This window comes from Symphalangus syndactylus, chromosome 15, assembly GCF_028878055.3.
Source record: "Symphalangus syndactylus isolate Jambi chromosome 15, NHGRI_mSymSyn1-v2.1_pri, whole genome shotgun sequence".
NCBI classification, from domain to species: domain Eukaryota; kingdom Metazoa; phylum Chordata; class Mammalia; order Primates; family Hylobatidae; genus Symphalangus; species Symphalangus syndactylus.
In genome coordinates, this window is record NC_072437.2 from 8,623,501 (window position 1) to 8,767,679 (window position 144,179).

The 144,179-nt window shown below is 47.6% G+C and overlaps 1 long non-coding RNA gene across 1 annotated transcript; it reads right to left on the bottom strand.

Moving 5' to 3' along the window:
• Nucleotides 1-23,518: 23,518 nt before the first annotated feature.
• On the bottom strand, nucleotides 23,519-97,458 carry LOC134732595 (uncharacterized). The gene is made up of 3 exons (XR_010115897.1): nucleotides 97,332-97,458; nucleotides 24,399-24,579; nucleotides 23,519-23,715 (listed from the first exon to the last, which is right to left on the bottom strand). It is a non-coding gene; the product is annotated as an uncharacterized lncRNA (long non-coding RNA).
• Between the last annotated feature and the right edge of the window lie 46,721 nt (nucleotides 97,459-144,179).

Here is a 144,179-nt window from a genome sequence, read left to right on the forward strand (position 1 = left end):
GACACAGCCTCACTGTCACCAGAGAACAGCACGAAGGTGACCAGGGGACACAGCCTGTCACCAGAGAACAGCATGACGGTGACCAGGGGACACAGCCTGTGGATCGCTCCTGGGGGGCCTGTGGCTTCCCAGGCTGATTTTCCACGTGTGTTCACCTCCAAGAGATAAAAGCAAGACCTCAGAATGCATTTCTGGATTTGCTTTGTAACTCAGCTGATTCCAAGCAGAACCTTCCAGTGGATGGACACAGACTGTCACCCACCCCGCTGGGGAGAGCCACACGCTCACCGGAAACCCATGGCGAACAAGCCGCGTGGAAAGCTTTCTCATACAAGTGTCAGAAATTTCTAGAATCCGTTAATAAGTGTGGTATTAGGAGGATTCTGCCCAGATGAGGATGTGGAAAACTGTTAAGGGGGAAGCCAGAAGAGGAAAAAGCCACAAAGCCTGAGGTAAAGTCATTAAGCAGCAGCTGAGAGGCCCTGGAGCAGAGAATGCCACTGATTTTCATGGCTGAGCAGAACCTGGTCCTGTGGAAAGAACAAGGTCTGAAACACAGCCCAGCTGAAGGTGTTTGGCCCCAACAGATCCAAGAAGGAGATAATTTTGTTCTAAAAATTATTTTATTTTTTTGTTGGTGAGACAGGGTCTCGCTCTGTCACCCAGGCTGGAGTGCAATGGCACGATCTTGGCTCACTGCAACCTCTGCCTCCCAGGTTCAAGTGATTCTCCCGCCTCAGCCTCCCAAGTAGCTGGGATTACAGGTGCCCACCATCACGCCCGACTAATTTTTGTATTTTCATAGAGATATTTCACCATATTGGTCAGGCTGGTCTAGAACTCCTGACCTCAGGTGATCCACCTGCCTTGGCCTAACAAAATGCTGGGATTACAGGCATGAGCCACCGTTCCCGGCCTACAAATTATCTTCTAGACCCACACAGACAAGGAATGACCAGATGACTGAACACCTCCGTGGTCATATTTTTTCTGGACACCTAAGGTCTCAAGTTTGACACGTTTCCAGACCTGAGAAATGGACAACACCCATCAGTCCGAGGCTTTTAAGGCATCGAAGCAACTCTCCTCTCAACTCCCATGTTGCCAAAAGACGGCCAGTTGACCAAAACTAGTAAAATATCATAGCAAAACCCAGATCTACAACTCTTTGTAATCCTGCACGGAGACCCAGGAGACCTATGAAAGGACCACTTACTCCTTTCTTGAAACAGCATCTTTTGGGATTGCATGGCCTCGAGTCCTTCCCTTAAGGGTCCTACCACAAAACAAACAGCTATTTTTCTTTTAGAACATCTTACTGAGGCAGAGAGGAGAAAGACAACCGAATCTGAAAGTCAACAAATTCTATCACCAAAGGTAGAGTCTTATGATGTGAAGAGAGAACACTGTTTAACTATCGTAAACTACAAACTTCTGTTGTCCCACAAACTGCCTTAATTCAGCCACATTTGCGCTCGGTCAGCGTCCTCAGCATCCCCTCCAAGTTTGGGCTTGGGAATGAGAAGGAACATAGAGCAGAGAAAGCAAACATCTACAACCAGACGTTGGTCACCAGGCAAGAAACATTTCTACAGGGCACGGCCCTTGGTTCCTATTAGGGCACAAGGGACCTGAGTGTACCCCGATGTCCCCACACGGTTCAGCGTGGCTGCCTGTGCACTGTCGGTGTGCGCCCAGCCTTGTCACGCTTTTTTAAGCAAGAGAAATGCACTCATGACAAGATTCTCGAGGAAGCGTTCTAACCCTGTGCAGAGTAACGCTGTGCGGTGTGGGAGTGTTCAGGCCTCCCAAGCTCCCTGATGCCGGCAGGCTCTCTCAGGTTCCTGTGAGCATTTGCTTGTGTGCCTTTCAACCTGGCTTGTTTGGTAAAATTCCCAGAAGGACACCCATGGACAGGACAGCAGGCCAACCTGCAGGGCAGCATCAGGGATGAGCATGAGAAAACATGAACCTGGGCTCCCACGGTCCCAGGGGTTCCAGAAACCCTCCTCTGCCCTGGGTAGCTGGCCGCCTTCTTCCACACAGCAACCGAGCTCCCACCTGTGTTGCTTCAGAAGCGGCCTGCTGGCTGTCACTCCCACATTCCCGTGGGGAGCCCACGTGCTCTGCACGGACATCCCGTCAGAAGCAGACACTTCCCATGCCTTCTTTGTTTATCAGTTGTTAAGCTGGAGGAGGAAAAACCCCATAAATATGAATAACCTTCTCCCTTCACACTTAAAATTGCTGCATGTTGCCTTAAGGGTTCAAAGGGCCGTACTTTGCCACATTTCAGCTCCATGGCAGAGCACGTGAGGCACGTAGCAATGGGCCGCAGCCACACAGTGAAGCCACGGCCCACATCCCAGCCCTGGCCACTTCTCAGCATGTTGAGGAGGTGCAGGGCAGCCCTGCTTGCACAAACATGGCCACGTGACGCGAACACACCACCCCAATGAAGTTCACATCAGAGCCGATTCCGCCCCTCACAGTGTTGTCCTGACAACACGGCCACATGACGTGAACATACCACCCCGATGAAGTTCAAGTTAGAACCGACCCCCCCCCACCCAGTGTTGCCCTGACTTCAACACTCTGCCCCTCCTATGGCTCAAATGCCCTCTGGGGCCATTGGGCAGGGGCTGGCCAGCCCACTTGCCTGAGGGAGCATCGAGCCCAGCCAGGATCCTGTCTGCCACATGGAACAGGCTGCTGAGTCACCAAGGAGGAAGGGTCCGAGTAGGAGGATCCCACGAGCAGTTTGGCAAGCCCTTCGCTGGCCTTAAGTGTGTGCCTCATTCCCAGCGTAACACATAAATCCCACCTCCGGGCAGACGTCTAGGGCCCCTCAGTACAGGATGTGGCACCATTGGGGTGTGGCAGAGTGATTCCTGACTACACAGGAATACAATGTGAGCGTTGGGGTGCGTGCAGGAAAGGGGTCATGACGTGGCCCTTCAGGAGGGCAGTGCATCCCCTGGTAAACTGAGGCACAGGAAGCTGCTGCCTGTGGTGTTGTCTGGCAGCACCGTGAGCACCTGGCCTCTGTTTACTTGTCTGCACCTGAGTGGGGCTCCCCGGTGAGCCCCGCCACCGTCCCCCGAAAGAAAGGACTCTATCCAACAGACAGGCTCATGCCCTGGGAAAATAACCAATCTGCACCGAGTCAAAGACTGGACGGCGGCTTCCTGCCCTGCTGTTCTCCCCTGCGCTGCCCGCCGTGGACGGGGCAGGGATGCTGCTTCTGCTTATATAAGATTATTGTTTTGAACCTGCCACTGAATCGTTCTGAGTTTTCACCCAGCGGCAAATGTCCCTCCTTCAGAGACAGTGTTCAGCTGAGGCCGCTGAGAAAGGGAGGGTGTTGTTTTTGTGAATGACTCATTAGCACCTCTAGTGACTGGCAAGGCCTTCTTGGAGCAAAGGAGACTCACAGGAGAGAAATCGCCCCCATGTCCTTTTCAGGGAAGGGGAAGAAAGGAAACAAGTTGCACCGACAAACGCGGGTTCCTTTTCCCTGCGGTCCTGCTGGAGGGGACACGAAGCCCCACACCTGTCTCGGTTTGTAAATTGAAAATATATTGGTCCTATTGCTGCTGATTTTCTCTTTTCTTTTTCTTCTTTTCTTTCTTTTTTTTTTTTGAATGGGTGGGAATCATTCCACTTTGTCATGAGGAATGCTGAAGAAATGAATAATTAAAAATGAAAAAAAGAAAGTCTTTTCAAGGCTGTTTACTTGGGTGACACAAATGTTTCTTTCTCCTCGTAGGGCCCACCCACAGAAAGGAGCCGAACAATGCCGCACTGGGCTTTGCCGGCCGGGCCTCGAGAACCCAACGTCGCAGAGCCCTGCTGGGCCCTTTCAGCTGACGCTGCGCCTGACAGGCCAGCCCAGACGCCGGCCTGCCCGCTGCTAATTACGAGGGCATTGTTGCTCGAGTGCTCTCTGTGTTTACATAGTTGGACAAGTCTCCCTTAATTGTCCAAAAAAAAAAAAAAAAGAAGAAAAAGAAAATTACTAATATTTCAGAAAAAGGGCAGGCTGATCAGGGAGAGAGGATTTACCCCTCATATGTATCAATATTGAGCGTAAAACCCAGAGCTCTTCTTTGATAGCCCCCTCGGCCTTGGGCGAACTTGGACAGACTCCTCCACGAACTTCCAGAGCAGGTGCCCAAAGGCTTTTGCGATCTGTAGACACATAGATGAGTGTCAGTAGCTTGCGGCTCTGGTTACAGAGGGTTTAAGTTATCCTAGCAAGTAAATAACCAAAGTTACATCATTTTAATCAACATTCATCATTTTAATTGCCTGAATCTCCACCAGAACAAAGTAACACTATAGTTTTATGGTATTTGATTAATGAGGGCAGGAAAATTGAAGTTTTTGCAATAAAACTAAAAAAAAATCAACAGACTTTTATCGTTTTTTCCCTTGTGATTTTAATTTAATGGCTCGTGTTTTCATTACTGCAGAGGCTGTGCACTTCAGCGTGCAATTATGTCCCATCTGTGAAGCACTGTGTTACTGTGTTATTACAGTTTATTCTAGTAGCTTTTCAATCACTTTTGAGTTGGGCTTTACAAGTATTCTTGCAGCAGGTGGGCTTCCTGGCATGGGCCCAGGAACACACAAAGCGCAAAGCTGGAGTCTAATGGCAGCATATGCATGTGGCACGGAGCAGCAGCCTTCCCCCATATGCTGCGGGCAGCCCTTGAGCCTGCCAGTCACTCTTCTTACTGACTACAGTCTCTAAGTAGTTTTCTGCCAGGGAAAAATATACCACGGCAGCAAATTTCTCCAGTGCACCATCCTTATTACCGAGACAACCCTGTCATTAGCAGGAGCACAATGAACCTGAACCAGGGATGCATACCAATTAGGCTGCACGGAGCACTTTCGCTTCTTATCTCCATGGAAACGCGCCCCCCGGCTGCAGTGGACAGGCAGGAATGTCCCCCCACCCATATGCCACCTAGTTAACACTGCACACTTTCATGTGAACCAAAATCCGCTCCAGCCCTCTCCGCTGCGGAGAGAAAGGAAAGAAAACAACGGAAGTCTCCGTCCATGGGGAGGCCAGAGCCTTTAGAATTCCGGGTCTCGCGCAGCCACAGACTGGAGTCGCTGCATTATCACCCGTACGGCGTCTAAATCTAGAAATAATACCCACCCCCCCCCATTCAATCTAGCGGGGAGAGTTTAAACAATCTAAAAGAAATTGCTTTATCCCGTTCAGAAAAAAATGGAAACCCAGTATTTGTTTTTAAATCGACAACGTGTCTCACTTCCGAGAGCCTAGGACACCTCCATCCGCCGCCCCAGAGCCCTTCTCCCCGGGACTTTCTGCCCGCACCCCCGCCCCCCTGTACAGAATGCACCTAAGGAAACAAAGACTCGGAATATCCGTGTGTGGAAAGATCTCCCCGCCGGCGTTCTGTGAACTTTGCAAAGACCTGCTAACGAAGTCTTTTGTTTTCTTTGAGTGTGTGTGTGTGCGTGTGTTGAGAGAGAGAGAGAGAAGGAGAGAGGGAGATGGTTTTTATTTCAGTGGCCCGGTATGTAGGCAACTGAGACGTTCTGACTTTCAGATTTTCACATTATGGGTTGGGGTTCTCGTTTTAATTTACAGTGTTAACTGCCAGCAAAAGATACACCACGGCTTTATTTTCCTCTAAATTCCAGCAGCAAGTTGACAACAGGACAACCCCTTGCGTGCTGATGTCAGCCCTTCCTCAGCCATGTCACCCCCTCTGGAGCCGGCTGCGTCCCCATCTTCGTGAACCAGCAGCCCCTTAGCAACCCTCTTCTGACCCTTCATCATCTTCCCACCAAGGATGATGCAGGCTCTGTCTCTTACTTTCTTCATGCAGGGGTATTTTTTCCAACATTGGCTGTAAACTGTCACTCACCTTGCAATAGAAAGAAATTCTCTCAAGCTGATGGTAGCAAACCACTGCGGCCAAAATGAGGGGTAACCGGCCCTTGCACTCCCAAAACTGCTGTGGCCACAGACTCTTTCTGTTGTGAATGTGTGCCCGGGCTTTTGAGGAAGCACAAATTCTGCAGTGAGCTGGTGCAGACTTAGCTTCCCACCAAGCCACAGCCTGAGCTCGACAGGAACCTAAGTCCCATTGAAGGCACAAATAAGTGTTGTTTGAAAAAAAACAAAAAACAAAACACACACACAAAATATAAGATGCTGTGAAATAAAGTCACATAATTAGTGACGGTGAAGCAGGGAGATGAAAGGTACAGGGGGCTGGGAAACCTGACTTCTGAGCACAAACCCTATTGATGTAGGATGAGTGATTTCCCCAGGTACCGTCACTTATAGAACATTTATTTTTTATTATAAAAGCAATTCTAGATATACATGAAATTCACTGGATGCTGAAGGGAATAATTTCCTCCTGCCTAATGCGTCCCTATGGAAATCGCGCAACTTTTTGTGTTTTCAAGTTCAAGTCATCAAGGGAAAAGAAAACTTCTTTACTAAAGACAGAGTAAGCCTCAGCCCACCTCAAGCACAGCTGAGAAGGCGGAGGGAGGCCAAGTCACAGGAGGTTTAATTCGGTGCTCGGGGCTTGGCCTTCCTCCCAAAATACAACGGGGTCCAGATGAAATAAGAGATGGAACTTGAACAATTCAGCAACTTCACCTCCCAGCCACGCTGGAGACATCCTGTGCAACATGTGAATAATTACCAAGACCCTGCATTCCCTAACCCAAATGCTACAGCTCAGAGTTAGAACCACAGCCCAAGAGAATGAAAGCAATTTGTATTTATACTTATTTATGCTTTGTTCTTTCCCAGAGAAGATCTGGAAAGCCTGTTGTGACCCTGCCTGGCACTTCAGGCTCTACAGAGAGCGGCTGTTTTCTTCATTCCTTGAAAAAGGTCGGCTAATCTCCCTCACCCCAACATTTACAGGTTCTGATGCAGCTGGGGAGATGTGAGCTCCTCAGACTAAAATCCAGCATCCTAGACAAGGCCTGTGCTCCACCCACCCCAAGAAAGGCAGGGGCTTCTCGTCAGGGGGCTGCCCAGAGGGTCCGACGCCTCCTATTCCAGTCACGATGCTCGATAACCCTCTCTTATTTTTGTCCTCACACTCTAGGCGGCAGGCAGTGACACAGCCACACACTAGGCAATGAGGGGTCAGCCATGCCAAAGCCCACCAGGCCTCCCTGTCTGTCCACTTACCACAAAGCGGTGCCCAACTGCTGGTTGGGCTATGCTGAACTTCTTAAGGCAAAAGCTGTGCCCACAGAGCCACTGTTTCCTTCTTCCTCTCAGACCTGGGTTGCCCTTCAGCCGTGTTCAGCCTGACCAGGGGTTGCAGGTGCCACCCGGCTGGACTGATGGGATCTCTGTTGGGTTGGACAGACAGTCACCAATGGGCACCCCCCGCCTGCTGGCTGAGTGTCCAGGCTAGTGAGTCACTGTCCGTTCTGATCTATTGAGTGGCCTGCTAGAGTTTGGATGTTTTCCCCACCCAAATCTCATGTTGGAACGTAATCCCCAGTGTTGGAGTTGGGCCTGGTGGGAGGTGATGGGGTCACGGGGGACAGATCCTTCATGAATGCCTGGGGCCATCCTCTTGGTGATGAGTGAGCTCTTGCTCTGATATTACATGAGATCTGGTCATTTAAAGTGTGTGGCACCTCCCTCCCTCTCTCTCTTTCTTTCTCTCTTGTTCCTGCTCTCACTATGTGATGTGCCTGCTCTCCCTCCACCTTCCACCATGACTGGAAGCCTCCCAAGGCCTTCTCAAAAGCTGAGCAGATGCCAGCACCATGCTTATACAGCCTGCAGAACCATGAGCCGATTAAACCTCTTTTCTTTATAAACAACCCAGTATCCAGTATTTATTTACAGAACAGCATAGTTCACAGCCATTGCAGGGCCAGCACCTCTGTTCTTCTTAGTCAGAGCCTATACTGCGGAATTTTTACAGGCGTCTCAGCCCACCCTCTCTGGGGCCATGCTTTTTCTTCGTGGGTGCTGTTAGGGGTTGAACTGTGTCCCTACAAAAGATACGCTGAGGCTCTCTCCCCTAGAACTTCACAATGTGACTTTTTTGGAAATAAGGTCATTGCAGGTGTGATTAGATAAGAGGAGGTCATCCAGGAGTCGGGTAGACCCTAATCCAACAGGGCTGGTACCCTCATAAGGACAGCGGGTTGCACACAGAGAGGAGACCCACAGGAAGAAGGCAGAGGATGGAGGCAGGGATCGGACTGAAGCATCTATAAGCCATGGGGGCACTGGCGCTATGGGGCCACCAGACAGTGGAAGAGATGGGAAAGGATCTCTCCCCAGGGGCTTCCGAGGGAGCACGGCTCTTTGGATGCCCTGATTCCAGACTTCCGGCTTCCAGGACCGTGAGAGGTTTCACTCTGTGGTTTGGAGCCACCCTGTTTGTGGCACTTTGTTACAGTAACCCTATATAACCAACGCGGGTGCCCGTCAGACAATGACTCCCCAGGTTCATAGAATAAGGGGAAAAACCGGACATTTCAATGAAAAAGCAGTTAGTTTAGGTTCCCAGGGGTATAGAGAACGTTCAAGGGTTCAGGAGCTGCACGGCCTGCATTCTGCTCATTCCTCACAAAGGGCGGCAGAGTGTGTCTGTAACTACAAGGACTCCGGATCCAGCCGGTCTCAGTCCAAACCTCAGCCCTGCCAGGTGGTGGACGTCCCGCCTTGGAGAAGTTACTTTCTGAAACTCAGGTTTTTCATCTGGGAAACGAAGACAAAAGCAGTCTCTGAGTCATAAATTTCTATCGGGCCGAGTAAGTCAACCCATGTAAAAAATCATGTCTAGTATATAGTTAATGCCTGGGGACTCATGTATAGTAAGATTTATAGGAATAAATGCTATCTTTTTTCTCTTTACAAAAACTATATTTAATTTTGTGTCATCACTGCCCAAAGTCGTTTTCTAATTCCAAATCAGGCGTACATCAAACACAGGTTTCTTTTCGCATATAAAATAAAACCACAGAATTGTCTGAAGTGGGCAAGAAAAATCTGCTTTCTAGAATTGATGTGCAACCAAGGCTGTTCTTGGCTGCCCTGTGGGACAGCTCCTGACTGTCCCCACTGAGCTCCTGGCCCCCAAATCTGTGTCACTCTTTCTATCAGCAGCACCCTACCCCAGGGTATATGATGGGTCTTCTTTTCGTTAATGTTCTCATATTTATTTTCTATCTCCTCAAATAAATATGAATAAGTACCTTAAAAATAGGGATTGCATGTAATAATTCCTCATATCTCTAGCCCTCATACGTCATTTTCAACATGAACGAGCTTAAAATATTAAATAAGATAAAAAGCAAAATAACAGATGAAAGTCAGGTGGTTATGGTGACCGCGTATGTTTACGCAGCACTTTAGAGCCACAGGACCCCCTCCGTGTGCTTTCCTGTCTGGTCCAGCCTCAGGGGCTACAGCGCTTTTTTTTTTTTTCTTGCAAATGAGGACATGAGGCCATTATTATTATTAGCATCTTCATATGCAGATGAAGGACATGGAGCATAAAGATGTTCAGGAGCTTATTCAGGGTCCACAGCTAGTGAGGACCACACCCCCAAGCAGGTCGCCCCAGAATCTGGGCCCTTAACTGCAAAGCTATCGTTCCCTCTTCGTGGTGTGGGGAAGGTTACGATAGGTAACACGTGCCCATCACTCACAACGGTGCCTGCTCTTCAGGACTCAGTAGATGCTAGCTCTAAGTAGGGCGATCACATAAAAGCTCACTCTCATGTTTGGAAATGAACAATGGCACACGTATCAATTACATCACAACGACAGGTGAAAAAGCAGGGCCCTCTCAGGCAAACCGACTCACACAGTCTTCTCAGTGGTAATGATGGTCCCAGATTATCAGCTCCCAGGGAGAAGAGCATATCTTGCCACAGGCACTTTGTGTGGAGACTCATGAATATTTAGGACCAGGGCGTTTTCCTCTGGAGGCCGGATCCCGGGCAGCAGAGGGGAGAGTGAGGCCGCATCCAGGCCTCTGAGGCAGGCAGGGTACCGATCACACCGAGACCCTGGTATAAGCAAGGTTTTAAAATCCCCCAGTGGGAAATCTAATAAAGTAATTTGGATTATTTTGAATCCACCCACTTATCAGTATGCCCTTCCACGTGGGGGACTCAGATGAGCATAATTAAACCTCTGCTTCTATAAAATCCACACACTATTCATATAATATATATGGTCAAAATACAAGTGAGATATGGGTACATATGTTGCAAATTATGCTTATGGCTTTTAATAATTATATGATTGCACTATGTTGGAACAATCCGAAAATCTTAATTATGGTAGAAGCCATTGGGTGGGTGCATCTGAGTGGGGTGGGAAGGACATGCCTCAGAGTCAGAGAATCCCAAGGTCAAGTGACAGCTTTGATGCCCACCCACTTGGGCAAATCACTTTTCATCCTTAGCATCCTCAGGTATAAAATTGGGGTACATGCAGGCTCCCTGTTCAATATTTTAAAAAATAGAAAAGTAAAATGAAGATACCGTTTGTCCTTTCTCACCTTTGCAGCATGATTGGGAAAATCAAATAAAATAATGCAAATATAGTTTCTCAATTATTCAATATTTATTGTACATCTCCTGTGTATCACACCTGCATGAAGCACTTGACCTGCAGACAGGGAGAAGGACAAATAAACTGACAGCTATCCTGCAATGTGCCAAGTGTGCAGGTGAACCTGGCCCTTGGGCTAGCGTGGACAGGCACTCCCTAATTTACCCATCCTCACGGAAACTCTTCTAGAGCTCTGTGTTTTAGCCAGCAAGCCCAGGTCTGTGCTCAGAATGGACAATACTAATGTCAAAATTTATAGCAAGATATTAATATGATACAGCCAATTTTTACACTGTCTTATAGGTGTTAAAATAGGCACTAGTGAATAACTGATTTTATCTTTGTCCCATTTGCTGAAATTTCTAACCTGGATAATCTTTAAAGTCTATAGAAATAGACCTGGTCATTTTTTTCCATTTGGAACCATCAATTTATTTCACTTAAGTTATCAAAGTGCAAATCATAGCTCCCGGTTTCTTCCAGTCCCGGCTCCTTTTGAGCTGATGTCGCACAGATGAAATTTCAGCTCCTGCCCCTCGTAATTATGCAAGCTGAGGCCTTGAAAGCTGTGAACGCATCAGAACCCTTTTCTAACTGACTCTGTTTAGTCCACACCAGGCTGGGAGAGGAAACAAATGCAGTATGTGAATGGGTAGCTTTGCGTAGGTGCTGTCCAGTTTGAAATCGCAAAAGATGGATTTTTCCATGAAAAACCTTGGATGTGTGTCTGCCCTTGTCCTGACCTCTGAGCTGCCTGCCCCTCCCTTTTTGAAGCCTTCTCCTCGCCCACATTCTGTGACCTCACCTCACCCAGGAAAGCCCCGCGCCTATCCCCCAACTGTCCTTGGGTAATAGGGCCCACTATTGGGTGTGGCAAGGACAGGCGGGATGTCCACCAAATCCCTGCCTCTTCCCGACACAGGATACTACTGCACCGTAACCCCCCTTGCAGCTGGGCTGGGACCTGTGACGGGGTTTTGACCCAAATGTTCCTGAACAATTTTCAAGACTTTGATGATGTTTGGCTGGCAGCCATCTAAGGAGGAGGCCAGAAGAAATGCATCACCACGAGACAGAAGATCCTGGCAGACCCTGGCCTGCGGCTGGTAAGGTTGCAGGAAGCCTGTAAGGTGTAGGGGCGGCCAGCCCAGGCCAGCATCAGCGAGGCTGCCATGGCTTCAGTACCAGCTGAGTGCCGCTGGCCCAGCTCTGTGCTCTCAGTACCCCCCTCTCTTCGGAGCTTCCACCTGCAGATCCACCACTGGACATCTCTCCACGTCTTAAGACAAACTACCCTCCTCCTGCCAAACCTCCATCTGCTCCTCTGCCTCTGGGAATGCTTCCATCCACAGCACTGAGGATAAGCGATGATTCCCCAACCTCCCTGTGCCTGCCATCACCTGCACCCCAAAGTCTTCCTCCCCACTCCTGGGGGTCTCTCTGCTCCAGATCTACACCACCTGAACCCCCGGCCTGGCCATTGGAAGAGCCTCTGTGCCCTGCCCTGGCCCCGGGCCTTCTTCCAGACCCACTTCCCCCTGAATGTAAAGGAACACACATTTGATTCGGATGCTGTCCTGCTAACACCGCCACGCCCTACCCCTACCCCGCAATGGCACTTTTCCATGGGATTCCAGGACCATTTGGGATGAGGCCTCTGGACATCCCTGCCAGCCTCACCTCTCCCAGCCGCCCTCCTTCACACTGCAGACCATTGCTGCACTGCCTCTGCTGCCCCATCCCACAGGCAATCCTGCCTCCTGCCAGCCCTTGACCTGGGCTCTGGGTGGCCTCACACCCTGCCCTGCCATCCTTTCACAGTCTGTCCTCACCTATCAGCTTCCTGTCTCCTGTCTCCTCTGCCCTGTGGGGATGGCTCCCACACTCCCTGTCACATCTGCAGCCACGTGTGTAAGATGGAAGAGAGAGGGAGGGAGGAAGGAAAGATGGAAAGGAAGGAGGAAGGGAAGGGAAGGGAAAAGGGAGCAGGGGAGATGGGATGGGCAGACGCAGTATTTCCAGTTCATCCCTCAAACCAACATCTTACCCCTTTTACAGAATTGTACCCCTTGATCTGGCCTTGCCAGCACAGGCAGGACCCCTGCCGAATCCAGTCCGAGCTGTAGGGAGTTGGTACTGTACGGAGCATCTGCGGGCCCCCGGGCCTGTCCCCAGCTTCACCGCCACCCCCTCCACACAGACCCCAGGGTAGAGCCTTGCTGCATGGAACGTGGGGCCCCTGTGGGCCCCCGGGCCTGTCCCCAGCTTTGCGGCCACCCCCTCCATACTGACCCCCATGGCAGAGCCTTGCTGCATGGAGTGTCACACGCGCCACTGCATGGACGCCCTTTGAGAGTCCACAGGGAATGCTGGCGGGAGTCATCGTGTGGTGAGCCGTGGTCCACACCCAGATCCATCTCATCTTGCAAAATGGATTTTTTAAAGGTATTAAACCTTCCTTCACCTCAAACACAGTCTTCCTGATGGGCCTGCAATGGTGATAAGTTCTTACGGGCAGACATGAAGGAGAGAAAGGCCTGGGCGGTGCAGCTGTGAGAAGCAGGCCGTTCTTCCTATGGCCTAGCCACACCACGACCTGCCAGTGAGCAGGGAGAGTCCAGACCGTGTCCCTCCCCTTCTCCCTCCCGCCCTGGGTGTCGCACCAGATAGACAAGGGCAGATGTGAACAGACACAAACTGCCTCAAGCCAGAGGCCGGCGCCCAGCTGGGTCCCGATGGGTCCTCAGTTATTCATTGCTTGGTTGAAAGTGAGTTTAAGAAAGCAGGTGAGCCAGGCGCTCCTCATACAGCGAGGGCTGATGGTGATCACCAGAGGGCCACAGCCTCCGGAGCTGGGAAGGAACCTTGGAACTGCCTGCTGTCACCGAGGGGTCCCTGCTGTGTGCTCACCTGTGTCTCTCCATCGGGGACATTGCTGGGGCCACACAGCAGGTGCTTTCAGAAAACGCCCCCCAGGCCTGTGGAAAGTCGCTGCCCATGCCACCCTGAAGTGCCTCGCACTAAAAGAACATCTGAAGATGCCCAGGTACACCCACAATTCCACCGGCCTCTGCCGACAATAGCCACGGCGGGGGGCAGGGGTGTGTGTCTCAAGGCGGTGGTGAGAGACTCAGACTGACTCTCTCCCCTAAAGCCCACGGTGTCATTGAAAGCATTTTTAAAGACTCACATTTTACTTAAGAAGACTAATGTTTTTAAAGAACAACTAACCCTAACCCTAACTCTACCTCTCACCGTAACCCTAACTGGATGAGTAGGATTCTGAGATGTGAGAAACAAACCAGAAAAAGCATTTCCTTGCTCCTTAGAAAGTATTTTCCGAGCGTTAAGCTTAAATTATTATAAACATCTTAGCGCCTGCGCCAGCACCCTTCAGCATAGAGGAATGTCCCGAGGGGGCAGGGGGCCAGAGGAAACGGCGGTCCTTGTGAGCGCCTGGAAACTGCCCCACACACTATGAGCCCACATCAGACCTTGGGAAGGTCACTGGGCACTGCTGGAGCCTCGCCAGGCCTCAGAGCAGCTCCGAAATGCTCAGGGAGGAACGGGACTATTTCTTCGGAAGACATTGCGGGTGCAACTGTGACACCGCTGGTAATCGGCTCCACCTCCAGCATTTTCCTGGAGCTGGATGCGCCAGAGGAGGCTCAGTCCCACTCATCCCGCACGTCTCAGATCCCCATTCAATTTCTATCCTGCATGGGAGTTATCCTGACTGGGCCTAGGAAAATAGAGGTAATTTTCTGTAATTTGGTTTTATGTAACCAAATGTATACACTTCAAATATGCTCACATTAATATCCACAGGTGGAAACAAACAGAAGTGATCTTGTTAACCACTGGGCAGGAAGCCACTCTGGAATGGTTACGTGGGACCCTGTGCAGCGGCAAGGAAGGGCCACACGCAGCCCTTTCCAGATGAGGGTGGGAAGCAGCTGCGTCTGATTTGTAGGAAATCCCAGGGTCCCTTCCCAGTTCTCTGGGGATGAGCGTCTTCACGGTGGGGATTTCTGCGGGCTCGTATTAGACGCCTCCCTCGACCCCCTGTGGTTGGAGCCGGGAGCCCGGTTCACGAACTCCCTGAGCCGATGGCCTCTTTGCATGAAAGAGGCTGTCAGTCCTCTCAAATTCGCCCAAATAGCCACAAGGTCACCGCATTCGGGGTGCAGGGGCGGCCCTGGGCTGGAGCCCGCGGGTGTGGACCGTGAGGCTGGGAGAGCCACGGGCTCTGTGGGGGTCTCCGTGCCTGCACGGTGAGAGCTGAGGCACCCCCACAGGAAGCACAAAATCGGACGGGAAATAGCGTCCGCAGGCGCTTTACCCCTCAGCGGATGCCCGGTCAAGGCTCTGGGCGAATCTCATCAGCGAGGTGGCGTGGCCTTCCACGGAGAACCGGGCAGAGACGCCCGTCACCGGGGCCACCACCGCACCCCTGGGCCTTTGTCCTGCGCTCACGGCGCAAGCTGACCTTTGCCCTCAGCCCAGGTGGCCCAGTCCCCAGCTCCCAGGCTGATTTTCAGTTCCAGATTAACGACAGGGGTTGTCTGCAATTCAGACTTTTAGACACCAAGGGACTTCCCAGACCCTGTTCTCTCCCGCAAAGCTCAGCCTCTCAGAGGGAGTCTCTGAGTTCCCTGTAGATTCCACGAGTGATTGCAGCAGGGAGTGGACCTCGGCCAAGAAGGAACCACCACTGCGGTCCCAAGACGCGTGTGTTTTCGGTGGACTTTGTCATAAGATATCATCTTCATATTTTTTTGCAACAAGGAACCCGCAGGATGTAATATGATGAGTGTCAGTCAAATATCAGAGAAGGAAGAGGCAGTACTGTCATGATTTTTCAACATTTAGATTCGGGAAAACTTGTGGCACTCTTGGCTAATAAGGAAGCATCTGGTTATCAACCAATAGATCCCAAATGCCGCTGAGGGAGACACCAGCCCGCTCTGCATGGCCTCAGAGGCAGCGCATGCACTGGCAGCCAACTCACATTTGGGCCCTTTTACTTCTTAATGACAGTGAATCGAGATGTAGCAATGAAAGCAAGATCCTATGAAAGAAAATATAAAAGATGTGGAAAATATAAAATAGAAATTATTTTAATCTGCGGTGGAACTAAGGCCTCAAGTTCCAGCAAGACTCACAGGTGAGTGGTGAGGTCGCGGCATCTCAACACGGGGCGGAGGCTCCTCGCAAGGGTGGCGAATCTTAGCAGATTTTATATTTATACTTTTCTTTCAAAAGTAAGGTGAAGGTGTATTTTAAATGTATATCTTTTCAGAATTTGCTGGTAAGATGCTAACAGATTTTCCTGTGAGGGAGAGGATAGCTTTTTCCATCTATAATATGCTAATATTCAGAGATTCAGAGGCAGCCCTTGCCACTGGCTTAGTGGTACATGCAGTTTTCATACATTGTTATATTATGAATGTTTATTGTTGTAGGAGATTTTCCATGTTTTCCATAAAATGAAACAAGCAACATTTAAAAAACTATATATGCATAGATACATATATATGTTTTGGTCCCCTGTGAACACCCAGGTGAGACAATATATTTTATAAGTAGTAAAATTCTGAATATAAATTTTATTAAATAGCTATAATAGTGTACTCACCAAGATTCCTTAATTATTTTACAAGGTAGAGTGACAGAAAATGTCTCATTTCCTCACTAATACAGGTAAATGATCCTTGGTTGCCAATGAGCAGTTTTTAAATAGCAAGCTCTATTTCTCTGCAAGGCTAATGAAAAAGCATGCTGATGCACACACGCTAACTTTCTTTGTCACCCTGTAATAAAATTTTGAAGTTGCCCAAACTACCACTTTATGTTTATTCTCACACGCTAAAATTAGGAGACAGTGAAATGTCAGACTGTGCAAATTAAGATGAGGACCAAGAAATGTCCTGTATAATTCCAAATCCCAGAATGTGAAAAGGTAGTGACGTTTCCTGAAACGGTTCTTCCGTGGTTCTTCTGACTCTTTGTTATATCTCCAAGGACATCTTGATTAATAATAAAAATATTTTTATTTGCAACTATTTTTCCCTCTGCCAGGTCAGTTTTGTCCTGCAGCTCAGTTATTTACAACACACATGGACACACACGCACATGTACACACATGCATACGCACACACATGCACACACGGACATGTGAACACACATGTACACATGCACATGCACACAAACGCACATGTACACACATGCACATGCACACACATGCACACACGGACATGTGAACACACATGTACACATGCACATGCACACAAAAGCACATGTACACACATGCACACGCACACACATGCACACACGGACATGTGAACACACATGTACACATGCACATGCACACACATACATTGCACATGCACACACATGCATACGCACATGCACACATGCACATGCACACACACACGCACACAAATGCACACCCAATGCACACACATGCACATACACGCACACCCACACATGCACACACCTGCACACACGCACATGTACACACATACATGCATACACACGCAGGCATATGCCTCTCCTCTCCTGCTGAACCATCGCCTCCATACAGAATGCACGCTTGCATTTACCGGGAGTGAGGGGCCTCTGGGTGGGGAGACCTCGGGCACCGGCTCTGCAGCTGCTCCTAGGACACTTTGGAGGCCAGAGCACATCATCAGGTGGCAACCCTCGCTAACTGGCTCCCTCCCAGCCACCATTCTTATTCCAGGAATGACTTTTTGATGGACATAAAGTGGATCAACGAGGATTTTCACCCTCTTAGAACAAATTCTATAAACCAAAATAGAGATGACACTTTTACATAATTTCCTTTTAATGGAAAAAGGAGGGTTTTGCTGGGACCCAGAACACTGTAGGCAGCAGCAAGTGCAGCCACATCGCTGTTTTGTTTAAACCACCCTAAGCCCCAAGTTCAGGCTTTAGCCTGCTGTGCAGGACCCAGCTCTGAGAGCATCCGGGACCACCTCCTCTATGAAGGACAAAGTGGGACCACCACCTGGGTGTGCAGCAGCCATCCTGTGCCTGTAAAGGTGTGCATGTCCCCCAGGAACTACTTAGACTCAGAATTAAAGGTCAATTATGGTGTCAGATGTGGGGGTGGAGGCCCCAGGTGGATCTGCGTGAACTCTCAGGCCCGGCCGCCCCTGCCACCTGCCGGCTCACCTTTAGGCTGGGGCATCAGACACAGAAACCAGTGATCCCATGCATGTGTGGGAAGAAGGAAAAGGCCTGTTTCACTTTTTAGCTCCTGACAGGTTTGCTACCTTTCAGGTGAGCACTTGCATCAAGCAAAGTGACAACAGAAGGGTGGCCCAAGGCAGAGAGGCTGACACTCGGCGTGTCCCAGCCCCTTCCCCCAGGTCCGGAGAGGGGCCCAGCCCCTTTCCCCAGGTCCACAGAGGGGTCCAGCCCCTTCTCCAGACCTCGGAGAGGCCCAGCCCTGGCAGCACCAAGCTCGGCATTATGCAGGACGGCAGCCCTTCTAGGATGGCAGAGGGAAGCGTGCGGATTAATCAACTTGATATTACCCGTCCTGATTAAACAATGAGGCGTCCTGGGGTTCTGCTTCCGTCCCAGCGAGTGCTCATCATAAGTAATGTGCAAACCCCAGCGCAGCTCCCTCTGGAGCAAACTACCTTTTAATTTTTTCCTCTAAAGATTAATTCCATTGTTATGGAACCTGTATTATAAGAACTATAAACTAATCATTAGTCATTTTCAAACAATCTGACCTTTTCTGCCACGAATTGTGGAGTGTTTTCTCAAGATGTCTTTTTGGGTTCTGGGAATTTGCATCATGCAAGATCAGAAAGAAGGGTTGAAAATAAACAGTAATGTGTGTGCTGTGAAACTTTGCAAAGAGGGGAAAATCCTGTGATGGCCTCTTTTTGTTGTGCATGACTTTTGTGTTTTCACAGCTGAGGATGATGCTTCCACCGCAGCCCAGCACAACCTGGGCAGGAGAAGGAGGTGCTCTAGGCTAAGCGCACCCACGAGCCAGGTGCCCTACACACGGGCATACCGGTGTGTGTGAAAATCCTGGCTGCTGTGGCAAAGCACCACACGCTGGGAGGTAAGCAACAGAAAGTTATTCTCTTCGTTTTGGAGCCTGGAGCCCAAACTCAAGGTGCCAGCTGGGCCATGCTTTCCCCAGGGCTCTAGAGAAGGGTCTGCCCAGGCCTCCCTCCTGGCAGAGAGTGGCTCCTGGGTGTGGAGCCGCATGACTCCAGTCCTGACACTGTGCAGGTTCACAACCTCTTCTCTGTGTCCAAACTCCCTCTTTTTATAAGGACACCTGTCATATTGGGTTAGGGGCCACTGCACCCCAAGACGACCTTATCTCAACTAGGTACATATTTCCAGTTAAGGTCACACCTTGAAACACTGGGGGTAGGACTTCACTGTATGAGTTGAGGGTACATTTTCAACCCACAGAAGTAGGATTAGCAGAGAAGGTGATTAAAGTGCAGAGAGGCCAGTCACATCCGCCAGGCCCTAGAGCCGCCAGTGCTGGAGTCCACCTCTGACATGGGCTGGGCTCACCTGCAAGATTAGACCCTGTCCAAAACCCTCAACATCTCTAAATGCTAAACATTGTCTTGGAGATGGTCCAGAAAACATAAATGTCTGCAGCCTCCGTCTCCTCCACTGTGGGCTCCGTCACACAGCACTGGGGTGGGAGTGAGCTGGGTTCAGATGGAGAGTAGTGCTTAGCAGCAGGACAGGCACCCCTGCCATGGGCCACAGTGCAAACAGGAGGAGGCTGAGTCCGTCAGTGCTGCCAAGGCCTTTCTGCTTTCAACCAAACATAGCTCTTCTTTTTCTGGAACCATCACATCTTACAGGACATCATACATCTGGAGGATTGAAACTGTGTGTGCACGCATGTGCTTTTTTTAACACCCACGCTCCCTCCCCAGAAGATTATAGACGGCCCCAGAGCTTCAGATTCTCCTGCAGTCCCACGTGTAGTGAAATCTGGACAACAAGACCAAGTGATGCCCTAGCCCAGTGAACATTCCCAGCAGTCAGGGTCAGGTCTTTAGTAACCAACACTCCCACTACTGAGAAAAGAAAAGCAAGAAATTCAGTCTCAAAGCTGATTGGTGTTTTTGAAAATTATTAAGCTAAAAAACGCCTTCCACTCCCATAGATGAGAGATTAAAATTCTATTAAGGACAACCACTTATAGGCCGCTGGCCAGTTAGACACACAGGCACACACACAGAGGCACACGCCTTTACCTCTGGCTCAGGGGAACTTGGGAATCGAGCCCTGAGCCTGGCGGGGGGTACTCTGTGCTTCGGCCTCAACTCCTGCTCCACCCACACTTCTCTGGACCTCACACAGGGGTCTGTGTGCTCTCCCCCTGAGCACCCAGGCATCCTTCTCTTCTGCCTCTGTGCTGTTCCCTTTCTTCTGGTCAGCCCCAGTGACACCCATTAGCAAACATGTTTTTCAGCATTGAAGACAAAGACTCATATTCTTTATTCATATACTAAAAACACTAGGAGACTGGGACCAAAAGTGTGAACAGACAATTCCAAGGAGAAGAGGAAGAGCAGGAGGAGGAAGAAGGCGAGGAAGAAAGACGAGGGGAAGAGGAAGAAGACGAGGAGGAAAGAGGAGAGGAAGGGGAAGAGGTGGAGGAAGAAGCAAAGGAAGAAGGAGAAGGGGAAGAGGAAGAAGGAGGAGGGGAAGGGGAAGAGGAAGAAGGAGAAGGGGAAGAGGAAGAAGGAGAAGGGGAAGAGGAAGAAGGAGGAGGGGAAGGGGAACAGGAAGAGGAAGAAGGCTGAACAGTGGGTAGCCCCGGACCCCGGCAGCACATCACGTGACTACACAGGTGGTGAATTTTCTCCCATCACATTGGCAAAATATTATTGGCAAGCACTTGGGAAGACAGACATGATGAGATCCTACTGAAGGGGCTAAGACAGTGCATTTGAGGAGGCCAACTTAATACTATGCTGGAGAAAAACCTTAAAGTACACAATCTCACTGCTGCAATGACTCAGAGTTTATCCAACAGAGATAACCGAGAATGTGAAAAATGGTTAGTACCAGGGTATTCATCACAATCCAATTATACCAGCAAAACGTGAAAACCCTGAAGACCCCAAAAAGAGGAGATGTGTAAGTAATTGTTATGTAGCTTCCTAAAAAGCAATTTTTGTGCAAAAAAGTAAAAAATTGCTGTTATAAAAAAGATAGTTTTGGCATTTAGAATATATTCAGTGTTGTGTAACTGCCACTTCTATCAAATTCCAAAACATATTCATCACCCTAAAAGAAAACCCTGTACCCATTAAGCAATCACTCCCCATCCCCACACCCACCCCTGCCCCCGGCACCCACTCATCTGCCTTCTGTTTTCTGGCTTGCCCATTCTGGAGTATCTATGAGGCGAATCATACAGCACTGGTCCTTTGGGGTCTGGCTTCCTCTGTGTAGCACAATGTCTTCAAGGCCCATCCATGTTGTGGCATGGATCAGAATGTCATTCATTTTTCGTGGCTGAGTAATATTCTATTGCAGGGGCATAGCATACCTTGTCTTTACCACATATGGAAGGGCATGTGGGCTGTTTCCCCTTCTGGCTCTTGTAAGTAATGCTGCTATGAACACAGTCTTGCATGTATTCTGTATATGTGCTTGAGTCCTCAGTTTTGGTTATTTTGTGTATATCCCTAGGAGTGCAATTGCTGAGTCATGTAAGTCTATGTTTAGCTTTCTGAGAAACATAAGTGTGTTTCATATGTCACAGATCACTATGAAACAAAACCATTGAGTGAGATGCCCTTTTATCTGCTGGGGCCATTCCTCTCAATTTCAGGCTGCTCTCCTGATGGAAAGGCAGCTTCCTTGCCTGTATCTCATTGCTTCCTATGAAGGTTTAGATAAAAGTGCTGACATCCTGTTGAAGTTTGCTCTTTAAGAATCTCCCTGACCCTGAGGCTCACTCATAGCAGATATGGAAATGGGACCCGGGTGGGGCAGGGGAGGCACGTCAGGCACCTGTCACTTCCCACTGGAGCACCAGCTCCCCTCTTTCAACTGCAGGAGGATTCTTCCTCCTCCACTAAGGGGGCTTATCTCCAAGATGCACCTGCGGGAGGCAGGAGACGGGCAGAGGGCATGAGTGGGAGGTGTGGGGTGGGCATCTGCACCATCCAGGCCTCTATGTTGTGGGAGCCGGGTGCCAGCACCTGAAACCACTCGGGGAAACTCCAAGGGTGGCCTCGCCCCCACCGCCGCAGGGTGCTTCCAGCCCAGAGCCATGTGGCCTACGAGTGCCCTGACATGGGGACACTCTGCCACCAGCTCTAGGCCACATAGAGTTACTCTTCAGACACTGCTAATTGCAGAAAATTGGCTTTGGAGAGGGTTAGTGCAGTAATTATCTCTGAGTCTAAAGTGCACAAACCTCTGACCCACTCTCAGCAATTTCATCTTCCATGCACACAGGCACGAAGATAGTCATGGCAGCCTCCCATGGAGGCAGGAGTGCTATAGACAAGGGACACAGTGGAATCCACTCATAGCATAACCACGTGACGGATGCAATAGACATGTGATAAACATGAGGTAGCCCCGAGCGGAGCCACCTCCACGCTAGGTGGTGAGAGGATTCCACCGATGCCACCCTCAGCAGACGGCCCCCATTAGGGATGTGGGGAACTCGGGGTGGGCTGGCCTCCTCCGTACACTGCCTCACACCAGCCCTGACCTTTCCATGTCTGCCCTGGCCAGGGGCAGAGGCAAAAGGAGTCAGGCTGCTGGAACACGGTGCACTGGGTGCAGGTGCCGAGATGCGTGGGGATACACCCTGCCTCTGAGGCCAAGGCAGCAGGAGCAGGTGTCAGGGCTGCCCAGGAGTCTGGGGCCAGTGGCTACTCAGACATCGTAAGAAAACACAGAAAGCACAGGCCAGTGCCAAGCAGGTACGGGAGTGCCAGGTGCCCTGGACTCACCTCGGCCATGCGTAAAGCAAGGTCATGTGCTCGCATGCCGGTGAGAAGCTATCTCCAAGAGATCTTATTCTACAAGGTACAGAACAGTGTGTGAGATTTATCTTTAAAATTCCTACATAGACACAGACACAGAGAACTGAATATATGCATCATATATGTCCAACATCACATATATAACATAGGTACACACAAGTCTAGATTGGCAGATACATATGCTTGCAGATGTGCAGGTCATCATTGGAAAGAGATGGGGAGACAGTAGTCATGGTCAGCTTAGGGAATCTACTCTTCATGCTATGCTGTTTTTGTACTGGTTTAATTTTTTTAACTACAAGCATGTACTTCTCTTTTCCAACTTTCTTTTAATTACCAAAAATAAAATGAAATAGAATGAACATCCACAACGAAGATAAGATGTATTATTTGTTCTTTCCACCAAATGCCACATGCCTTATTGATTGATGTGACATTGTAAAGCATGCCTGTCTTCTTCAAAGGCCTCTCTGCTCAAATCAGATGCATCAATAAGACGTTACCTCATGGTAGAGGATTCACAACGCAAGAGTCCTCACCACTGGCAGCCAAAGAAATGGAAGCTTGGGGTGGTTCTGAGGCTCCACCGAAGTTGACAGGGAGTCCCAGCCTGCCCTGGCCGCACGCCCTGGGCCAGCTACCTCTGGCTGACTCTGGTTATGGCAGGATATTTGTGGGCATCGCTAGTCAGGGGCATTGAACAGAGAGAGAGAGCTCTGCTGTTTCCCTTTAAAAAAAAAAAAAAAAAAAAAACCCCACATAATCGCTGCGTCATTTTCACCACAAATTGCTTCATAAATTCTTTTAATTGCTTTTTAGGGCAAAATGTTGCCCTAGATTATATGGACTGTCTCATCAGGGCCAGCTAGTTGTACAAGCAAAAAAAAATCAGACTGAACCTTAGTAAGAGCTCTTTGCAGATTTTTTAAAAGAAATTAAATGCTGTTTTCTGCTCTGTTAAAAATCCAACTTCCCTGCGTGGATCTCCACTTCAATTGGCTGCGTGCCCCTGTCCTGCCGTGACCTCATCAGCAGGATTCTAGACAGCTCGATGATCAGATCCTTAACACAGAAAAACCAACAGGGTCATACATTAGACAGGGACTGGGTAGGACGGCAGAAGAGCCCTTTGCTGGCATGAAGACTGACCCCTTTCTGCGGAGCACACCCCTCCACTTGTACGGAGGAAATGAGAGATGGTATGCCAGGGAGAAGAGGAAAACTAGCTTCTCCACCGACATGGCACCTGCCTCAGACAGGCCAACAGCTCTGCCCTTTATCCTAAAGTAAGCCACATCTCCTCTTAGGTAGGCTGTCTGCCAGCCAAGTTCCTTTCTTTGAGTCTGGACTCCTGTTGAGCCCACTAGGCTTCCTTCTATCCCTCCTCTCCATTGGCCGCCAGTCACTGGAGCCACCAAGGCCAATCCCTGCAGCAGGTGGAAATCCCCGTTGCCATTGAGTGTGATAGTTACACACACAGATGACACCATCAGACAGGCCTGATTTCCACCTGTTTTCCAATCTGTGTGATGTTTAGCAAGACAGTAACCCTCTCTGAGGCTCAGCTCCTTCATCGGTTCAGCGGAGATGCTCAGGACACTTCCCTCAGCGCGTTAGGGAATGAGCGAGGGGGTGGATGCAAACGCCCACTCAGCACAGACTCCAGCCCTCAGCAAATGCCCAACAAACAGCAGCCCCAACCACCATCTGTGAGCCAGTTTCTGCTGACTTTGAATGTTACATACCTAGCATGTTTCTGCCAGTCATTGGTAGTGTTATCAGTAAACGTCAGAATAAGTACCTAAGCTTCTTTTCCTTGAAATTAATTCACATTAATTCAAAGTATGGGCTAGAAGTGAAACTCTCATGGGCAATGGACATTTCAGGTGCTTTCTGTTCTGACTTTTCTGCTGGATGTACTTCTTCCTAATAGTGAGAAACGCAGAGGGAAGACATGAGAAGGAGATGGAATTCGCATGCCCCAGTAGTATTTATTTTAGGTCACTGGTGCCCCTAAGTAATGAAGGTCATGGAAGAGCCCAAATGTCAATAAGAAGGTCTTCAGGTGGCAGATTCCTGCTTCGGTTCCAGCCCCCTCCTTGCTGGAGTCAGACATCAGGGAAAGAGATCCAGTCCTCAACTGGAGTGTTGACAAAGCCGGTTGGCATCCCAGTGGAGATTAGGTTGCTGATCTTGTAAGGATCAGCTACTTACTCCGGGATGTTTACACTGGCATTGATGTAGTGACATACTGATCTAATTACATGTCAATAAACCAAAGTCCTGATTCACTGAGGAGACCACAGAGGATTAGAGGGCTCCATTGGCAATTCTTAAAGAACAAGGACTCAACCTTCAGACTCAATTACAGCAAAGTTAGCCAACTGTAAAGCCGTGGCTTGGAGGGAGAGAGAGAGGGAGAGAGGTCAAGCTCCATTTCATAACCTCCCTTGGACCTGCCTTTCTTGTTGTTGCTGTTAAGCTTTCTGTTTTTCTGAAGCTTGTTTTCACCCAGCTATTGGCTCTTGTTACATAATCTATATAACTGATAGATTCCAGAGACTTAGTGCAGAGCAGGAGAAAAACAAGGCTCATCCGATTACAAATCAGCACCGGCCTGCCCACACTTCCCCTGCCTGCCTCCTGCACCACGCACTGGAAACGCAGCTGCCTGCACAAAGGAAGCTGGGTTCCCGGGAGACCTTAACAAAGAGGTATCAGAAGAGAGAGGCGGAATGCACTCAGCCTTCCCGGGCCTGCTGCCTGGGCCCTGTGGCCGCCATGCCTGGAGCAAGCAGAGTTCCTCAATCTTTGCTGAAATGCGTTATGTTTGGGGAGAATGATTTGAAATGGGGACTGGTTTGGTTGGCCTGCTGTGCCTGGGTCTTTAATGTCAAACAGTCAACAATTGTGCAGTTTTATTTATTCATCAGAGTTTTGCTTTGTTGCATTTTGAAGTTCCCCACACTGTGGGTTGAGAGCAGATTGGAAATATTTCAGAAGTGCAGTGCCACAACTCTAACAGAACTTAGCAGATCATGTAGATGAGAGAAAGCAAGTGAAGTGCCAGGCGTAACCTCTAGTGCAGGCATCAGCAAACTTCTTCTCTGAAAAAAGAAATAATAAATAGTTTTGGCACGGGGTGAGGCTGCAGGTTCTACTCCATTGTGGCCGCAGTGGCTGCCAGTGGTGATGGTGACATTTCTGGACCGCCCTTCAAGGGCACGGGGTGAAGCTGCAGGTTCTACTCCTGGGTGGCCGCGGTGGCCGCTGCACCGTTGAGTTGCTTCCTCATTGGATGAGAGGCGTGGTTTTCCTATTTTTCTTCAAAGTGTTGATGCAGGTCAGTGCTTTGCAACTGAAAGGTCAAGTTTGTGCTGACATAGCACCTCCCTGTTTCATTTTCAAGGTGTTTTACTGTCAGCAAGAAGGAATTATAAAAGTACCTGTAGCGGAGTGTTTCAGACAAACAGAAAGTGCACACACCAATCCCAAAATTTCATCAGGTCACTTTCACTGGCTGAAAAATCATTCCTGCTCACATTTGATATTTTTATAGAAAACATAGAAGACTTAGAACAATTCTCTTGACTCCCAACCCTACAAAAGAGAGAGCGATCACAAGAGCTCCGAGCTGGGAATAAAGCCTGCACAAGCTCAGCTCTGCATCGCCCCTCAGCTGGGGCTGAGCTCCCTCCTGGGAGCCTCCCAAGCGCATCTCAGGAAGGTGTGGGACCGAACAGCTTCCAGGTAGAACACCGGGAACAGGAGAAGATACTGGGGACTGGGGCTTAGGACAGAAAATACTCAAATCAAGGACACTGAGTTAGTTAATTTATATTTTTTAAGTATAGGAAAAACATTTAGAAGCACAAATGATTATGAAAGTTTTAAACTGCGCTAAGAATCACCGTCATCATAACCTGCTGGTAGCCAGAGCATCACCTTGTCTTGTCTCTAATAAACTTGCTCCTCGGTCTCCTACACTGTCCTCTTTCTGTTACCCTCAGGGGATACTAACCCCCCTTCCCACAGTGGAGCTGCTCACATTTATGTAAACCAGGCCACAGCAAATTAGGCTCTCAGGCCAACTCTGGCCCGCTGCCTGTTTTGTAAATAAAGTTTTATTGGTGCACAGCTATGGCCATTCATTTACATATGCCTGCAGCTGCTTTGGGGCTACATAAATAGGGTTAAGAAGCTGTTACGAGAGATTATGAGACTAGCAAAGCTCAAAAACATGACTACCTAGCTCTGTACAGAAAACATTTGCCACCTCTGATGCCGACCATATTCTGTGCAATGGCAAGGCCAGTGGGCAGGCGGGGCAGATCCGGCTGTGAATTCTGCCCTGGCCCTTAGCCGCTGTGCAACGCTGGAAACACCATTTCTTGAGACACGGTTCCCTCACTATAAAGTCTGGACCATAATGTCCACTTCATGGACTTGGGGAGGCCATGAGACTCCGTATGTGAGGTACTCAGCACGGTGCCTGGTATTTAATATGTTCTGAATAAAGGGAAGCTATGACAAAGCAGCTGTGATTTCAGCCCCGCTGCCTGTTCCAGCTCTAATGCCCTTCCTTCATCTTCACTCCCCATCTCTCCTCTCCAATCCACCTTTCCTACACCTTGCTGCTTTTCATGTCCTGGTCCGCTGAGGGTTTTGTTCTCCTTTTTTTCTCCTTTCTGTTACCCCTCTCCCCATTTGCCTTAACCATGTGGCTCATTCATGTCTCTGAAGACCCTCATTATTCCCACCAGCATCTACACACTGGGGATCCAGTGCCCTATTTTTCTGGGGAGCTGTTCCCTGTTTCTCATGCTTCCCCGTAACAGCCGCTATCCTTGGAAAAAGGTAAATCTAGAGGAACCGAAACCCAAACCTAGGGCTCTGTCCTGCCCCTTGAGAGGCCCTGTTCTCGCTCATGGCTGAGGGCAGCGGCCTGCACAACCCGCACCAGTCTCCTCAGAAGCTGGCCCCATTGCATCAGCTCAGCACCTGGCTGCCACACTCAGGTGCAACTGCCAACATCGCAGCAGCAGCCTGCAAAGCATGGGGTCACTGGCTATAGACCCAATTCCACATATTGAGAAATGGGAGCCCTCCAGAGTTAAGTGACTCAAGGAAGCAAAGTGAAAGCATGATCACAAACATCTGGTCAAGTGGATTTGTAGGCATTCTGTCTTTTTTGGAAACTCTGGCAACCCTACGACAGGTCTGTGTGTGGAAGAATGTAGGTGTCTCAGCATTAATACAGGGGCTGATGTACAACAGATTAGAGGGGAGATGGAATGAACTAGGTGCTCCAAGGGCCAATGCCAGCTGCTGCAAGTCCACACAAGAATTTTAATACAATTACCCAAGGGCAGGGATGGTGCTGCTCAGCTGCACCCATCTTTGATGGGCCCCCAGTTTACCTGAGAAGATGCACACACAAGTAAAGAGAAGACACAGCTTCCTCATCCCGTGCTGTCTTAGTCCAGAAGGGAGTGCAACTCCCTTTTGGGGCAAGATTATTGTTTCTGATCTAAATCCATCACCCGACTGGAAAGAAAGGGACTGAATTCATCATCGAGTCTCTGAAGTCTTATAATTGCCTAATATCTGATTGCAGTATTTATCTTCTAAAGACCTGGGTAAACAGACACAGGTGAAACCGAACCACCGTGCACCGCTTTCTTATCTCCACCCTGTAAGAAACACTATGAAAGGGTTCCACTGAATTTAACGGAGGTGTTATGTAGCTGATAAATGTTTGTTGATCTCTCTACCCAGAGGTGGCCGTGTTCTAGGAGTGGATTAGTGGCCTCCGCGAATCAATGGTGGGTTATCTTCATTTGCTAGATTTCTAAACACTTGGGGGTTCTGGAAGATGAAAGGTGCCTTGGAGGGGATGTGTACAGGATTTCAAAACCCAGAGTCAGAAATATGTTAATGGACAGGACGTTTAATAAACTACAAAATGCTTTTCCTTTTTCCCCACAGTCACAGGAACAGAGAAGGGTGTAATTCTTAAATACCCATGCTGTGCTGAGGTCTGAAGTGCACGCTTTACATGTATTTATACACATGATTTCATTTAATCCTCAAAATCCAGGTGAGGTGGCATTATCCCATTTCACAGATATGGAGCCTAAAGATTTAAGAGATTAAATCACAGGTTACACTGTCTCAGGTTACACAGCCAGGAAGCGGTGAAGTCAGAGGGCTCCCATATGACTTATTTAATACTGTTTGCCATCGAACATGTGGCTTCTGAAGATATCAACGTCTTTAGTAAAACTCATTTCACCTCCTGCCACATGTTGAACAATGCTTCTTAAAACCGAAGCCATTTCGCCAGATGAACTTTCTAACTGAGCGGTTTGTATATTAAAATAATAGATCTCCTGATATTTTTATGTCTTTAATTACTTTTAGTTTGCAAGAGGCATTGAGCCCCTGAATTATTTTGAAATTCCTATGTTCTACTGGAATTCTCATCATCTCCTACGCTATAATTGTCGCATGCTTGTAAAGGAGCTGAAGTTAATCAGGAAGGATTGGGGCCAACATTGCTATCTGGAACATAGATACAGAGTCATGGTTGAATCTCATCCCTGTCATCTGGGACCCTGGGAGAGAACAGGGAGGGGAAACCCAGGCAGAGCTGGGAAGACCACAGACTTTGTTAGTGCTGTGCACACGGCTACAATGAGCACCTCCATCTTCCTGAACACCCAGGGAACAGCAATGCCTGCAGCAGGTGCCATTTCAGGGTCCCCACCCAGCAGACCCAGTTCTACCCAGGCCATATCAACATCTGTCCCTCAATAGCTTCACCTGTCAGATAGGAAAATAAAATCATCATGGGATACCATAAAGGTGCCATTGCACAGTAAGGTCCTTCACCTGCCAGGCATGTGGCCACAGCTCCCAAGAGTTGACCAGCTCGTGACATGAAATACCTAGAATGCTCATCACAGCCCTCGAGGTAGGCATTTTTTACATCCATTTTGCAAATAAAGGATGTCAAGCACAAAGACACCAAGGGAGCAGCCCAAGCCAAACGGTGGGTAAGTGTTGGATTCAGGGTTCTAACCCGAATCCACCTGGCTCCAGACATGTTCAGAAAGCCACTGCCAATATTCAATATGTTCTGTGGGAAGTGGATGCCAATATTCAATATGTTCTGTGGGAAGTGGAATCTTTTATGTTGTTTGCACCATGAATACACCTGCAAACAAATGGTCACTGTCACTTAATGAGCACGTACTATGTGCTGGGGTTGTCTGCATCCTCTCCAGTCCATGTGAAGTTGACACTGTTGTCCACATTTTAAAACCTAGGTAACAGACTCAAGGAGCTAAAATAGATCCCCCAGAGTACAACAGCTAGAAGCAGTAGAACTGGGGCCAAACCCCAAGGCCAGGGGGCTGAGAAGGCCATCATCTTAAACTATTAATTTTTTTTTGGTTCTTTTCTCGTGTTTTCGATTTTTTGGGGATAGAGTCTTGCTTTGTCACCCAGGCTGGAGTGCAGTGGCATGATCTCAGCTCACTGCAACCTCTGCTCCTGGGTTCAAGTGATTCTCCTGCTTCAGCCTCCCCAGTCGCTGGGATTACAGGTGTATGCCACCACCATGCCTGGCTAGTTTTTGTGCATATATATATATTTTAGTAGAGACAGGGTTTCACCATGTGGCCAGGCTGGTCTTGAACTCCTGATCTCAAGCAATGCACCTGCCTTGGCCTCCCAAAGTACTGGGATTACAGGTGTGAGCCACCGCACCCAGCCATTAAAACTATTAATGTTAACCCCATAAAAGGAGAGTCTAGAGTCAGCCAGCAGGTAGAACAAATGCTTAGAGCCGTGACACCGCCAAAGATGGTGGGGGCCCCTTTTCCCACAGTCTTCAGGGCTGGATCTGTACTTCAGCCCCAGGTATAACATGACCACAGGCTGCTCGGAACTCCCAGCTCCAGCACACTCTTCCAGGTGAGGGGCTATTAGGGCAGCATCCCACAAGGGGCCTCAAGACCAGCCACTAGGGAAGTCATCTCCTTCCAGCTGCCCTAGAAAAGCTTGAGTATTAAGAAATTATGTAAAAAATCATCATTAATTATGCTAATGCTACCTATTATGTTTAAGAGTGCTTATTGCTATGGAAAATCTCAAGTCAGTTTCCACTGAGGGGAGGAACTGGGCATCTACTTTCTTCATCTCCAGAAAAATTGCAGAAGCAGATATTTCACTTTGATAAGCTAATTTAAATAGAAAATAGCTGTGTGTACTAAAGCATGAGTTATTTTTGAATAGACCTTTAAATTGAAAACTACAAGTACAAAGCCATAAATCTAATTATTTCCTCCCTTCAGCCCCGTAGTTTAACATAGGAAGCGCTAACACGCAAACAATACAAAACATCAATGGAAATGACATCTAATGGGGATAGAGAATATATCAAATAAAGAAATGCCATTTAATAGGCTAATATCACACATTAAGCTTAAAAAACAGAAACCTGATCTGAAGTCTGGGCTGAACACATCCATTTGTCTAATTCTTTTGCCTTAAAAATTAAGCATTATTTAAACGTCTCTTAAGGCTGCAATTGTTCATCCTCTAAGAAATAAAAAGATCAGCAGCATTTCACAGATTCTGAAGGTAAAATAAATAGCAGTCCAAAGAGAAATCATCGATAAAATCTGAATTTGCTCTTTACACAGAGGCTGCTTTCAGGGACACGTGATCTGCTTTAGGGTGTGAGTGATGAATGCCATATCCTTCTCCCTCAACATGAAAAACACTGAGATGAGGGCATTTTATTTACTGATAATAATGCATTTCTAAATAATGGGAGGCTTTCTTGTAAGATGATTCCATATGGTGAAGCCAGCAGTGCCCGCTTTTGCCTTTGGCTCTGCGGGGTGGGTGAGGCACCCTGTCAGGATCAGGGTAGACTCTTGCTCCTACAAACACAAGCCAAGCCACAGTGGCCCCTGACTCTACATTCTCCTGTGTGTGCACCCCATACCTCCACAGTAACCACCCAACTTCACCGTCATGGCCAATCAAATGAGGGTTCTGTGGGGTATCTGTTTCTCATGAAAAACATAAAATACATTAGGAACATTTGCAAGGTATGTTTGATAAAGACAAATTATCTTACCATGGGTCTTGATGACATAATTTGTATCTCTCTCTGAGCTAAATAAAAAAACATATTTTTTAAATAATGCACATGAAAGCCCTTTATAAACATTACCTGGTGGCAAGTATGTTTCTAGATCCCAGAGGGAAAGGAATTTGTCAAGGGCCACATACCAGTAGCCAGCGTACCAGGTACAGAGAGTATCCGTGTAACCGTCTATTTTCCACAGAGGTTTTTAAGCAGCCTTAGAAAGGAGACATTACGCTCCAGAAGCATTACACTTCCTAACTCGGGCTCCCTTGACTGACATTGCTATAGGTCATGGGGGATCTTGAGATTCATTTGCTGCTGTAACATGGATGGTTTAAAACTTTACTTCACACAAATAGGGACGTTGCCGGGAATCGATTTTCAGCTTCCATTAGGTACTGGGGCAGATGCTTGCTTTGTGTAACAAACTCAAGCAAAGAAATCAACTTTGGAAACACTTCTAAGTATAATAGAGGGAGGAAAAAAGAGAGAGAGTGGAAACTAGGTTAAAACCATAAGTATTTCTAGCCTGTAAGGGTTCAAGATTTTTAAAAGAGTAAGAGAAATAAGAAATGATGAAGTTTATCAAAATAGTATTAAAAATGTCTTAAGAATATAATATATAAGGAGAAAGGTGAACTTCTGCGTCAATGCTGCATTCAATAAATGGACTGTTTTGTAAGTGAGGAATGTCAGGATCATGGCAGCATTGGTCCACGTCATCTGCATCTCTCATTCCTTCACCCCGCCACAAACCTGTGCTTCTTACTGAAGAAGCTCTCATAGAGTCTGCCTCTGGCATTTCAAAGATGAAAACATGTGTAGTATTATACCTTTTAAAGAACTGAATTTGTAATTTTAAAACTCTAGAAAAAGAAATATCCATGCCCAGATGGTTTCACTGAAGGATCTGAAGGAGAATTAAAACCAATGTTACACAATCTTCTCCAGATAACAGAACAGGAAGGAACACTTCCCAACTCATTTTATGAGGCCAGTAGTACCTTGATACCCAAATCAGCCAAACACAAAAGAAAACTACAGACCAATGTTTCTAATGAACTTGGATATAAAATATATATATATATATATTTATATATATGCCAAACAAATCCAGAATTGCACAAAAATAATAATACACCATGACCAAGTGGGATTTATTTTAAGTATGCAAAGTATTTTTGGATATCAATATCCAAAAACAAATCAGTGTCATCCACCACATCAACAGGCTACAGAAAAATCACGTGCTCATACTAATTGATGCAGAAAAAGGACTTGATAAAATCTAATACCTACTTATGATAAGAATTCTGAGCAAACTATGGATACAGAGGAACCTCATAAACTGTATAGACCGTACCTACAAAAAAAAATCTACAGCTAATACCATATGTAGTGGTAAAAGACTGAATGCTTTCTTGTTGAGTTTAGCAAAAGGCAAAAATGTCTGCTTTCACCACTCTTATTCAGCCTAGTAGTAGAAGTTCTAGTCAGGACAATAAGGCAAGAAAGGAAAATGAAAGGCATACAGATTGAAAGGAAAAAAGAAAACTGTCTGTATTTGCAGATGATTTTCCATATAGAAAATTCCAAGGTATCTACAAAAACTCTTAGAACTAATAAATGAGTTCAACATGGTTTTAGGATATAATACAACAATCAGTTGCATTTTTATAAACTAACAATAAACAAGTGGAAAACAAAAGCAGAAATTTAATACCATTTATAATTGCTCCAAAGGAAGAAAGATGTACAGAATCTGTATGAAGAGACGAATTTTAAAAGGCCTAAATAATTGGAGAGACATACTATGTTTATGGATTAGAAGACTTAACATAGTGAAAATGTCAAATATTTCCAAGTGGATTTATAGGTTTAATATAATTGCTACTTAAATCCTAGCACATTTTTTTTGTAAACATAGATGAGCCTATTCTAAAATACATACATGAAAATAGGAATGTCCTAGAATAGCCAAAAGAACTTTGAAAAAGAATAAAATACAAGGAAAGAGTCTACCAGATCTGGAGACATACCAATCCATAGTAATCAAGTATGGTGTTGGCAGAGGGGCAGACACATAGATCAGTGGAACAGGGCAGAGAATCCAGATATAGACACACAGAAATACACCCAACAGATTTTTGATAAAAGTGTGGAAGCAACTTAATGAAGGAGGGACAGCCTTTTCAACAAATGGTGCTGGAACCATGGGACATTCATAGGCATAAAAAATGGACCTTGATCCAAACTTCACATCTTACACACAAATTAACTCAAAATAGATCAAAGGTTTAAGGTAAAATATAAAACTCTAAAACGTTTAGGAAAAAATCATTACAAGAAAAAATCTTCAGGACTTACGGCTAGTCAAAGAATGCTTAGACTTGATACCAAAAGCAAGGAAAAAATTGAAAAATTAGAACTCATCAACATTTTTTTAAACATCAAGAGGATGAGAAAAGACCAGGATAAAATATTTGCAAATGACATACCTGGCAAAGAACTTGCATCTAAAATATAGAAAGAAACTCAATCTAATGAGAGAATGGGCAAAAGACATGAATAGATATTTCACCAAAGAGGACATTCAAATAAGTACATGAATAGAAGTTCAACATTATCAGCTATTAGGAAAATGAAAATTAAAACCACAATGAGATATCACTGTATATTTATCGCAGTACCGAAAACAAAAATAATAATACCAAATGTTGGTGAGGATGAGGTGAAACTAGGTCACTTATGCATTAATGGCAGGAATGTAAAATGGTACAGCGACTCTGGAAAATAGTTGGATAGTTTCTTTAAAAACTGAAATCAACTTCCCATATAACCCAGCAACTGTGCTTCTAGGCGTGTATTCCAAAGAAACTTAGGTACATACAAAACCTAGACATGAATGGCCGTAGCAGCTTTATACAAGAAAAGCCCAAACTGAAAACAATCCAAGCACCTTCCAGTGGGTGAATGGTCACCAACATGTATCTACAACATAGATTACTACTTAGCAATGCAAAGGAACAAATCATTCATACATACAAAAACTGGGTGAACCTCAAGAAGATTGTGTGACATGGTCCAACCTCAAAAAGCACATACTGTGTGATACGGAGTGATTCATCTTCCGGGGATGGTGCCATAAAATAGCTTGATTGAGGCTCACGTGACGCAATGGCACAGAATTGTGTTCACACCAGAAATGTATCATGCACAACTGGTGAAATCGAAATGAGCCCTTGGGTGCCCTTGTCAGCGTCCTGGTTTCGGCCGCTGTCCTACAGGCATGCAAAAGCCTCCAGTGAGGAAGGCAGGGTTTGGGCGCCCGCCGCCCCCCTGTACATGTCTTTGCAACTCCCTGTGAATTTATCCTTATTTCAGAATAGAATGAAAAGTTACTTTAAGGCAACTTAATTACAGTACAGAACAAAGAGAAGGAAAAGGAAAAAGAGGAAGAGGAGGAAGAGAAAGGGAAGAGGAGGGGGAGGTGGACAGAGGTGGAAAGGGGTGGGGGAGGGGAGGAGAGGCAGGAGAGGATGGAGATGAGGAGTGTGCTTGAGTGCACAACTCAGAAGTGTAAAACTGAGAAAGACCCAAAGAACAGAGCCCACTGCAGCCGTGTTTTCCAAGGAGATACTGACAACTTGTCACTGGTGAGTGAATGCTCAAGTCTGAATTGGTCTTACATGTGTCATTTATAGGAGAGAGGAATGCATTCCATTTCACTTTACTACTTCCCCAAAGGCTACCAGCTTAGAACAGGGTGCGGAACAGGGCAGCGTCAGGGAAGAAGGGAAGGAGAGGCACCAGGAGGCCACCGCCCTAGGCAGGTCCTCTGGAAGGCCGTGGCTGCCATGATGCATCTGCCTTGAGTCCTAACAATTGACTGCCTGGGATGCAGACTCTATCCCTCCCCGTCACACAGTTCTCCTGCCTCAGTTTCTCATCTGGGAGGTGCAGATGGTAAAGACTCCACGTGCTGATGTGTGTTAACGGCGTGGGTTTCACAGAGCAGTGTGTAAGCCTTATCATTATAGTTAGGGACGTGTGTTGATGCAAGGGAACAAGAGATCAGAAAGTAGGGGGCCCTGGGTTCAAGTTCCAGCTCTGCCATGGCTGGGAGAAATGACACAGTGACCGTGACAGAGTGGGACCCTGACAGAGACGCTAGCACAGTGCAAGGAACGCCCGCCATCAGCCCCGTGGAGTCATCCCACCTAAGTCTCGGGCTTGTTCTGTGAGGGAGATTCTGATCCCGCCACTTGGCAGAAACCAGATCCTGAGCGGTGATGTCATGGTCAGCTCAGCCTGGCGGAGTGAGGATGTGAACTGCCAGCTCACCTGGAGTCAAGGAGGTTCCAAAGGCCGGGCATCGGCGGGGTCCCACCAGCACACCCCAACCAGCCTTCTCTCGCTGGACCACAACAGAGGTTCCACAGGCCTCTCCGTGGCCCTGCACCCCGCCGGCCCCAGCCACAGGGCCAGCCTCTGCGGGGGGGTTCAGGCTTTTTTCTCCCAGCTGCTGGCCAGCGTCCACCATTTGTGTCCTCTTCAGCCCTTTCCACTTCCCCTCCTGCAGCCTCACCTACGGCTGTGAGCAGTCATGCTAACCAGAGGGGCCTGTGACCCGCGAAAGGGCTGGGTGGGGATCCCACGGGGCGTCCATGCCACGGGGACAACTGTGCTGCGTGAAGGCACCACCAGAGGCAGCTGTTCCCACCTCTCCCCCACCCCGCCTCCTGGCCTCTCCCACTGCTCCTCCATCGACTGGGACGTTCGTGGTCACCCATCAGTCCCCTGCTCAGCCCGCAGGACTCATCCCACATCCGAGAGTCACCATAAATGCAAGGGGAGCCCCCCCAATCCCACTAGTCCTGTGCTCTTTCTAGAATATAAGCCATACCTCTGGTGTCCCAGGTTGGAGTGAAGTCGCCTATACACATGGGACCACTGCCTGCTTTCCAGAGACCTCGATTTCAGGTTCCTGGGACTGGGCTGGAGCCACTGTGAGAACCACAGCCTACTGAAGTGTCTCTGCCCTGCCATGCCCAGCCTGGTCCTGGAAACCTGGCAGCCCTGGCAGCCCTGGCTCTGTACCTCCCTCCCAGGGTGAGTGTCTGATGAGGGCAGTGTGTGCCTGAGGCCACCAGGCTCAGCCCGGCTGAGAGCCAGGGCAGCCTCTATGCTGCAGGGCCCAATGTCACGCCAGAGTGGCTGGCTCCCCACATGGCCTGAGTCCACAGCCAGCCCTGTCACAGACACATGGGAGACGCTGCTGCAGAAAGGAAAGAGCACGGCTTCCCACACTTACACTCATGTCCCGCAGGGCCCAGGACCCCACCTGCCACCATGTTCAGCTCCTAAACGTTTCTCCAGAGATCTGCAAGAGGCACACCTGAGTGGGGCATGAGAGAGGTGATTATCCTTGAAGTGAGGAGGATGGGAAGGGCAGCGAGAGAGAAGTGAGTGACACAGCGCTGGCCCCAGTGAGGGACGACGACTGGCCCCTGCCAGGCGCACTCAAGGTGCTGCCTCCATGAGTGTCAAAGGCACCCTGTGCTGGGCCCAGTTCCCTGGGGCATGGATGGAGATGAGAAACAGGCCCAGAGAGGGAACCCGGCACATCAAGGATGCCAGTCAGCCTGAGGCCGCCCCTCCTGGTGCACACCTGGGGGCTAAGAGGCTCCTTTCCACCTGGCACTGCCCCAGGCAGGAGAGGGAGGCACCTGCACAGAACAGCAGTGCACACAGCGCTTTGAAGGCCAGCCCTGGCCATGGGGGGCTGAAACGCACAATGATGATGAGAAGAAATGGGCGGGAGGCGCAAATGGATAAGCACCCACCCCCCATAGCCCGGCTCCTCCTCAGGCAGCCTAGGATTTCACTACCAAAGTTTCATTGCAACATACAAAGGGAGAGGGTAGTCCAAGGCCCTGGCAGCGGGCTGGCTACAAAGTGAGGGTCAGAAAGTGTGAGCCCAGTTCATCCTCTCCCCCGAGTCATCTCTGTGTGATCAATTCTCTGGAGTGATGGAACGGAAATGCATCTTTCCTCCCACGTCGAGGAATTCCGTTTACGTGGTTTTTACCCTCGGTCGTCTGTGCTTACAATTGTATACCTTTCTTATGGTTCAATATTTACCAAAGAACTGCAAAATTAAAAGCGATTCTATGGTTGCAGAAGACAACATAATTATAAGGGTCAACTTGATAAGACATATAATCTTCAGAAACCTGCAGATTTGCCTAATAAAATGTTTATATCAGTCACGGTTGGACACCCAGAGAGAGCAACGTAAATGAGTCCTCAACCTCAACTTTCCAGTGCACGCAGAAATGTCACATGCATGCCATCTGCATGGGGAAATGCCTGCTTAACGAGAAGGGTCCTTGTTTTCTTGTAGTCTATTGACACTAGATATTGCTAAGGAATAACGACTGCTCTATCAGGCAATTCAACTGAAATTGAATTCAGTTTCTTTCATAAATCTGAAAGAAGCTAATATTTTTTAGTTATATTTCATTAAAAAGAAGTAAACTGAAGACACCTGCTGCCTCCTCTTTCTGGGGTTCCTGGGTCTGAGTTCCAGGAAACAGGAGAATTAAACAAGGTTTATTTGGCACCATAGTTTTTATTCTCATATATTTTAATATTCTTTAATATGGCATCAATGTTTCCTTTTGAATGTAGTTATAATCAAGCATTTGGAAATAATAAAATGATATTAACAAATAAAAAGGGATCACTTTGTTGTTTCTCCCTGTTGAGTTTAAAATGTGAATTTCCGTCAGCCATTTTATTGCAGATGTCTTTCCGGCTCTGAGGTATTTTTATGTGGATTGTCTCTGCCTGCATAGGACTTAGCACTCAGAGAGGGTGAGCTCCTTGGAAATCACCCACTGGACACTTGGCATTCCAGAATGGAGATAACCAAGGTGTTGGAAGTTGAGGAACTTGCTGGGGGGTACCCCACAAGCTTCAGAGCCCAAGGGGTCTCAAGTCCCAGCTCATCCTCCTGAGAGCCGTGGGGCCTGGAACCAACTCTTAAACCTCAGCACCTCCCTTCCTCTCCCTATCAAATGGGGCTCATCCAACAGCTTAGGAACCTATTGCAAATGCTAGAAGTTTTTATTCTATCGCAGAGATGTAAAGAGACGGCCGCTCTCTGAGTAAAAAATGTTCCTGTGAGTAGTACTGTGTCTATAATGCTAATATCAGACAAGGGAGAAAACCGGGTGTTTTGTTCTCTCAAACCAAAAGATAAATTTGCGACAAACGAGACAACTCTCTCCTATCCAAAAATAAAATAAAATAGAGTCAACCACAAGAATTTTTAGAAACACAGACATTAGACGTTTTCTTTAGCTGATGATTTCATTTATGTTATTTGTCATCTTCTGGAGGCCACTTGGGCATTGGGGGGCTGGTTGTAAAGGAATTATTAACTTAGATTTGTGAAAATATGGAAACGTTTCCACATGTGGAACTCATAAGAAGCTAACTAAAAATGTAGCTTTAAGAAAGAAGTAACAATAAATATTTTTTTCTCTAAAAGTAAGGGATGAGAAAAATACTCATGCCTTTTCAATTCCTGGACACAATCTGGCCTGTTATGCCACCTGGTGCCTCTTTTTCCCAGGCTGCCCCGGGTCTATGCAGTCAGCACAGTGAGGACGTAGGAGCCTGCCCCCCAGACCCCACCTGTCTCACCACCACCATGCCGAATGCCCCACTTCACAGATCTGTAGAAGTGGAGGCAGAAAGGGAAAACACGGGGCTCATGCACATGTGCACACCTGGATTAGAAAAAGAAATATTACTTGGTCTGTTTAAATATTTTGCTTTGAGTTTAAATGAAACAATTGATTCAAAGGAAGGTAGGAACGGCGTGCTCCTGTGGCCTGGGCCCAGGGCTCTGTGTGTGGGCACCTCCCAGCTGGGCTTTGACAATTACTTGAGAAGTGGCCAAAATAGATATTAATGGTCATTCTTGGATGGGAGCAGGTTGTGAGCGATCTCCCACTCATGCATGGTGGTCCTGCCAGCAGAGATGCTGGGGACATGGTATTCCAAGGCTGCCCTGGAAGGTCGTCTCCCAGAGCTGCGTCCTTGGCCTCCTTTCCCAGCTCCACCTGAGGAAAGGGCTGGCCCAGAGAAGATGGGAGAAATCTGGGAAAGGATCCAGAGCATTGCCTATGAGCAGAATTTACAGAGTAAAGCCCAAAGCAAAGCATTCGCTTCTCCCCTCAGTTGCCATGGCCCCATGGAGTGGGTCACAGTGCCACATGGCCTAGAGGGAGGGAGCCAGGCTCCTGGGTCAGCCAGCATCAGCGATGAAGTCAGGATGAAAACCAGCCCTGGAGGGCTTGCTGCAAACCACATCCAACCCTGCCTCAGAGTGGGCACCAAGACACGGGATGCTGGAGAGCGGTGGGGTTCAGTGGAAGACTAACCTTGCGCTTGGTTTTTAAAGGTTTATTTATTTATTTTTTAGAGACAAGGTCTTGCTCTGTCACCCAGGCTGGAGTGCAGTGGTACAATCATAGCTAGCTGCAGCTTCCAACTCCTGGGCCTCAAGCGATCCTCCTGCCACAGCCTCCCTAGTGTTTTCTTTTAAAACCAGTTCTTAACCCCCAGAATTGTTCACTACCTTCCCAAGAAGCTGCCCTGGACGTGAGCAGTTTGCCAGGCTTTCTGATTGCTTCATCACATCATCTGTTTAATGAGAGTCCAGGTAGCAGACGCAGACACGGGTCCCAAATCTTCCCCCACACTGATGCTTTTTCTCAGCCTGAGAAACTGCCAACAGAGAGAAAAGGGTTTTGCATTCTGAGCATGACCAGTCGTGTGTATTAAGAGTTACTAGGAGGGGCTACAGCAACTAGCAGGATACACGCTGAGGATTCTGTGCGACCCCTCTACTCGTGAGAACAGGGCTTTGCCCTTCCCCAAAGCCAGAATTAGGCCCACAAAGCTGCCAGCAGCACCTCCAGCAGGCCCCGTCCATGCAACATGGTGGTCCTCACAGCCGGGACACCCTTGCTCAGGGCAGGCACATCGCGGGCAACCTCCCTGACCTTTTTAAGTCCTGGTGGCAATGTCAAAAGGGAGAAGGACAGAGACATTGAGGAGAGCCTTCGTACCCAAGACAGGAGGAGAGAAACAAATATTGGCAAACACTGTTAAGAGGAGAAAGCACCCACGACAATTCGTGCTCTGAAAGCCTGAAGTCCACGAGGCGTTCGCTCCATTTCTCTCTATGTGCAGAAGACATTCCCATTCTGTTCCCATCACTGAAGTGATACACATGACAGGCTAAAGTCACTTTTAAGCTGAAAATTTGGTAATGTGGTCTCTAAAGTAATTCTGAACCATCTTAGAGTGAATGAATTTACAATTATAAAAATTACTTTTGTAATGCTGGCTGAGCTTGGAGATATGATCAGATGATCATATTGCTAAAATAAAACATGTTAAATTTAACATTATGGCAATTCTGTCATTTCATTCAAGACACCATAAATTGCCACAGCATTCTGGGTGAGCCAGTAGCTCACTCTTTTTACTTATGTTCCTTCTTTCTTCTCTTTTTAATCCCAAAGAAACGGCTGTAATGAGTTGCTAATAAAATGACAAATAGGAACAATCTGATTTCATTCAAAGATTGCACATTCAGACAAGACTGACTCTCATTCTGAGAAGGGCTAAAGAAGGCAGCCCTGACCAGGCAGCACCCTCATCCGTCCCTCTCGTCCAGCTGGGTCTGGTGGGGGTGGACAGACAAAAGGCAAAGGGCCGTCATGACTGGTGAACACGCTGGGCTCAAGGCCACGGGGAATGTGGCCGTCATTTTCCAGGCTGGGCTCTGCAGCAAAGCCTCTAGTGCAACCCTGGGAGCCAATTTGATTGGACCGTGTGGTTTCCATTCCTGATCACCGTCAAGGTCTCCGGAGGTGCTGAGAGCTCCAAGCACCCTTGACTGCACTGAAAGGCACTGCTGCACATCATTTGAAACATACAAGTGCCCACATACCTCACATTTAACCTGATTTTTGCTTTAAAGCTTTGGAAGGACTTTATAATTTTTCTTTTGAGAGACAGCATGGGATGGTGCGGAACTGCTGTGTGGAAAGCCCAGCTCCCCCTTTCCAAGCTGTAGGATCTGGAAAAAACTCACTTAAAATCTCTCTGCCTCGTCTATAGGATGGAAATAGCAGTAGTACTCATCCCATGGGTGATTATGACCAGGAAGTAAATTAACGTAATGGGGACTTGGAGGGAGCCGAGCGCCTCCCAGGCGCTGCCTGCGTGCTCCTCTGCACTGCCATTTGGCAGCCGCGAACTCATGTGACTTGCAGCTGGCGAGGCTGCCTTGGCACTCTCTCTGCACACTCAGGAGTGCTTGATGAATAAGGAAAGCTGACTTATAAGCCATTTCCAAAGGTGGTGCAATTGCGATGGAAACTCAGTGTAACCATTCGCAAACTTGACCTGATACTGTTTTTAAAACATTTAGTTAGAAAGTTTAGGAGCCAGGCACAGTAGTTCATGCCTGTAATCCCAGCACTTTGGGTGGCTGAGGCAGGAGGATCACTTGAGCCCAGGAGTTCGAGACCACCCTGGACAACATAACAAGACTCCATCTCTACAGAAAAATAAAAAATGAATTAGCCGGTGTGGCGGGCATGTGCTGGTGGTCCCAGCTACTTGGGGGACTGAGGTGGGAGGATCACTTAAGCTTAGGGGTTCAAGGCTGTGAGCATGATTGCACCACTGCACTCCAGCCTGGGCAACAGAAAAAGACCCTTCCTCAGAAAAAAATAAATTTTAAATTAAAAAAAGTATGAATTACAGTTTTGTATTTTCTCACCCTCAATTCTGAAAAAAATTTCACACATCTTCATGGATTGATAAAGAGCCTACGGCCCCCCGAAGTCCTTGGCCTAAGGCTTCTGCACTGATCACCTGCTGAGCCGAGCGATGCCAGCTACAATTCAAGCGTGCAGGAGGTATAGGTCGGCGGGATGCCACGGGCCTGGGTCTCTGAGGGCCTGGACATCACCTGTGACTGTCACCTCAGTCACTAAATGTCCCCTCTGCGCATTGCACTCTTCCCATGTCCCTGCTTCCCAAGCCCTCCCTCGAGGCCGGCAGCTAGGGCAGTGGCCCCTCTACCCAAACTACCACATGCAAGAGGGGTTTCTTCCTCTTGCATCGTGGGCAGGAAGGGGCCCTGTAGTTCATGCCACCCCCGTGGCTCAGTCTTTGTGGAACTGTCCAGGCTTTGGAATTTCATTGTTTTGAGCTCAGGGCTCTCCTGGGTGGCTATGACTTCTTGATCCTGACTGCATCTCTATCAGGTTTTCTTCTAAACATAATCGATCACTCCACATATATTATCTCTTCTAACCAGATATAAAACTCTTCAAAAAACTAACAATTGAAGACCGGGTGTTCTGGCTCATGCCTGTAATCCCAGCACTTTGGGATGCCGAGGTGGGTGGATCACCTGAGGCCGGGAGTTCGAGACCAGCCTGGCCAACATAGTGAAACCCTGTCTGTACTGAAAATACAAAAATTAGCCAGGCATGGTGGTGCTTGCCAGTATTCCCAGCTACTGAGGGGGCTGAGGCACGAGAATCGCCTGAACCCGGGAGGCAGAGGTTGCAGTGAGCCGAGATCATGCCACTGCACCCCAGCCTGGGTGACAGAGTGAGGCTCTGTCTCAAATAAATAAATTAAATTAATAAATATTATTTATATTTATGAAATATCTTATCAAATATAGTCTACATCTAACACTTAACATATAATTTTTAATATATAACCCATACTTTATTAATACTTAATATATAATACTTAACATAAATCATAACATATATATAACATGAAATATAAATCCTTCTATAAAAAGTCCTCTCCTAAAAAAAACTCTCTCATAATCAATATTGCTTGCCAGTTTAATTATGAGACACTAAATGTCACTTTCCCTCCTGTTGGCCATAAATGCTGTTTGCAGTGGTCAAAAAGGTATTTAGTACCATGTGGCTTGGGATGGTCCAGTGATTAGCAATTGATGGGAAGAAGTAGTGAGCTGAATTAATTGGTGGCTGACATTGTGACACTGATAGACACCCATTACCTTATAATGGACACTAATGCAACAAAAAGCACCAAAGCAAATTGGCCCTTCAGCTCCCACTGGCAGTGGAGTATATTAAATGCAAGTCAATGACAGTCTAACAGAAATGCCAATGGCTTTGCTATTAGCCCTTTAAATCAATGTCCATCCGACAGGTATCCAAACTCACCTTTGGTGGTACACCACAGGCTTGCTTTCCCCATGGTGGCTAATCACCATGTAGCCCCCTACCTACCCAAAACCCACCCTCCTGAGAAGTTGCACATCAGTATCAATGAATTCCCCCTCCCCACCCAAACCCCCTCCCTCCTGAGAAGTTGCACATCAGTATCAATGACTTCCCATCCGGTGCAGCCATCCTCACCCAAGTAGGGGATGATTTCAAGGTTCCCTAGAACCAGGAAGCATTTACAGCACGAAGAGATTTCTCAGCTCACCCCTGAAGAGTGATTTCTCATGACTTGGTTAATTCACTGAATGGAACTCTCACGCATTAGCCTCCTTCCTCTGAGATATCTGAGTTCTCAAAGCACAACAGTATCCTTTATTCCTTCCGCGTTTTCAAAGGTGAAAACGTGTGTCTGCGTGTGTGAGTGTGCACCCACCCCTGCCACCCAAGACGCATGGTAGACTCCTGTGACCTCTTCCTGTGAACAGACTGAGAAGCTCTGATGCAGAAGCGGGTCAGAGTCAACAAGGCCTTCCCTTGCAGAGCACGGCCCAACATGGAAATACGGCAGAACATCACTGAGCATCGTAGCGCTACCACGGGTGTTTTTATGAGATGGTTAAGGTAGGAGGCATATCACATACATGCATCTCTCTGCCTCCCTATCTGTCATCTATCTATCTATCTATCTATCTATCTATCTATCTATCTATCTGTAATTACAAAATATTCAGAAGTTTGCCTCCTTTAATCTTTCAGGAGCCCTACTATTTATGGTCACTTTGTATTCTCAAAGGCGAGGTCATAGACCTGGGAGACAGAACAAAGAGAAAGAAAGCCCAGACTGTCGGCCGTTAGTGGGAGGATGAGCGGGGAGGCCCAGCGTGTTTACCGCCAGGAATCCCAAGCATCCTTTGGACTGCAGGCAGCAGGAGCTTTCCTTCCTGGGGTGTTGATGCCATGGCATGGTGGTGGCAGCCAGGGGAGACAGCAGAGGTTGCCTCAGTTGTCCTCCAGAACAAGGTCAGTCCTGCATCTGACAATACCGTGTAAGGCGCCGTAAATACTGCCGTCCACTTAAGCACAGTGTTGGCAGATGCCGTGTGGGGCAACACTGAGCAAATGGGCCATCACGGGAATCTTCAGCTGTCTGTGCATGTGTGTGCACGTATGTATGTGTGCATATGTGTGAGGGTGCATGTGTGTGTGCACAATGCAAAGAGAGATGAAGAGACAAGGAAGCAGAGATGGGGCAGATGAGGGGAGGGGCACTGAGATGAGCACTCCATTGTGGAAAAGTTAAGGGAACTGTCGACGTCGATGCCATTCATCCCGATCCATAAAATAAAGACGGAAAGTGGGGGCAAGGCCTTCGGCTTTGTAGCAGCATACCAGTTACTGCCGTTTACCAGAGCTGCTTACCGTTGATGGCTAATGACCATGTGCAGAATGACTGTTGTGCATGTCACTAATATGTGGTGGATTACGTTTTCTTTGATTACAGCACACACTTGGATCCTGGATGCCTGGTCCTTGGTTGTCATGTAGCTGGTGTCACCATCCCCACTCAGCTCCAGGGCATTAAATAAGGTTTTTGCAAGACTTAGGGCTGGGAGTGGAGTCACATCAATGACATGGCCTCCACCGCAGGAATCGCAAGACAAGTGATATGCAGGACTCAGGAAGAAGCCGCTCCTCAGGGACCTGTCTAAGCAGGACTCAGGAAGAAGCCGCTCCTCTGGGACCTGGCTGTGCTGGACTCTCAATGGGGTGTCTGAGTTTAAATCGATGTTTAGAGAATGAATCAGGTTGGGGAAGATGGACATGCTGTGACACACTGCTGCCCAAACAGACTCTGGCAGACAAGAGTGTGGGCCCCACGCCTGCCACTGCTCATTGACTCAGTGGGGTAAAAAATTTAACCTCTGTGCATCTCACTTCCCCCATTTTTAAAAATACGAATATTATTTGCCTGGGAGGGTTTTTCTGAAGATTTTATAAGATACTGACTTAGAGAAACTGACACAGTTTCCAGAATCTCCCGGGTGCCTATTAAAAAAGGTGTAATAGCTTTCCTTATCATATACTTTACATCACAGTATATTTTATATGTTACATATCACATGTATTCAAAATTGTTCTCAAAACAGAGAAAGAAAATATGCTATGCTAGGACATTTTGAAGGGATTAGGGTGCTGATCAGGCAGAGTGGCTTATGTGAATGGTTTCTTATGGAGGTTTATCTCTCTACACAAATCTCAAATTAAAGGGGTCCCCATTCAGCCATGACTTCTCTTACAGTCGTCCTGAGCAAGGGGTGTCACCTCTTCAGGACGCCAGTTACTCACAAAATGAAGGCACTGCACGTATTGTTCCTAAAGTTCTGGCCAGCCCTGCAATTCCAGAATGGCTGAAACGGGATCTTGGTTAACCAGGAGGAAGACCGTGTTGGCTGTGATGACGCTCCGCATGAACACACAGCCATGGCTGCTTACAGGGTCTCTAGCCTTGTGCTGCCTGGGATCCTGGGTTCACATGCGGTCTCCACCTTCTGGGTGCAGCTGCTGTCACTCAGCTCTTTTCCTAAGTGAGCTTGGGCGGCTCCTGTGATTGCTTCTCTTGCACCAAATCTGCTCGTAATCCATTGCTTCTTCATTTGTTTTTTGTGTTTTTTTCTTTTTAATTTACTAAGGAATGGAAAAAGAGAAGGACAAATCTGTAGGTTCTTTCAGTAGCTGAAAGGCGTCGCGGTGAATGTCTCATGGCTGAATTTCTCATAGCGGGGCATCTTTGACTAAATTCATCATCCTTCTGAGGATTTTAGGGCAGATTTGAACTTGAGTGTTTTACTTTTAACTCATCCAGGGGTAGATAGGAAATTGTGCTGGATTAAACAGAGGATGGAAAACCAAATGAAATGAGTTAAACAGCTAGAGATGTGGGAGGTTTGTCCTGGACGGGCCATTTGTCTGAAAGCAGCTCTGACCGATCCCCAAGTCAGTGCCACACATCTCCCACCCTGAGAGACGCCGTCTCGTAGAAACTTTCACTCCTGTGTCTTACTCCTCTTTTCAGCCACCACCCTTGACTTGCATAAAATAACACACGTTTTATGTGTGCTTAATAATTACACGGTTAACCTCAGCCTGTTTGTTCTATCTGTAGCCTGGATCTCAAAGCACATAAAGATCACAAATTGTTTTGTTTCAAGTACTTTATATGGTGCCCACAGAGGAACCACAGGCAATAAACGCTTTCAATAATAATGGAATTATCTTAGTGCTCAAGGTATTACCCCAGTTCTCCAGGCCCCTGAGTACGTGTGACTTCTGCAGGCCCCCCGTAGTCAATCCATTCATGATACCATCGTACCCCGCATGGCCCAAAGTCATCTCTCTTTGTTATGCATATTATGGATTCTCAAAACTATACAGGGAGTTTAAATATTAATTTGCCTTTCTGTATATTCTAATTTCAGAACACCAAGGAAAAACCCGGCGATTGGTGATTGTTATCGCATTATTTAAATATAACATGTATTTACTTGATAATACAGTCATTTTTCTGTTGTATATGAAATAAATACACTCCCAATCCATAATGCTCTATGATATTTATCTGAGTGATATAAACATTCCTTTGAATAATAATGCTTTGTGTAACCTCCCATGACAGTTTGTCTATTAAAAAGGAAATTAAATATACAAAGGTATGGGAAAAATCACTATAAGGCAATAATGAACTTGGTAAATTCAAGAAGAAAAATGAAGTAAGACTGATTTGAAGCCTAAACTTCCCTTGCTGTTTCTCATGATTCATCACTTATCACCAGAAATTCAACTGGAGGGTCCTCGTATCCACGAACGCACAGATCCCGGTGATTATGTGCTGGACACTGGGCAGGAAGAAGCCACAGTAACTGCGGCTGGACTCACTGATCAGTGAAGAGCTGAGGTCTGTACTTTTGTGGGATGCATCTGCTCTAATTTCTCCAAGTTCCCAATTATTTACTTAGAAATGCTCCCAAATTAATTTTCAATTCACCACTCAGTTCCTGATTTGATATCATTCAGCCAAGGGTCTGATGATTGTATTTTCTCAAACAGTAAAAATCCTCTGGATTCCAGAGTATCACCCAATCTCCACCAGCCTTTTTCTTATTTAAACGGCACAAATCTGTGTAAAAGGGAAGTACTTGGTGTGGCTATTCAAATGTATGCTTAGTGATATACGCTTACTTTAAAACTAGCCAAGTGCAGACATTCAAACATTGGAAAACTTTTTAAATATTTTTGGAGGACAATTGGGGAATGCCACCTTTACGTGGCAATGATAACGATGAGTGTGAGCAACAGTTACACATGATACCTGTTGTTTTTCTTTTACTACCCAATTATTTCTGGCAGCAAATCTGCCTAAAATTGTCACTTAATTGAAATCAAGCATGTATGGCCACAATGACTTATGATTTCTTTTAAAAGGAAAAAACGTTTTAAGTTGGGGTGGAAATCTTATCTCCTCAAACAAAGTATAATTTGGCTATCTTTCTACGAGAAATAACAAAAAGCTAGACCCAACTACAAAAAGTCATACCCTCCACAAAACTAGAATTGCCCCTCCCCGCAGTAAGCCAAGCTCTGTTCCTGAGGCTTGGCAGCTGCGGGTGCACTGGACTCCTACTTGGGTCAGCGATGTGTTTAGCTGAAGGCATGAAAAGACAGTACAGTGCGTATTGTGTTGCCACTATAAAGTAAAAGTCATCCTTGTAAAAGCCTTCCTGGTAACACCTTTAAAATCAGCAGTCAGAAAACCATTAGAGTGATTACCAGTGCCCAGGAGGCCTGGAACCACCCTGGGAGCAGCCCCAGCTCTCCCTCGCCCCCACCAGCCCCAGATGCTCCGGAGGTGGGGCTGAGCCGCCCACCGGGGCCAGAGCAGCCGAGAGAGAAGGGCAGGTTTGCTCAGCTTTGCTAGGTGCTTGCTGCAAGTGGGGAATCCTATTTTCTGCGTAGAGGAAGGAGGTGCTCTTTCCTCAGTGCCCTTCAGATCCGGTTCCTCCCCACCGCCCGAGAGGGAGTGGCTTCCCTCTGACTTGGAGTTAGGAACTTGAAGCCCAGGGCATCGAAGCTGTGCAGAAAGCTCTGGAAGTTGAGAACTTGGAAGTCTGGCCTTTTGGCCCCCAAAGCCTGTATCCTCTCTATTCCCCCTTCAGCCTCTCACGTTATTACCGTTAACACTGGAAACCAAAAATGAAATATGAAGGCCCCCGACCATCAGAATGCACTTCCTCCTCAACAAGGGCTCTTTACAAATGTAACCCGAGAGACTGGTTCAGGCCATGACGGGCAGTGAGGGTCAGACATGCCTCATTCTACCTCTCTGCCATTAACATCAATGCAGACTTTCAGTCTGATAAGAAACGTTTTACAACCAATTCCCTCTGAAGTCTGCTACCTGAAGGCCTCCTTTGCAAATAAGAACTTGGGTCTCCACCGTCCTTTATCTTCACCCAGACATTCCTTTCTCTTGATCCCAGGTCTTCAGATAAACCCAGCCAATTGTCAACGAGAAAATGTTAAAATCTACCTATAAGCTGGAAGCCCCCGCTCGGAGTTGTTCCGCCTTTCTGGACGAAATCGATGTATTTGATTTTTCTTAAATGTGTTTGGTTGAAGTCTTATGTCTCCCTAAAATGTATTAAAACCAAGCTGCACCCCAACCATGTGGGACATATGTACGTTCTCAGGATCCCCTAAGGGCTGGGTCATGGCTATGGTCGTACATATTTGGCTCAGAATAAATCTATTCAAATATTTTAGAGTTTGGCTCTTTTCATCAATAACAACCACTACTGATAAGCTTACCCAGGATCTGACTCTTACGGTACACATTTTACATTCTAGAAGCAGTGTTTTCAATAAAGCCAGGAAAATGAGAATTTTACTCCAAATAAAGTAGAGTTCTGTGTATTTTGCTTGTTTGCTTATTGTTGTTTTGTTCTATAGTGATAGACACCAGATAACAGGAATTAAATTCACAACTCTTGATCATACTGTATAAAAAGGACTAAAGAAAAAAGACAAATTACACCACATGTGAAAGTTGACCCCATATGACGATAGAGAGGGGAAACATTTGAAGTTCGCCTCCTGATAAGTTCTTGTCCTTCCTGCCTTTTTTCCCTTTATCTCCTCTTTTGAAGCCTGAGACTTCACTGGACCTGCAGGGGCCCCATGCTTATGCTGTCCCAGGCTAGACCAGCCCATGCCCGAGGTCTCTGCAGCTGTCCCAAGCTAGACCAGCCCATGCCCCAGGTCTCTGCAGCTGTCCCAGGCTAGACCAGCCCACGTCTGAGGTCTCTGCATCCCCCTGTCCCTTGAGGTGTGGGCCTGCCCCAGGCTCTTACCTCACAGCCTGCAACTGACTTCCCAGTTTGGCAAATAAATATCTGCCAAGGCATTAATAGGCAAAAAAATGGCTCAATTTATCTCATTACTGAATGTCTAGAATTAAAGAAAAAGGGAATGTCACAGAAGGTGGCTGGAGACCAGCTCTCATGCTTGACTCAGTGCTTGCCAACTCACTTCCAGGTGACACTGACCAGGCTAACCCAATTTCCACAGCTGGTGATGGTTTTAAAATGGGACCATGCAAATATATGCTTGCATTCCTCCCTCCAGCCTCCCAAGTGTAAGTGTTTAACCTTGTAATCTAACCCATGGGCCCAAATAGGACCTTCATCAGAGGCAGAGTGTCACAATAACCTGGGCTTCCGTTTCTTTAGATGGATGAGAAAGCTCTAGTTTCATGTCCTTAACTCCTAGGATTTTCATCTTGGTGGGAAAATCAACTAGGATTCCAAGGTCATAATTTGTTCCTGTAGGAGAGCCTTGGGAAGCAGAGAAACTGGCAAGGCCAGGGTGACGGCACACGATACCCTTACGAGGTACGTGCTGGAGCATGTCCTGATCCCGTGCTTCAGAGGGCAAGGAGAGCCAGGCGGCCCACAGGCCCACGCGCTCAGCGCCACCTCCGTGATGTTTGGGTAAATGCGGGCAGGTCACCGAAGGCTGCCGCCCTCGTTAACCAAGCATGAGCATTTGACAGAGCTGTGGAGGTGCTCCGATTCAGAGCCCGTGAGGAAGAAGGCAGACATAAGCGAAGTTTTAAAATAAAAAATTATATTGCCAGTGTTTCCAGCCTGTCAGAAGGAAAGCTGCTTCTCCACAACGGCAAGTCGATACGGAGCGGCACGACGTAAGTGTCTTGCACTTTCCCCATTTCACGCTAGGTTAGCCTGATGGATGAGTGTACTTAAGTCAACACTGCAGGCTGTTTCACAGGACAGGTGCTCTGAACGTATAGGCAAGGCCATCCCTATTATTTCAATTAACAACAGAAGCTACAAAAACACAGGCGGGTGAATTAATTTAGAGCTTCCATTTAGTGCTGCTGGTGAGGACATCGTTGGGCCCTTGGTTGTCGTGGCAACTTCAGCATCCCCAGCCGGCAGAAGCAGGCGGCTGCTGCTCGCGTCCCCCGCACACACAGGGTTCAGATAGTACATTAGCAAAGAATACGATGTCCATGTAAATGTTGAGATATTTTCGTTGCCATAGAGATAAGAAGAATGGCAAAATACAGGAGTGCTTGACACACTCCAAGGCAGACTTTTAATTAAAAAAAAAATCTCCCCTGACAATGCCAAGATGGCTGAAGGCAGCAGGAGCTTCTGGGCTCGTGTAGGACTGGCACGGCCCCCACCCGAACGCCATGGGCAGGGCCCGAGAATTCTGCTGAGTGGCCCAGGAGGAAGCACGGGGGCACTGGGAGGTGTGGGGCCACGATGATCTTCTTTCCATGGAGCACAGAAAAAGAAAGGAGCAGAGACAGTGGAGCCCACGTGCCAAGTTAGCGCGTCCTTCTTCAGAGGGGGGAAGCCTCGGCATGGGCAAGTCTCATCTGTCCCAGCCCAGAGCTCGGAGCCTGCACGAGGACGACCTCGCACGTGCCCCCAGGCAGTGTGCTTCCTCCTCGGCCTCCCTGTCCTTGGAGCAGGCTGCACGGCTTTGTTGTGGGGGTAGCGTGTGGGTCGATGTGAATCGTGTGCTCCGTCAAGGCAGGAGGCAGTGGGCAAGGAAGGAGCGTTTGCACGTCTTGTTGTCAAAGTTGGGGCTGGCTCTTCTCAAAACCTGCCATTCCAAAGCGTTATGGGAGGGAGGGACTTTACTTTTCTCTAAAATTAAGATTTCACTTTTTTTTAAAATGATAGAAATTTCCATGAGCTTCCACCAAAGGAACCTGCTATAAGTTTTCCCACAGAGGCTACAGCCAAGGCCCAAGGACTGACAGTGGCCACTTCCAGGAAGGTCCCTGAACAGGCTGTGCGTAAGGAGAGGCCAGAGTGATGAGGGTGCCTGGCAGAGGCTGGCCTGCGGGCTCAGCAGCGGCACCAGCGACCTCCCCTGCCTCCTGGGCACCCTCCAGCCTTCCCTGCCGGCGGTTTGTCCTCCTCCGAGCGATCACTGAGAGTCAGAGTTCCCCACGCCGTCCTACCCCACCCTGCCCACTTCCCTGAGTGCTCTTAGCCGTTTTCTCATCGGCAGCTCCCATCTCCTGCAACTCCCACACGTCTCTCCCAGCCCTGAGCCTGCTCTGTGCTCTCCGCTGATGGCTAACTGGCTTCTCCACCCTGATGACCCATCCCAAACCTCACATGTCAGAGGGCAGCTCATTACCTTCCCTTCCTCTCTTTCATCTCCCTAAATGCAGCAACCTAAGACTGGAACCTCAGGTTTTCCAAGCTCCTCCATCTTCCACACCATGGGCTCCGGACTCACTGAGTCCCCAGAAACCAGGGCCCAGTGACCAAAGGGATGCCTCTCCCCAAGCCAGGGTGGACACTTTTCAAAGCCACATCAGTCAGACGCCCCTTCCCATGGCTTTGAGCGGAGCATGCAAGATGGAAACACCAGCAGTGAGGAGGGGGTGGGAGCCTCTCCGTTCCCCTGCAGCACACGGAGTGTTCACCTTTCCTCCTCCCGAGTCGCTGCAGAGCTGCCCAGGCTGCTGCCTTTTTCAGAAGCCGCTTCTTGATTCTCCCATTTAATTCAGTCCAAATAAAAATCCTTTTCTGCTTAAATAGCTGGATTCGTCTTCTGTTAACCGCAATATCAGAACCCTAACTGCTGAAATGAGCCGGACTTGGTTTCTGTTATTTGTGATGTTAGAACCCTACCCAGTACGGACCACTGATGGTAGAAACGTTTCAGGAGAAATTCGATGGGACGGAAAAAAGGATGAGACAGAATCTTCCTAAACTATGTCAATCATTCTAAGCTTGAGCTCGCCAGTATCCTTCAAGGTGGAGTTTGCCTGCAGAAGACATTTGTGGATGACCCCTCTGGACTGGAAGGTCGGATTGAGACTTACTCACTGGGTACCCCACATTCAGAGAGTGAGGTCGATCACAAACAACCCTGGCTGCTGCAGACCCACCTGGAGCCCCACTGCTTCTCGTCCCGTCCTAAGAGCACACTCTGTTCTAAGCTACCTGCTGAGAGAGTGACTTCCAGGGAAGGAATTCCTTGTGGTCAGTGCCCACTCACAGCTTCCAATCTATTCCTTTTGAAAATAGGAACTTCTCATGCGAAACCCAACCTCTTTCCCAAAGTATGCAGCTGTGTGGAGAAGAGCCACTCCTAAAGTGTGACAGGGGAGCTGCTGATCACAGGGGAGACGCCCAGGGGTCTGGGGTCTGCATGCCATCACAGGGGCTGGCCACCCATGCGCATCCCTCTATTGCCTGCCATTGCTGTGTCCGTTGGGACCCTTCTATGAGCAGCCGTGCCAGTGCCCAGCACTGCAAAGACATAAGATCCAGTCATAAACCTCAGCGATCATACAGGCGGGGGTGGTGACCCCAGAGACACTGTCAACCGTCTGGGGACAGGAGCACAGCGACAGCATCCTGCCACGGGAACAGGAGAAGATAAGCTGCTTGCAGCTCAAGTGGCAGAGAAGGCTTGAGGAAGCATCTCAAAGTGTAGGTTTCAAAAGATGAAGAGAACATTGCTGGGATAGGGCTGGGGCGGGATGCAAGAGGTACTATGATCAAAGCTGTGAACCAGGGCGTGCCAATGCCCTACTTGGCAAAGCAGACCAATTTGGAGCAAAAGTTTTTGGGAGAAGTCAGACACAGGGCTGTTGCCATGGGCTGCGGCAGATGGTGAAGGATGAAAGCTGGACCACTGTTAGCACCTCTCCAGTTTTCATGACACTTTTTCTCTGGTGACCATAGAGAAGCATGTCGGAAGGTGGTTGTTGGCATCGAGCAAGGTGTCATAGCAAAGACCCACCGCCGGGCCTCGTGCCCACAGAGACTTGACATTCCCAACAACTGCCAGTTCCCTGGGAGGCGTCTCTCCACTCCACCCCGTGTCTCCGGCTTGTATGCTCCTGGCCTCTCTCCTGAAGGGGCCACACAGCCATCTCCTACAGATCTTGGCATTCAGGGACAACTTGAGTGTGAGCTGCTCATCTTTGAAGGTCTAAGCCTCATGGTGTTGCTCACACATGTCCCTCCTCTGACAAGATAAAGTACGCGGCCCTGCAAAGCCACCCGGGAATGCCAAATCCAGAGTTGAGGACCGTCCTGAAGCCAACTGCAGCTGCCAACCCTGCTCTCACTGTCCCAGGGTTTCTGAGATGATGGCTGAGAATAACAGGGAGGGAGCCTGGCCCTGCATGTCCGGGAGGGGTGGCCGCCCGCCAGAAAGCTGCGAGGTCAGGGGTGGGAGCCCCCTCTTCCCCTCCTGCCTTTGCGGTGGCTCCATTCCTCCCCACGCTGTTCCAGGCATAATTGGATGATGACAGGAGTGCCAGGCTCAAGTATGTGGTCAATGTGGGTGAGGAGTGCTGGAGCTGTCTGCTTGAGAGAAGAGGAGAGTGAGGTGCCCTCACCTCCCCATGGGGTTTGGGCTCTGCCAAGTCCTTTGGCCGGGAAAGAGAACTCAGTGTCCCGGTGGGAATAATTGCACGGCTGAGCTTATGCCAAGTCAAATCTGAGCCTTTCACAAGCATGAGCTGCCATGCACCGTGTCCAGCAAAGCTCGGTGGGGTTGCAAGGCTCTCCTGGAAGCACTCCCTCCTACCAGGGCCCAGGTGGGAGGGAATCTGAGCAGCCTCCCAAAGCGGGGGCAGACGTAAGTCACCCAGGAAATGGGGTCCTGGAGGCTCCCCGAGTTGGATCAAGCTTGCTCGTCTTCACTTTTGGAAGGGGCTGCGTAGACAAGAAGGCTTGAACTGGAGCTAGGGAAGGGCTAAGAAAGGAGTGCATGCTGCCACAATGTGGGAGCTGCGGATGCAGCGATGATTCCAAAGGGCCAAATTCTACCCTAGCGAAGACAAACAGCACTGCACAGAAGTTCGGGCAAGTGGTCCACTCCCTAACATGCTAGCAATCACAAGGAAAGAAGACACAGGCTCAAACTCACCCCGTCCTCTTCCCTCCCCAGAATCCACCAGAGGTTGTAGGCACAGGAGGCGTTTCCAATTCTCTCCCCCGCCACCACTTCCTGCTGGATACCTCTTGGGCCATGGCCCACCTCATACTGTTATTCTGAGAATTAAAGAGTGTGTGTAACATAATTAGAGCTTAGTAATAGCTAAATAAATATTAATAAGAAAAATGAGACCATATATTAGAGTTCTCCCAAGAAACACAACCAATAGACCTGTATCTATTCTCTATAGAGCTACATCTTTGTCTACCTCAAGGTTTATGTTAAGGAATTGGCTCACCGTGACTATGAGTGCTGGCAAGTCCACAGTCTGCAGGGCAGGGGGCAGGCTGGGGACCCAGGGAAGGGTTGGTGCTGCAGCTCAGCATCTGTCTGCAGGCTGAGCTCCTTCTCTGGGAGTTCTCAGTCTTTTGTTCTTAAGGCCTTTAACAGATTGGACGAGACCTGCCCACATTCCAGAAAGCCATCTGCTTTACCCAAAGTCCACTGATTTGAGGTTAATCTCCTCTAAAAAACACCTTCACAGCAACATCCAGACCGATATCTGATCCAGTATCGGGCACTGGGGCTTGGCCAAGTTGACACACAGAATTAACAACACAGATCAGCCCACGTGTCTCCTCCTTTCTGACCACCACCTCTCCTGTCTCTAGAGTGCTTTGCCCTAGACCTTGGGATCCCAGGTTTGGAGCCACGTGAACTCATGGAACACCTTCCATGTGGACCTGCTCTGTATTCATCTCAGAGAGGACTTGGACCACCAAAGCATGTTCGGAACATTTGGGGGTCTCAGAAGCTCCTTGGAGAATCGGGTAGTAGCTTTGGATTTTTGCCCCAGAAAATTTATGTATGCATAAAATTGCATGACATTTCACACAGCCTGACCTCCTAAGTTTGTCTACATGTTGAATTTCAGAATCCTACATCTAAAAGTATTACGATTGCCTCAGGTTCAGCGGAAACTGTTCAGAAGGGAATGGGCTTTGTTAGGATCTGGAGATGTTTCCACCCCCAGAAATGATGAGGGATAGGGAATGAGTGCTGTTTGGGGGGGCTGTGGAGATCGAGAGGCAACCATTGGAGGGGTAGACCATGTTCTGTCTCAGCTCGACCCGCCAACGCCTCGCCAGGTAGGCCCCACCAGGTAGGGCACCACTAGAAAGGAGGCCGCTGGCCCAGGTAAGAACAACCAGATGCCACAGATGCCGCCCAGCTGGGACCTGTGCGCCTCATGGCCCACGTCCTCCCCGCCCCTTCCTGCATCCAGGCTGAGGGCTGAGACGGTGGCCCTGGTTCTATGGGGCAACCTTGTTCCCACACTCAGAAAGTATCCCCTGCCTGTGGGTCTGTGAGTGGGCAGTAAATACTGTTAGGAAAACAACAGAATATTCCATGAAAACTGCTTTATTACTAACACAAGTGTTTCAATGGTGAACTCCACTTCAGAGAGTGTCTATCTCACCCCTTCTTACTCACTTCACATCTCAGTCCTGTCTTTGCAATGACAATTATTCATTGTGGTTGGTTTTGCTGAACTCTTCACTATTGAACCCAGACTTTTGCAAGCCATCTCTCAGCTCTTGGGAGTCAAATTTTACAACCCCCAGAGTGACCTTCTGGGCCAACGGCATTTCTCTCATGGACGCGTGTGTGCCGTAAGCCTCACAGGACCAGAGCACCACTAAGAGAGGAGGCTGCAGACCAAGGCTGGTCTGAAGCCTTCAAAGCAATGAGGGACCCGGTGGGGAGAGCGGGGGCTCAGAGCAGACGGGAACTTACCGAGGAGGGGCTCTGCAGGGAAACAGGAGGGGTCTGCAGAGAGGAGGATGGTGCAGACGATGCTCTCAGGGAGGCCAAGCTGGGAGGCATTTCCAAAGCAGCACACAGAGACTTCTTAGTATAACAGAGTCCACCTGACTTCAACCAGGAAAGGGATTGCAACACTATTTGAGGATAACAGCGCACTCAGATCCGGACCCCATGGACTGGTGTCCCTGGGAACGTTTACTGAAATTCCTCACAGCGGAAAGCTGGAGTGGCCTCTTGTCCTTGCACGCGGAGAGAAATGGTGATGGGGAGAAGCAGCAGTACAGGGCACGGATTGGATCAGGGCATATTCAGTGGACACCTGCTATGGGTCAAGTCAAGGATCGCCCCCACATCCATCAGACTACACAACCCGTGACAGCCTCGCCCCCATTCATACTTCCTGGGCTGCTTAGGACATTTCGTGAAGGAGGTGGACGTTATCACCCCTCTACTAAAAACAGGGAAACTGGGAATGAGAAACATTATGCTGGGCCACGTGGCTGTAAAATGTCAGAGCCAGAACAGACCCTGGCTCTGCCTAGGGTGGGCCGGTGCTCCTGCTGCTGCTGCTCAGAGGCAAGCCTTGGGGTCGTGCCGATATAAAATATCTCCCTGCTGCCCTTAGAGCTGGCCACAGAGCAGAGCCAGGAAAGGGTGCGAGAGTCACAGCCTCTCAGGGTTGCTGACTCATTCCTCCAACAAACATAACAGGAGTCGTTTCAAATACCGCAGGGGAACGCGCTAGCGTGGCGCCTTCTCACGTGCGCTCAACAGTCAGAGCTGTTCAGGGCAACGTTCCCTGCTGGAAAGGTTGCTGGGCGGTTGTACCTTGACTCAGCTGTGCCGGTGGCTGGGGGCAGTGGAGGTGGCACTGCGGAGGCGAGGCGGCTTCTGCGGGCAGGAACAAACTCATCGTAACTTAGGGAACACGGAGTCTCTGCAACCGTTTTCTGAGCATTGTTTTAAATCAATGGCTTAATTAGACCCCAGTGGCATTTTCTTCTCCATGAAGTGAGATGGCCTTGGCGTTAATACACATCAACATGTTGTCTCAATTATGCCCAAAAAGTCAAGACAGCAACAAACGTTTCGCAGGGAAGAAAAGGAACATGTGTGGCTCCCGAGGCCCTGCGAGCTCAGCTGTAGTGCAGGGTCAGGAGCTGTGCTGGTTTCTTGAAAGACACGTTGCGTGATGTGTGAATTTGAGGAGGATGGAGGTCAAGTGTTTAAAAGTTCAATGCCAGGTGGAAGCAAGCAAAACATGCCGGGAATTTAGCAACTGGGCTGTGGCCTGAGAACAGGTGAAGGCTGGGCCGCAGGAGAACCCGGGAGGCGCAGCGGCCTCCTCTCGCGGGTGCTCCTCACTGAGCCAAACTGGTGCGAGGCCCACGCTGGTGAGGGGTGGATGGCAGCGCCCGGGCAGCACTCAGGAGGCTGGACCCCAAGGGACTGTTTCTGCCTGATTGACAGGGACCTTCTGGGCGGCAGCACCTGATGCCTGGGCCACCGAGTGGGGATCGAGGCCCATGTAGCTTGGGGCAGAGGCTCCCAGTCCGCATTGGCCCCGCAGGTCCCAGGGGCTGGGACCACCTCAGGAGCCATATGAGACATGCCAGGGGCTTCTGCCTGAGCTTCCAGCGAGGGCCATGGCTGCAAATGAGGAAGAATGGAAGGCACCCCGGATGGGAGGGAGGCCACCTCGGAGAGCCGCCTGCACACGCGGGCTGGGTGCTGTCCCCTGTGCGGCCCCAAGACCCAGTTTCCTGACGGATGAGGCACCGGACCTCAGAGGGCAATGTGGACAGTCGGATGCGGCCTGGGGACGAGGGGGACACGTGGGGCTGAGGCTGATGGAGACACGGGCAGAGGGCACTAGAGGGAGAGCTGGGACTGTGTGCTCCACACAGCACAGAGAGATGCACACACACCACACGCACACCACGGACACACACACACCACAGACACACACCACAGACACGCACACACACCACACACACTCCCCACACACACACCACACAGACACACACCCCCCTACACACACACCACGAATAAACACACACCACATTCACACACCACGGACACACACACCACACAGATACATGCACCACACACGCACCACACACACACACACCACAGACACACCACACATACCACACAGACACACACACACACCACACACACACCACAGACACACACCACATAGACATGCACACACCAGACACACACACGCCCCACACACACACACCACGAATAAACACATACCACATACACACACCACACACATGCACCACACATATACTTACCATGCAGACACATACCACACATACACCACAGACACATACACACCACAGACACACACACCACACACACCACAGACACACCCATACACACCACACACACACCAGAGACACACCACACAGACACACACACCACACACACCACACAGACACACACACCACAGACACACCCACACACACCACAGACACACATACCACACACACAACACACACACATACCGCAGACACACACCACACACACACCACACACATGTACCACACACACACATACCAGACACCACAGACACACCCACACACACCACATACACCACACACACACCACAGACACACAACACACACACACACCCCACATATACCACACACGCACACCACAGAGACACACACCACATAGACACACGCACACTACACATACCACAGACACCCACCACACACACCACACACACACAAGTGCCACACACACACCCCACACCCCATATACATATACCATACAGACACACACACCACATAGACACACACACCACAGGCACCCACCACACACACCACACACACACAAGTGCCACACACACACCCCACACCCCATATACATATACCATACAGACACACACACCACATAGACACACACACCACAGGCACCCACCACCACACACACCACATACACACCACAGACACGCACCACAGACACACACACATACCACAGACACCCACCACAAACACACACCACAGACATACCACACAGATACACACCACAGACACACACCCACACACACACCATACACACCACAGACAAACCATATGCACACACGCACACCACACACACACAACACACACCAAACGCAAAAACACACCACAGATACACGTACCACAGACACACGCACACACCACACACCAGACACACACCACACACACCACAGACACACACATGCCCACACACATCACACACACATCAGATACACATATCACAGACAGATGCACACACACACACACCACACACGCACACCCTCCCCTAGACACACCTCACACCACCCACAAGAGACACATATGCCCCACAAACACGTAAACACACACTCACCATACACCTACAGACACACACATACTGGTTCCCCACTGGCACACACAGATGTCCTCTCACACATTCACACAGGTGTGGGTGTCCCCGTGAGCTCACACTGGGCTAGTGTCAAAGCCCCTCCATGGGCTGACCCGCAGCCAGGCATTCCCACAGCCCCCCAGGAGAGGGTCCTGCTGCCCGGGCCCTTCACAGCCCCGTGGAGGACAGGGATACAGGCAGAAGCCAGCCTGGCCATTCCAGACATTGGTCTCACCATGTTCTACCCCACCACATTATTAGATGCCATGACACATGATATGCCACCTCCGCAGACACACACCACATCACTCTGCCACTTCATGGAAGTTAGAGCTCTCGCCTTTCTGAGCCGTCTGCCTCCTCCTGTGATAAGTCAGTTTTCTGTGATCAGGGAATGTGCACATTCTTGCCTCTATCTGAAATCCCACAGCCAGTGGAAAAACCACCATTTCCCCCATTAAGTGTGGGGCTAACATTTCCTTTCTGCTGCATTCAAAATACACCTATGGCTTCCATCATTATGTCCTCTCTGTTTGTTCATCCTGGTGTAAAGAATTGCTTCTCCAGGCCTGGTGCTTGTCAGTACCCATCAGTATCAGCAGGCAGTATCAGTACCCATCAGTATCAGCAGGCAGTATCAGTACCCATCAGTATCAGCAGGCAGTATCAGTACCCATCAGTATCAGCAGGCAGTATCAGTACCCATCAGTATCAGCAGGCAGTATCAGTACCCATCAGTATCAGTAGTCCGTCAGCAGCACCCCCCTGCAGGAGAACCTCCCTTCAGATTGGAAGCCTGCAGTTGGTTCAACGTGCACCATGCTAAGCCCATCACCATCACCCAGTGGGCTCTCATTTAATATGTCTCTGCACAGACACCTTGCAACACAGGAGAAAGGGAATAATCATCTAAGATTCAGTGGAAAACTATACCCTTGGAAATTATCTACTAAAGGAGGTGAAAAGCACTTTAGAGAGTTTTACTTGACACTTCTCAACAGGAAAGAGCATCATAGGGAAAGCAACAGGAGCAGGGTTAAAATATGCACTGAAGGCAGCAAAAAGCAGAGTGGACCGGGTAGAAAATGGAATCGATGCTGCTGGGGAGAGACAGAAGACTTTCTCCCAGAGAGCCAAGAAAGGTCGAAGCACGCACAGTTGCAAATGATAACGCGGAAAATGAAAATCAAACCGATAAACATTATCATCAGAATGTTAGTTCTCCAAATTAATCCAATCCAATCCACATCCAAATCCTAAAGGAAATTTTACAGACTTTGACTAGCTAATTTCAAGATTCATCTAGAAAAGAAAATGTACAGGAAAAACCAACAATTAGCAGTGTAAAATATCAAAGAATATTTCATAACTATAGTGCTCAAAACATTGTGGTGTTGGCTCAGAAACATAAAAAATCAATAAATGGAACAAGAGGCAGAGCCTAGAATAGGAAATGCATGGAAATGCATGTATGCAGCTTGGTGTATACGGTAGAGATGACATTTTTATATCAAGGAAAAATTTGGCAATTCAACAAGTGGCTTTGAACTACTCCTTTCAAAAATATTAAATATTCTACACAAAAATAAATTTCAGATGCGATAAACACAAAATACTATAAAAGTACTAAAAGATATCACAGCACACTTTTTAAAAAATTAACCCTTTGCCCATTTAGAAAAATAAAGTGCAGCTCACTGCTAGCACTCATTTACTTTTGAATAAACACACTCTTTGAGGCTGAAGCAAATCTGACTGATTTTCAAGGTAAAAGTAAAATATAAAAACTGTTCTTGGAGTTATTTCTAAACAGAGCTAAAATCAGAATCATCTGAATCATCAGAATTGTCAGTTTCGGAAAAATCAGATTCATCAAATGAATCTTCGGCCAACAATTGTCTGAGAATGATGTTCGTATCGCGCGTGAGAATGTCACGTTTTCTAGGATTTGACATTTTCAGCGATTTTGTAAATGGAAAGTACCGTTACTAAAAACAGAATGCTATGAATAGAATGTCTTTTGTTTCCAAAGTTGATATACTACAGTGATGCAAAAATAACAAAAGTGAGATATTTCACGACAAAGTTATATCGGGGTAAACACTGCAGCCACAAGTGCCACTGCTGCGTCCTCTCCAAGCAAACAGGAAAAGGGTTAATCATGGAATGGGGATAAGAAAGGCCTTCTACGTCTCTAGACGAAAAGGCAAAGCGGGTTGAGGACAAGCAGCCCAGGACACAGCCCCTTGGCCTTTGAGGAAACAGCAGAAGCAGGAAAGCTCCTCTCACCTCTCTCCATCCCGCTCCGCTGAAGCTGGAGCTGAGACCCTCGTGGGAGAGGCGCCCTCCCTACACCCAGAGGAAAGGAACATTTTTATCACTAAAGACGAGGACACAGAGAAGAATCAGAACACCCAGGCCTTGCTAAGCCTCCCTGCTCCCTGGTTTATTACCGCTAGGCCATCCACCCCCGTTGTCCAATCATACGTCCCCATGACTGTTCATCAAACCTAAGCATAAAACACACAGGTTTCTCTGTTTCTTCATTTCTAAAGGTTCCTGTGGCATGTTAAACTGACATTAAATAGATAAGTCTGCTCTTCTCCTGTTAATCTGCCTTTTGTTACAGGGGCCTCAGCCATGAACCTAGCAATGGGTGAGGAAAATGAAATTTTTCCTCCTCTACGACTGTCACCAATGTCTATGAAATGATGTCAAAGGCAAAATGAGGGACAAATGGAAGACTAGGAAAAAATAACTTCAACAGAACAGAAATAACTTCAACAGAACAGAAATAACTTCAAAATAACAGAACAGTTCACTCTCAAGACATAAAGACCGTATTATTAGATATACTCTATAATCCAGTAGAAAAATGGGAAAAATTTCTAAGTAATTAAAAGAAAAAGGAAAATTAATATGTCATTAATGTGAACATTTGTCCAATCTCACTAATAATCTATGAAATACATTATTTTCCCAATAAGTTCAGTAGGACATTTTTCAATGATGACACTCAGTGTTTCTGTGCATATGGTGAAGGGCAATGTTCTGTGGGGATGAAGTGAATGGCGAACAGACATTGTGAGGGTCCCACGTATCCATACGTACACCCTCTACAATAGTCTCTCTACCTCAGGAATGATGCGGCTTATCAGGGCCTTCCAATACCTACACGCACAAATTAGCAATTAACATTCGTTACCCCTCTGGTCAGAGGTCTCACAATTTCATGGTTTGTTTAATGCTATATACTCATGAAGCACCAGAGGAAAAAAGCCAAATCTCAAATCAAAATTTTCCTCTTCCAGGAAGACTTTCCTGGTTCGCTCTTTGTGCTGTACATTCTCTCTCCAACTGCTACTCCTGCTGGATTTTCTCAATTTCTATGGCATGAGATGAACCTTGGTTGTTCTTTTTATCTGTGTAAGATTTTTCAGTCCCTTGACCCTTGTCTAGATTCTCTGAGAGCAGGGGTAGTGCTGACTGGCTTGTAATGCTGTGCTGACCACATGCACATTTTGTATATGCCTTGCAGATAAAAACAGTAATGACTTTTATGTATCCTTAGACTGTTCAGCTTTCAGATAAACTTAGGAGGGCATTTTCTTTCTCTACCAGTTAGATTAAAGACATCACTCTAGGGAGTAAACACAGGAACACCAAGGGGAAGAATCTTGTGAAGCTGGAAGAAAGAAGGACGTTTAAGTCCTGGAAACCAGACTCCTCCTCTTAGCAGCAGATGCCCCCCAGCAAATTACACCCCCTGAACCTCACCTTTGTTATCCATAAAATGGAAACAGGACAGCCTTTCTCCCTGAGCTAGGACTGGATAACGTGACAGTGACACAATGCCTGACACAGTACCTGGCCCATAGTATATGCTCAATTAATATGAATTCCCTCCTAGTATACACTCAATTAATGTGAATTCCCTCCTAGTATACATTGAACGTGAACGCCCTCCTAGTACGTGCTCAGTTAACGAATTCCTTCCTAGTGTACATTCAATTAACACAAATTCCCTCCTAGTATACACTCAATTAATATGAATTCCCTCCTAGTATATGCTCAGTTAACATGAATTCCCCCTTAGTATATGCTCGATTAACATGGATTCCCTCCTACGACACACTCAGTTAACCTGAATTCTCTCCTGTCCCTCAGTCCCTCGTCCATTCCAACCCTGTCACATTCAGCTCTCCCAACCTCTGCAGCTGTTACTGCTGCAAGATAGTTTATACTGTGAAGAGGTAAACGGCTGCTCAGCGTGACATCTAAGCAACCTGTCCCTGCTCAAGCCCGTGAGCAGCAGGGAGCACAGGTGAAGGGCAGAGGGTCAGACAAGCTTCCCAGGGGTCGGTGGCACTTCCACTTGGGGCCTCTCACCCTCTGACCAGCCTCGCCTCTCACGAACTGCACCCACGGAGAGCTTGCTGCCTGCTCTTCTTCCCTTCACCCCAAGTTCCCGCACACGTTTGCTCTTGAGTCTCATATAAGCCTTATTAACCTCTCTGGCTCCTCTATAAAGGGTCTCCCCGTTTCTAGAGTTCTAGAAGGTAAAGCAGCGTCATAACCACTTAATCCTTCCAAAAATACTTTCTGCAAGATGTTTACGAATACGGCCCCCACTCAAAAATAAAACAAGAGTGAATCTAAACTACAAACTTCATCTGGATGCCTGCTTTTCCTTCTCAGAGATTGTCTGTGATATTAGACAGAAAAATCAGAAAAAAATCAAAGCTGGTTAACATGACAAGACCAAGTCACAATAGCTCTTTTGGCTGTCCATGATTTGTAGGCAAATATCATTAAAAATCTTAGTGTGAAATTCGCAAGCTGAATATGCTTCTGTTTTGGTGTTGGGAACACACGCAGCTTTCAGGCACCAGCCTGGAACCTGGCGAACCCTGGTCTGTACTGGGAAGGGGCTGGGTAGGAAAGAACACAGCCCCAGCTGCCTGCACTGCACGCCTCCATCCTTATGCCTGGGCTGATGCAGAGACACAGTGGTGTATTGCACCCCGCATTCCTGAAGACCTGTCTGATGAGGTGGGTGATATTAATGAATGTGACTTTTCATTACTGTATGATGAAATCTGTGAGCATTTGGAAGATCTGCATAACTGAATGAATCACTGTTTTCCAAGTGACCAATGCATGATTTTGCAAAATCATGCTTGGGTAAAAAAGACCTGTTCAAAGGGTAATGGATTTTAGTATGACAGGGCATGCAAAGCGCATTGGTGTGGTTTCAGAATCCACATGGGCACTAACTTTTAACAGACTACCACTTGTTGAGTTTGGTGTTGTAACAAGGAAGAGTACTAAAAATTATTCTGCAAAGGCTATCAGCTACTCCTTTTTTGATTACGTATTTATGCAAGACTGAATTTTCTTCATTTACTTCAACCAAAATGACACATTGCAACAGAGTGAAGGCAGAAGAAGGATGGGAGTCCAACTGTCTTTATTAAGCCAGACACAGAATAGATTTGCAAAAATGTAAAGCAATGCCACTCTCCACACTCCTCACTCTGTTTGAGGAAATACAGCTTTTAGAAAAAAAAGGTTAATTATATTAGCATAAAATGGGAGTATTATAATTTGTAAATAAATTAATACTTTAATATTCAAATATTTTGTTTTAATTTCTAACATGGTCAATATCAATGGATGTAACCCACAGAAACAAAATCTCTTTGGGGTTCTCAATAATTTTTAAGGGTATAAAGGACTCCTGAGATGAAATCAATGGAGAACTGCTAACATAAGTTATTTCACTCTTTGGACCAGATTCATTCTGAAAATGAACTTTATTATAATCCAGCAAAATCTTTCAGAAAAGCTCAACTTGCCTCACTTAAGCCTCTGCTGAAAGCATCGAGCCCTGAATTCCTAATGGAGTCTTGTATATCCAATGTTGCTGACAGTTATATCCACAATGAAGGACACGTGCACAAGGTAGATGCTTGATAAATACTTCATGTATGTATTAAGGATGCTGGAACACACTGCCTTGGTGTGAATCCCAGATCTGCTACTTACTAGCTGTGTGACCTTAGCAAGTTACTAACCCTCTCTGAGTCCCAGGGTGCTCACCTGTAACATAAAAGTGTATCTCCCTCATAGGGCTGCTGTGAACACCAATGAGTTAATATGCGTTGTTAAGGGAAAAAGCAAACTCTGTACAATACTTTAAAGAGGTTTATTCTGAGCCAGTGTGAATTACCACAGCCAGGGAAAACACAAACCCAAGAAGCCTTGAGTAAGTTGCCCCAAGGTGGTCTGGTTAGTTTGATTTTATACGTTTCACGGAGGCAGGAGTTAAAGGCAAAGACATAAATCCATATGTGGAGGTATACATTGGCTTGGCCCAAAAAGGCATGATATCTTGAGGCAGGGGCTTATAAGCCACAGTTAGATTCTGAGATTCTCTAATTTGCAATTGGTTAAAGGAATAAGACTTTGTCCAAAAACTTGGAGTTAGCAGAAAGGAATGTTTAAGTTAAGAAAGTCTAGCTTGGTGATGTGGCTTATGCCCGTAATCTCAGCATTTTGGGAGACTGAGGTGAGCGAATCTGATGAGCCCAGGAGTTTGAGATCAGCCTGGGCAACACAGCTAAACCCCATCTCTACAAAAAATACAAAAAATTAGCCCAGCAGTGTGGCGCATGCCTGCAGTTCCAGAGACTCAGGAAAGTGGGCTGGGAGGATAACTGGAGCTTGGGAGGTTGAGGCTGCAGTGACCCATGATCTTGCCACTGTACTCCAACCTGGGCGACACAGTGAGACCCTGTCTCAAAAAGAAAAAGATAGGCCAGCCACAGCACACTGGGTGAAAGTGATCTCTCGGGTAGAACTGTTGGCCTGTGGGTGCAACTTCACCCTTGTCTTGCATGGCCTTGGGTCCTGATTATAATTTGGCATCTTAGTGCCACAAAGTGTGTGTTCTGTCAGCCTTAGGGTCTCTGTTTTAGCATTAATGCTGGTCAGTCGTGCCTAAACTCCAAAACAGAGGGGGCAAAATGAGGTGCATCCGACCTCCCTTCCCATCATGGCTGAGAACTCAGGTTTTAAAGTTTCTCTGGGGTCCCCTTGGCCAAGATGGAGTCTGTTCAGTTGGAAGTTGGGGGCTAGGGCATTATAGTTCTAGTGCACAGTGTAAAGACTCTGGCATGCCTCATAAGTACTAGGAAAGCGTTTACTGATGCTGTTCGGACACAAAGGAGCACAGGGCTGCTTGTTGCGGTGTCTCAAGCCCTGGAATCCTATTAGCCTCACATTGACTATTATGCCTCCTGGGCATTTTCCCCTCCAGGCCATGTGCTAAGGTGCTTCATTTGAAGCATCTCATTTAATTATTGTAATAATAAACATGAGCTGGGACTGGAGCTCGGTCTGGCTGCTCTCACCTGTCCTCTGCCCAGGATCCAGAGAAGGACCCAGGGTTGAATTTACTGCTGGACAGAGGAGGTTTGGAATGAGTGTATAGCTCTGTGTACATAGAACCAGTTCTCCTTCATTCTCTTTAAGCCTCCCTCCTAGTTAAATGACATTAGTAATCATTACTTAGTTACTCGTCTCATTCCTGTATTTATTCATTGAACAAATATTTGTAGCACCCACAACCAGGTGCTGGGTTCAAAGGATGAGTAAGACAGAGCTCCTGCCCTCAAGATAGTTACCATGGGCCAGTGTGCAGGTGGATTAACTTGGAATGTTAAATGCTGTCATAGAAATAGGAATACAGTACTCTAAGAGCAGAGAGGGCAGGGAAACTCACCCAATCTCCTAGAAATCCAGGAAGGGCTCACCAAAGAAGGGCAATATGAAATGGGTCTTGAGGGATGAGTAGGAGTTTGGTGGTTTAGAAAGGGAGCTGCCATATTGGCTGCCAGGAAATAGGCGACCAACATGGAAAGGAACAGGGGGTAGGTTGCAGGATGGATGGAGCTGAGTCATTGACTTGCTACATTTCTGCCAGCCTCCCTCTTCCCAAAGCAGTGACTATATCTTAGCTATAGACAACACCTTATGTTATTACAACAGGCAATAAATTAATACCACTGACTTCATTTACATCAAGTTCTCTATGGAGACACCAGCAATTTGCAAATTCACAATCACAGGTTGTTCAATTTTTGTTTACAATTGTTCTTTTTTAGCTTTTACTCAACCACAAACTAAATACAAGGGTTTTAATATTAGGTTTCTCTAGATCTAATACCACAATGTTCTCAAGAACTTCCTCTCATTCTACCTACGTCCCAACTGAACACATCTAGGAGACCTTAGGCTTCAGGAGGGGTCTTTCCCCTCCGTAAAGGCAAGTTTGTCTTCCTTCACAGGGCCAACGGTGTCCTAGGATTACCAGCCAAAGGCCAGGGAAAAAAGGGCCTCGTTGTCTTTTCAAACTCCTGTCACTTTGTTCAACATAAATGTGTATGTACATTAATACAGAGGCAGGGGCCAGGGGCAGAAAATGGAGATCGGGGAAAAAAAAACAAAAAACCTTTGCAAAATGATTTGAATTTTATTCCTACGGTTTTTGCTTTGACCACAAATGTTCCCACATAAAGATATAGAACAAATTCTCTTGTGAAACAAAAGATTTAGAAAACTAGAACATAAAACCTGGAAATGTAAACAACTTTTACATGCTGGGAAACTTCCTCAGGGTACAACTTCTCACTTTTCTTGAAAAGATGTATAAATAGAAACATCATTCCTGAATTAATTTTTCTTTCCAGGGGAGAAATTGGCTGGTTTTCAAGTTTAGTCTTTCCCAGTGATTCACCAGATGATGTGTAGTTGTACTATACGATTTGATGGCTTTTTTTTTTTAACGTATCAAAACATGTAACATTTTAAAGTTAACTATCTTTGTTTCCTGTGATTAAGCCAAGAAGTAGTGATTGCAGATGAAGCTCAGGATAGGAAGGAGGTCGGTTCGGGAGAGATCGGCCACCGACTGCATTCCCTGCATTAAGTTATGGACATTGAGATGATAAATGCTTCTCGGCTGTTGTTTTAGTGCCTTCCTTTGGTAAACCCTGTTTGATTGGCATGAACAGTATTAGGTAAAACAGACTGAAGCTGCAGTGCCAATATTTTCGTGACTATTTTGCAATCGGCGTTAATCAATGAGATGGGACTGTAATTGCTGCAATTTCCCGTGTCTCTTCCTGGCTCCAGAATCACAGATATAATAGCGCTCCTAAGAGTTTCTGACAATCTGCTATTCACAAATGCTGTATTAAATATACCACATGAAACTGTATCCTAGCACTCCATCTTTTTTTCAAACTCCTCCTGGAATGCTGAAGTCCTGGGGTGCCAGGGCCCCATGAGGAAGCCGTCTCTCCACATTCCTCCCCAAGCTCCCCGGTGGAATGTCTCCTTGAAAGCCATGTTGGGATTTTGGCCTCATGGCCTCATCACATTTCATGAATTCAACTTCATTTTGGAAATTTTTCAATCACTTTGGTGACATTGACAATTTTCCATTTCATTATAATGCTACAAAATTCAAGCACCTGCTTTGCTTTTCAAAATGTAAATCTACTGAAAAATCAGAGAAAAAGCAGGTGTTCTACCTTAATTGACAGAATTGAATCTCCTATCAGAAAACAAGCCTCCAAATCAAAACAGAGACTCCAAAGTACCCGCCGAGGCTGGGGGAATGGGGCTCAAGCCCATCGCTGAAGTCGATTTGGGGCACCACAGAGATGCCTTCCCGGATGGGTTTTAAGCCTAAGGAACAAGAGGGTGTTAGATCAGAAATGAAACAGAAGTGACTCCTCCACACCTAAAAGAAGAATTCAGTGAAACATGGACACCAGTGACTCACAGGCTGCCCCTTCACGGTAGTTGCGTCTGAGATGTGGGGCTGTCAGTGGCCTTCAAGCACAATGAGCTTGGAATCAGGTGCAGAAATTCTATTCTACGGAGAAAAATGCTTCCTGGAAAACTTAATTGTGCTTTTAAGTTTTTTCACCCCTTAAATTCACAGAAGACTCTGCACAACTTTAAGAACATTTTTCCCATCCTAATTCCCTGGCAATCTCCTCTTGCAAATGTCAGTGTTATTCAGCCTGATTAACTCCAGCAATTTCATCTTTCAGTGATGTTCTGCTCTCAAACTGCCAAACAAAGATTCTTCTATTTCATTATTCAAAATATTAAGTGAAGCTCAAAAGCCACAATGATAGACTTTGGGGTAAAGAAATATTGCTCTGTCTGTCAAAAAAGCTGCAAGTTATTTCATTACATAAAATAGTACTTAGGGCATCTAAACCATCAATTCTCGAAGAACAGAAAGGGTATGGCTAAATCAAATCCCAATCATCCATTTTCATCAAATGCATGCTTCATCACCCATCAACCATTTTACCAGAACTTAAAAAAATAATGTAATTAACTACTCTAATTTTATTTCTCCAGCTGCTGTTCTTATTTGGGTAAAGTTGCTAACGAATAAACTTGGTGAAAATACTGACAAGTCAGAAAGAAATGGAAATCGATGTGCAATTCACAACTGTGTAATTTCTACCTGAATAATTTAAAGTTAAGTGTAACTTTTTCCCACATGAAGCATTTGTATTCCTAGCCTTGTCAGAGCAGAATATTTTCATGTTTGTTAAAGACAAGAAAGGAGTCAGAAAATGCTGCAACATGGCTGGTACCACGCAGGAGCTGGACTCAGAATTTATTCACCCTGAGCTGGTAAATATTTAACTTCTGTGTTTCAGTTTCAACTGGGAGGAAAAGGTGATATCATACTTACCTTGCCAGTTTATGGTAAAGATCAGGACATCGCCCGAGGGATGTACATTATGTGTTGGGGACTCAGGAAGGGACACATCCCCGCTTCCTACCCAAACCACAGCTGCGACAAATGTACATGTATTGAAAATCGTCCCTACCAAAACTGGGCTTTGCAAGTGTCAATTTAAAACTAAGGTCAGTAAACCTAAACCTATATATGCCAACATCCCAAATTCCATAATAACAGCTGCTGATGCCGTGTCTACAAGAGGCAGTGGCAGGGCAGCTTCAGGGTGTCACCGTGCCCTGGGCTTACCCCCTTTAGAAATAGGAAATCGCCACCCCTCATCTGACAAGCAGAACTGCCAAGAGGCTTTGAGGCTGGACCTCTAATAAAGAAATCATCTGTCAATGCTTACGTAATTTGCACCAAGCAGATCGTGCAATTTCCAGTCCTACAGTATCTCATCCCGGTGCCGTTGACAACACCTGATCGACGGTCCTTGCAAAGCTGGCACGTGCCCTAGGGGGCATTTAAAAATGAGCTGGGCTGCTTTGGACTCTCCCAACAGCTGGGCTCACTCTGGCACTTGGCCATAGGGACCCAGGATATTAAATGTCCCTCAGTGTCCGCAGAGTCACATGAGCAAGACCTGCCCTTATTCTTGCGTGACTCCCAAATAGTTTATGAGACGTTTATGTAAGTGCAGATCTAGGCGGAATTCTTAACTTCAATGTGCACCAAATTTTTCATAAAATCAACTACCAGGAGCGGTAAGGGGAAATTGCATTTGGCTTTGATTGAAACCGACAGTGGGTTGCTTACCGTCTCGGGAAAATCAGCAGCAATTCTGTGTGGTGTTTGGGTCCACAGGGAGGTGCACCTCCATGGGTCCCCTGGATCCTCACAGGGAACTGACTCAAAGCCTGGTGTTGCACTGACCTCTCATTCCAACCACACCTTCTGCAGAGCCGTGCCAAGCATTTATATGGGAAAATACATATTATTCTGTGCTAAATTACCTTCCTTTTATTTCTCTTTTATAATAGAGTTAGGGCATTATGTTGTTGTCGTTGTTGTTTTGAAATTCTATGTGCAGGTTTACTATTTAAATTTATTTGTAATTGAAAGATAAAAATTGTATGTATGTATCATGTACAACATGCAGTTTTGAAGTACATATAGATTGTGGAATGGCTAAATTGAGCTAATCAGCATACGCATGCCCTCACATACTCGTCTTTTTTTGTAATAAAAACAGCATAGATAAAATCTATTCTCTTAGCAATTTTCAAGAAAACAATATGTTGTTATTTACTATGCAATAGACCTCTTAAGCTTGTTCTTTCTTTTTAACTGAAATTTTGTATTATTTGATCAACCTCTCCCCATGCCTTCTCTCACAATAACTTATATAATAACACACATAAGTCAATGCTTTGATTATCCCCGTTTTACAAATGTGAAAAGGAAGATGCAGTTAAGCTTTGGTTCCCAAAAATGCAGCTTTATCTGGGGCTGGGGAAGGTTCAGTTTTGGCCATGCAGGAAAAGCGGGGCTTAGCACAGTGACTGGCCCCCACGTGAGCTAAGGCAGTGGTGCCACGGAGCCACGCACCACTCACTGTGTGTCCTGTGGCTGGTGGTACAGCCGCTCTCTGGCTTTAGTTTTCCCACCTATAAATAGGAATGGAGACGGCTACGCAGCAAACATAAACTGAGTAGAGCATGCCGCACACAGGCGCCACCACCCAGGGCTTTTCTCTATTGACTGAGTTAAGCCTCACAAGCACCCTGAGAGGTAGGCAGTATGAAGTTCCTGATTTTACAAATACGGAAACTGAGAGGGAGAGAAGTAAACGAGTCCATGGGGTAGCTGTGCAGATGACCTTGTAAAACGCATGAAGCAGTGCTTAGTGCAGGGCTGGCTCACCCATTACAATGCATCTTACCCTAGCTTTGACGGCGTCACTGCCTCCCATTCTGAGCCCTGGCTTACCCTGTTCCACACAGGCTGGACGTATCACTTCATTTTCAAGCCTGAATTTTTCACCTGGGATTTTGGAATTGCCTTGTTTACCTCTCAGGGCAGGGCAAGGATCCACTCATTGAAAGCCCACAGCAACGTGCCTGGCACCCGCCAGAAACTCGATGAGTTGGAATCACAGTGACTGTTGTAGCTTCCGTGGCCGTGCTCATCTTGGAGTAGGTGCTAACCCCCAGCATTGGCCAAGTAGAAATATGCAAACCCCACGGCTTGCTTTCCAGACTTCAAGACAGTCCAGGGAGGAAAGAGTCCAGCACTGTGCATTCTGATGTTAGCTAAAACAAGCCTCGATTTTCAATGATACCCATTGTTTAGTAAGTACCTCCTATGTGCAGTGTCAGGAGAGGCTTGGAAAACAAATGACATTATTAGTATTTGTCTTTACGCAAAAAAAATTACTTTTAGAAAAAATAGCAGCATGGACTGAACATGTTTTGACTTGAGAATATGAAGGCACACTGGGCAAGTTCATCACATTTCTTTTCTTGCTGTGATTTACTATGAGCCTTAATTTATGTCATCGTTCAGAGAGAATCCCTATTTTACACAATTATATGAATGCCCTGTTCCCACGGCCCTGCTAAAAAACCCATCCAGACACACCCGGGCAAGGATGAACAACCGCACGTTAGCTCTGCCGTGGAAGGAGCATTGCTGTTTCCTGTTGGCACTAAAAAGAGGAAGGTGCAGAAACGGTGTCCTGTGAATTCCGTCCAGAATTCATTTTGCTTCCTTGAGGGTAATGACGATTCAATCCATGGATTAAAGACCGCTAGGCTGCTTTCGAGAATCATTTTTAGCTAATTCTGTATATCATTGTATTTCCCAATCTGGCACCGTGAACCATAAATAATCCTATCATTTATTAATTACATTTTCTAACCTAGTCAAGAAGAACCCTGCAGTGTGGAGCAGCGAATCATGAATGAATGGTTCATTGAAAAGCAACTCTTATTGCCAAGTAGTTGTAAATTAGGGTGTGATAATTACCCACTTTAACCTTTTTAAGCAGGTTCCTCTAAAAATCTCCAAGATGGATGTTTTATTATAGCAACTTTGACCTCCAACACACAACAACACAATTAGTTTTGCACCCTGACAAAGGGATGCTTTGATTAAAATCTGGTATACCACATTATTATAAGGTATTATCTGCATAGGTATTGAATGTGGGTGGATACACATGCACACATTATACATACACAATATGCACATATTATGTCCCACATCTATTTGAAGGATAGATCTAGCTAAGTCAAAAATAATGGGTAAGTGAGGACTGTAATTACCTAAAAAGGAGCCAGCTCCATCATCATAAACCATTATGAGCGGTGCTCCTGTGGGGTGTGCTGTCTGTCCGCTGCATCCTAACCCCACTGGACACCTCAGCTCATGTCACACAAAATGCAGAGACGCCGCAAGGCAATGGGATCTGCTCAGCCCATGCATCACAACCAGGACCCAACACTGCCTTCCAGAGGCCCAGAGTCGCATGGTCCGGTGTAGACAGGACCGCAGACACAGCCCTCCGGAGGCCCAAAGTCCCATCATCCAGTGTAGACAGGATTGAAGTCACAGCCCTCCAGAGGCCCATCATCCAGCGTAGACAGGACTTCAGTCACCACCTTCTGGAGGCCCAGAGTAGACAGGACCACAGTCCAGGGTAGACAGGACCACAGTCCTGAGACCCCATGGTACTCAATCTTGATGCTTTTGTGAATCCTCCCTCTGCCTTTGCCGGGTTGCCTGGTACTTGAAAAAGGGTTATGCTCACTTCCAAGCCCAGGGCAGCAGAGCTGGCGACTCCATTCCTTCAGCAGCCTCGGTTCCCCAACCACACTCTGCCCCAGCATCTACTTACATCCTGCTTAAAAAACCCTCCCCCAAGGCCTACTATTTATTTTATGAAACAATGAAACCAAAGCAGAACATGCTGAAGCCCTGTGGAATAGGAGTGAGAGGAAATCGGAGTCTATAGAGGGCCCCAGGGGGAGAGGCTTCCAGGGCAGGAGGACTGAGATGAGAGCCACGCTGAGCTCTTCCAGGAGCAGTACCTGGCTTCAGGGTAGGTCCCGTTCAGCCAGCCCAGAGCCACTCGAGACCTCCGGTCTGGTCTTCTCTTACTAAGATGGGAGGACTGGGTGTGCTTTGTTTTGTTTGTTTTTAGGAAGTCAAAGGAGGGCTTGAGTTTCATAGCTGGGTCAATTTGCAATGGAATAAAGGCTGAATGATGGGTATATTCACCCGTTTTCACATTGCTATGAAGAACTACCTGAGACTGGGCAATTTATAATGAAAAGGGGTTTAATTGACTCACAGTTCCACAGCCTGTAGAGGAAGCATGGCTGAGAGACCTCTGGAAATTTACAATCATGGTAGAAGGTGAAGGGGAAGCAGGTGCATCTTACATGGCCAGAACAGGAGGAAGAGAGCAAAGGGGGAGGTGCCACACACTTGAAAACAAGCCGATCTCCGGAGGACTCACTCACTATCACAAGAACAGCAAGGAGGAAATCTGCCCTCATGAACCAGGCAGCTCCCACCAAGCCCCTCCTCCCATACTGGGGATTACAATTCCAGTGGAGATTTGGGTGAGGGCTCTGAGCCAAACCATATCAATGGGAAAAAATATCCAAAAACCGAACAAATGTAGTAGGAGCGTGAGTTGAAAACCAGACATGATACGAGAAAGGAAGCACCCAAGGGAACCCTAGCTTTCGCTGGACACAGAGCGCAGCAGGCTGAGAAAAATCGCACCTAGCTCTCTGGGGGCTTGAAAGAGGCACTATCACCCTAACATAGGAAACTGCCCTCCTGACACCTCACCCGTGAACAAACCTGTGTCAGGAGAAACCGAGGCCGGCCCTTGCATGTGAACGCTGGGGCTGAGGCAGCTGGAGTCCCGCAAGTGCAGAAAGAGCACACGCACACAGGGCCAGCCAGGGCACCCCTCAGACTTCGCTGTTCGGGAAAGCAACTTGGTAAAGTATTAGGAGCCTTGAACGTGCTCGTATGTCCTGTCACAGCAGCTTCACTTCTGAAGATCCACTCTTAGAAAATAATCCTTGATTCAAAGAGGTTCACTGTAAGATGATTATAGTACCACAAACCACATTAAGTGACTGAGTGCCCAGTCATAAAGCTGGGATAAGGGAATTCCACTGCAACAACATCCAGAAAGTTCTCTAGTCACCGAAACATTGTTGACAGAGAGCTTTAGTGACATGGGAAGACGTCTCCTGGAATGCGCTCATTCCATAACGCTCTAAGAAACCAGGACACCAAAGTGAGGATCTCGGCACTGCAGAGTGACAATCACGGAAAGAGAAATAGACCCTTACTCTAGCTGGATGCTGCAGCTGTGTCCACCATCACCGCAGAGTGCTCCTGCCAAGCCATACTTCATTTGTATCATAACCAGAATTACATTTAATATAAGAAAATAAGTTTTATTTTAAAAAGGGATCATGTACGTTTACAAGTGAAAGACCCAGAATCAGCCATTATATACATTTTTACCCTTCATCTTTTGAAGTTAACAAAGGGCACGGTTGTTAGGCATATTTATTAACAGGACCATTCACAAGAATTCTAGCAGCAACATCTATGCAGATAATACCTTATAATAATGTGGTATGCCAGATTTTAATCAAAGCATTGCCTTGTGAGGGTGCAAAACTAATTGTGTTGTTGTGTGTTGGAGGCCAAAGTTGCTGTAATAAAATGTGTGTGGTGGCACAGCTATGAGGCGCACCGAGTTGACTGCTCTGCAGTCTCTATATGAATGTGGGTATGCCTCTATGCATATGTTTGTGTATATTCATACTTCCGTATGTTTATCTCTGTTAATGTTTATCTCTGTATATATACCTTGTATATATATGTTAATATATGTATGTGTATATGTTTATGTGCATGCATTCCAGATTCTTCCCTCAGCTTCCAGCTATATAATTTCAGAAACTAAGCTTTGCATCTAAATTTGTGATTTCATTGCCTGGGTAATTGATATGGTTTGGATTTGTGTCCCCACTCAAATCTCATCTCGAATTATAATCCCCAATGTTAGAGGAGGGACCTGGTGAGAGGTGATTGGATCATGGAGGTAGGTTTCTCCTTCCTGTTCTCGTGATAGCGAGTTCTCACGAGATTTGGTTGTTTAACTGTGTGTAGCACTTCCCCCTTCACTCTCTTCCTCCTGCTCTGGCCATGTGGAATATGCACCTGCTTCCCCTTTGCCTTCTGCCTGATTATAAGTTTTCTGAGGCCTCTCCAGCCATGCTTCCTGTTCATCTATGGAACTATGAGTCAATTAAAACTCTTTTCTTTATAAATTACCCAGTTTCAGGCAGTTCTTTTCAACAATGTGAGAACAGACTAGTATAGTAATGGTATTTACTACTGAATGAATGGGAATTTAAAAAAACACAAAAAATTAAAACCTAAATAGTTGTACTAGTCCTGTACAGGTTGATACAGTCTACTTAATTTTTCCAATTTTGAAATAATTTTTATACCTACTGCTTAAAAATGCATTACTGAGGATTTGGAAGTTTATTCTGTTGATATTTTGATATGATGGTCAAATTAACTAACATGTAAGGAATTCTTTGTCTCCATGTCTAGAAGCAGGGCACTGAAGGGAATGCCTTCTGGTGTAAAAATCCACTGGAACTTTGATTAAACTTTTTCAATATTGTTACTTTTGACTTAATCGAAGCATAGAATCTCCAGTCTAAAGGAACATTTTGAGAAAGTTTAAAAACAATAGAAGAATTTGCAATGGAATAAATATATTTTTAGCCTAAACAGCAGTCGACATTTCAGACAACACTATTATATCATCAGTAGCTTTCTTCTTTACCCATCGGGGGGTCTGTAATTATGTCATAATTCATATTTAATTGTTTCATCTGAAGACTATTATCTCATTTCTTCATGATTGTCTTATTCTGGCTGTTTATATTTTTTCCTATTCACAATGTCATAATTTTCAGTCTAAAATATTGAGCTTAGAAAATATTAGTTTTGTTATAGTTGATATATGTATATGATTTAATTTTTAACTTTTTAAGAAAATCAAAATATAATCAAAAAATGTCTTGTGTCTTAACTATAGATTCCATCTGAATGCTTTAAAATGTCATCTTGCAGTGGATATGTATAGCTATAGTTCCTTGTATAACAAATATTAAACACTTTTTTTTACAGGTTATGCTGTTAACTACTATTATAAATATTTCCAAATAAAAGAATAGAAGAAATTGACAGACATTCTACAGAAACTATAGTTTCTTGTGCATACCAAAGAACTAAAACCCAACATTTCCCCTGAGAAGTCAAAGCTCAATTGAAATAGCCTTCTTCTTTGGTAAGTAGTCATTTCAAAATTGTAACATGAATATTTTATACAATCATTTTGTGAAATGCAGAAGGACCATTAGCCCACAGTTTGGCCTTTGTTTAGACCTAACACGGGAGGAAAGTGAGTTTCAATGAGGGAGAGAATTGTTGCCTTCTGTGTGAGAAAGTTTGATGAAGAGGGAGTGTCTCTTTTTGGTTCTGGAACACCGGCTGAGGCTGAGGTCACGCAATTGATCCATGCAAATCCATTTCTACATTCGGAAAACAACTCGAAATGATTCTTATTGATAAGTGAGAGCCAGTTCTCATTGAAAGAAGAGGGTTACCGAAGCCGCATTCTAGTAAACGTTTCTGCAATGGGGAACAGTGGGTCAGGAGAGCCCTATGAGACAGTGTGTGACAATTTCCAGGGCGCAAATACTCCCAGAGTGGCTGATTTCAAGAGAGCATTGTGACATTCTTAAATGCCAAGGAGAGGAAAGGAGAGGGAAGGGGAGGGGAGGGGAGGGGAGGGGTGCAAGAGCACGCCATTATGCATGCAGCAGAGGTGCCACATAACACATCTAATCACCCCAGGAGCACAAACAGCAGTAAAGTGTAGCACACAACACTGGCTATAAGTTTTAAGAATGTGTTGCCTTTGTTTTTCATATCAGTTAAGTGTGCATTTAGAAAATTTTAATAATAACTGTGTACAACAAGGGGCTCATAAAAGTCCTGGAAATCCAACAGTCAGTTCTCAGGAGCTTTTAGAGCCACCCTAGCACTGCTATTCAGTGCCTCTCACCCTTAAACATGGCTGGCAGTCAAAAGGCACCAGGAATTTGAGGAAATATTGCAGTAAAAAAGAGGCCAAAACAAACAAACAAAAAAATGAATAAACAGCAGAAAGAAACCTAGGCAGAGATCAGAAAAAATTTAAGTAAATTTTAAAATAATGAAACATTGTCAGAGAGAAAAGAGAAGATGCTCTACCTTAGTAACAAGAATACCCAAAAGTCACATTAAAAAAAAAAAATGGGCAAGGACTTCATGTCTAAAACACCAAAAGCAATGGCAACAAAAGTCAAATCTGACAAATGGGATCTAATTAAACTAAAGAGCTTCTGCATAGCAAAAGAAACTACCATCAGAGTGAACAGGCAACCTACAGAATGAGAGAAAAAATTTGTAATCTACCCATCTGACAAAGGGCTAATATCCAGAATCTACAAAGAACTTAAATTTACAAGAAAAAATCAAACAACCCTATCAAAAAGTGGGTGAAGGATATGAACAGACACTTCTCAAAAGAAGACATTTATGCTGCCAACAGACACATGAAAAAATGCTCATCATCACTGGCCATCAGAGAAATGCAAATCAAAACCACAATGAGATACCATCTCACACCAGTTAGAATGGCAATCACTAAAAAGTCAGGAAACAACAGGTGCTGGAGAGGATGTGGAGAAATAGGTACACTTTTACACTGTTGGTGGGACTGTAAACTAGTTCAACCATTGTGGAAGACAGTGTGGAGATCCCTCAAGGATCTAGAACTAGAAATACCATTTGACCCAGCCATCCCATTACTGGGCATATATCCAAAGGATTATAAATCATGCTGCTATAAAGACACATGCACATGTATGTTTACTGTGGCACTATTCACAATAGCAAAGACTTGGAACCAACCCAAATGTCCATCAATGATATATAGGATTAAGAAAATGTGGCACATATACACCATGGAATACTATGCAGCCATAAAAAAGGATGAGTTCATGTCCTTTGTAGGGACATGGATGAAGCTGGAAACCATCATTCTCAGCAAACTATCACAAGGACAGAAAACCAAACACTGCATGTTCTTACTCATAGGTGGGAACTGAACAATGAGAACACTTGGACACAGGATGGGGAACATCACACACTGGGGCCTGTCGTGGGGTAGGGGGAGTGGGGAGGGATAGCATTAGGAGATATACCTAATGTAAATGACGAGTTAACGGGTGCAGCACAACAACATGGCACATGTATACATATGTAACAAACCTGCACATTGTGCACATGTACCCTAGAACTTAAAGTATAATTTAAAAAAAGGAAAAAGAGTTCTTAGAAATAAATAACTGAAATTAAAAATATATGACTGAAATTAAAATTTTAATAGAAAAAATACTATCCTGTTATACAGAAATTAGAGCAAAAGTCAACAAGATACAAAACAGAGACAAAATTTTAAAAATTAAATGATCTATACAAGAGAGATACTATTTGATTAGTACAAGTTTCAGAGAGAAGGAATAAAGAAACTGTCGATGAGGAATTTATAAAAGAATTCAGGAAAACTTTCCAGACTGAAGAATGTGAGTGCCTAGCTGCAAAGGTTCACCTACATATAAATAATAGAAATACGAAAGACCAGAGTTTTACAGCTTCTAGGTACTGAGAGCAAAAGAAAACCCTTTTCAAAAGCTTCCAAGGAAAGTGGGGAGAGGAAGAGTCAGTCCATCGCAAAGGGCCAGGAGTCACAATGGCATGACGTAGCCCCACCCTGGAGCCTCAACAACGAGGAGCACACCTTCAAAACCTGAGGGCAACTATTCCTGATTTAACTATCCCCAGCCAAACCCCCAATTCAGCATGAAAGTAGGAAGTAAGACCATGATTTAAATTGCCATTTTCCACACATGCCTTCTTCAGAAAGTTAGTGAAGTCTCTAATTCACCAAAAGGCAGGCAAAACTATGAGTGGGCGAGACGGGGTCCACTTGGTTTTATCTAAAAGTTACCAGACACACTTCCAGTGACAACTACGGCCTCAGTCCCATCGCCCGAACAAAGGTAGATCAAAGGAAATGAGGTCGAGGGCATCCAGTGGCTCAGCCATCCCAGGAAGCTCCGGGAAGGGGCATCCACAGTGACAGGGCTGGTCCAGAAGGGACAGCATCAGTCCAGGAGGACACAGCGGCATCACCGAGAAGGGATGAGAGGGCAAGTTGATCTAATATTTTGTATTTAAATTCCAATAATTGAAGGATGAATTCGTAAAAAATATGCAGGAACTTAAGCAAATTGAATAAAACAATTATTAACTCCAGGGAAAACAAAAAGTTGTATAAAGAAAAACCTCAATCATTGGCTGTAACATGACCTGGCATAAATGGTAGGTAGAAGTAAAGACTATAAATAATATAAATACAGTGTATCAATGTGACAAGTCACCAACAATCCACATGGTGTGGCCCAGAGTCATAGCTTCATCTAAAAGTTATCAGAGACACCTCAATGACACCTGCAGCCTCGGACCAGTCACCCTAACAAAGGTCTTTATCATCAGGCACTGCTGCCCTCTTTAAAGGATCTGTTATTAGCCTTTTTGACCAAATCACACAGTTATGAACCTCAGTCTAAAGGAATTAGTTTGTTTTGGTGACACACAAGCTACTGTGACAGTCCTTTGAGGGAATTTTTGAAAATGGCAGAGGAATTTGAGAGCTCCTCAGATGTCGCCAGGAATTCTTCTCTGTGAAACCCATGTTCCTGATGTTCAAATTAGCACCCATCTGGAATGTCACATCCGCCTCTGCTTAGACGAGGAATAGTGAAACCTATAGTCATGATAAAGGTCATTCTTGCTTTTCCTTGTGTAGAAAAGAAGGAATGCTACCAGCTGAACTCCCACACAAAGCCATGTGCCAGGGCCAACAGGTGATACTTCAACAGAATCCAAAGAAGGTTGTAAAATTAGCAACCCTACAAATGAAATGTTGACTCCAGGGACCTAATGTTTTAGCTGGGGAAATAAATCCCCATGAAGGTAGCTTTCCAAAACAAGATTTAAAAAGGCCCACAAAATTACCACACCCCTCTCTGAACGGATTCCCAGGGAGCCCCAGCCCCCTGACAACCTCCCCTCCATTGTGACATTTCCTTTGTGAGGCTGTGTCGCCGCTGAGCGTCATCAGGTGTTGATGGGGGCATCGCAATGCAACAGCCGAGTATCGGGTCCAGCCTTCTTCAGCTCTCTGTTGTCTCCATCACCTCCCCTGGGGGCACTGTGACATTTCCGTTGTGAGGCTGTGTCGCCGCTGTGCATCATCACACGTTGATGGAGGCATCGCGATGCAACAGCCAAGTATGGGGTCCGGCCTTCTTTGGCTCTTCATTGTCTCCGTCACCTCCCCTGTGGGCGCATGGGACGGGCTGTGAAGGGCTGTCTCAGTGTGCGGCAGGGAGTCAGGGCATCCGAAGGTCCAAGGGGACTTACTGAGTGACCTTGACCAAGGCCATGGAGCCCACTGCCTTGGGTTTTTCACTTGCCTGGGAAGGTACACACACTAGGGAGGAGGTAGCCAAAGTGATTCCTGAGCTTAAGTCAGCGATTACAAGGCTGTGTCTGGTTCTCCCGCTCTAGAGACGCCCAATGCATAAGACCCGCGCTTGAAGGAGAATGCCGATGGAGTTTGGCTGCCAGGCCTTTCCTCCTAGGCTGCAGCACTGGTGGAGAGGAGAAGCATCTGGAGGAGGAGAGCTGATGCAAAGCGCGTGTGAGCACACACCTTCTCTCTCAGGTCCTGGGTTCCTTTCTGAGCCGTGGATGAGAAAATGAGAGGCATAAACAGGACCGATTTCAAACGTTCTGCCTAACTATCACGGCAAAGAGAAGGAAGTCGTCCCCTGGAGTGATGACCTAGCTTCTTCAGAACTTTCTTGGAATGAGAAGAAAATTTAATTAATCCATGGTTATTAAATGGATTACTACTAATTATATTATTGAAATAGAAGAGTCAGTCTTTATTGCAAGTTTTTCCTGGGAGACAGGTGCAGCGTCTTCCAGTGAAGACGTGGCAGCCGCGGGGGCACAGGCGTCTCTGTACCTGCAGGACTTGGCTCTGTAGCCAGTGGTCACAGCCCTGGCAGAGCAAATGGGGTGTCTGAGGCCACAGAGGTCCCAGTCAACATTTGTCATGGTTAGTGAGACAAAAGAAGAAATCTGAATAGACGATGTGTGGTTATAGGAATGATTCGGGAAGCCACCGTTAATGATTGAGACCACTGACTTTTAAATTACATTCAACTCTAGTTTAAATTTATGTGACCCCAGCACAACATGATTTTGCTCTGGAGACAGTGTTGAGGCCAGAAATTAATTCTCCCTAGTGGACTGTCAAAGTGAGTATATAAATGATAAAGTCAGTCAGCCCCACAGTGAATGCTGGTTTACTCAACCTGTTGCGTTATTTTTCATTACCATTATATATTATCTGATCTCTGCAAGCATCCAACATAGATGTAACTTTAAAAATAATTCAGTTATCAAATATATTCAAAATAATAGAACAGTCATTGTTTTCAAATAGTACACTAATAGTAGTTCATTGAAATGATCAACATTTGAACCATGTTCAAATTAAAAGAGCCTTTGCAGATGTCTCCGAGAGTGTCTGTAATAAAAGAGATAGGGCTTTTCCCAAGGAGGAAGATGAAAGCTCAGACTAATGAGGAATCTTTGTTTGTCTCCCCATGATGAGTGTCATTTTTATGGTGACAAAAGGGAAAGCCTGTCTGTGATACCAGGATAAACAACCTGTAAATACGATAGTCCATTTGCTTTCATGGTTTCCAGATTTCTTTCCCAAAACGCGTGTGGCTGAGATGATGTCACTTAATGCTGTTGGCAATTTTAGAGCAAAAAGAAAGGTTTCCATGTGAGGCAGGTGTTGCCGCACGGTCTTATGGGCAGGACGGGAGCATGTCTTTCCCCAGCATCTCAGCACCTGCTGTATGCAGGGATTGTGACTTTCCGATGAGACGTGCACTCACCTGCACTGGTACATCTAAGCATCTCAGTACCTGCTGTACGCAGGGATTGTGACTTTCCGATGAGACATGCACTCATCTGCACTGGTACATCTAGATGTATTGCACTGAAAAGTCTAGAGTTTCTTTTAAACTATCAGCAAGGAGTTAAACATGGAAATCCAGGAGGAGCCCTTTATAGAAAGACATTGGCCTGAATGCCACAGCCTGATAACTTATAAGTCATTAACTTAATGCTAAAGGTGTTAAGATAATAATGCCCTATTAAAAGATGACTCTATTTTCACTGGCCATGAACTCTTTTTTACTTTTATTTTTTTGAGATGGTCTCACTCTATCACCCAGGCTGGAGTGCAGTGGTGCGATCTCGGCTCACTGCAACCTCTGCCTCTGGGGTTCAAGTGGTTCTCCTGCCTCAGCCTCTTGAGTAGCTGAGATTACAGGTGTGTGCCTCCTCACCTGGCTAATTTCTGTATTTTTAATAGGGACGGGGTTTCACCATGTTACCCAGGCTGGTCTCAAACTCCTGACCTCAGGTGATCCCCCTGCCTCAGCCTTCCAAAGTGTGGGGATTACAGGCGTGAGCCACCACACCTGGCCTGCCATGAATAGTTAAGGCTATCCCCAAACGTATTAATCACACTGCCACAAATCTAGAACGTTCCAGGCGTGGTTTCTGCCAAATGAACTTCCTCTTTTTGCATTTGCCTGTTGACCAATGGATGCATCAGGTTATCATTAATTCAAGCCCCCCTGTACTTTGTGTAAGCAGAATGCGTTTCTGGGGGCCATGACATCCATAATTTCTTATGCCAGTGTCCTCATCCTCAATTCGCACTTCTAAGGTGTTTCCCACACAGGGAAGGGTCCTTTCCTGATCCTCCCAGGCTTCCTCCAGGTGACTTTCAAATGCGTCCCACCTAAAGAGGATCAGCAGCACCCCACCTGCTGACTGGGGCCACGGAAGCGCAAGACGTGGGAGACATGAGGGAGGCAAGGGCCTCCTGGCCGCTTCTGATATCCTCTCTCTTCCTTTCTCTCTCTCCCCCTCCTCTTCCTCCCTCTCCCCCAGGCCCTTGTCTTTACCCACTGCATCTAGCCACGTGAAGCCCTGCTCCTGCGTCTTCGTCAGTCGCTGCAATGGCTTCCAGGCCTGTGTTCTTGGCTCTGGACACTTCCCCTGAGCCCCTCCCCATGTGCCACCATCACTGGAGCAATTTCCTGGAAATAGGATTCAGATGCCTGAAAGTCGACCACAGGTCCTCCTGGCTCTTCCAGCCGACCCCGGCTGGGCTTCCTCCCACCCACTCCACTTTGCCACAGAGTCACCCTCCACCCCACTGGCCCTGCCCATCACTCACACAGTTCTCTGTTTCTTCCCCATCACAGAACTTACTTGTGTTTCTGGACACACCACGTTCACTCCCCACCCCCGGGAGGTTGTCTCTCCACTAGGAAGTGCATTCCACACCCGCCAGGAACAGACCCAGCCTGCCTCCCCTGAGCCCTCCCAAGGCCGGCCGCACCTGCCCCTTCTCCCTCACATCCCTGTAGTCGTGCTGTGACCTCGGCACTGCTTCTGACCTCTAAGCTTGTCCTTTCTGTCACTGGCTGCACACCATGCCATGTCCCCGATGGATGTACAGAGTCATGGGACACTGCCCCTGCTGGGTGGCCAAGTCTGTGCCAGGGACGCAGACAGGCTCTGTTAATGTGGGCAGCAAGAAGGGACCAGCGGAGGCTGATACCGAGCCTGGATCTGTTCTGGGGGTGTCCATCTGAGTGTGCATGGAAGGAAAGCATTTGTGCTAGGAATGGATTCCCAAAGGGACCATTTTCTCACCTTTCTGGCTGGTTTGAAATGTTTCGAATATTTTGAAAGATGCTCATAGGCCACACCTTGCTGATTGGCAACAAATGTGTGGTGTCCTCGGCGAAGATAGATGATTCAAAAGCCGCTGTCACGACGTGGCACTGCTCCCCACCAACACACCGATTAAATAAACATAATTCCCTACCATCTATTTCACTGTGTTATTAGGAGGGACTTGGATGGAGCCCTGAGTGTCTGGCTGTCTTCTAACTTGGATGGAGGCCTCACGGCCTGAATTTTGACCAAGCCATGGGCACATTTTCCTTGCAAAATAAGTAATACTTATGTCCAGTTAACATGCTACACACTAAATATGCGGTGTGGTATCGGGGCCCTGTGTGTGCCAAGCATAAGAAGGGCCAGCCCTGGATTGCCTTTGGAGCTGTGCCCACACCTTCACATTCATTACTTCATTTGATATCACAACATTCATTTTCCACGTAAAGAACGGAGGTCCAGAGAAGGTAGTCCCCCTACAGGCTCACACAGCTGTGGAGAGCAAAGCTGGAGGCCCCCCGCCTTCTGCTCGCAGACTCAGCCCTCTCCACCATCCCATAGCCCCTACACAATATCAGGCCACACCGCAGGAAATGCAGCTTTTTCTAGTCCACGGTTGACCAAGCCACTCCTGTTTCCAAGCCCTTCTGCCCACCCTGTTCTAGGAAGTGCCTCCTACACGATGCCCAGATAGGAAACTGCCAGGCAGAGATGCTTCAGCTTCAGAGCTCCAGATTGGAGGAAGGGAACCTCAGCCACAGGCAGCCATGAGCACATGAATGACAAAGTCACCAGCTCTCCCACCTGGGCTGTCTGAGTGTCAACTGAGCTGGGCAGGTAAGCATTTAGAAAATGCATCCTTAGGCAAAAATCCACAGGTGTACTTATTAAGAGGGTGTCCTCAGACCAAGAAAACAGTATCAACCTCACCCAGCCTGCATGTCCTTTGCCACCAGGGACAAGAAGGAATGAAATACCTGACCTTAGGGGCTTCATCATCCCATCCCATGCCAAAAGCACTCAAAAGCTGATGGGGAGAAAACCCATCAGCACTGGTTGTGACAGGATGTGAGCGTCCGGGCCCTCCTGCCAAGGGAAGCGGGTCAACTGGGACCTGGGATGGGTCCAGGTCCATGCTGTGCTCAGCCTGCTGCTGACCCATTACAGCCTCTTTGATGGGGTGAGCCCCCAGGTGCACGGTTAATGTGGAGTATTGATCCCATCCATTTGCAGGCATCTGGCAGAAGTGAATGGGTAAATTGACAACTCTGTTATTTGACTCCGGGAAGAATGTAACAGGAGCATCTTCAGGAGCACATTAGAAACATTTGAAGCCAACACGCCTGCCCCTGCGAACAGGGCCGAGTGTCAGGATATTTTCAGGGTATATGAAGTTTGGAGCTGCTGCTTGTAAGTGCACGGACCCCTTCTCACCATTAAACACTAACGGGGACCAGGCTTTTGTCAACAATAATTCTAGGAGGGACTGGAGAGCAACAGCAGGAGAGAAAGGAAAAAGAATGGAGAGCACGTATGGAAGAAAGAATGAGGAGGAAAACAGGAGGGAGAGGAGGGCGGGAGCTCAAGGTTGTCGGTGACAGGAAAGGAAACGCGCCACCCTCCCTGCAGGAAGCCACCCTGGTGCCTGGAGGAATCTGGAGAGCCAGCCCAGAATGTGGAGGGTGCAGGGCCTCAGGGGCACACAGCTGACACCTCTCACAGGGTCACGTCGGGGGCCACTCAGAGGACGGCGTTGGGGGTGACGGCAGCATCACTAGCTCCTGTGCCAGGAACTGTTCCCAGTGGCCTCATGTCACCAGACAACTGCACGAGGCCCAACTTCCCGCCATGGGGGCATCACGGACACCTGCTCCGTCAGCCTACATCCACATTCGCTGGTGACTGCAATCAAAATTAATCATAAAACCCTTAAAATGGCTGAATCTCTTTCCTCCCGGGCTGGGTGAGAGTGAACATGGGAGTGGGGCCAGTGCCAGGGCCAGTCCACCTCCTGGAAATTACTAATTGATAAGGACCCGGGGGCGCCTTGACAGACTCTGTGAAGCAAAAGCTTCTATTCCCAGATTCAATGCAAACCAAGCCTGAGGCCGGGAATTCTGGACAGGCAGTGGAGCATGTGGCCGGGGCGGTTTATTCTGGGGGCCGGCGGAGGGCCAGCCTGCTCCGCCTTCCTTCTGGGTTCATGCGGCCATTCTCCTTCGGTTCCGGGAGCATCCACAGATTGCATATCTGTGACATCGCCACAAATGCAATGAGCAGAGGAAATTGACAGCAGCTCCAAGTAAATTACAGTTTAAAAGACAAGGGAGGTCCCCAGAGACGGCCAACAAAGGGGAACTCAGCTGACCAGGCCCAGGTAAAATTGAATTGGAAATGTTCCCTGCCTGATTAGCATGACAACAGTTCCAGTGTTTAAAGAGAAAAAAAAGTCATTCTTTTTAAATGAAAAGGAGGGGGCAGAAGCCTATCTTCCCACAAACACAGTTATCTTTTAAAATGTCCAGTCTAAGATAGGTCAGAACTGCGCTATAAACAACATTCTGCAGAGAACGGGCTCTTAAATAATCCCCTCTCAATCCATATATTTTCCCTTTTTATTTGGACAGGAACTGACCTGTTTATATATGTGTGCAGACACAAACAGATACACACACACACGCATATATAAAATTTTCGCTTTAGGGAGGAGTGAAGGTGAGCTTGGCCTGTAGCTACTAAGAATTGAATTCTCTTCCCATTTCTTGCTTCCACAGGGAGCCTGGGGGCTCCCTCCCATCGGTGTGAGTCACGCTTTCCCTTCACAGACATATTTCTTCCAGTTTGGTGTGATGGGAACAGCTCTGGTTCTAAATACTAGCTGGAAGTAGGTTTAGCTGGAAGTAACAGCAGCAAAACCCTCAGGGACAAGTGACTTCAACTCAACAAGAGCTTATTTCTCCTCCCAGGAAGGAGCGCACAGCAGGAGGGCCAGGGAGGTCCCGGGGCATCAGAGACCAGGCTGCTCCCTCAAGGGATGCCTCACGACCTGTAATGGCATCTGTCACGCTGGTGCTCCCGATGGCTGGTAGGCACGGCTGAGGCATGAAGAAGAGCACATTTCACGCCTTTCCAGAGCTGTTCAGGTTTGATCTTATGAGCTAGAAAGTAGGCACATGGTCAACAGCCACTGCTGTGGAGGCTGGGAAATGCAACCTTTACTGTGGATAGTTCAGCTTGAATTTGGGGTTCTGTGACCCAGGGAGACGGGGAAGTGGACATGGTGGCCCTGCCAGCACACTCTCCTGCAGCGTGAGAACTGGAGAACATCCTCTCATGCTCGCCGAGTGACTTCTGGGATGGTGACATGTTCCACCAAAGCATCTTCATACGAAAAGGGGAAGACCGTCTGCATGGTCCTGAAGCGTTCCCCAGAACCCCTTTCTCAACCGGTGTCCACCCGACCACAGCCACATCCATGGCACTCATCCACAGATTCTCCCCCACCATGGAGTTCCATGCCCTCTCCTGCCCTACATCCCTGTGCAAGCCCTGTTTCTTCCACCTTAGCGATGGCCTCTCACTGCCATCGTCCTCCACACGATGCCACCACAGCCCAGCTCCTGCTTCCTAAAGGTTCATCACCACTGTTCCCCACAGGCAGGCCAGAGGGTGACCCTGACCTGGGTTTCTATGACACTTCATCTCCCGCTTGTTTAGTCAATAGTTATGGTCCTGTGACATGCACTCAGCTCCACCTGAGTGCTACTAAAATAAACCTGTGTGATGCCAGTGCAGAAAGCAGGTCATACGGTAGGCCTGGAGCTGAAACCCACAGGAAGGCCTGCAAGGGTGGCCCTGGGCTGGCATCTGGGAACCTGGGTTTTGGAAGGGTTTCCACCATTCTCTGCTAAGAGGGGCTCTTTGTGCAAACAGTGTGGTTGATGCGGAATACCTGCTTTCCTTCTGGGAGTCTGGAATCTTGGGGTGTGCCAAGCAAAGGGTGCCTGTGTGACAAGCCCCCAATAAAAACCCTGGACACGCAGCCTCTAAGGAGCTCCCCTGGTGGAAGACACTTCACATCACAGTCACTTCTCCAATGCTGTCACACCCACTCCAGTGCTGTCACACCCACTCCAGTGCTGTCACACCCACTCCAGTGCTGTCACAGTCCAGTGCTGTCACACCCACTCCAGCACTGTCACACCCACTCCAGCGCTGTCACAGTCCAGTGCTGTCACACCCACTCCAGCACTGTCACACCCACTCCAGCGCTGTCACAGTCCAGTGCTGTCACACCCACTCCAGCGCTGTCACACCCACTCCAGTGCTGTCACAGTCCAGTGCTGTCACACCCACTCCAGCGCTGTCACACCCACTCCAGTGCTGTCACACCCACTCCAGTGCTGTCACAGTCCAGCGCTGTCACACCCACTCCAGTGCTGTCACTCACTGCAGGGAAACACTTCACGTGCTGTCACACCCACTCCAGTGCTGTCACACCCACTACAGCGCTGTCACACCCACTCCAGTGCTGTCACACCCACTCCAGTGCTATCACAGTCCAGCGCTGTCACACCCACTCCAGTGCTGTCACTCACTGCAGAGAAACACTTCAAGTGCTGTCACACCCACTCCAGTGCTGTCACACTCACTGCAGGGGAAACGAAGCTCATCCATGTGACTACACTGGGAGGGGGACCTGGAAGCCTGCGCCTGTCTCCCCCACGCAGCTTCCCTCTTTGCTGAGTGTGCCGTGCATCCTTTCGCTGTAAAAAGCCACAGTCGTGAGTGTGATGGAACCCTGGGTTCTCTGAGTCCTCCTGGAGAATCATAGAACCTGGGGTGGCCTGAGGGACTCCCAACAGTCCCTATCCTCAGAGAATTCACAGGGGAGAGGATAGGGTGACAGATGCCACAACACAGTGACCTAAGTGTGCGTGGTGAGCTCAGTGTTGTTGGAAGGTGAGATGGAGACTCTCGCTGGGGATAGCGAGTTTGCAGGTTGGGAGGGGTTGGTCTGGAGGGTGGATGGGATGGAGGGGAGACTTAGGCCAGAGGAACAGCAGGCCCAAATGCACAGTGTTGAAACACAAGGTACATGGGAGCCAAGCCTGATGGAGGCCTGCAAACATTCAGAGTATCTAGAGGGTAGGGCACGTGAGAGCCGTGGCAGGATGAAGGAGATGGTAAGCGGGGCAGTCCTGCCACCCCTCCCGCACCAAGCTGAGGCATCCAGGTTGCACACAGGGTTCAGATGGTGGCACCAAGCATTGTACTCCAAGGTGGGTGGGCAGGGGGGTGCACATGGTGGGAAGGACCACCAGCCCCTAGCCTGTCCCCAAGCTCCTCCTATGTCTAGCTCCTCCTCACCCATCTTAACCCCTTCTAGGAGATGGCTCTGCTTTACGGCTGTAGCCTTCCTCACTGAATATAAAGGTAAAAAGTGGATTCTGTGCTCTCTGTTGAGTGTCATCAATGTGAGTGGTCCAGGACACCCAATCAGAGACCAGGGAGTGGCTCTCAGATTTCAAATGTAGGCTCAGGTCACTCGTTAGGAGTCAAATAAAACTACTCTCACCAGAAACTTAAAGAGCTTTTACTTCTCTAATTATTTATATAAATTCTTTGTTTCAAAGGCTAGTGAATTTTGGCTTGCCTTCGAATGCATCACTAATAGTAAAAGAAAGTTGCATGAAAAAACGCTCATCATCACTGGTCATCAGAGAAATGCAAATCAAAACCACAATGAGATACCATCTCACACCAGTTAGAATAGTGATCATTAAAAAGTCAGGAAACAACAGGTGCTGGAGAGGATGTGGAGAAATAGGAACACTTTTACGCTGTTGGTGGGACTGCAAACTAGTTCAACCATTGTGGAAGACAGTGGCGAATCCTCAAGAATCTAGAACTAGAAATATCATTTGACCCAGCAATCCTATTATTGGGTATTACCCAAAGGATTATAAATCATGCTACTATAAAGACACATGCACACGTATGTTTATTGTGGCGCTATTCACAATAGCAGAAACTTGGAACCAACCCAAATGTCCATCAATGATATACTGGATTAAGAAAATGTGGCACATATACACTATGGAATACTATGCAGCCATGAAAAAGGATGAGTTCATGTCCTTTGCAGGGATACGGATGTGGCTGGAAACCATCATTCTGAGCAAACTATCACAAGGACAAAAAACCAAACACCGCATGTTCTCACTCATAGGTGGGAGTTGAAAAATGAGAACACTTGGACACAGGAAGGGGAACATCACACACTGGGGCCTGTCATGGGGTGGGGGACTGGGGGAGGGATAGCACTAGGAGAAATACCTAATGTGAATGAGGAGTTAATGGGTGCAGCACACCAACATGGCACATGTACATCTATGTAACGACCTGTACATTGTGCACATGTACCCTAGAACTTAAAGTATAATAAAAAAAATTTTAAAAAAAAAGAAAGTTGCTTTGAGGCACGCTCAATTCTGAGCCTGCCTCAGTAGCCCCCATGATCTGACCTTGAACACAGATGTTTAAAAATGTGTCCTTGTGTCAGACACCAGTTCCCAGCACACAGCAACCAACGACTCTGAGAGCAAATCCTTGCTTCTGCCTTAGGGCGCACTGGTCCTGGGCTTAGCCATCCCCACATGTTAACCATCTAATCCGCACAGGAGCCTGATCTGACGGATGACTCATCGGCTCCTTATTGAAAACACTGAGGATCAGAGAGGCTAAGTTGGCTCCTTGAGGTCACACAGCTTAAAAGTCACAGGGCTCAAATGGTAGCCCACATTATTTTAGCTCCTGAGCCTGTAGCCACTGTAGCATTACAAATTTTTAATAAATATTTGAAGATTCCAAAAATGAACGAGTCCCAAAATATCTTTAAACACGTATTTTACTCTAAAATTAAGATTACTTGTTTTCAGTTATATTTAAAACTTAGTTTCGATTACAATATATAACTTGCTGCAATGAGGTAACAGAACCAACAACTTGAAACTATTTTTGCTGTCTCTATTTTGCTATTTTTGCTGTCTTCACACATTCTGCAGTTTGTCAATTGTAACTTTATTCCTGTTTAACAGTTCAAAGTTCCACTTTGACCTTTTTGTATCTAGAGTCAAAATAGACTCTTTAAAAATCTAAGTTGAAGTTTTTCTATCTAAAATAGATAAAAAATTGATTTTTTCTATCTAGAGTCAAAATAGAGAAAAGAGAGAGGAACTATAGCTGAAGGCCAGTTGGTTTCATTTCATGACACAATCAATTAACGAGAACCCATGATCTGGAAGTGTTCCTGGATCACTGGCACACACAGGTCACCCTCTAGAGCGGCACTGTCCACTAAAAGCTTCTGTGATGGTGACAATGTCCATACACGTCTATCCAATATGGCAGCTCCCAGTCCCCACGTGGCATTTTCAGCACTTAAAATGTGGCTAACAAGAATTAGGAACTAAAATTTTAATTAATTTAAATTAACAGCCACATGCAACAAGGTGCTAGCATATTGGATACTACAGCTCTGCAGGAATAATCCAGATTAAAAGATTTGTATGAGTAAATACTGATTTGCAATAACATCTTTACCCAACCACACGGCTGCAATTGTCTATGTCCTTAAAACTGAATCTTAAATGATAGCTATAACCAATGCTTGTGAACATTGATTTATCCTTCTTAACAGTGGGCCCTTGTTCCCGTTGTGAGGCAGTCCCAAACCATCAGCAGGGCAAGTTTGGAGTTGGAGACAATGAAAGGGTGGGAAATGAAGAAAAACTGAGAACTGATAAGTTAGCAAAAAAGCAAAAATAGAAAAATAATGAAGAAATAAAAGAACAAGCGGGAAAGAGAAAGGAAAGGAAAGAGGAGATGGTCGATGGTGTTGCCAACTGCCCCAGCAGTTGCCAGGCTGAACCACGTGGCACGGGCAGAGCAGCCAGGTGCTGATCCTGGGCGGGCTCTTCGTCAGCCTCTGGGGAGGGAGGATGAAAAAGAGAGGGCCAGCCCAAGGGTACACATCCTCGGAACTGCAGATGTACAAGCCATTATCAAAATGCCATGCATTTCGGAGCAGAGAGACAGGGAAAGGAGCTGAGTACACGGACAGAGGTCAATTGAAGGCCTCGGAAGGGTAGTCAGACATGAGGAGTGAACACTCGCCTTTCAGCCTGAATCTCTCACAGAGCACAAATATGATTTTCTCAGTTGGCTGTCCTCACTGTCCTTTCAGAGGCCACACACCCAAACATCACCTCCCTGGAACTGCACCTGGAACTTGCTTCCACCACCTACCCATCCACTCCACCACCTGTCCGTCCACTCCACCACCTGTCCGTCCTCTCCAACATCTATCCGTCCTCTCCAACATCTATCTGTCCTCTCCAACAGTTATCTGTCCACTCCACCGCCTGTCCGTCCACTCCACCGCCTGTCCGTCCTCTCCAACCGTTATCTGTCCACTCCACCGCCTGTCCGTCCACTCCACCGCCTGTCCATCCACTCCACCGCCTATCCATTCACTCCACTGTCTATTCATCCACTCCACTACCTATCTGTCCCCTCCATCGCCTATCTATCCCTCTATTACTGTTCATCCGTCCACTCCACTGCCTGATCATCTCTCCATCACCTACCTATCTGCTTCATAGCCCATTCTTCTGCTGTCACCTATCCATTCATCCACTCCGTCACCTGTCCATCCATCCACTCCACTGCCTATCCATTCACTCTGTCACCTATCCATCCCTCCATCGCATATCCATCCCTCCATCGCCTATCCATCCATCCAGTCCATCATCTATCATTCCACATCGTTCGCTCCATTGCTTACCCAACCATTCCGTTGCCTATCCATCCCTCCATCACCATTCACCTGCTCTGTCATCTATCCATCCATCCATTTTGTCACCTATGCATCCATCTACTCTATTGCTTATTCGTCAGCTCTCAACCCTTCACAGCTATCCAAATTGTACATTTAATATTATCTACAAGGAATCCTTTACATATGCATTTAAAGGTGACTAAAAATATCATTCAACTTGGCACATTAATAAATTCACAGACCTAAAGAGTTGTCAGACCATGTGTCCTGTGAGATGTTTTGGGAGAAGCTTTGAGCCGTGTTTGCTACCTCCTCTGTTTCAGGCTTAGTCTCACCAATTGCCCTGGAACCAGCTCCCCTCCTGACAGTCACATTCTCCATACATGAGGTACAGTGATGTGCCTGCCCTGCACTTAGGGACAGGTGTACCTGCCAGCTTCTGCAGGGTATTGGCTAGAGTCAACATCTGGGTGTCCAGTGCTGCCCAAAGTTGTCATGTCCAGCTGAATGCACAAGACCTTCTGACCTCACTCAGGGTCCAGGCAGCCCACTCGCTGCTGGTTTCCAGCTGCTCCCATTTCTCAGGCACTGGGCTTCACTTCACTGGAGCTGTGCTCTCAGCTGACCTGATCCTGAAGGTCAGCTTTGGTCACTCTGCACCTGCTGGTGCTGGGTGTCTACCACAGGCTGCGCTCCTAGGCCTGGCGGGGTCTTCCCAGGTCAGTCTGTCCCCACGCTCGCTCACTGTGGCGGGGGTGTGACTGTCCTTCAAGGCTCAAAGCTTCTCTGGTCTGCATTCTCCAGTACTTAGGTTATCTGATCTACGCTAAACCAAAATAGGTAGCAGAATACAAGATCTGACAACTTTCTTTCAGGTTTGTGAATTTATCCACATGCAAAGTTGCACGATGTTTTCTCTAAATTATCTTAAATGCATATGCAATGGATTCTTTACAGAAAATACTAAATGGTGTAAATTAAGATAGCTGTAAATAAACTAGGATGCACCGATGACTGTCCTTTACAGCCAATCTGTTTCTGATTTAATGTCTTCTATCGAGCACTGTTCTTTCCTCTTCGTGTGTCCTGCGAAGCTTATCACTTTGCACCTGCATTATTGCCACCGTCCTTTTGCTTCACCCTCACCAGACCCACCCCAGACATCCTGTCCCCTCTCTGCCATTGTTAACTCGTCCTTCTGAAATTTTTATTGTGGTTTTCGTGGGGAGAGTTGATAGCACTGTGGCTGACGGCAGGTCTCAGGGCCCCAGACTGACGGTCAGCACCTGGTACTTGGCTAAGATGCTTGGAGTAAATTACTCAAACTGCTTTAGGCCTTGGTGTCCTTATCCAGCAATGAGATCAGGAGTTCTCCATAAGAGGACTAAACTCCATAAAGAACACCACACCTGGTGCAAGGTGAGGTTATGAGGGCACCTCCCTCCCTACAGAGTTGTATGGTCAAAACTGTCACCTCTCAGGCTCACTCACTTCCACTAGGCCCAGAACAAAACACAGTGCGTGGAAAGCACAGGCGTCGGCTGTGAGCGTTTGTATTTGAGCTGGAGTACCACCTGCCACATGGCAGAAGTCAAGCCTTCCTCAGCCAACAGGTTCTACTCTGATTCAGCAGATGTCACAGACTTAACCACCCAAAGGCATATTCCCTCCCAGATACGCTGAGATGTCTGGAACTCCTCATCCACGCCACAGACCTGTGTCTCCTCCCAGCTGTGCGGTGTGGCTTATTCCATAGAGTGGCGATGGGGCCAGTCCACATACCTTCTCTTCTCTTGCACTCACAAAAGTTCAGGAACATGACATCAACCAGGTGATCACAAGGTACAGCCAGACACACAAATACAACTAGCACCAGTCAGTGCTCTGGGCTGAATGGTGTCCCGCAAATTCACAGGTTGAAGCCTTAACCCCCAGTACCTCAGATTGCCTTTATTTGGAAATAAGGTCATTGTGATGTAATTAAGGTACGATGCGGTCATTCTCACATAGGGTAGGTCCTAGTCCAATATGGCTGGACACAGAGAAGAGGCCCTGGGGAGTGACTGTGTGAGGACTGCAGTGGTGCTGCCCAGCCAGGGAACCCCAGAAGCCTTAGAGATGCGGGGATAGATCCTCCCTGGTACCCTCAGAGGGACCCTGACTCTGCCAGCACCTTGATCTCAGGCTTCTGGCTTCCAGAACTGCAAGAGGACACATTTCTGTGGTTCTAACCAACCCAGTATGCAGCACTTTGTTATGGCAGCAGTAGGACGTGAATGCAGCCAAGAGCCTCGAGGCTACCTATGGTCTGCCATCTACATAGGATCTGTCCTGCGGGAGCTTGTACCTCTGATCATTTTATTCCCATCTGGTTTTTGTCTGAATCACAGCCTGACCTACCTTTGCATCTTCCAGGGTAATTAGCCCAGGAATGGTCAAGTCAGAGTTGTTCATAAATATTTGTAGTTTTTTTTAAGCAGGATGCTTTATCCAAATAATTTATCATAAATCTCTTTTAAGAGCAAGTTCCCTGGGACATTTGGAAACGTGATTTGATGTCCAAGCATCCGTGGATAGCAATTCTCCATGAAGCTGTGTTCGCTGCACCCACTCTGCGGGAGGAGGGAGCAGCTGGGCGCCGCCCCGTCCCGTGGGCTTTTAGGAGGGGTGCATACAGACACCAGCGGCAGTGGTGCGTTCAGCCAGCTGTTGTTGCCGCCGGCAGATTGTGGCATATCACTGCCGTAATTAATCCCGTATTTTTGTAGCTGAAGTCACAATACTCATTTCAGGATAGAGTGAGAGCAAGGCGAGCCTATCTGTACCTGTAAATGAATGATATCATTATTTTGGGAAATGAAAGTTTAAGCTCTGTGAAACACACAATCCCACGGCGATCTCAGCAGAGGAACTTGTGCGCGCAGGTGTTCAATGTGATAAGGTGCGTTGCCATTTATCTGTGTACTCGCAGACAAATATTAACATAGTCATGAATTAAGCTTTTAATCCCTTTTATTATAAATTGAATATCTTTATTTTAACAAACATCAACAATGCACATGATTGTGCTCCACGCTGTTCATTGCTATTCCCCGCAGCGTGCCAGGACATGATACGCCGAAATACACGTGTTTCCAGAATGGGCGGCACCTGCCTGAGTGTTCCGTAGCATGATTCATTCTTTCTTCCCCTTCTGAACAAAGAGGCTCTCACACAAAGACACTGTTCATACAGGGAAAGAGGACCGCGGCTCTGTTGTGTGTCCTGGAAGTCTGGGAACATGTTTCATGTTAGAGACATTTGTCACAGGCCAAGTTTTTACTTCTTTGAAACTTGGAAGGAATTTGATTCAGGTGCTGGGGTCAGAATGGCAAACCTAGGCTTGGTGAGCTGAGTGCCCAGCCAGGGCTTCTGTTTGGGGGCAAAGTCCCCATTTGCTGGAGCTTCCTGGGCCAACTTCTACAGCGGCGTGGCGGGGTCATAGGGAGATCAGAGGCAGAGGGAGGGACGGACAGGCCCCCCCCCGCCATGGCCCCTTAGTCACAGGGACCAGGTCACTACAACCGGCATCCCCAGGGCATCGGCGTGTGCAGGGGACCCGGCTGGAGCCTGCAAGGTGCAAACGTGCACGAGAGAAACTCCCACTTCAAGGAAGGACCCAAGAGCGGAGGGAGAGGACCGGGACCGAATGGTTCCGACGGGGCGGAGGGCGAGCGCGGAGGGAGAGGATGAGAACCGAATAGTTCCGGCGCAGTGCAGGGCATGAGGAAGAACGTAACGCAGGCATGAGGGATCAGGATGGGAGAAGTCAAACCTGATGTCAGGGATGCAGGCAGGTCTTAGGTCAAGAAAACAGTGTCTTGAGGCAGTGAACGTGCCAACACGTCAACAGGAAAGGAGGCGCCCACAGCATGTTTGTCCCAGAAGGGACTTCGTGGAACTGATCTTTACATTTCTATTTATTTATTTATTTATTTATTTATTTATTTATTTATTTATTTTTGAGACAGAGTCTTGCTCTTGTCGCCCAAGCTGGAGTGCAATGGCATGATCTCAGCTCACAGCAACCTCCGTCTCCCAGGTTCAAGTGATTCTCCTTCCTCAGCCTCCCAAGTACTGGGATTACAGGTGTGCACCACCACACCTGGCTAATTTTTGTATTTTTAGTAGATATGTGGTTTCACCATGTTGGCCACGCTGGTCTTGAACTCCTGATCTCAGGTGATCTGCCTGCCTCGGCTTCCTAAAGTGCTGGGATTACAGGCATGAGCCACCACGTACGGCCTACATTTGAATTTTTAACCTGATGCTTCAGAGAGGACAGGCGGATGTACTCTTCCCTCTCCCCCACACACAGCCCCTGAGGTGACGCGGAAGGGAAGTCCCTGGGCACAGAACCTGTCAGCCTCTCACCTCGCTTTACAGTCGCCAGTCACCCTGCCATGTCCATGATGACACAGGGCGAGGAAGTGGATGGCTTGTGATGGAGCCAACCTTCCCAGAAAACAGCACAGCACCTGCAAGCACCAGAGACTGTGTAAAGAAGGTGTAGGTGGGTGCAACAGCTCATGACTGTAATCCCAGCACTTTGGGAGGCCGAGGCAGGAGGATCGCTGGAGCCCAGGAGTTCAAGACCAGGTTGGGCAACATAACAAGACTCCTTCTCTACAAAAAATACAAAAATTAGCCAGCTGTGGTGGTTCCAGCTACTCGGAGGTGGTCTCAGCTACTTGGAGTCTGAGGTGGGAGGATCACTTACATCCAGGAGATAGAGGCTGAAGTGAGCCATAATCACGCCGCTGGACTCCAGCCTGGGTGACAGAGCAAGACCCTGTCTCCATAAACAGATGGTGTTTGCCAGCAAAGCCTGGAGCACTTTCAAATGATGTTGCTTTTGAAGGGCGGTGGCTGCTCAGGAGGCTGTGCAGTGGTTCTATTCCTCATGGCCCTGGTGAGGCTTGGATTTATAAATGGTATGTCGGGCTTTGCCATTTTAAAGAGCCTTTATTAAAACGTGTGAGATGTGTACGTGCTGTACACGGTGAGTATGGAGAGGAAGATAGATTTCCTGTCATTATTCCAGCCACGGGCCTGGGGCACAGCGCCGTGAAGTGATGCTCCAGAACGGGAGACATTGGAAAGGAGAACAAGAAGAGCGACCACCCGATACAGCAGCTCCAGCCTGAAGTTCCCTTCCTCTATTTTAAACACTTTTTCCTTCTCTGCGCTCGAAACCATGTTATTCCTCCAGTTCATATGATTCATCAGAAGCTTCATGTTTGCCATATGAAACGGAAGGGATGTTTCTCCAACAAGGTTACCTAGAGATCTAGTTTAATCTATGAAAAGACAAATGCTGAAAAGAAATTCTGACGGCATGAATAAGGTGTAGCTAAAGAGGGACGTGGAGGATGCCGTGAGCGTGCAGTTTGTTTAAAAGCTTATATCTTGTTTAACAATTCAGAGTAATCTTCATTATCCCCAAAAGCCTTCTGATTGTTTTATTCCTTCACATGCTACCTATTTAAATAATTTTTCTTGCTTTACATGTGGTGCGACATTATTAGCTCCAAAAAGTGTTTGCGTGACGTCTCGCGTGCAATCCTCCAGGCTCGGCAATCTGCTGAGAGGCTAACATTGTCATAACAACGTCTTTCTCCTACAACACATCAGCGCTCCAGGCAACGTGCTAGGGAAAACAAATCCCACCAAGGCAAACACAGCCCCAGGCTCCAGGAGAGGAGCACACAGCCTGCCAGCGTCTGGCTCCATGGCGGGACTGGGGCGGTGGCAGCGGGGTGGAATCATGGGCTGACGTCTCCCATAAACGTCCCACCCACAAGCCCTGGACAGTGACAAATGGCCCTCAGGGTGGGGTGGGTGCTGGAGAAAGCCGTGGGGTGTTGTCACTGCGTTCACATTACTCACTGCAGGAAAGGGCTTGTGGTTCTAAACAGGGCTACCAAGAAATAAAAGAATGTCGATGGTGCTCAGAGTAGTGATTTTATTGTCACTTCACGTGAGGGGTTTGGAAAGCTCAGTACTCGGAAGGCCCTTATTTTGAGCGCTCTGCTGAACTGGGGAGGACGGAGCAGCAGGGCCTTGAACGTGCTCTCCATCTGAGCCACGTGGCCTTGGGCTCAAACAGCTTCTCTGTGTATACGTCACCCCCGCTCTGTTCTATAAAAAACAGAATTGTGTTAAATGCACGCCTCACACTTTACTAATAGGTTCTATCTTGAAACTAACCCACAAACAGAGCAAGCCTTTACATTATAAATCTTATGTACAAGCTGGTGCTTTTTCACTAATTACTTACTTATGATGGAGCACACATTTGCTCTTGCCTCGATTTTGTCCTTGGGTTCAATATGACAAAATCACATTTAGTTCTTCCCCTGCACTCAGATCTGCATTGGTGCGAAAAATTTAGGCATCAAGACTGTTTCCTGCGTTTCTGCTTCAACTCTCTAACTGTGTGGAATGCAAACGTTATTTTATTTATTTACTTGGGTTGACTGTGGTACTTCAAGTTAAAAAAAAAAAAAAAATCATATCCTCTTTCTATTTTCTCTCCTGCTCTGCTACTAAAGTAATTTCTCAAAGTTGTCAGATGCTTCTTAGAAAATTCCTGTTTTTCCCAGTTCTATGGACCAAACACCGAAGGAAAACAGAAGAGTCTTTGACGCCAGTGGTCCGTGTAACTCCTCAATAGTTGCATGACTCTAAGCTGCCCCTCTTCCAGTGATAAAAAAATTTATCACAATTATTCTCTTTGTGTAATAACTCACCTCTCATACAAATCTTAAAGCTACGAAAATCTCACCATGTACCTAAAACTGTTTATCCTGAGATCTGTGTCTCCTTCAGAACCCACCCTCTTGGGACACCCAGAACACTTCCAGGAAGGACAGGGGTGTGGTATAAAGCGTGGAATCTCCTGCTTCTCTTCATAGAACCGAGTAAACATTTTACAAAGAAACAAAAGCCACAAAGAAAACATCATCAACATGACGGCACCAAGAACGCATCACATGTGTTAAGAAATGTTGGTCGAACAACGCAACTGTGAATCTGAGTGAAAATTCAGAAATCGGGCTCACCTGCCGACCTTTCCAGGAGAGCCATTTGCTGAAGCAGGTGGTGAAGAAATCTTGGGCAACCCTCGATCCCTGACTCCACAGGCACTAAGATCCCAGATGCAGAACAGAGGAAGATGTGTCAGTCCCCACCCCAGGGAAAGCACAGCAGCTGGGAGGCCTGGGCCACACCAGGGGTCTCTGACTTGTGCACAGTGAGAGAAGTGACGTTGTCACAGTGACGCAGGACTAACGGCAGATATCAGGATATCTTGCTAAAGGAGACATGCCCCCAACTTTGAGAACTCGCTCCAGCACTGATGGTTGAACAACTAGGGAAGCACTTCAGATGCCCGGCTTCTGCCCCCTCTACACTCCTGGGACACAGGACATGCGTCAGGGACTGGAACCCCGCGGAGGGGCTGCAGAAAGGATGAGATGGGGCCTCCGTAGACAGGAATGGGGCCACGGAGAATCACCCACTTCAACACTGGGGCCAACAGCAATCTTGGACCTCTCCAATTCAAAGGTAAGAGGAGAAAAAGATTATTGTGAACATTTGCAAAAATTTTACTGCCCCCAAAAAACAAAGATTATAGCATGCAAAAGAGATGATGCACGTACCATGAAATACCATTCACTCCACAAAACAAATTTCATAAAACGGCTTTATACTCAAGGGAACTAGGAAAATAATGAATTTTTAAGACAAGAGATATAATGTGAGATGATATGCAGAGAAAACGAGGAGAAAAGCAAGCTAAAATGCTAAAGCAAGCTTGTCCAACCCATGGCCCACTGGCCACATGCAGCCCAGGATGGCTTTAAATGTGACCCAACACAAATGCATAGACTTCCTTAAAACAAGATGCAATTGTTTTGTGATTTTTTTTTTTTTTTTTTTTTTTTTTTGCTCATCAGCTATTGTTAGTGTATTTTATGTGTGGCCCTAGGCAATTCTTCTTCCAATGTGGCTCAGAGAAGCCAAAAGATTGGACACCCCTGTGCTGAACGAAGAAATTACGGAGCAAATATGCTCAGTAGCACCGCGATAGGAACCACAGAGAGCAGAACGGGGGCTGCCGAAAGCCACGTCCCTGGCGGTGACGCCAGCCCAAGGCAGACGCACAGCAAATAGAAGAGGAAAGGCGAAGAGAAAAACCAGTTCGAGGAAAGGTGAGGCATACGGGGAAAGACAGAGGAATGCCACAACCACATAGTTTTCACAAAAAAGAATCCAAAAAAGAAAGGAAAACTGGCCAGGTGCAGTGGCTCACGCCTATAATCCCTACACTTTGGGAGGCCAAAGCAGGTGGATAACCTGAGGTTAGGAGTTTGAGACCAGCCCAGCCAACATGGTGAAACCCCGTCTCTACTAAAAATACACACAAAAAATTAGCTGGGTGTGGGGGTGCATGCCTGTAATCCCAGCTACTTGGGAGGCTGAGGCAGGAGAATTGCTTAAACCTGGGAGGAAGAGGTTGCAGTGAGCCAAGATTGTATCACTGCACTCCAGACTCTGTCTCAAAAAAAAAAAAAAAAAGAAAGAAAGAAAAAGGAAAAAAAAAAAGAAAACTACTCAGCTATTTGTAGAAACTAATGAACTAAGTAAGACCTGCAATTTCCAATACTGTTCCCTGCACCAAAGAAAAATATAAGTTTTTAATCAACACGATTCATATCAAGTGGATCTACAGGCAGAATTAGACACCTTACAAAAGAAAACAAATGCACCTCGTGCATATTAAAGAGAAGAGGCTGACACACAGGAGTATTTCTCATCCCCACGTCTTGCCAAAATGAGGACAACACAAGCAAGCAAACCAATCATGACCACCACAAACCCCACATGTACAGGAGCGGTGGGTGAGGCGTGACTGCCTGCAGAGTCCAGAAGCCCCAGGCCAGACGCACACAAACGGTAGGTGAGCAAGGCAGCTCATGTTGCGTGTGGAGCTGTGCTGGCCATGGTAGGGGCCATTAACCATATATGCCCACTGAAAGTCAAGTTCTGATTAATTAACATTAAATAAAACTTAAAATGTAGTTCCTAAGCTGCACCATCCCCAGACTGTGGAGTGGCCCCCAAGTTGGGGGTGCAGACAGGCCAGATGTCCCATGCAAGTTGTTCTATGGACAGATCGGCCAGCGGGTGGGCAGATGCCCCTCACTGCCCTGCTCCCTCCCTGCAAGTCTGCACACTCCCCTTTTCCACCACCCTCACCTCTGGGCTTTATCCTCCAAATGAGAGCAGAATGGAATTTCAGACATTACTTCCAGGGACAACTTCCAAAAAGAAAGGTAAAGGAGGGAAGTGTCCTTATTGCACCCTGTTTAGACATGTAGACTCTTTCTCTGGCAAATCTTGCTTTTGTTCTTGGGCCTGAATTTGGTCCCACAAATATTCCTAAAGCAATCACTGGCAAGAAAATAGGATTATTAATAATGGCTTGGATGCTAGAAGGTAATGGGTCAGTACCTTCAAAATCATAACAAAAATTTATCTCTATTCTATACCTTATTAATAAATGATTAATCAAAGTAGAGACAGACAAAGATATTTAAGACTCATGAGCATTCAGGAAATTTACCTCCCATGCCTTCTTTCTGAGGAAGCCACTGCAGGATGCGCTCCCACAAAACAAGAGAGCAAAGTTCCAAAGGAAATAGCATGGGGTCACAGAAGCTTCATTATCTCAAGCCAAATGTAAGATCCAAAAGTGGTTTAATTCTCAAACTCTTAATTCCTGAGTAAAATTGTAACTTTTCTCTGCCTGGATGTACAGCATAGTTCCTTAAACAGCCAATATCCTGAGTAGTCTGAGGCTGTCCGTATGCCCTTCCACCAGGGCAGCTCTAGGGCTGCTCAGGCCACAGCTCCTTTCAGTGACTCCCCCTCTGTCCTTCAGGGTCACTGCAATGGGAACACTTTTTCGTTCTAAAGGGCTAGCAGAGCACTTTGCACATTGTTGGTCTTAATTTTTTTTTAATTCAAGTAACATGAATAAGTATTACTTTTCTGATGAAAAAAAAATTTCAAGTCAAAGCAATGTCAAGTTATATATCCCCAAAAATGGAAAGTAGGGACCCCAACAGATGCTTGTCTGCCCACGTTCACAGCAGCATTATTCACAACAGCCAAGAGATGGAAACAATCCATGTTCATCACAGATGAACGGATGGACAAAACATGGCGTGTACATACCTTAGAACAAATAGTCTTAAAAAAGGAATGAAATTCTGATTCATGCTACAGTGTGGATGAACTTTGAGGGCATTATGCGATGTGAAGTAAGCCAGTCACAAAAGGACAGATACTGTATGATCCCACTCATATGAGGTCCCTCAAGTTGCCCCATTCATGGAGAAAGAAGGTAGAATGGGGGCTGCCAGGGGCTGGGGGGCAGGGAAGGGAATGAATGTTTAATGGGTGCAGAGCTTCAGTCTGAGATAGTGAAAAGTTCTGGAGATCGATGGAAGTGATGGTTGGACAACGTAAATATACTTAATGCCACTGAACTGTATGCTTAAAAATGGTTAAAGTGGTTAATTTTATTTTGTGTATATTTACCACAGTAAAAATCACTAAAAAAAAAAAAAAAAAAAAAAAAAATCAAAGCAATGAGTCTGCTCTGACAGTAGCTTCAAACGTAGCCTTAAGAAGTTACTTAACTTCTTTGGGCCCCAGATAGCAAAAAGCTGGTTCGAGACAAGCCTATTTGTATTATATATGTTAAAGCAGCAGAACCAATTGTGTGTGGGTGTGTGTGTGGGGGTACGTGTGTGTGTGTGTGTGTGTGAAATCTGACGCACAAACCCTAAAATACTAGGCTGCTATTGCTGTGGCTGGCTGCGGCAGTTCCAATGTGGACCACAAGGCCAGGTCAGAGCTTCTCTGGTCACATCAGCCCCCTTGACACACCCAGAAGATTCAGTGAACACAGTTTAAAAGCCACGAAAGAGTGTTATCAGTCCATACTCCTTCACTTCCAAATATTTATGACTTCATCATTTATTCCATGCTAAGAATGAAAAACATCTAATAAAGAACCTACTCATGGCCGGGTGCAGTGGCTCATGCCTGTAATCCCAACACTTTGGAAGACCGAGGCTGGCGGATCACCTGAGGTCAGGAGTTCAAGTCCAGCCTGGCCAACAGGGTGAAACCCTGTCTCTACTAAAAATACAAAATATTAGCTGGGCATGGTGGTGGACACCTGTAATCCCAGCTACTCGGGAGGCTGAGGCAGGAGAATCGCTTGAACCCGGGAGGCGGAGGTTGCAGTGAGCCGAGATCACATCATTTCACTCATACCTGGATGACAAGAGCGAAACTCCATCTCGAAACGAAACAAAAGAAAACCAAAAAACAAACCGAAAAAAGAGAAACTACTCATGAATAGACAGCAACACCCAAGGACAGCATGCTGGCACCTCATGCTACCCACAGCACCTACCAGGAAGATAATTAGTCAACCCTGTCCTCGCCTGTTTAATGTCTGGCTGCCCAGGGAAAATGCATGCACCACAGTATCGGATCTTGCCTGCGCCTGTCTTTCCAGCACAGCATAGCCGTTAGCTCTGCTCCCGGGCGCATGGTGGAACCACACTTCCTGACTCCCTTGTACGTGGGGGACACATGTATAATTCAAGCCAACGGACTGCGAGTGAAAATAACCCCCGTCAATTCCAGCCCACAGCACTGAACTGCTGGAGGGAGATCTTCCAGAACTCCCATTCTCTCATTCCACAACCAGCAATTTCCAGATAGTGTGTTGTGGAGTGCGGGTGGACAGGGCCAAGCCGAAACTCGGGGTCTGCATTGTGTGTGTGAGCGATGACTCTGCTGTGTCAGGCCACTGAGACCGGGGCTGCGGTGGCCTCACCTAGCTGAGCTTTCCCTGACCACTCTGTCCCCAGTGCCTGGGACACAGCATGCACCCTGATGTGTGCCCAGTGAATGAATGGATATATATATGTTGTAATAACATAAAGTCTAGAATGGTGCTATCCTATCCAAACATACCTGATGAGCAAATTACCACCATCTGGATGGTGTGCAGCACCCATTAGCAATTCAAGAGTCTGTACTCCTGAGAGTCCAGCTATTGTGATCTCACCCATCCCTAGGACCGACCATCACGGGTGAGAGCCACCTGACTGACGTCCTTGCCTTTGTCAAAAGCCTAGGCAGGGAGAGATCTGCAACCAGGGGCCCTCAGAGAGAAGCAATAGGGTAGGTGGTAGCCGGAGTGAGGGCCCGATTCGCATGAGACTGGGAGCCTCCCCACACACAGGCTCTTATTAAACTGGGTCTTCCCTGAAGTCGGGTCCCTTACTGTTTAGTTTCAGTGTCCACACCAGTGGAGGGGGATGGGGAGCAGTTGCCATAAGCAGAGTCCGCAGTGTAAGGACACAGCCCAGCAGCTTCCAGAGATCATTTTCCTCTCCATTTAAAGTGTGTGTTCCACTCCACTCTGCTGACTCCAGAGGTCGGCAGCCAAACGTGGTCGAGACTATATGAAAGTATTTTATGCCACATGTGTGCCGGGGCAGCAACTACTAAAATGAAGATAACAGCCCTGAGATCATAGGCGCAGGCTGATCCCTGAAGCATTCCCTGATGGAACCGAATTAATTAAAAATTACAGGCTAAATAAACCACCTCGGGGAGATTATCTCCCTTCATAATTGAATTGTGAACTCTGATGCTGGCAAGTTCAACTGTCTTAAATTAATGAACCCTGTCTGGTGGGATCACGGGCCCTTCTTAAAAGGGAAAGAAGTCCCCTCCTCGACGGTGGGCTTCAAGCTCCTACTCATGTTATTTGCTGTGTTCCACCATTTGCTTTTTTACGATTAAAAGTCTGTACCTCCCAGGATAATATTCTCCATGAAAAGTGTGCAAGAGCGTAGGTATGACTCTAGACGGCTGTTACATTCCTGATCATTCTGAGAACTCAGATTGGAATAAAACATATGTATGTGGGCCTGACGCAATGGTTCACTCCTGTAATCACAACACTGGGAGGCTGAGGCAGGCAGATCGCTTGAGCCCAGAAGTTTGAGACCAACCCAGGCAAGATGGCAAGACCCATCTCTACAAAAAAATACAAAAAGAAGCCGGGCATGGTGGCATGGACCTGTAGTCTCAGCTATTTAGGAGGCCGAGGTGGGAGGATTGCGTGAGCCTGGGAGGTCAAGGCTGCAGTCAGCTATGATCGTGCCACTGCACTCCAGCCTGGGTGACATTGTGAGCCCCCATCTCATAAAACAAACACAGAAACAAAAACTCAAAACATATTTTCAGTCTTTATTTATCTACAATTTTTGCATATGTGGCAATAATTCAATCTGGGCTAAATCATATGTATTCAATTTTAAAACATTCGTCGTGATTGCATTCAAAATCTGCTCCTGAATACACGTCGAGCGGCAAGGTAGAAGCGCCATTCTTCTGCTGAATCACATGATAATTTCTAGGGGGTGAACATGGGAACATTTTTAACGTCGTACACTTTCAGATGACCGGCCCATGTGTATTCTCCTCATTCTGTCTGCTAGAGACTGGAAGGACAAGTATTTCCTATTGCAGATGATTTGGTTACCTTGTCACAAACAAGGACTTGATTTATTTAAAAATTGAGTACGACAGTATTGATAGCTCATCAGCATGATGCAGTTGGCTTAGAATTAATGATCTCCTACAGCAAGTTAACTCATTCTGTCATCATTTGTCTCAGAAGCTCCACAGGACATAGCGTTTTTTGAAGCTGCTATACAGGAAATTTACCTTCCTTTTTCTCCTAATGGCTGAAGTGAGCACTTGTTTTAAAAGTTGCTGGGTTTTTGTTTTCCCCTCAAGCTCCAATAATTGCAGCCATGCTGAACTGCACTAGAATTTCAAAGCTTTCGTCAATGGCTGGTCAGCAATAGAACACAGTGCAAATAGAGATATGCCTCACAGCCTCCATTAGGACCTGAGTGTGCCTCCCTAATGCTCAGCCAAAACCCTAAACTCCAGTGTGATTTGAAGATGGGGCCTTTGGGAGGTAATTATGGTTGGATGAGGTCATGCTGCTGGAGCCCTCATGATGGGATTAGTGCTTCTACAAGCAGAGACATCAAAGAGCTCTCTCTCTCTTCCCCCTACCCCCATATGAGGACACAGTGAGAAGGCGGCCATCTGCAGTCCTGAAGCAGGGTCGTCACCAGAACCTGGCACGCCGGGACTCAGGCTTCCAGAATGGTGAGAAGTCAGTTTCTGGTGTTCAAGCCCCATCTCCAGTGTTCCTCAATGGCAGCTCAAGCTAAGGCCACGTTTACAGGCAGCTCCCACTGCTCCGCAATCCCAGGTCCCTGTTTTGATCCAGGGACCAGAGAGAAGATGGGAACTGGGGTAGAAGTATTGTAGCAGTAACAGGGTGCCAAACTGCATGGTGTTGCTGAGGAATGGGGCCTCACGGTTGGCAGAGCTTCCCAGCAGCTCTGGGCTCTTTCGCTGAGTAGTCCGTGCGTAGCCAGCAGTGAACCTGGGGTGGGAGCCTGTCCCACCCCTTCTTGGGGGTCTTGTTTGAAGCGCTTCTCGACTTGAGCCTCTGTGGTCATGATGGGGGACCATGATGGCTAGAAACTCAGACCTCAGACCCCAGGCCTTGGACTCTGCCTATGACGGGGGTCCTGTCCTTCTGGTCCACTGGGGCTGACCCACACACATCTCTATATTCTGGGCTCCTTCCTTACAGATGATTCTTAACTCACATTAGAAAGTAATTTTTCTATCTCATCCACCATCTGCTGTGTATTTTCAGGTAATACCATCTCAGATAGCATCTTTGTTAGTGCACAAGTGGGTCTGTATTTATATTTACATATTTATCACATACTGATGCTCATATCACGCCTAGGTATGTGTGTGTATAAAGATGTGTGTATGTCTATGTGCATGTGCATACAACTTATCAGTGGAATGGGCTGTGGAGCCAGGTTCAACTCACCTATTCCAGATCTTCATCACATCCCAAGGATGATTGTAAACCATGTCTAGTTGTGACATTCTGTATTGATACAATCCAATTATAATCAGTTATCTCCTCAGTGTACTTCTAAAGACGCTTTTATCATTTCTTGAAGAAGCAGTTATTGAGTCCCTAAGTGTAGGAAATACTGTGTTACACTATGGGGGATTGAAGGAAGACCCAGATATGGAGTGGGATGCACATCACAGAGAAACCAGTTGACAAACAGGCACTTACTGTCACAAGCGGTCAAATCCCATCATCCAAAAGTAAAAGCAGACCGGAAGTTCAATTTATTCCTGGTATGAAGACTTCAGAGAAAATTCTCCCATGGGTCCTCATAAAAAGAGGGTGGCCAGGATGCCAAGAGTCATCCTCACAGTGGTGATGAGGACAGCTTTCAAGAGCTGTTCTTCATGGTGCCCTTTAACATGGGGGCACTGCTAAACCTACAACACTGCAATGAAGCCTACACAAAAGGGTTTCCAAAATAATTTTCCATGTTTCTGGTCTGGCTGAGGGCCAAATGTACACATCCTTCAACAAGCTTTGTGATTTGTTTCAGCAATATGTTGGTAGGCGTCAGGCAGCAGCATTTTTGGGCAGTGGATTGAGATTTCCCACTGCCTGAGCAGAGCCTGCCAGGAAGCAACTTCAGGTTGCTATGAGGGGAGAGCCAGTCTTAAAGCTTGAGAAAGTTACATTACATTTGTTTTATCCGAGTTCCTTTTTTAGGCAACCAAGTATCAGACCTCCCAGGTAGTATCAAGGAGCTGAAACTCACCAGACCATCTCACCTGGACAATGAGATGCCAGACCCCTCACCGGCATGATCGCCCAAGGAACCACCTACTTCCTGTCGACCACTCCTCTTCCTTACCCCTCCCTAATTCCTCTTTGGTTACATTTCTTTCCTGCTATATAAACCCCTAGTCAGTCAGGGAGACGGATTTGAGACTGAGCTCCCGTCTCCTCAGCTGCAGCACCCGATTAAAGCCTTCTTCCCTGGCAGGGCTCATCATCTCAGTCATCAGCTTTCTGTGCAGTGAGCAGCAGGGCCTAGACCGAAGCCCTGGTGTTCCCATAACGTTTCCTTAACAAGAGTTTCTTCCCAGCATGCAGGGCAGAGTGAGGCCCACCAGCCCAGGAGACCACCCAGATCAGGGCAGTTTGCTTTCACAACTCCAAGCACGTAAGGAGGGCTGCCAGATCCGAAAGTTAATTTTCGGGATGCCTGACTCTGTGTGAATGTCAGATTTAAGTACGTCCTATGGGGACACAACAGCTAAAATGTCCTTTGCTGTTTATCCAATCTCAAGTTTATCAGGGTTTCCTGTATGTTTGCTGGCAGCCCCACATCTAACGTCTGACTGTACACCACAAGCCCCACTTTTAAGAGCCCGGTTGCTGCCTGTGTCTGTCACATGAGCCTCCTGCTGAGGCCACTTTCCCCAGCAATGACAGGGCCAAGAAATAAGCCACCCACAAGGCTTACTTCAAAAGGGGAAAAAAATCGGGGCTCCAGGCTATATTCACATTAAACCTACAACTGTGCCATCAGCAAATTAAAATCAATTGAAATCAATTTAGCCGGGATACAGTCTCCCTCCCCGGCTGGGGCTCATCTGCGGCACTAACAGCTCGCAGCGATGAAACAGGTGCTTGTAAATTAATTAGCCTACTGAAACACACCTTAAAATGAATTTCCCAGAACTCCCTGGCAGGGAGCCATCCTGGCCCCACGAGCTGATCAGCGTCTGTAAATATTGAGATTTGATAAAGTACGGCTGCTCTGGCAGCAGATGGCTGGGGACGGTCTGTTGACACGGCTGCGATTACTTGTGTATGAAGACTTCACTCCACAGGCCTCCTCTGGGAGCTGGGGAGGACCCGAGCCCCTCTGCAGCCATTTGCCTCCTAATTGAAAATCCTTATTCCCAGATGGAACCGAACGCGCTTCTGCCGGCACTGTGTGCCGAGCCGCTTGACTGTTGATACACGGGTAATTGCTTTCAGTAATGCAGGTTAAATGTGACATTTAGTGCTTAATAAAAATTATCAAGGCCAAAGCCGTTTATCATTCTTACACTTTGGGCTGTCACTTCTAAGGGGATTCTCAATTCATTTGAATTATTGAGAAGGAGTCAGGTGACTTCACTGCAAAGCCACTGCAGCCACAACTTAACTTGAAGATTTTTTGTACTTTTAAAAGATTTGTTATTAATAAAAAAGGATTCCAAATTAACCTATGGAGTGCTGCAACCCTCTTCCTTTGTGTTCAGTGGGCTGGTAAGACAGAATCAGCTGCCACCAGGTCCACAGAGTGTTCAAAGCAGATGTGAGGCTCTGCTCCTTCTGTGCGGGGTGTGGAGTCACCCCTACAAACAGCATGAAGAAGTGAACCCAGGGAGAAAGAGACGGTGGGTTGGTATCAGTTGATATGAACCACACACATTTCAAATAGAGAAGAAATTGTCATTTAGATAGAGGGCTTGAGGTTCCTCACTGTAATTCTTTTGTGCCAACAATGAAAGCAACTTGATAACTGGCCTTTAAGAGAAGCCACTTTCTAGATAAAAAGGGGCCCCAGAAAAGAGCACCTGAGCCCTTATGAGCTTTCCTGGCAGAGCTTCTAGAACATACCAGAAATCCCGATGGGCCACAAAAGTGGCAGAGCTCTGGGCTGCTTTGGAGGAGCAGGAATCCCAGGGGGAAACAGCTACACTGGGACTCATGGCTGCCAGGCCAACTTGAGTGTCCAGTCCCCCTCCAGCTGCTTCCTGATATACGCCACAACCTTGAAGTTGAGTAGACCTAGTTTGGCCCTAATACGTTTGTTCTACCCCTTGAGGCCCCAGGAAGGGATGTGGCAGAAGGCAACAGCCAAAAGTCTCTGAGACAGGTGTCAAAATCAGGGCTAAGCCACACAGGGCATTCAGCTACAATTGTCTAGTATTTGAAGCAGTACTTTTCAGCTTAGATGTTTTTAGGTGGTGTGTGTTTACTAGGGAAAACTTGAAACATTTCAAAAAGTACAAAGAAGAAAATGAACTTACTGAGAATCTCGTCATCTGTGTAGACTTTGCCGTGCCTGCCTTCTGCTCCCGCTCTAGGCAGGTAGATAGTTGGGGGGTTGGGGTGGATGTCCATTTGGAATGTAGCATCACTCATTTAGTCACTGCCAGTTTCACAGTTGTTGTTTTTGTTTATGCTTGAATTTGTTGTACTCCTCTTTTCATGCCTTGTTATAGTCTAAATAATTTTTAATGGCTAAACAATATATGGTACTTTATGGATTTGTTCTAATTTACATGTTTTAAAGTGAACAGTTAGGCTGTATTTATTTATTTAGTTTTTAGATGGAGCCTCCCCCCGTCACCCAGGCTGGAGTGCAGTGGCACAATCTCGATCTCCTGACCTCGTGATCCACCCGCCTCAGCCTCCCAAAGTGCTGGGATTACAGGCGTGAGCCACCACGCACTGCCAGCTGTTTTTAATTTTTAACCATTATAAATAACACTGACTGTATCGCTTTATAAATTTGTGCATATTTTTGCTTCTCTTTTTACAATGTATTTTCTTACAATATAAGACAAGAAATTGCTACATCCAAAGGGAACAAATATTTACATTTTGTAAGACACTTAAAGCCAAATTTCACTCCAAAATATTCAAACCAGCCATGACTCCTGTTGCTAATGTGGCACTGCACCCATTTCCTCTGCCTCCCCAGCACTGGCAATGGTCAGATTTTTTTCCTTGACAATTTAGTGGATAAGAAATGGCATCTCATTTTAGTCAGTGATTAACTACTAGACAGGTTGAGTGTCCTGGATTTACTAGCAATCTCTATTTCTGCTTTTCTGCATTGTTTGTGTATTGGGTCATACATGCCATAGCTGACATCTCTGTTGCAAATGTTTTCACCTAGTTTGTCATTTTAGGTTAATTTGTATCTACCTTGAGAAGACACAGAAATATTTCTTTGTTGTTGTTGTTGTCAAATCTGCCAAACCTGCTTTATGTTTACTCCTTTATTAAAAAAAGCCTCCACACCCCAATATTATGTAAATAGACATCTGTATTTTCTTTTTCTCACTGTATGATTTAATTTTTTAACATTTATCCTTTCAATCTATCATAGCTTATATATATATATGGAGTTAGGTCATGAACTTTCATTTACCTTATATTTAACCAACTATACCTGCATTCTATATTGAATAATTCTCTTCCTCAGTGATTGAAATATTGCATTTGTCATATGGTAACTATGGGTTCACTTGGGGATTTTCTTTTCCGGCCTGTTGCTATGTCCATCTGCTGTCTTAGTTATTATAGCTTATAATATGTTTGCGTATCTGCTGTTGTAAATATTTAATGGGTTTTTGTATGTTTTTTTATTACCGATGTATTACATATAAAATTTAGAATAATTTTATCATGTTCCAAGAAAAGCCCCATTGCAATTTTGATAGGAATTGGCTTACACCTCCTATAAATTGCTTGAGAGAGGTGGGATCTTTACAGTATTGAACTTTTCCCACAGAGGCAGGACATGTCCCTCCAACCATTCACATCTTTTTTCTTTCTCCTTACAGTTTCATTATTTTCTTTAGTTGGATCCTGTGCAGCTCTTGTCACATTAATTCTTAGGTAAACGTTTGCAGCTGTAGCTCTGAGCGGAAGACTTGCCCGATTATGATTTCTAACTATCGTTGCTGTATAAGAAAACGATCCATCTTTGAACACTCATTTTGTGACTAGCCACCTCTACTCTGTGATTATTCTAACAGCTGTTCAGTTGACTCTTGGGTTTTCTAGGTAGACAATCTCAATCTGAAAATAACGATGTTTCCTTCTCTCTTCTCAAATGTTTGCTGCTTTCCTTTTTCTGTCCTGTTTCCTCAGCTGGAACCTCGAGGACAAAACCCCCAGGATCGTGGTGTAGCAGGCTCCCAGGCACGTTACCCACAGAAACGGGGCATTTCTAGGATTTCAACAATAAAATGTTGCTGGCTGGGCCTTAAAATGACATAATTTTTCATGTTGATGGATTATTCTTCTATTCCAAGTGTACTAGGAGGTGTTTGTCTTGCCTTGTCAAACATTCCATTTTCTTTACTTGGCCACATTTTATTTATTTTAAAAAATCTGCTCTAGTTTCATGATCTTCCAGAAACGTTCCCTGTCCCAATCCTGAGCCTCTCTTTTCCCAGCACAGCCTGTGCACCCTCCAAAGATTCTGCTCATCACACTGGGCAGCAGCTTGTTTCCAAAAACGGCCCCAAGGTACATGCCTCCTGCTGTGACCCCTCCCACATTGAATCTGGGCTGGACCTGTGAGTCCTGGGAACCAGAGGAACCTGGCAGAATCACACGGGGCCAAGTTCAGGCCTCACCACTGAGAGGTCCTGTGCCTTCTGCCACCTTCTTAAGACGCTTCTTTCGGAAGTTCTGGACCACCACATACACAGTCTGATCTTCTACTGGAAGGACCACATAGAGTGACCACTGAGGCTCCCTCATGCCAGCATCCGAGTCCAGCACCAGGCACCTTATGATTACAGCCACATGAGACGCTCTGAGCAAGACCTGTAGAAGAACCACCCACTGCGCCCAGTCAACCTGCAGAACCCTGAGAGGTTCACCGCACAGCAAGAGATAACCAAAACCCTTTGTAATTTGTAGATTCATCCCTCTGTCCCTTCAAGTAAGCTGAAAAGTCCTTGGGGACCTGAGCCAATTTTGTGTGGGACTAGCACAGGCAGTGTGCTGACCAAGGAGGTTTTGCAGGAAATCATGTGAGTGCCAACCCTACAGCAGACACTGTGCTATCTGCCTGTCATGTGGCAGAGAAGAAGGTAGAACCTGGGCCTGCCTGCATCTCACGGTGCATGTCGAACACACCTGTGCGCAACTGATGGCACAGCTGAGACGGAGATGTGATAGAAGAGGCTCCGAAAACATGGGTGGGGGTTAACTCTCCTTTAAGAGTTAGGGAGGACCCTGGAGGAGCTGAAATTAGGACTGGAATTTTCGAGGTGGACAGGAAAGGACAGCCTCAGAGACTGTCCCTGTGCCTGCACCAGGAGGAACAGGCAGGCTCTATCTCAGAAAGGGTGTGGTTCTGGGTCAGGGTGGGGCAGGGGCTGGGGCCGAGACGGTGGCTGAAAAGACTCCTGGATGATTCTAATTTATCCACAGGGTTGAAAAACACCCCTGTGGAAAAAGGGCCCAGAAACGTTGACTGTGATGGGATATTAAAGGGCACTTCTGCCAACCTGCGAGTGTCATTTTTCACACTGGCCTCCAGGAACCAAGGGAGAAGTTGAAACAAGCTGGCAACAAGGTCCAATGTATCAAAAGATACTCCGAGGGCAGCGTTGGGGGTGACAAGGTCCAGTGTGTATTGAAAGATACTCCGAGGGCAGCGTGGGGGGCAACAGAGGGTCTTGGAAGTATGCCGAAGCGCGTTTAGTTGTGACAATGATTCAAGCAGAAGCCAGGGAAGCCCCAAGCTGGAGTCACTGAACAGAAGAGCAGGGACAGGTGTGACTCATACATCCAGTGGGGACCCAGGAGGCGTGGTGAGCCTTGTGCGAGGCGGAGAGGGGAGGAGCAGGTGTGTGGGGTCCACTTTCTGCCCTCCTCCTCCACTAACTTCCTCTCTCTCCTCCTTCCTCTCTCAGTCTTTTCTTCACCATTTTGTTCCTTTCTCTCACCAAAGCTGAGGGAATGGGCCCAGAAAAGTTGAATATGGATAGAACTGAGCCCAAATTTGATAAAAGCAGATGACAGTTCTATGGCACAGTGGTGGGGACACCAGAGCTCCTTGTGGAGAGACACAGACACAAACTGAGCTCAGCCCATGTGGAGCTATTTACCTAGGACCATGCTGAAGTATGAGTTCATCTCACAATTTATCTAAGTAAAGCCAAGGCCAGAGCCGACATGAGTCTTCAGACTTATCAGGGGTCCACTGAGCCATCGACAACCACTCCTACCATCCAAGGCTATGACGTCTTCCTTCAAGCTACACAGTTTATGCAATTTACCCAATATACAAACCCGGGAATCAGCTGCTGTACTTGGCTCCCAAGATGGTCGTAAGGGTCAAGTGAACTCATGAATGATTTTCCAAATGTGGGGAAACCCTCTGCCACCTATAAATGGAGGAGTGATTGCCGGCTGGCCCCGCCCCTGGTTGATGACGGTATGAGGCATCTTTCCATTATCAGAGGTGCCCAGGAATACTGTGATCTGTACAAAGGTGTTTGGCTCAGAGAACACACAGTACAGTCGTAGGGGATAGGTTGTGCAGAGATATAGCTGTCACCCATGGCGGGGAGTTGGCCAGCCCATGGGAGAGAAGTCAGTGAGGACGAGAGGTGAAGTGGGCAGAGGTGAGAAAGGGGACGTTGAAACCGTCCTGAAGCAGCAGTAGCACCAGAACACGGGGAGATGGTAGAGCAGCATTCTATGTGGAGGGAAAGCCAGTGTGCCCTGGACACGGACAAGCGACTGCAGCTGCTGAGCGGCCACCCGGTCCTCAGAGGCATCTCCCCCTCCAACGACAGCCTTTGGGGTCCCAGGGGGAATGCCCACTCCTGAGGGCCCAGGGCCCCATGACTTTGCAGGCCCTGTGTCTGAGGCTTGCATGACAATCCAGTGGCTGTCTCCTTGAACCCATGGGGAGAGTTGTCAGATTCAGAATTTTGAGTAATAAGTGTGATATTTATCAGAAGGTGATATGAAGCTGGCAAGTGTGTGGAGAAAAGGAAGTTGAACAGAGGCAGATGACCTTTCAGCCAAGATCTTCCTGGAACCTGTTGCAGGAGGGTCCCAGGCCCTTTCTGCTCTCCAGGCCCGGATCAGAGAAGAGGTGGTCATGGAATTCTACAATGTCAGAGTGGGGGGCCCATGAATGACCAGCATTGTGAGCTGATGTTAGCAAGCTGTGGGTACAACCGCTGAAATACTGAAATACTCCCCTGAGCTTTGGTCAATAGCTATAGCTTGATCCCTGGGCACCCTCCATTCCAACAAGCCCTGCAGGAAAGTTGAGCACAGGCCGGCAGGAGGCCTCGTGGCTGTACCCTGTGTAATGGCTGCCATTTATTTGGCCTGGTTGGTGTTTGTGTTGTACCAGCTATTAACTATTTTGAATCTCACCCCTGAAAACAGCCCTATGTTCAAGGGGTCCGAGGAAGCGGCCTACAAAACACTTAAACTTTTAGAGATCCACCATAGGGTCTGTGATGATCAGCATCCAGGGAATTTTCCCGGCCTGGCTGTGAGGAGGTACCTGGACCCTGCTGATGGGTGTATTGGCACACATGGGGCTGGAGGAAGAAGCAAAGGACAAACAATTCTAATTGACTTTGAGAATCCACCTTGACGTTTGATCCTCACTGAAAGGAATTCAAAGTATTCTTTCTACCTCATTGCAATGCCTCCTCCAAACCACATACATCCACTACGATCCACAGCAGAGTAAGGGGACCGCAGAGGCACACATGCAGGTGACAGGACCCTTCCCTGTCCTAGGACCCCATCCAACCCTGACCAGGGCGTCCTAGGACACACAGGCCTCTTCTCTTCCACACGGGACCCTTGGCCTTCCAGGGCAGACCACTGACAGACATGTTGATGACAGGCGACAGGTGAATATTCTGAATGCTGCTGAGAGTCAGTTTCAAGCTTGGCTGGGAGGGAGTTTGCTGGTGAGGGCTTCTCTGCTGGCAATGAGCCAAGTGCTGCCCAGCATCTGCCCCTGTCAGCCATATTTCCTTTCTGCCCAGCCTGGCGGGCCAGTAGCTTGATTAAAGGTTTGTTCGGGCCAGGCACGGTGGATCACACCTGTAATCCCAGCATTGTGGGAGGCCAAGGTTGGTGGATCACTTGAGGTCAGGAGTTCAAGACCAGTCTGGCCAACATGGTGAAACCTCATCTCTACCAAAAATTACAAAAATTAGCTGGGTGTGGTGGTCCACACCTGTAATCCCAGCAACTTGGGAGGCTGAAGCATGAGAATCACTTGAACCCAGGAGGCAGAGGTTGCAGTGAGGTGAGGTCGCACCACTGCACTCCAGACTGGGCAACAGAGTAAGACTCCATTTCAAAAAAAAAAAAAAAAAAAACAATCTGTTGGGATGACTCACAGCTTTTCCTGTAAACCTTACCAGATGCTGCTGGGGACTTTGAATGCTCTGGGGCCATCCCGCCCCCATTTATGGTTTTTCTCAAAAAGGTCGTTAACCTTTTTGAGAATCTGATAAACGTTAGATCCTTGCCTCACCAAAATAAAAGGTCTATAAGGACATGACTATTTTGCATGTAGCTTTTAGACGGTTTGGAGAATTTCTGGAAATGATGCTTCCCAAGAGCCTCCGCTACTGGAGCATTTGACATGACTGATGACAAGGTCTCCAGGCCCCAGTGGCAAGGGGCCTGCCGGCTGTTGGGGGCTGTGAGCCACTTTCCCTGTGCCCATTGTCTCCTCAGCCAGACAGGTGCCCCACCAGGGAAGAGGCTGCCTCTTCGTTCTGATCTGCGTTTGTGCCTAGTACAGCATTACTCTGCCCTGTTCAGCATGGGACATCATTGTAATTTGTGACTGCATTTGCCATGGATAGAAACAAGTATGGCAGCAAAGCAAAGCATCCTCACTGAGCGGCACCAAACACAGCTCCGAGCTGGCAATGGCTTCCAAAGACTTCCTTTTGGACTTCTTGTCTCAGATTTGACGTCTGCATTGCCCTTAAATGATAAAGCAAATACAATGAGAGACGGCTTGCAGGATACTCTCTTTTCAACGTTTCCCCTCTCCTCCTGCCACCCTTTCTGCAAGAATACTGTGTATCAGCAACCCTCTGGGGACAGTAACTTTGAGAAATTGTATAGTGGATGCTAAATGACTTAATGGATAATAAAATGGCTTGTGCTTCTGAGACTGCTATTTAAAGACCAACTTGACATTTTATGTAAAATGAACACTAGTTTTTATATAATCACGGGACCTCGCCCAGCTTTCTGCCAAATTTGCTATTTATGGAGGGTGCACGTCTTCAAAGCAAGTTAGATGCCACTTCTAAAACTCGTTAAGAAGACTCAGGAGGACAAGGGATCTCTTTTGACACCCCAACTCGTGGGTTAAGAGAAAATTTCAAACCTCAAAAGGTAACCAAAACTTTAAGATGAAATTGTAGAAGAGAATCCCTGTGTGTTTTCGTGCATTGCCCAGCGAGGCTAGAACTTTAAGTTGAGGGAACACGTTGGAATTCACCCGCATCCCCTGACACAGTCCTGGGTGCCAGCCTAAGCTTCACTGTGGACACCTCCCTGACAGGCACCATCATGTCCCCAGCACCAGTTCCTACCCAGCTCACATATCTGTCCTTTTCTCGCTGTGGTCCCCAATTCCAGAAGCCTAACCCTGGTAACCCTGACCACAGGTGAAGTCAGGGTTTCTCAATCTCAGCACTATTGTCTTTTACAACCAGATAGTTCTTTATTGTTGGGGGCTGTGGGTGCACTTCAGGGTGCTTCGTGACATCCCTGGACTCCACCAACCAGATGCCACTAGCACCTCCAACCTGACAACAATGTCTCCAGGCATTGTAAATCTCTCTTGAGGATCAAATATCATACCCCGAGTGACATCCACTAGATTAAGTAATTGGCAGAGCCAGATTCAACACAGGCAGTCTGTCTCAGGGCCCATTTTTTTAACCACATATATTAAGTGCTAAAGAAACTCGAAGTTAGTGACATAAGGGAGGGAGGATGGGAGGGAGGGAAACAGGAGGTGAGGGGAGGGAGGGAAAGAGGAGGTGAGGGGAGGGAGGGAAAGAGGAGGTGAGGGGAGGGAGGGAAAGAGGAGGTGGGGGAGGGAGGGAAAGAGGAGGTGAGAGGAGGGAGGGAAAGAGGAGGTGAGAGGAGGGAGGGAAAGAGGAGGTGAGAGGAGGGAGGAAAAGAGGAGGGAGAGGAGGGAGGGAAAGAGGAGGTGAGAGGAGGGAGGGAAAGAGGAGGTGAGAGGAGGGAGGGAAAGAGGAGGTGAGAGGAGGGAGGGAAAGAGGAGGTGAGAGGAGGGAGGGAAAGAGGAGGTGAGAGGAGGGAGGGAGGGAAAGAGGAGATGAGAGGAGGGAGGGAGGGAAAGAGGAGGTGAGAGGAGGGAGGGAGGGAAAGAGGAGGTGAGAGGAGGGAGGGAGGGAAAGAGGAGGTGAGAGGAGGGAGGGAGGGAAAGAGGAGGTGAGAGGAGGGAGGGAAAAGGAGAGAATGCACAAGATCAGATCACACAGAGATATGCAAGCCATGTTGAGCCACCTCTAGCTTCTTCTGGGGTCAACAGAGAACCTCTAGAGAGGTTTCCAGAAAGAAAAGAATGTAATGGGACGGTCTGCAAGCTCATGCATCCACCAGCATGCGAACAGTAAGAGACAGCCAGGCTGCTGGAGCCTGAGCAAAGACTCACACCTGCACCCTCCTCTCAGAGGGCTGCGGCCACGGCCCCTGCAGCTGCTCTCGCCCCCTTCTCCTAACTTCTCCACAGCAACTGGGGATCTTTCCAAACAGCAGATGGGATGATCTGTGTCCTCCTATATAAAACGTCACAATTATATATTCGCTATTGTCTTAAAAAAAAACTCCCATACACTGCGTGGCTTAAAACAACAGAGGCCTACTTGCTCACAGTCCTGGAGATACAAAGTTCAAAGTCAAGGACTCGGCAGAGCCACTCTCCTTCTGAAGACTCTAGCGAGCGTCCTTCCTGCCTCTTCCAGATTCTGGTGTCCCCCACAATCTTTGGTTGCCCTTGGCTTATAGACATGTCGCTGCAATCACTTCCTCTGCTGTCACTTGGCTGTCTTCCTTGCGTGTCTGCATCTGAACTTCCCTCTTTTTCTTGAGGACCATGGGCAGAGGGGACGAGGACCTGGGCTGCTCCAGGATGACTCTACATTCATTTGTCGATGTCCACAAAGTTTTGTAAAACTGTGATTGTGTGTGTGCAGGTGTGCATGTGTGTGCTGAGTACGAATTTAAAACTCACTTCTGGCTGGGCGTGGTGGCTTACGCCTGTAATCCCAGCACTTTGGGAGGCCAAGGCAGTTGGATCACCTGAGGTCAGGAGTTCGAGACCAGTCTGGCCAACATGGCAAAACCCCATCTTTACTAAAAATACAAAAATTAGCCGGGCGTGGTGGTGGGAGACTGTAATCTCAGCTACTCAGGAGGCTGAGGCAGGAGAATCGTTTGAACCCAGGAGGCGGAGGTTGCAGTGACCTGAGATCACGCCACTTCACAGCAGCCTGGGTGACAGAGTGAGACTCCATCTCAAAAATAAAAAAATAAAAAATAAAAAAACTCACTTCTCCCTGGGGTTCGGTCACAAGGCGTTCTAGTGGGATGGGCGTTGAGGTATGTTTAGCCCATGACAAGGAAGTCTTCAGCCTCTCCCACCAGCTGGTAGGAACCTGAGATAGGATTTAGAGCTCCAGCATTCTTGCACCCTGGGAGCTAGTCCTGGGTGACTACCCGCTGCTCTGTGAAGGCTGAGCTAGGGGAGTCAACAATTATCCATGGAGCACATGCCTAGCATTGTGGGAAATGCCAAGGTAGGAACTTGGTTCCCGACGTGATCACGTGGTTAGGAAAACTAAGTCAATTCCATTAAAGTAATCAGAGAAGAAGTAAGAGCTCTGTCGACAGCAGAAGCTCCAGGGGCAGGGGAAGCAGTGCTTGGACAGTCATGGGATCACCCTGCAGGAGAGACTGGGCTGGAGCAGGCTGGGGAGGTGAGTGAGGCTTGGGTGAGCCCTTCTCACCCCCGGTGCTGCTGGACAGGGAGGGGCTTGCATGCAAGGCTGTGGTCCTCAGTATTGCTTGATCTTTTGTTCCCAGCTTTGGGCCACACCACGGTGGCCATAAAAGTATAATGAGTAAATAAATGAAGACATGCACAAAGGAGATAAAACTCAGGAAAAGGATCTAGGTTTGCAGAAGCCAGATAGAAGGGGCAGAGAGAAACAGCAGAGGCACTGAACCACGCAGGCAGCAGCATGTGGGACGGGGCCTCGGTGCAGGTGGAGGTCCGGCCAGTGATGATGCAGAGGAGACATAGGCCAGGCTGAAGCTCAGCATCTGCAAAGCACCCCGCGTGCGGGCGATGGCCTTGAAGGACATCGGGAAGCAGGCCTGAATGACACTCGGCCGACTCAGTGCTCCCGCCTCCTCCAGCCTTCTTAAAAACCAACAGTCTGAAAGCATTCTGCATTTCTAAATATGGACATCTGCAAACTGCTCCCCGTGCCATCTCATGGTGGGAAGCTCAGAGGGAACACTCCCAGGAGAAATGGAGCTGGGAACTCACGGTCAGAATTGGCCAAGCCAAGAGTTATTGCCAATATGACCCTAAAAATAAATAAAGGGATGTTGGCCAATATGGATGTTAATACATATTACACAAGAAAGGGGGTTCTGTGGACCATGAATTTGGAAGTCACTAGGCTTCACAGAGCCAGTAGATCCTCACGACGGAACTTCCTGGAATCATGTGACGGGCAGGAGAAAGGCCGGCTGTGCACCACTGAACAGATCCACTTGTCCTTGAAACCCTTTTCTATAGAACTCTAATTAACTGAACAAGTATGTTCCTCAGAATGCAGTCTTGAAAATGCTGATTTCAAGAAACCACAAAAAATCTTTGAAATTGAATTAGGTTCATCAGGAATGAGAATGACTGGGAACAAGTATTTTTGCCTTATTGTCCAGATTTTTCCAAGATGAGGTTAAATCTACAAATTATTTTACTGCTAAAACATAAAAACAAAAGTCAACCAGAAAAACATCCCCCATGCCCCTTTCTTCCAGATTTTCTAATACTTCTGAACAAATAATTTTTGCATTTCACGCGGAGGAGATGTTTCTCTCTGGTCACAGAACCACGGCAAAGTTGGTAACAGCATCCGAGGCACTTCTCTTTCAGGAGAAAGGAGAAAAGAGAGAAAGACTGGCTTCTAGGGCCCTGACAGCGTGGACCCCACAATAAACCAGTGAGGGGGGTGGAATACGAAATTCGTGACTATTTGGCCCGGACTCCATCACGTAGGTGCTGAGGGCAGGACTGTGTCCTTGACAGAGAGGTGGCACTTTTCTTCTTGCCACACGGATCTCCACGGCTAAAGCTGTTCCCTGTAAGCACTGCTGTTGACATTGGCGTTCAGGGGATGCTTTCAAAGGGAGACTGCCAAAAATATCCCATTGCAGCTTCCCTCTGCAGGAAGGAGGGACAGGAATCCCGTGGGAGAGTGTGGGGAGCAGTGCACAAGCCTCCAGGACCTCCGCCAGGGGCCTGGTGCTGTCTCAGATCAGCTGTGTCTGCCTCAGCAAAGTCAAGTCACCAGCCCTGAAACTTCCTCCCGGAGGAAACAGAAGTGCTCAATCTGCCCCACACCCCTGTGCGGGTCGGGTTAGAGGAGGTGGTGAGGCCGCGTGTGTAAGAGCCGTCTGAACACTGCTTAGCACTCTAGGAGCGAAAGTCAGCTGCCCACATTAACCCACGGTGGTGATGGGGCAGAAGACCTTGAATGTGCACACCTCCAGGGACGTGGTGCCACATGCCCATGGTGGAGGAATACCCAGCTGACCGCCCAGGGATCCCACGGTGCAGGAACACGGGGCCTGACTACCCAGGGACCCCCACGGTGGAGGAACATGGGGCCTGACTGCCCAGGGATCCCCAAGGTGGAGGAACATGGGGCCTGACTGCCCAGGGACCCCCACGGTGGAGGAACATGGGGCCTGACTGCCCAGGGACCCCACGGTGCAGGAACGCGGGGCCCGACTGCCCAGGGACCCCCACGGTGGAGGAACATGGGGCCTGACTGCTCAAGGACCCCCACGGTGGAGGAACATGGGGCCTGTCTGGGGAACCCCAATGTGGAGGAAGAAGGCTGGGAACCAGACTGCCTGGGTTCAAACTGTGGCTCTCCCATCCTTTGTCTTGTGGGGCCTCTGTTTTCTCATCTGTAAAATGGGATTATGATGATGAAACGATTGGATACGTATTAAGTGCTTAGAAAACGCCAGGGACACAGCGAACGCCTGAGAGATAGGAAGTGGGATGTTTGTTTTACACAGTTGTACCTCACATGCACTTGGCAGTTTTGAGATTAAATGATTTATTTAAATATTTAAACATATTTAAATTTTAAGAAAACCTAAATTATTTGGGTTAAATCTTTACTTTGATGTAACTTCAAACTTACAGAAAAAAAAAAAATTCAAGAATTACATGAAAAAGTCCCGTATCCCCTCAGACCCAGATCTGCAAATTCTCCTCATTGTGGCCACGTGTGCTCGTGCCCTGCCTCCTTTCCCCTCTCTGTATGTCCATCCTCTTCAGAGTCCCTGGAGTCTGGGCCACATACACTGATGCCTTGTGCCCTTCTGACTTCGACGTAGTACCTATTTCCTAAGGGCGAGAATATTGTCTTACACATCCGTCACATCCACAGACAATTTTCCATATTAAAGCCCTCCACATGCACTTTTAAACCTAAAAGCCCGGAATAAAGTGTGTGAGGGAACAAAAAGCAGCATGGGAGACTGAGAAGAACCTAAAACTTAGAGTGGGACAACGTGTGCCTGCTCTTGTTCCAGGTCCCTAACTGGCTGGGCGACCTTCACCGAGTCCCTCTATCTGCTTATCCACCCAGTGAGCAAATCAGATCACTCTGCAGGTGCCACTGTCGCTAAACACAGCTGCTGGCCTCTGCAGCGGTTGTGGTGGTACTTTTTTGACAATCTAGTATTTTTTAAAGCCCACGGGATTGCTTTTGCCCTGCGGAGAGTTAATTTGCTGACACTGCTCCTGAGGTCCCGTGCTCCCGGTGTTCCAGATCCAGTATTGGCAGACCCCACAGAGAGCCTGCTCCTCCTGTGATCTGAGCAAGAGAGTCGCCGCTGATCGATAAACTGTTTGCTACTGAGTCACACATTTGGGGCTTTAGAAACCAAACTCGACCAGGACCCGGACATGGTTAAAAGTCTCCATACACCTGCTGACGTCTGGGAGCAAATTCACCCTACCGCTCCCACCATGCTGTGGCCTCACACCTCACCTTGACGACCGGGGCCAGAAATCTGGAAAAGACGCACACGTTCTCCCTGCCCTGTCTCGCTTTCCTTCTCCCTCGAACCTCTGGTTTTGACCCTGTGGATTCCTTGCACAATGTATTGCCAAATCCCTCTCCCTCTCCTGACTCTCTCAACATTCTGGAAAACTCTAGCATCCTCACAGTGTTCCCACAGCAGCCCCCACTCACCCTCCCAGGAGAAAAGGATAGGTCTGAACAGGCTCCTGCTGGAAGGGGCCTCCACTGCCACCAGCTGCCCCAAGACGTCTACACTGAGGAAGGCTGATGCGCCAGCCTTCCCCCAGCAGGGTCAGCCCACCTCTGGATCTGCTCCCACCACTCCCACCACACTGAGGCCTCACACCTCCCTCAGATGGCACTTGCCTCTGGGGACCCCAGGCCTGGGCACAGCCTGACCCTCTTCAGCCTCACTTTCCCCACACCCTCAGTTCTGCCTGAAGAGCCTGGTTGAGCCCTCAAAGTCCAGAACCCAGGAGCCTGCATGCATAGGCAGTTCCTGACTTCCCCACAGACTGATCCTTTCTCCTGGGCTTCTGAACACTTTTTTGGTGCCTCCCCTGTAGCTCTCACCTGCTGGCCATACTGTGCGACCTAGGCTGGCAGCTTGCAGGGAAGAATGACTGATTCCCTTCTGTGCGCTGGGTGTTGTGGGTGGGCACAGGGACACAGATGCCCTCTGTATCATTTGCTGCTCCTCAGGAGTGGCCCAGAGAGAAACCACCCAGCACCTCAGGCATGGACAGATGCCACCCTTAAACCAATGTGCCCAGATCTCCCACCTTCTGTTCCTCATCTGTAATCACCTCTGTCCTAGGAAAAGGAGGGGAATGAGCCAGAGTTCCTTCTCAGTTGGGATGATAGAAGGAAGTGATAGGAATTGAATTATCCAGCGGCAGAGCGGCAGGCCACACATTCTCCTCTCTCTCCTGGCTTCACACTCCTACGCGCGAGTCTCCATTCCATTTTCCTGCTTTATTTACAGTGCCATTTTCTCTCCATCACCACTCAAACATGAAAATGCAGACCTTGGAGGCTAAAGCGAGCACGATTTACTGACAACTGGAATTCACAGAACCAACACAGCCCACTGTCTCGGTAATTACAGGAGATATATTATAAAGATCTCATATGCTTTGAAAAAAAAGTGAATCAAAAGCATTTGTAAGTTAAAAATATCCACGGCTACATATAAGAGTAAAATCAAAAGCAATTTTATAATGAATCAGACAGCATATATTTTTGCTACTTTATTGTGAAGTGGCATTTAAAATACTGATTTAGGTCATAAACTAAATACTTGCTTATGTATTGCTTAGAACAGACCAAATCTGACTGATAGGGTCAATGAGAACAGATACTTCAAACTATAAATAAAACCTAGAGGAAAATGATAGACGCACATTATATAATAGCATATGCAATTACAGTTGTGTGCTGTTTAACAACAAGGAAATGATCTGAGAAACGCGTCTTTAGGTGATACCGTCATCATGCGAGCATCGCAGAGTAACTTACAGAAGCCTCAATGGCACAGCCTAAGACTCCTGGGCTGTGAACCTCTGCATTGCACAACGGTATTGAATTCTGTAGGCAACTGTGACACAAGGGTGTTTGTGTATCCGAACAGAGAAAAGGTAACGTATTGCATGATGGTCATATGGTGGCTCTGACATCACTAGGCAATAGGAATTTTTCAGCTCAATTTTCATCTTATGGGACCACCATGGCACATACGTTCCATCATTGACTGCAACGGCGTTCTGCGGCCCGTGACTACCACGCAGACATAAGGGGAAGGTGGTACAACTGTTATGTGATGCAACAATATACAACATAATATTAAATTTAGTTCGGGCCGGGCACTGTGACTCACACCTGTAATCCCAGCACTATGGGAGGCCGAGGGGGTGGATCACTTGAGGTCAGGAGTTCAAGACCAGCCTGGCCAACATGGTGAAATCCCATCTCCATTAAAAATACAAAAATTAGCTGGGTGTGGTGGCACACACCCATAGTCTCAGCTATTTGGGAAGCTGAGGCAGGAGAATTGCTTGAACCCAGGAGGCAGGAGTTGCAGTGAGCCGAGATTGTGCCACTGCACCCCAGCCTGGGTGACAGAGTGAGACTCTGTCTCAAAAAAAAAGAAAAGAAAAGAAAAGAAAAAATTAGTTCATGCAGATATTAGAATGAGACAGTGAAGGTAAAAGGTTCATGGAAGCATTGAGCACTATGATGAGGACATCCTAAAAATGAGTCAAGGCCCAGGGGTGCTGTCCTGCCAGCCCAGAGCCCTGGAAACCGTGGGCTCTGGACAGAGGTGGGCAAAGGGTGCGCTGTCAGGACAGGGATGGGAACCGCCCAGTACATACTCCAGGGCACATCACATCAGTGGATCTCAGCCCCGTCAGATCTAATGCTCCTTTTTATAGCATATTTTTTATCATCTCCTCTGTTATCTTGAAAAAAATAATAAAATCTACCCATAGACATAATCTTAAAAATTCAACATAATGCCCTAACAGAATTTAAAGGAAGATAATTGTAATAGAAATAATATGGATTTCAATGCATTTCCACATGTAAATTCCTGGAAGTAGCCGCACCCAAAGGCACAACATGGTCCCCGAATGCTGCACTGATGCTTCAATCGCTATGAGAACGACAGTCCTGAGGGTGGGGGGCGGATGTGCCGTGTGGCAGCTCAGTGACGCAGCTTTCTGAAACAAATGGTGACCAGCTCTAGGTAAAGTGCCAACAAAGAACAACTTGCCCTCATTTTAAGCACGTGTACACTTCTGGGAATTTTAGTGTATGTTAAAGTTATGCAAAAATGCTCTGGAAAATGCTATGGAAAAGACAGTCCCAGGCTGAGGTTCCTGGCAACAGGGTTTTCACCTCTGTGAAGGAGCAGGGAAAGTGCAGGTGCCGGACACACCGCCTCGTGTAGGGGACAGCCCAGGTAGGATGTCTAGGACCTCCAGGAACTCTGCCAACAGTGCCCCCAAAGGCCTAAAGTGCTCCCCAGGGGCAGTGCCCTCTGCTGAGGCAGGGTGCTATGGGATTACTGCCCTTTGGTCCTGGTGGGAAAGCTGGAGTTGAAAAAGGCAAACCGGAGGGATGATTCTCAAATGAAGAGAGCAGAGACGCAGGAGGCAACCATCAAAGGAGGGCTGAGCCCAGGAAGGAGAGGCGCTCCCTCACAGCTCACAGCCTGGCAGCCACTGCACCCCCTAAAGACAGTAAGTCCCTCTGCCCTGACAGGCACTCAGGCCACCTCCATTAGAGCCCTGGCTGCATCTGCAATGCATCATCAAGAGCCTGCCGCCTGCACACGTCCCCTGCAAAGCCCCCCGACACGGTGTGGCTGCCAGGGAGGACTCCACGGGCCACCGCCCGCCACCACCTCCTCCCACCCAGCATCCAGCCTCCCTGGGCACTAGGCCTGGCCCATCCTGGCTTCACAGGCACTGGTGCCATCTACACTGCTGAGTCCCAGCCTGAGTGATATTTCAATGTGATTCAGATGAACGTGTTGCCTATTTGTTCCTCAAATACTTGAGTATCCACCCAAGGGGGCTGAGTTAGCTGGCTCATCCCAGCTCTACTATAACCTGGGCCTATTTTCTGAAAATAAAAAGTGTCGGGCTCCTTCCTGCAGTGATTTGCATAGTGTAAGGACCAAAGGAAAACCTTCCCTCTGCCCTCTGGAGGTTTGCAGAAAAATCAACTCACGAAGGTAGATTAATGGGAAAAAAAGGCACATGAGGGTGTGAACGTGTGTGGGGAGGACCGCAGCGCCACTGCCCCAAGCCCCCAGTGATGTGCAGAAGCTTAGGGGCCATCTTACGTTACGACAGAACAGAGGCCCAGAACACAGCCGAACACAGGGATGGCAGGAAATCAGGTTACGGAGGCCAGACAGGAGGGAGGAGAGGAGGCCAGACGGGAGGGAGGAGAGGAGGCCAGACGGGAGGGAGGAGAGGAGGCCAGACGGGAGGGAGGAGAGGAGGCCAGGCGGGAGGGAGGAGAGGAGGCCAGACGGGAGGGAGGAGAGGAGGCCAGGCGGGAGGGAGGAGAGGAGGCCAGGCGGGAGGGAGGAGAGGAGGCCAGACGGGAGGGAGGAGAGGAGGCCAGGCGGGAGGGAGGAGAGGAGGCCAGGCGGGAGGGAGGAGAGGAGGCCAGGCGGGAGGGAGGAGAGGAGGCCAGGCGGGAGGGAGGAGAGGAGGCCAGACGGGAGGGAGGAGAGGAGGCCAGGCGGGAGGGAGGAGAGGAGGCCAGACGGGAGGGAGGAGAGGAGGCCAGACGGGAGGGAGGAGAGGAGGCCAGACGGGAGGGAGGAGAGGAGGCCAGACAGGAGGGAGGAGAGGAGGCCAGACGGGAGGGAGGAGAGGAGGCCAGACGGGAGGGAGGAGAGGAGGCCAGACGGGAGGGAGGAGAGGAGGCCAGACGGGAGGGAGGAGAGGAGGCCAGACGGGAGGGAGGAGAGGAGGCCAGGCGGGAGGGAGGAGAGGAGGCCAGACGGGAGGGAGGAGAGGAGGCCTGGCTGGCCATGGTGCCTCTCTATGTAGGAGAAGCCTCAGAGGCACAGTGCTGGGCGATAGTGGACGGCAAATGTCTCAGATCCTTAAAGGTGTCAGATTCCGTTCACCTTCCCTCTACCAGACACGGGAGGCCTGGACGCACCCACATGGATTCTCTGCAGATGCAAATCTCCCCACAAAACACAGCTTTGCAGGGCTGGCTCTCTAAATAGCTGCCTCAGAATATGTCAAAGAAGGCTGGGCGCAGTGGCTCATGCCTGTAATCCCAGCACTTTGGAAGATCGAGGTGGGCAGATCACTGAAGGTTGGGAATTCAAGACCAGCCTGACCAATGTGGTAAAACCCTGTTTCTACTAAAAATACAAAAAAAAAATTAGCCAGACTTGGTGGTGCATGTCTGTAATCCCAGCTATGTGGGAGGCTGAGGCAGGAGAATCATTTGAACCTGGAAGGTAGAAGTTGCAGTGAGCCAACATCATGCCACTGCCCTCTAGCCTGGGCAACAGAGCAAGGCTCTGTCAAAAAAAAAAAAAAAAAAAAAAAAAAAAAAAAAAAAAAAAAAAAAACAATATGTCAAAGAAATACATTTTATAGTAAAATATTTCTATTTCCTTCCATTGTAAATGTGGGCAGTATATTCACCCAGCCCAGAGAGCACACATTTCATCATGGAGGGTCAGAGAATAATGAGCAGGCATCTCTTCCTCAGGGTATTTAAGGACAAAAGTGACAGCTCACACCGTGGGCTCCAAAACATGCAAACAATTTCTCAGGGATCGCTAATGAAGACAGTCAAAACGTGTAGAAAAATACATATTTCTGCAAACCATCAAAGTGCGTTGTCCTTCAAGGTGAAATATTGACCGCCTTGGTCAGCACTTAGTTTTCAGATCAATACATCTGATGGGTGTTCTCAAGAGAAGTCAATAACACTTTATTACTCAAGACCTCATTCCGCTGTCTGAGAGCTTGGCTGCAGCAAATCACTGACAAGCACCTTGGCCAACAGCAGAAGAACACAGCCTGGCCGCGTGGGGGCCATCAGCGAGCGCTTCAGGAGGTTAGAGGCCCAGCCAGTCAGCTGGGCAGCTCATCAAGACACAACTTAGGAATCATTAGTGCTGCTCCAGAAAGGGGAGTGGGTGCTGGAGAGCAGGTGAGCAGGTGAAAGTGGAATGGAGTTGGAAACAACAGAAAATGTATCAGAGCTGGTAATGGAGAGAACTGTGGCTGCAAAGCCTCAAAGGCCATCCACTCCCTCCCTCTCACATTCATCCAGTAAACATGGCTGAGGTCCGGTCATGCGGAGATGCAGAGCCCAGTGCTGAGGATATAGAGATGCGTTTGCCGTGGGGTACAGTGTGACGAGGGCGTCTGTGTTGCAGGGCAAGGCAGAGGCACTCCCACAGCCCAGGCAAGCCTCAGAGATCGGGGCATCCTCCTGGCAGGCAGAGGTGTGGGCAGCTCAGGGCTGTGTTCCAGGGCCACACCAGGATGGTGGTCCAGAGAGAAGAGATGCAATGGACCAGCTATGAGAAAGCACCAGTACATCTAGGAATCCAGAGTAATTTGGCCCACCTGGAGCAGAGGGGACAAGGCCGAGAGTTTTAAGACATGAAGCAGAAAAGAGAGAAAGAGACTAGATCAAAAATGTCTTTATGCCACAGTAAGATATGTGGCCATTGTCCTGAGGAGGAAGAAAGAGGTATGACTTTAAGGGAGAGTGGTGAGTGATAATTACATTTTTGAAAGCCCACTGGGATAGTACTGCCGAGGCTGGACTTGGAAGGGACAGGAATACAGGGAGGTAGGACAGGATGCTGGATACAGCTACAATCCCGTCAGGAAAGAAGGAGTCAGGAGGCAGAGAGGACAGACAGCTGAATGACATTTCTCTTACAGAAACACACAAATGGAAAAGAGTTCCTCATAGCGGAAAAAAAGACTGGAAGGAAACAGGATGCAGACGATAAGCAGTGGGATGTTCACCTGCTTTGTTACAATGTTACATTATGTAACCGCTCAACAACAAACATGCTACATTTATAATGGAGGAAACTAACGCGTGATAACATAATTTTTTAAATTTCCATATATATGTAGATAGTATAATTGACAAGAGTTGGCAATGAATGTTTTGGTAGGTTAGCGCAAGGGAAGAGACAGTGTTTAAGATCCCTTCTAGAGCCTGGCTGCAATAGAAAGGCCACCTAGTGCAACTGGGAATAGAGGAGGCAGAGTTTTGCAGTAGAAAGTTATGAACTTGCCTCAAATTGATTTGGGGGTCATGGTAAGTCACTAACTCACTATGTACAACATCACGTAAACAGAAACATGAGTCTGAAATCCAGGAATAAGGTCTGGAATGAAGATTCAAATAAAGTGCCTTCAGTGAAAAGAGAATTTCAATTTGCTGGGTTTTTAGTTGGTGATTTTGGTGTGTTTTTTACTTAATAAATTGATTCACTTATTGGTAAAAATAAAATGTCACTACATTCACATCTTCACATCAAAAATTGCCTCTCATTTCCTGTACCTCTTCTGGAAACACAGGTGAGCCAAAGGCCAGACAAAGCTCAGTAGATGAAGAGATGAATGGGGGCAGGGTGATGGGAAAAGCAACCTGTCCCAGCTGGCACAGGTGTGCCCCGGGTTCTGAGAAGGTGAGGGGGGTCACCACCCCTGGCGTGCACATTTGGCAGCATGGCCAAATGAACCCAGGACAGGAATATTCAGTGGATGAGTTTCAACATCACGCTACAGAAAGGATGCCAAGTAACGTGCCCTGTCACACACCACCACCCAGCAAAGCCCCACTGCCCTCTAATTAAATTGGCTTCTATATGAAGCATGCAGAGGCCCAAGCAGAGGTAGCTGAGAGCACTGCAGCCCAAAGCAAGGGCTGGTTTGCAGGAATGATGTCACAGATCAGCACAGCCTGCAGAGCATGACACAAGGGCTCCTTAGAAATCAGCATCACAGCCTGGAGGCACGAGCGCTGAGAAGGCTTCACCCTGAGATGCGTGGAGACATGATCGCCAAAGAGTAACATGTCTCTTTCCTTCGGGATATCTTCCTTGTTGAGATTAAGGCAGGAGATGCCATTTGCTTATGTATTATTCACACCGTTTTTCATCAGAACCGAGCTCCAGGTCTGCTTATAAAATGTTGCTTCTGCTTTTTAATGTTTAAGTCCAGATTGCTAAATAGAATATACTACAGAAGCTCCTTAGCTTTCTGGTATTACATAATGCATTAAGAAAGACACTAGGGAAGTATTGAGAATGCTCGCTCAATAACTCTGAAGACAAGACAGGGTTCTCATATCAGAATTCTACAAGCACTTGTGTTTAATAGGTACAGCTGGAAGTGAGAAGTATGCATCATAGAGTGTAAAGCAGGCTTCAGCTGTAAAGTGCAAGTGAACCCCAAGGAGCTTGTGAAAATGCAGATTCTGAGGCAGGAGGCACTGGGTACGGCCTGAGTGTCCGCATTTCTAACAACCTCCCAGGTGAGGTTGATGCTGCTGGATCAAGGAACAGCTTTGCAAGGATAAAAATACATTCTCCTTGCCCAAATTAACACCGATGTTATCCTTTAAGATGCAGAAGACCTTTCCTAACCTACCTCCTACTACACACAGGCTGGAGAAGTAGCCACCCCCAACCCCACCTTTCACTGGGATTCTGTGTACCTGTATCAGTGTAATTCCCACATGGCATTACATTGCCGATTTATATGCTCCCATCCCGCTAAGCCAAGAGAATCCTGAACACAGGAACTGAGTTTTTTTTTTATCTATGAACCATCAGTGACAACGGCTGGTATCTAATGAATGTTTAATAAATGTTTGTTATAAAGATAAATAGATGAATAAATGGATGAGTAGGTGGGTGGGTGGGTTGATGAATAAATAGATGAATGGATGGATGAAAATATGGGTGGATGGACAGATGGATGGAAATATGGATGAATGGATGGATAGATGAATGGAAAAATGGACGGATGGATGGAAATGATGGATGGATGGATAGATGGATGGATGGATTGATGGATGGACAGATGAGTAGAAGGATGGATGGAAGGATGGATGGACAGATGGATGGAAATATGAATAAATGGATGAATGGATGGAAATGATGGATGGATGGATGGATGGATGGATGGATGGATGGATGGATGGATAGAAATATGAATGGATGGGTGGGTGGGTGGGTGGATGGATGAATGGATGGGTGGGTGGGTGGATGGATGGAAATATGGATGGATGAATGGAAATATGGATGAGTGGATGGACAGATAAGTAGATAGATAAATGGGTGAAGTTCAAAGCACAGTCTTAGCTGTGCCACTAATTACTTATAAACTGTGAGCCAGTTTCTTAATCTTATTTTCTTTTATAAAAGTAAGGGACATGATGGTTTCAAAAGGCTTCTCCAATTTGAAAATTGTAGCACTAACAACTAAAATTGATTGAGGGCATACTTGGTGGCACTCTGCTGGGTACTTGGGTGGATTATCTCAGTTCATCTTTACAAAAATGTATGAGAAAGGTGCTATTATTGACTACATTTCACAGAGGAAGGAACTGAGCCTGAGAGAGATTAGGTGACTTGCTTGTGTTCACTTAGTGAATGATCAAACCAGGACTCACCCCAGCTCACAGTAGCCTGGCACTCAGCCCTATCACCAGAACAGTGGGCAACCTCTTAGAACAGACAGACCAAAGCAACCAAGAGAAAGTCTAGCCACACTCATAAAGCCTGGCTTTTCCAGGATGAATTGCAGCAGATTGTGAGCTGCTAAGACAAACGATTTCCCTGCTGAAATGGTGAGCCATCTCTTTAGCTACACTGAATGCTCTCCAGGGCCATGGGCGCAATTCTGTGCATAATTCTCAGTGACTCTCTCCACAGGGTGACCCTGGCTCCCCAGCCTTGCTACCCCACTAGGAGTTGGCTGTGATACGAGAGCAAGGAGAGGGAGGGGGGCTCAGAGGAGGGGTTTCTTAGAGCAATCAAGCACTTTCCAGGTACTGGGCAAAGGAGAAGAAGGGAAGAAATGGGAAGTTAGTCAGAGTGTAGAAGCTCTCAGAACAGTCTGGAAACTGATGGGCGATTGCTCCTTGATATTTAGGGAGTAAACAAGGAAAATGCCAGCTTCTTAGAGAAACCTGCACATCCAGCAACCTGCATAGCTGGGACAGTCCTGGAAGAGCAGAAACAGAGCATCTAGGCGCCTGCATCCCAGAGAATGTCCAGGGCTCACGGGGGGTGCCTCTGAAGGCGCCAAGAGGGCCCATGAGCCCTGCCGTGGGGCAGAGAGGTGTAAGAGGAGCCCTGGGCTGGGAAAGGATGGAGTCGGGGTGAGGGGGCGTGAAGAACCAGGGGACCAGAGACCCAGGCCAGGGCCACAGCAACTTTCATGGGCTTTAGGCACTTTCTGCCTTTATGGGGCTCTGCCTCAGTAACTATTAAAAGTCCTATGTCATGACTATGTTGGTATGAAGATAAATATATTAACATTAAATATTAAAATAGTTTCTTTGACCTAAGGTTTTGTTGTTGTTTTTCTGGTTTTAAAAGAAAGGCATCTCCAAGGGCTCCTAAAAGTACTATGGTCATTAGGAGTTGAGCCTGTCTGCCTGCCGGGGAAGTCAGCCCCAGCTGCAGCTTCAGGGGCCAACCCAGAAGCCAGCGAGGAACAGGGGCCGACCCAGAAGCCAGCGAGGAACAGGGGCCCAGCGTCCGCAGCAAACGCCAAGGCTGGGTGCTCCATGGCCGAGAGCCCACTCAGGAGACATCAGGACCTACAGGAACAAGCACAGCCAGTGATGGCGTGGGAAATGCACGCCTGGCGTGGGAAATGCGCGCCTCCCGTGGGCTCAGCCAAAACCCGGGAGGGCGGCAGGGAGCAGCGGCCCACCCACGATGCACGCCGAATTCACGTAGTGTGGCCTGATCGAGCCTGTGAAGCAGAAGAGACTGCCTTGCTGCGAACAGACAAAGAAACTGCTGTCCCGCCTCTCTCACTGCTGGCCTTCAGCAGGAGTGGGGGCCCCAGGGCAAGCCCACTCGCAGGCAGCGAGTTTGGCTCCCACACCCACTGTGTGCCCCATTATATTTGGGCTTTTTACAAATAGTTTCATCCATTTGCTTCTCGAAATACATCTCTCCGGGGAGAACATATAGGATATTTTCAGTTTTATCCGTCCCTGACCTCACCTCACCCTTGGGCGCAGCAACCTGGGCTCCACAAGCAGGGCAGGGGTCTCTCCGGCACACTCGCGTTTGAGAATCGACTCCGGTCCACACTCCCCCTGGCTTCCCGTCTATAGGAGTCGCCCTGGGTCCCGCGCAGTCGCGTGCTGTCTGGTTTAATAGACCGGGGGGCCTGACAGTTCCACAGGCGCCCAGGCGATTCTGGTGCCGCCGGTCCCCGGACCCGGGTCTGAGGAGCGAGGCTCCGTGGAGTCCTCCCCTGACGTGTGTGCAAGGAAGCAGGAGTCTCCAATGCATTGCGGAGCTAAGGAGCCTTGGATGCTTGCTCAGAGCATAAGGCGCAGCGTTCCTTCTTCATCCCCAGCACCTCCGCGCACTCCCCGAGGACAGGGCCCTGTCGCCTTCTCCTGCGCCGAAGAAAACCGCAGGTCCCAGGAGGCGGTCATTCCTCTCTCACGGGGGAAACCTCAAGAAAAAGTTCGCTTCTGTTCACACTTGGAGCTTCGCGTTGCTGCCGCTCAGGGACTGAAGTCCCCAGCACGGCTCTCTCCAAACCTCCGCCGCTCATTGCCAACAATATTATAAGATTTTACTGTGTCAGAGATGTGTCAGGGTTTAGAAAAATGGGAGCTGGGGAGCCCTGGATCCTGGGTACTAAGAGGGGTGTCTGTGGGGAGCCATGTGGGCCCACACCCCACCACCTGGGGAGGGGTCTGGCCAGTCATGAGATGCCAACTCCCCACCTTCAGCCGGTTCCTGTGGGTGAACTCCCACTCATCTGGCCACCCGCAAGACAAGCTCCTAGAGTGAGACACCTTCTCCGCCTCTAGATAGGGAAGTAGAGGTGTGTGGAATGATTGATAGGGGATTTGTAACCAGGCTGTAAAGGGTTGCTATGTGATAAACCACCCTACAATTTGGTGGCTTAAGACAACAGCAATGTCCTTTGCTGATTACCTTATCGTTTGGGCAGGAGTGGCGGAAATGACATATCTGGACTCTGTGTGGCGTTAGCTGAGATGACTCAGGTGGAGGCTGGAGGGGTTCCGCTAAAGTCTCTTAACCGCATGACTGGCAAGGTGGTACAGGCTGCAGGCCATGGGCCTCAGGGGTTCCCCACGTGCCCCCACATCCACACTTCCTGTGGGCTTCCTCCAGGCATCCCAAAAAAGCAACATGGAAACATAGACCACGCTATGGCGTATTCTAGGAAATCCAGGGCATTACAGTAGCCACCTTGTCCACAATTGCACTTTCCACAGTTTCAGTTACCTGCGGTCAATCTTGGTCCAAAAATATTAAGTGGAAAGTTCTAGAAACAAACCAATTTTAAGTTTTAAATTGTTGTCGGTTCTGAGCAGTGTTATGAAATCTGGGCTGTGCCTCTGTATCCTGAGACACAAATCATCCCTTCGTCCGGTGTAACCAGACTCTGTGCGCTGTCTCGCCTGTCACTCTATAGGAAAAACACAGCATATGTAGGGGTCAGGTACTATGTGATTTCAGGCATCTGCTGGGGGTCTTGGGACGTATCCCCATGGATAAGGTGGGGGCTACTCTAGGTCCACCACGCTCAGTGGTCCTAGGAAGTTGCAAAGGCCCACCCTGGATGGAGGGAGGGGCCATGGACCTCACCACCTGCTCTGGGTGCAGCATCCGTGGAAGCAAACACTTAACGGCTTCATCCAAAAGGTCAATGTCAGACTGGAAGCCAAAGACATCACCTCTCCTTCCCCTATATGCAATCATTCTCATTTACAACCTTCCAAAACAGGCCCTCCACTCCAGGCTAGCCAGTTTCCCAGCCCTGCCTCAGCTTTCCCACCCATCCCCTATGGCAGTGGGTTCTTTCCTCCTCCCAGGAAGCCTGCGGCACTCGGTGGACACAGCTCAGACAACAAAGCCCTGGTAGCTCAGCTCCCTCCAGCCCCTGCCTTTCTGTTCCCTGGGGACAAATGACCTCTGGACAACATTAGCAAATAGTCCTTTAAATCCTCTAAGGGTCTTGCTCCTCTCCCAACTGGAGCTGAGGGTCCTTCACGGTGTTCGCCACAGCTTCACCTAAAGGAAGCCAGGCATACAGAAAGTGCTCAGTTAACTCTCACGGAAAGGAAGCCAGGCCTACAGAAAGTGCTCAGTTAACTCTCACGGAAAGAAAGCCAGGCCTACAGAAAGTGCTCAGTTAACACTCACGGAAAGAAAGCCAGGCCTACAGAAAGTGCTCAGTTAACTCTCATGGGTATCACTTGGATTCTGCATGGAAAGCTTTATAAACAAGTGGTTTGTTAATTTGAGGGATGAGACTTGAGGATGGGAGACTACTGTAAAAAGCAACCTGAAAATCTAACCCCAACGTGAGCCCTATTTTATGGCTCTTTTTAAATCCTCTCCCTGATTATGAGTCTTTTAGTCAATGCTGCTTGTAAAACTGTGTTTTTAAGATTATCTCCTGATGCTACATTATCAGAGAGGCACTTTTATGTGGCTAGAATATTGATCTTACTATACAGCATTTGACCACTCAATACTTTTTGTATTTATAGAAAAATGTTATCAACAAGGGGATGGTGCCGGTATGGACCCCCTTTTAGCAGGATTAATGTCAACATCCCCAGAGAGAATGTGACTGTGTTTAGAAATATTTATAATGAAGATAGCCACTTTCTACTAGGATGTTTCTATAGATCATTATAAGTTTGAAGTGATTATAGTCCTAATTTACTTATTGTGCTCCATTTCTTCCCATTTGAACCATTTTGGAACAGAGAATAAAGTGGCAATATGGCCCAGGATCTTGTATTGTATTGAAAATTATGTTTGTTATCAAGTTGGGATTTTCTTACATGAGCCATGGGTCCATTGGTGCTGATCGGGAATGTGGTGTGTGGTGTCTACAGATTAGCCATGCATCCGTCGGTGCTGATTGGGAATGTGGCATTTGGTGTCTACTCCTGCCTACGGCCAGCACTTCTACTATTTCATTTGACGGTAAAAAGTGTAGAAAGCTGTGGCAAGGATGTAAAATAAGTTCTACATGAAGAGCTGAAGTTCATTTGACGATTTAAAGAGCAACTAACAACAGTGGAAGAATTAAACAAGCATATTCTAAGACCTTGCAATTTTTCTTGTACTTTTTCACACCCAGAGAAATGCATTTAGTGCATGTGCCCACAGAAACACATACGAAGCTATTCACTGTAGCACTGTCGAATGGAGCAATTCAGTGTAAGATACCTATATATTCATCAGAAAGACCAGGGGTATGTAAGTTGTTACACATTCACAAGCTAGAATACTATGCAACAGTGAAAAATGAATGAGCAATGAAACATTGTAAGTCTTTTAAAACATAAAGTTGAGACACCCCCACCAAGAAACACAAAAATATGCAGACAACAGCCTATTTACATAACATTTCCCAGCTCTGACTGATATGTAGTGTGTAATATGAATTTGTATATATGTACATGCATGTGCATGTCTTTGTGTATGCACATGCATGTGTGTGCACATGTGTGTATATACTAATATTAATATGTAGCAAATTTATGCTATATATTAGTCTTCAAAGCAACCAACGCAGCACAGCACTCACCTCTGAGAGGGAGGGTGGGCATGGCAAGAGGGGTCTGTTGCAGCTTCCCTGTTAAGCTCTGTGATGGGGACAGGGGTATTTGTAACACGATGTCTTCTTTTTTGTGTATCTGCCCAAAATATTTCATCATGAAATTCTACATCTGTTATTTACCAGAAGCAGACTTAATTCTGATCCACATTCCAGAGAAAAAAGAGCAGTTATTTTTCACGAATCTAGCACTTTCTGTTGCTCAAACTCACATCTCTCCCCTGACTGAAGCCCTCCCCAGCCCCATGCTATTCTGAGGAACTTCCATGATGTTCCAAGCCCGTGACTCCTGCCACCCCTCCCCAGAAGGCCTGCGTCTGCCCTGAGCCTGTCCCTTGTCCATCCCACTGCTCGGAGACAGGAGCAGCTCACATGGCAGCTATGTGGGCACCATATCTCAACAAGCTCCATTTGGCCACTGGTGAGCAGGCAGCAATTAGCTACCTTTAGACTAGCAAGTCTGCAGACACTGTTCTTCCAAATGGGCAATGTCACAGAGCAGAGGTCACACCGCTGGCCGGGCAGAAGGCCTCTGCGTACAGGCCTGGAGCAGACGGGGCTGGCCACCCCCATGCTGAGCTGGCCTTGCACCTCGCCTCCATGCCGGCCACTCAGCCTTGCCAGGACATTCTACCCGCCAAGATGACGACAGCACTCGGCAACGAACTGTCTCAGCATATAAGAGTACATCGCCAGGGCAGGGGGCTTCCCTGCACGGTGGACTCCAAACAACGATTCACATGCCAATGTAACCCAGACATGGATTCCTCTCTGTTATTCCTTCATCCACACACACACACACGTGTACCCATACATGCACGTGCATATAAACATATACACACATGCACACAGAAACGAATGCACACATACGCACATGCATACATGTAGATTCCACTCTCAAACCAAATCTACCCTCTCAAGATACCACCAAAAATCTCATAAACATAACAAGATGAGTTTATTTTGAACAGTGAGTACTAATTCTCCAGATTATGTCACACTTCATTTAATCTTGCTCATTTCTTATCATTAATACTGGTTTGCTCCTTTAAAAAAACTTAGTCAACAGGGAACTAGGAAAGAGGACTGACCTTCCTAAATGTCTTATAGAAGCAGCACAGAGAAAAAGACCATTTTCTGAGGTTAGGGTCTTTCTAATTCAAGAGAACGATGCAGTGTCATGAGCCAGAAACAGCGGCCAGAAGATGCCACGTCCTGTTTTCCACCAGGACAGATGACACGTGCCTTGTCAGATGAAGCAACAGTCAGACAGAGAATCCTGAAGCTTCTGCCAGGAACCTTGAAGGACACTGAGTAAACATATTTTACCAACACTCCGCAGCATGGAGAAACCACGCATGAGAAAACATTTGATTTCAGGGAACTCCATTTCCACAGGGTTTATAATCAAACTCTGAGACTAAGGGCTGACAAGTTAGGGAAGAAACAGCCAGCACCCTGACAAAGCTCTCCATCTTCATGTTAGAACCCCCTGGGGGTTTGCGAAGTGCAGACTGCCTGGCCGCCTGTGGCTTTGCTTCGGCCCTAAGTTCCCCCTCGTGGTTGCAACCAACTCCTGCTATAAACAGCTGGGGCTCCAGGGCACTGTGGCAAGAGCTAGAACAAGCCCTGCTCATCTCTAGTGAGGACAGCCAGCATCGGTGTCACGTGGGAGCTCGTTAGAAATGCAGGCTCCCGGGCCCCACCCCAACCCCGAGATCAGTATCTGCATTTCAACAAGATGTGCAGGGAATTGCAGTGTGCATTAAAGCTTAGAAGCAGACTGGCTTCTCCAGAGACCCATCCCGCGGATGCAGGTGTCAGTAATGTGAGTCTCGACTTTGAGCCACGAGTCAGAGATCACAGCCAGAGAAAGACTTAGTGCGTAGCCAGCAGAGGATGGCTTTTGCCTGAAGAGATTCGAGGAAGCTGCTTCACAGCCAGAAGAAGCCTGGGCTGGGGCGAGTCTGTGCCGCCACTCAGCTGCCTTGGGTTCAGGCAAGAAGCTGAATCCCGCAGGGTGTTCCGGAATGCCATTGCAGCCTGATCAGAAGGGGCTTTGATGGGGTGGTCCTGCTTGTTTCCTCTGAATATCTTTTTCTTTTCCTTTCCAGTTTAGCCAGCTCTTCACTGAGTGCTGATCACACCCCCACAGGGTTTGTGCAGTCCTTCGCTTTAATAATCTTTGAGTACATTATTTTACGTCTGTTCTTGCTCTATAAGAGAAACAGACTTTTCATTCCACTGTCCACTTCGTGCCTGTTAAAACTTCAGGGACACAATTCCATTTCAGTGAAATGCACCAGGACACCCAATCTTTTATTAATGCAAATTGTGTTCATTTTTGGCTAGTGAGGCAATTAAATTTTCCACGGCAATTAAGAAGTCACCAGCACTGAACCTCCTTCCACGTCCAGGTGTGGACTGGCTGGCGGGTGAAGACACTGAGAAATGAGAGGATTCCACACAAACGCCGTGGCCTCAGAGCTCTCCCACCCAGGGTTCTTGCCAGGGACAGACTGGCCAAAAGACTTGATGCAAGTGTTCAAAATGTTCGTCTTTCAGTATTCCATTCATTTTAATTAAGTAGTCATCAAAATTATATGAGAAATTATAATTAAAGTTTCTAAAGGAGTTAAGCCTGTAGCCCCCTCCCTGTCCAGTAGGGTTTAGGCAAATGTCTGCTTTTCACAGCACCAATCTCTGTTGCTCTTCCTTACATCACTTTCCCTCCAGTTTCTAAATTACCTTTTCTTCATCCCAATAACCACCAAGAAAGGGTTGCTTCTCCAGCTCCTTTCCCCACCCCTCTCCCCAAGGCAGCCCCGGCCTGGACCCACTGCCCATCATTTGGGGCATCTGCCGTGCCTGGCCCCTGACTCCATCGGATAAAGTCCTGCGCCCTCCGCGCTCCCGCCACTCCCCACCCAGCTCAAAGGTCCTGCAATGGGTGCATTTGATCCCCGGTCCCATGCCCCCTCCC